Source organism: Rhinocladiella mackenziei, assembly GCF_000835555.1.
Source record: "Rhinocladiella mackenziei CBS 650.93 unplaced genomic scaffold supercont1.7, whole genome shotgun sequence".
In the NCBI taxonomy this organism is placed as follows: Eukaryota; Fungi; Ascomycota; class Eurotiomycetes; order Chaetothyriales; family Herpotrichiellaceae; genus Rhinocladiella; species Rhinocladiella mackenziei.
The window spans coordinates 1,437,224-1,571,720 of NW_013550598.1; the positions used below are offsets into that span (position 1 = coordinate 1,437,224).

At 50.5% G+C, this 134,497-nt stretch overlaps 45 protein-coding genes across 45 annotated transcripts in view; 25 read left to right on the top strand and 20 right to left on the bottom strand.

The window, feature by feature from the left end:
- Window positions 1-2,468, bottom strand: part of Z518_09331 (uncharacterized protein) — a gene marked incomplete at both ends in the record, with an annotated part of 3,719 nt that extends 1,251 nt beyond the window's left edge. The window contains 2 exons of the mRNA XM_013413287.1: window positions 1-1,365; window positions 1,442-2,468. The exon at window positions 1-1,365 is cut by the window's left edge and continues 632 nt beyond it. Coding sequence (XP_013268741.1) covers window positions 1-1,365; window positions 1,442-2,468 — 2,392 coding nt within the window. The remainder of the gene's footprint in view (window positions 1,366-1,441) is intronic.
- A 771-nt stretch (window positions 2,469-3,239) lies between these two features.
- On the bottom strand, window positions 3,240-6,656 carry Z518_09332 (potassium/sodium efflux P-type ATPase, fungal-type; the record flags this gene model as incomplete). Its single annotated transcript, XM_013413288.1, has 2 exons — window positions 3,240-6,371; window positions 6,432-6,656. 2 exons carry the CDS (start codon window positions 6,654-6,656, stop codon window positions 3,240-3,242), a joined length of 3,357 nt encoding a protein of 1,118 aa, XP_013268742.1.
- A 766-nt stretch (window positions 6,657-7,422) lies between these two features.
- Window positions 7,423-8,328, top strand: Z518_09333 (3-demethylubiquinone-9 3-O-methyltransferase; the record flags this gene model as incomplete). Its single annotated transcript, XM_013413289.1, has 1 exon — window positions 7,423-8,328. The coding sequence occupies one exon, from the start codon at window positions 7,423-7,425 to the stop codon at window positions 8,326-8,328; it is 906 nt and encodes a 301-aa protein (XP_013268743.1).
- Window positions 8,329-8,835: 507 nt separating this feature from the next.
- On the bottom strand, window positions 8,836-11,343 carry Z518_09334 (uncharacterized protein; the record flags this gene model as incomplete). Its single annotated transcript, XM_013413290.1, has 2 exons — window positions 8,836-10,494; window positions 10,549-11,343. The coding sequence occupies 2 exons, from the start codon at window positions 11,341-11,343 to the stop codon at window positions 8,836-8,838; spliced, it is 2,454 nt and encodes an 817-aa protein (XP_013268744.1).
- Window positions 11,344-11,679: 336 nt separating this feature from the next.
- Z518_09335 (polyubiquitin) lies at window positions 11,680-12,669 on the bottom strand (the record flags this gene model as incomplete). Its single annotated transcript, XM_013413291.1, has 2 exons — window positions 11,680-12,575; window positions 12,648-12,669. 2 exons carry the CDS (start codon window positions 12,667-12,669, stop codon window positions 11,680-11,682), a joined length of 918 nt encoding a protein of 305 aa, XP_013268745.1.
- Window positions 12,670-14,951: 2,282 nt separating this feature from the next.
- Window positions 14,952-16,553, top strand: Z518_09336 (uncharacterized protein; the record flags this gene model as incomplete). Its single annotated transcript, XM_013413292.1, has 1 exon — window positions 14,952-16,553. One exon carries the CDS (start codon window positions 14,952-14,954, stop codon window positions 16,551-16,553), a length of 1,602 nt encoding a protein of 533 aa, XP_013268746.1.
- Window positions 16,554-17,537: 984 nt separating this feature from the next.
- On the top strand, window positions 17,538-21,480 carry Z518_09337 (uncharacterized protein; the record flags this gene model as incomplete). The annotated part of the gene is made up of 7 exons (XM_013413293.1): window positions 17,538-17,633; window positions 17,715-18,351; window positions 18,408-19,049; window positions 20,139-20,406; window positions 20,499-20,886; window positions 20,942-21,038; window positions 21,152-21,480. 7 exons carry the CDS (start codon window positions 17,538-17,540, stop codon window positions 21,478-21,480), a joined length of 2,457 nt encoding a protein of 818 aa, XP_013268747.1.
- A 1,540-nt stretch (window positions 21,481-23,020) lies between these two features.
- On the top strand, window positions 23,021-27,891 carry Z518_09338 (uncharacterized protein; the record flags this gene model as incomplete). Its single annotated transcript, XM_013413294.1, has 4 exons — window positions 23,021-23,281; window positions 23,557-23,874; window positions 24,048-24,168; window positions 24,230-27,891. The coding sequence occupies 4 exons, from the start codon at window positions 23,021-23,023 to the stop codon at window positions 27,889-27,891; spliced, it is 4,362 nt and encodes a 1,453-aa protein (XP_013268748.1).
- A 3,408-nt stretch (window positions 27,892-31,299) lies between these two features.
- Z518_09339 (uncharacterized protein) lies at window positions 31,300-32,514 on the top strand (the record flags this gene model as incomplete). The annotated part of the gene is made up of 4 exons (XM_013413295.1): window positions 31,300-31,714; window positions 31,765-31,860; window positions 31,912-32,283; window positions 32,339-32,514. The coding sequence occupies 4 exons, from the start codon at window positions 31,300-31,302 to the stop codon at window positions 32,512-32,514; spliced, it is 1,059 nt and encodes a 352-aa protein (XP_013268749.1).
- A 35-nt stretch (window positions 32,515-32,549) lies between these two features.
- On the bottom strand, window positions 32,550-34,772 carry Z518_09340 (uncharacterized protein; the record flags this gene model as incomplete). The annotated part of the gene is made up of 2 exons (XM_013413296.1): window positions 32,550-33,198; window positions 33,259-34,772. 2 exons carry the CDS (start codon window positions 34,770-34,772, stop codon window positions 32,550-32,552), a joined length of 2,163 nt encoding a protein of 720 aa, XP_013268750.1.
- Window positions 34,773-35,868: 1,096 nt separating this feature from the next.
- Z518_09341 (uncharacterized protein) lies at window positions 35,869-37,857 on the top strand (the record flags this gene model as incomplete). The annotated part of the gene is made up of 7 exons (XM_013413297.1): window positions 35,869-36,274; window positions 36,339-36,542; window positions 36,597-36,854; window positions 36,908-37,051; window positions 37,110-37,277; window positions 37,429-37,616; window positions 37,672-37,857. The coding sequence occupies 7 exons, from the start codon at window positions 35,869-35,871 to the stop codon at window positions 37,855-37,857; spliced, it is 1,554 nt and encodes a 517-aa protein (XP_013268751.1).
- Window positions 37,858-38,849: 992 nt separating this feature from the next.
- Z518_09342 (uncharacterized protein) lies at window positions 38,850-39,899 on the top strand (the record flags this gene model as incomplete). The annotated part of the gene is made up of 1 exon (XM_013413298.1): window positions 38,850-39,899. The coding sequence occupies one exon, from the start codon at window positions 38,850-38,852 to the stop codon at window positions 39,897-39,899; it is 1,050 nt and encodes a 349-aa protein (XP_013268752.1).
- A 999-nt stretch (window positions 39,900-40,898) lies between these two features.
- Window positions 40,899-41,735, bottom strand: Z518_09343 (uncharacterized protein; the record flags this gene model as incomplete). The annotated part of the gene is made up of 1 exon (XM_013413299.1): window positions 40,899-41,735. The coding sequence occupies one exon, from the start codon at window positions 41,733-41,735 to the stop codon at window positions 40,899-40,901; it is 837 nt and encodes a 278-aa protein (XP_013268753.1).
- Window positions 41,736-42,798: 1,063 nt separating this feature from the next.
- Z518_09344 (uncharacterized protein) lies at window positions 42,799-45,189 on the top strand (the record flags this gene model as incomplete). Its single annotated transcript, XM_013413300.1, has 6 exons — window positions 42,799-42,872; window positions 42,930-42,981; window positions 43,036-43,274; window positions 43,338-44,805; window positions 44,851-45,056; window positions 45,108-45,189. 6 exons carry the CDS (start codon window positions 42,799-42,801, stop codon window positions 45,187-45,189), a joined length of 2,121 nt encoding a protein of 706 aa, XP_013268754.1.
- Window positions 45,190-47,580: 2,391 nt separating this feature from the next.
- Window positions 47,581-49,839, top strand: Z518_09345 (uncharacterized protein; the record flags this gene model as incomplete). Its single annotated transcript, XM_013413301.1, has 3 exons — window positions 47,581-48,650; window positions 48,707-48,990; window positions 49,046-49,839. 3 exons carry the CDS (start codon window positions 47,581-47,583, stop codon window positions 49,837-49,839), a joined length of 2,148 nt encoding a protein of 715 aa, XP_013268755.1.
- A 158-nt stretch (window positions 49,840-49,997) lies between these two features.
- Window positions 49,998-50,526, bottom strand: Z518_09346 (uncharacterized protein; the record flags this gene model as incomplete). Its single annotated transcript, XM_013413302.1, has 2 exons — window positions 49,998-50,241; window positions 50,327-50,526. The coding sequence occupies 2 exons, from the start codon at window positions 50,524-50,526 to the stop codon at window positions 49,998-50,000; spliced, it is 444 nt and encodes a 147-aa protein (XP_013268756.1).
- A 643-nt stretch (window positions 50,527-51,169) lies between these two features.
- Window positions 51,170-51,909, bottom strand: Z518_09347 (uncharacterized protein; the record flags this gene model as incomplete). The annotated part of the gene is made up of 2 exons (XM_013413303.1): window positions 51,170-51,610; window positions 51,826-51,909. The coding sequence occupies 2 exons, from the start codon at window positions 51,907-51,909 to the stop codon at window positions 51,170-51,172; spliced, it is 525 nt and encodes a 174-aa protein (XP_013268757.1).
- A 4,033-nt stretch (window positions 51,910-55,942) lies between these two features.
- Z518_09348 (uncharacterized protein) lies at window positions 55,943-57,685 on the bottom strand (the record flags this gene model as incomplete). The annotated part of the gene is made up of 3 exons (XM_013413304.1): window positions 55,943-57,426; window positions 57,475-57,508; window positions 57,638-57,685. 3 exons carry the CDS (start codon window positions 57,683-57,685, stop codon window positions 55,943-55,945), a joined length of 1,566 nt encoding a protein of 521 aa, XP_013268758.1.
- Window positions 57,686-58,171: 486 nt separating this feature from the next.
- Z518_09349 (uncharacterized protein) lies at window positions 58,172-60,662 on the top strand (the record flags this gene model as incomplete). Its single annotated transcript, XM_013413305.1, has 4 exons — window positions 58,172-58,509; window positions 58,604-58,769; window positions 58,833-58,963; window positions 59,009-60,662. 4 exons carry the CDS (start codon window positions 58,172-58,174, stop codon window positions 60,660-60,662), a joined length of 2,289 nt encoding a protein of 762 aa, XP_013268759.1.
- A 99-nt stretch (window positions 60,663-60,761) lies between these two features.
- Z518_09350 (uncharacterized protein) lies at window positions 60,762-63,901 on the bottom strand (the record flags this gene model as incomplete). The annotated part of the gene is made up of 4 exons (XM_013413306.1): window positions 60,762-61,247; window positions 61,309-61,512; window positions 61,567-63,549; window positions 63,632-63,901. The coding sequence occupies 4 exons, from the start codon at window positions 63,899-63,901 to the stop codon at window positions 60,762-60,764; spliced, it is 2,943 nt and encodes a 980-aa protein (XP_013268760.1).
- A 601-nt stretch (window positions 63,902-64,502) lies between these two features.
- Z518_09351 (uncharacterized protein) lies at window positions 64,503-66,318 on the top strand (the record flags this gene model as incomplete). The annotated part of the gene is made up of 3 exons (XM_013413307.1): window positions 64,503-64,644; window positions 64,701-65,899; window positions 66,004-66,318. The coding sequence occupies 3 exons, from the start codon at window positions 64,503-64,505 to the stop codon at window positions 66,316-66,318; spliced, it is 1,656 nt and encodes a 551-aa protein (XP_013268761.1).
- A 778-nt stretch (window positions 66,319-67,096) lies between these two features.
- Window positions 67,097-68,931, bottom strand: Z518_09352 (uncharacterized protein; the record flags this gene model as incomplete). Its single annotated transcript, XM_013413308.1, has 3 exons — window positions 67,097-68,420; window positions 68,478-68,703; window positions 68,760-68,931. The coding sequence occupies 3 exons, from the start codon at window positions 68,929-68,931 to the stop codon at window positions 67,097-67,099; spliced, it is 1,722 nt and encodes a 573-aa protein (XP_013268762.1).
- A 1,508-nt stretch (window positions 68,932-70,439) lies between these two features.
- On the top strand, window positions 70,440-71,297 carry Z518_09353 (uncharacterized protein; the record flags this gene model as incomplete). Its single annotated transcript, XM_013413309.1, has 2 exons — window positions 70,440-70,653; window positions 70,714-71,297. The coding sequence occupies 2 exons, from the start codon at window positions 70,440-70,442 to the stop codon at window positions 71,295-71,297; spliced, it is 798 nt and encodes a 265-aa protein (XP_013268763.1).
- Window positions 71,298-71,353: 56 nt separating this feature from the next.
- Z518_09354 (uncharacterized protein) lies at window positions 71,354-73,102 on the bottom strand (the record flags this gene model as incomplete). The annotated part of the gene is made up of 5 exons (XM_013413310.1): window positions 71,354-72,093; window positions 72,152-72,375; window positions 72,436-72,605; window positions 72,666-72,942; window positions 72,990-73,102. 5 exons carry the CDS (start codon window positions 73,100-73,102, stop codon window positions 71,354-71,356), a joined length of 1,524 nt encoding a protein of 507 aa, XP_013268764.1.
- A 963-nt stretch (window positions 73,103-74,065) lies between these two features.
- Z518_09355 (uncharacterized protein) lies at window positions 74,066-74,590 on the top strand (the record flags this gene model as incomplete). Its single annotated transcript, XM_013413311.1, has 1 exon — window positions 74,066-74,590. One exon carries the CDS (start codon window positions 74,066-74,068, stop codon window positions 74,588-74,590), a length of 525 nt encoding a protein of 174 aa, XP_013268765.1.
- Window positions 74,591-74,865: 275 nt separating this feature from the next.
- On the bottom strand, window positions 74,866-77,849 carry Z518_09356 (uncharacterized protein; the record flags this gene model as incomplete). The annotated part of the gene is made up of 3 exons (XM_013413312.1): window positions 74,866-76,970; window positions 77,023-77,393; window positions 77,446-77,849. The coding sequence occupies 3 exons, from the start codon at window positions 77,847-77,849 to the stop codon at window positions 74,866-74,868; spliced, it is 2,880 nt and encodes a 959-aa protein (XP_013268766.1).
- Window positions 77,850-78,129: 280 nt separating this feature from the next.
- Window positions 78,130-79,454, top strand: Z518_09357 (uncharacterized protein; the record flags this gene model as incomplete). Its single annotated transcript, XM_013413313.1, has 3 exons — window positions 78,130-78,431; window positions 78,480-78,651; window positions 78,702-79,454. The coding sequence occupies 3 exons, from the start codon at window positions 78,130-78,132 to the stop codon at window positions 79,452-79,454; spliced, it is 1,227 nt and encodes a 408-aa protein (XP_013268767.1).
- Window positions 79,455-80,398: 944 nt separating this feature from the next.
- Window positions 80,399-81,358, top strand: Z518_09358 (uncharacterized protein; the record flags this gene model as incomplete). The annotated part of the gene is made up of 1 exon (XM_013413314.1): window positions 80,399-81,358. One exon carries the CDS (start codon window positions 80,399-80,401, stop codon window positions 81,356-81,358), a length of 960 nt encoding a protein of 319 aa, XP_013268768.1.
- Window positions 81,359-82,565: 1,207 nt separating this feature from the next.
- Window positions 82,566-85,205, top strand: Z518_09359 (uncharacterized protein; the record flags this gene model as incomplete). The annotated part of the gene is made up of 4 exons (XM_013413315.1): window positions 82,566-83,096; window positions 83,145-83,292; window positions 83,347-83,695; window positions 83,762-85,205. 4 exons carry the CDS (start codon window positions 82,566-82,568, stop codon window positions 85,203-85,205), a joined length of 2,472 nt encoding a protein of 823 aa, XP_013268769.1.
- Window positions 85,206-85,751: 546 nt separating this feature from the next.
- Z518_09360 (uncharacterized protein) lies at window positions 85,752-87,354 on the bottom strand (the record flags this gene model as incomplete). Its single annotated transcript, XM_013413316.1, has 4 exons — window positions 85,752-86,341; window positions 86,574-86,857; window positions 86,920-86,989; window positions 87,186-87,354. The coding sequence occupies 4 exons, from the start codon at window positions 87,352-87,354 to the stop codon at window positions 85,752-85,754; spliced, it is 1,113 nt and encodes a 370-aa protein (XP_013268770.1).
- A 308-nt stretch (window positions 87,355-87,662) lies between these two features.
- Window positions 87,663-90,851, bottom strand: Z518_09361 (uncharacterized protein; the record flags this gene model as incomplete). The annotated part of the gene is made up of 1 exon (XM_013413317.1): window positions 87,663-90,851. One exon carries the CDS (start codon window positions 90,849-90,851, stop codon window positions 87,663-87,665), a length of 3,189 nt encoding a protein of 1,062 aa, XP_013268771.1.
- A 637-nt stretch (window positions 90,852-91,488) lies between these two features.
- Window positions 91,489-92,356, top strand: Z518_09362 (uncharacterized protein; the record flags this gene model as incomplete). Its single annotated transcript, XM_013413318.1, has 2 exons — window positions 91,489-91,548; window positions 91,595-92,356. The coding sequence occupies 2 exons, from the start codon at window positions 91,489-91,491 to the stop codon at window positions 92,354-92,356; spliced, it is 822 nt and encodes a 273-aa protein (XP_013268772.1).
- Window positions 92,357-93,642: 1,286 nt separating this feature from the next.
- Z518_09363 (myosin-1) lies at window positions 93,643-97,506 on the top strand (the record flags this gene model as incomplete). The annotated part of the gene is made up of 3 exons (XM_013413319.1): window positions 93,643-93,645; window positions 93,700-97,015; window positions 97,067-97,506. The coding sequence occupies 3 exons, from the start codon at window positions 93,643-93,645 to the stop codon at window positions 97,504-97,506; spliced, it is 3,759 nt and encodes a 1,252-aa protein (XP_013268773.1).
- A 3,148-nt stretch (window positions 97,507-100,654) lies between these two features.
- Window positions 100,655-102,337, top strand: Z518_09364 (uncharacterized protein; the record flags this gene model as incomplete). The annotated part of the gene is made up of 4 exons (XM_013413320.1): window positions 100,655-100,765; window positions 100,822-101,263; window positions 101,318-101,810; window positions 101,869-102,337. The coding sequence occupies 4 exons, from the start codon at window positions 100,655-100,657 to the stop codon at window positions 102,335-102,337; spliced, it is 1,515 nt and encodes a 504-aa protein (XP_013268774.1).
- An 862-nt stretch (window positions 102,338-103,199) lies between these two features.
- On the top strand, window positions 103,200-103,496 carry Z518_09365 (uncharacterized protein; the record flags this gene model as incomplete). Its single annotated transcript, XM_013413321.1, has 1 exon — window positions 103,200-103,496. The coding sequence occupies one exon, from the start codon at window positions 103,200-103,202 to the stop codon at window positions 103,494-103,496; it is 297 nt and encodes a 98-aa protein (XP_013268775.1).
- Window positions 103,497-105,562: 2,066 nt separating this feature from the next.
- Window positions 105,563-108,580, bottom strand: Z518_09366 (uncharacterized protein; the record flags this gene model as incomplete). The annotated part of the gene is made up of 2 exons (XM_013413322.1): window positions 105,563-106,500; window positions 106,654-108,580. 2 exons carry the CDS (start codon window positions 108,578-108,580, stop codon window positions 105,563-105,565), a joined length of 2,865 nt encoding a protein of 954 aa, XP_013268776.1.
- A 480-nt stretch (window positions 108,581-109,060) lies between these two features.
- On the top strand, window positions 109,061-110,950 carry Z518_09367 (uncharacterized protein; the record flags this gene model as incomplete). The annotated part of the gene is made up of 3 exons (XM_013413323.1): window positions 109,061-109,173; window positions 109,222-109,510; window positions 109,601-110,950. 3 exons carry the CDS (start codon window positions 109,061-109,063, stop codon window positions 110,948-110,950), a joined length of 1,752 nt encoding a protein of 583 aa, XP_013268777.1.
- A 1,962-nt stretch (window positions 110,951-112,912) lies between these two features.
- Z518_09368 (uncharacterized protein) lies at window positions 112,913-115,834 on the bottom strand (the record flags this gene model as incomplete). The annotated part of the gene is made up of 1 exon (XM_013413324.1): window positions 112,913-115,834. One exon carries the CDS (start codon window positions 115,832-115,834, stop codon window positions 112,913-112,915), a length of 2,922 nt encoding a protein of 973 aa, XP_013268778.1.
- A 2,019-nt stretch (window positions 115,835-117,853) lies between these two features.
- On the top strand, window positions 117,854-119,540 carry Z518_09369 (tubulin alpha chain; the record flags this gene model as incomplete). The annotated part of the gene is made up of 5 exons (XM_013413325.1): window positions 117,854-117,865; window positions 118,025-118,083; window positions 118,143-118,450; window positions 118,511-119,209; window positions 119,266-119,540. 5 exons carry the CDS (start codon window positions 117,854-117,856, stop codon window positions 119,538-119,540), a joined length of 1,353 nt encoding a protein of 450 aa, XP_013268779.1.
- Window positions 119,541-120,152: 612 nt separating this feature from the next.
- On the top strand, window positions 120,153-121,649 carry Z518_09370 (uncharacterized protein; the record flags this gene model as incomplete). The annotated part of the gene is made up of 1 exon (XM_013413326.1): window positions 120,153-121,649. The coding sequence occupies one exon, from the start codon at window positions 120,153-120,155 to the stop codon at window positions 121,647-121,649; it is 1,497 nt and encodes a 498-aa protein (XP_013268780.1).
- Window positions 121,650-122,520: 871 nt separating this feature from the next.
- Z518_09371 (uncharacterized protein) lies at window positions 122,521-123,828 on the bottom strand (the record flags this gene model as incomplete). Its single annotated transcript, XM_013413327.1, has 1 exon — window positions 122,521-123,828. The coding sequence occupies one exon, from the start codon at window positions 123,826-123,828 to the stop codon at window positions 122,521-122,523; it is 1,308 nt and encodes a 435-aa protein (XP_013268781.1).
- Window positions 123,829-124,609: 781 nt separating this feature from the next.
- Z518_09372 (DNA-directed RNA polymerase) lies at window positions 124,610-125,553 on the bottom strand (the record flags this gene model as incomplete). The annotated part of the gene is made up of 7 exons (XM_013413328.1): window positions 124,610-124,654; window positions 124,702-124,882; window positions 124,938-125,001; window positions 125,050-125,136; window positions 125,186-125,282; window positions 125,330-125,434; window positions 125,491-125,553. 7 exons carry the CDS (start codon window positions 125,551-125,553, stop codon window positions 124,610-124,612), a joined length of 642 nt encoding a protein of 213 aa, XP_013268782.1.
- Window positions 125,554-125,881: 328 nt separating this feature from the next.
- Z518_09373 (uncharacterized protein) lies at window positions 125,882-127,426 on the top strand (the record flags this gene model as incomplete). The annotated part of the gene is made up of 1 exon (XM_013413329.1): window positions 125,882-127,426. The coding sequence occupies one exon, from the start codon at window positions 125,882-125,884 to the stop codon at window positions 127,424-127,426; it is 1,545 nt and encodes a 514-aa protein (XP_013268783.1).
- Window positions 127,427-129,921: 2,495 nt separating this feature from the next.
- Window positions 129,922-130,095, top strand: Z518_09374 (uncharacterized protein; the record flags this gene model as incomplete). Its single annotated transcript, XM_013413330.1, has 1 exon — window positions 129,922-130,095. The coding sequence occupies one exon, from the start codon at window positions 129,922-129,924 to the stop codon at window positions 130,093-130,095; it is 174 nt and encodes a 57-aa protein (XP_013268784.1).
- Window positions 130,096-131,311: 1,216 nt separating this feature from the next.
- Window positions 131,312-134,497, bottom strand: part of Z518_09375 (uncharacterized protein) — a gene marked incomplete at both ends in the record, with an annotated part of 4,521 nt that continues 1,335 nt past the window's right edge. The window contains one exon of the mRNA XM_013413331.1: window positions 131,312-134,497. This exon is cut by the window's right edge and continues 1,335 nt beyond it. Coding sequence (XP_013268785.1) covers window positions 131,312-134,497 — 3,186 coding nt within the window.

Consider the following 134,497-nt stretch of genomic DNA (forward strand, 5'->3'; position numbering starts at 1 on the left):
CCAAGATTCGAGTCATGTCTTTCTCAATCCCGCACGGATCAAGACAGTGTTTCCATGCAGACACAGTAGCAGTGGAGCCACTACTACAGATCAAAAACTCCTTGGCTGTTTGGTGAATAAGATATATTCTGCCGTGATTAATAAAGACGAAGAGTCCACACCAATGTCGAATGTTGCTTTCAAGCCGAATGGGGTCGAGCTGCACCTGGTCTAGCGACTGAGTCTGCCTTGCCGTGGCTATTCCTAGAGTGATGGCCATCTCCTGGACGGTTAGCGGGCGACGTGCTCCTACCACAATCTGCAAGATCTTTTTCACATTGCCTGTCTGCTCCTCAGGCACCCGCCTCAAAATCTTCTCGTACGCGTCTTCCACAGTCGAGGGGAGTGATTCAATGGATGCTTCCTCAGGTCGGAAGCTGTATCGATAAGTCTCGTAGATGCTCTCAATTGCCAAATAGAGCCATAAGTACGTTCGATGCTCCATCTTAAGCAGTTTTTCCTCCAGTTGGTCCTTTGTTTGACGATTCAATTTTAAGTCCTTTGCTAGTTTTCCCACTCTCATTCGGATGACTAGGTTAATCTCCTGGTGGATCTGGTCATTTTCCTCTTCACCCCGTAATCGAATGGTAGGTAGATCTCCTAGAGTATTCTGGAATTCAATTTCAATGTCGTCATATGGTCGACTGGTGACTAGAAATTTCAATCGACCTCGTCGTGCAGTTGACGGAGAGGACGATATCTGGGAATGGAACTTGGCCAACATGTTGATCAGCCAGTACCGGTCAGAATGTCGACATTCGTCTAAAGCATCGAGAACGCACGTCACATCGTGAGCCTCGAAATCCGTGGCTGCAGCGAGCAACATGCGCCAGAGTTCCGGCACTTCTTTTGATAATTTGTCTCCGTTTCTCTCCCACGCCGAAACCGCATGTCGAATCAGCTGGGGCTGATGGGTGAACAATTGATGGAGAAGGGCACAAAGAGCCGGCGCTAAGCTATCCTGCTCCTCATTATCTTTGAAGAAGAAAAAGCATACCGTATGCCCTTCAGTATTTTGAAGTTCATTGTCCACCAGCGATTTGGTAAGGACTGACTTTCCGCAGCCCGGGTCAGCTGAAATCCAGAGGAGATCATCGTGGACATTTGTACACCATTGAAGATAATGAGGATGAGACAGGACCCACTGACAGGTGCCGTCTACTCGGTCAGGATTGACATTCTTGAAGTGTTCGTACGTGCTTGTTTTGAATGCTTGATGGCAAAGTCGATGTTTGTCGTCTTGGTAACGTGTCTCTGTTTTCAAATGTTGCTGTCTGGTCTCGTTCAAAATTTCCTTGTTCACCTGCAGCTGATCCGCTAAAATACCTTGAAAAGAAGAAAATTGCATGTTAGTATAACATTGCGGCCTCAAGGAAATGATTCACTCACTCGTACTACTTACCCACAACTTCCTGAATACGCCTCTCACCGGTGGTCTGCTGCGGCGTTACATGCCGCAGGAGGCTTTTGGCATATGCAGCTGCCGTGACGGCCGCGTACCTCTGCCACGCATCGTTTTTGTGAGAGTCGGCGTAATCACAGATGCCTCGCACAACAACGCATGGGAAATTATCCATCAAACCTGCCGCTTCCATTTCCACGCAAAGCGCATTGAACTTCTGGCCCAGTTGGTCCCGGACTCGAGCATCTTTGACCACTTGATTCCCCGAAGCGATAGTTCCGTAGTGAGCCACCGGGTTCTCGTGATTGCGAGACGGCCTGAGAACTCTACCATTCTCACACCTCTCACAACGTAACAAAGGGCAGAACCATAGCAACAACAGCCAGAGGAACCACCACCAATGAGATGGGTCGCATTGAGAGCAATGCAGATGGTCCATGTTGATACCTGGAGAGGAGTAGCCCTCGTCCTTTAGAGAGGGATATTTCTGGTCCATTTCCGCGAGATACTTTAACACCGGGCTGTTTTGAATGCCGGATTTGGACTGAAGAGAGGACAGTGCTGTCAAAAGTAGAGTCGGAGGACGGTTGAGAGAGCCTTTCCGTTCAAATCCACCTTGCCCCAGATTCTTGCCCAAGTCGTACTGAACGACTCCGCCGAAGGTTTTGTCTGGCTGGCTCACCACCACATCACCGAGCCGGATGTCACGACCATTCTGTAGGTTCGGGATTCCCCCTCCAATTCCCACCAGCAGGCCAAAGCGCAGACCAGTAAACGTCCTCAACATGTCTTTGGCGACGGTAGCGGCGGCGTTAGTCCCATAGATACCGGCTGGTAAGCATGCAATGACCACGTTATGTTGACTCATCCGGCCCAGGACGTAACTGTTATTGTCATGCACATCTTTGCTTTTGATCGGCTCATCCTCCTCATCCAGCATGGCTATCGCCGCAGTCATCTCGTGAGGTAGGGCGCAGACCACCCCGACATGGTATTCATCGACTGGTAAAGACCGTCTAATAGACATTGGTGACGATTAATCGCTGTTATCGATGGCAAGGAGAGAATAAGAGGTGGTAGTTCGTCTCGGAGCAGAGGAAGAGGAGACGCAGCTGAGGGCGGGTAGCGAGGGCCGAATTTCGACCATCAGGTCGAAGCGAGACCATGGAGCGTGAAAGGATGGGCCTCTACTATACTGGAGGGCTGAGCAACTGCGAAGACGAGCGCGCAATCATTAGACCACACCAATATGGAAGGGGAGAGATTTTGAAAGTAGTGGAAACCGGCAGGATGTTGGGCGGCTGCGACGTGGCATTCAAGCTAGAATATAATGTGCTCCAAGGCCGATGTGATAGCGACATATTTGGCTGCGGCCGAGCCGAAAGGTCGCAGGCGCTTGGATAGCTGTCAACGCATCAATTCCGTACAAATGTGAGGCTGAAAGCATTACCTGGGTCCTTGCGCGTCATCACGTGCTCGGATTTCGAGGAGCAAGAGGCAGTCAGCCACGTGGCTGTGGCTGATGCTTGCCCTGTGGCCATCATGCTACTAGTCATTTACACGTGACTATAGTATTTGCCAGGCAGAATAGACGGCAGCACAGACATAAGTAGGCGTCGTTATCGTTACGATATGCTAGTAGCAGGCTACACCAAGTATGGGTAGGGCTTGCCACATGAGATGACAACTATCAATGATAGTTGTTTCTTCTCCCCCATGAAACGTAGATGGAAAATCTATCCAAAATACATCCGACTCCATAAGTAGTCGGAAATGAACACAAAAGGGTGAAAACCATTTAAGCTTCCTCCCTGACTCGTGGCAGAATTCCTCTTCCAGGCACGCTCTGCTCACTCTGCTCCGTCATAGATCTTTTTTCCATGGATCGACTCTTAGTGAAGCTTCTCGCCAAGGTGAAGAAGCCCTGCTTCAAACCCAGCGCGGTACGCTGGTGTCTCCTGGCTTTCATACCCTCTGTCTCTTCCTCCTTGAACCAGCCAGTCGCACGCTTGATGTACTTCCACGCCTCCATGCCCGACACAAAGACAAAGACACAGACGATAGCCGGTGCCCATTCCCAGCTGATTCCTCTGTGTTTGAAGACGCTCGTATTCAAGCCAGGAATATAGACGGCAGGAAACACGGACACGGCCCCAATAACCACGGACCAGAACAGGAATTGGTTCTCCCAGATATCGGCGAAGAAAGGGAATGCGCGAGTGTCGTGTGGGTTGATTTTGAACATGCTGCGGCGCATCGCTTTGAATTCCCATGCCGAGATCAGGATGAGCCAGGTGAGTTCGGCGAAGACGGCGGCACGAGCGCGGAAGACAACGTCGCAGCTGTCGCTGTAGTGGCGGTTGCAGTCCACGCCGAGGCCGTCGCGGCCGGGTCCGTAGACGATAAATACGAAGGTCATGAGGCAGCAGGTTCCTTGGATCGTGCCGTACACGAGCATATCAGTGATGAGTTCCCATGTGAAGACGCCCTTCTTGTTATCGTGTGGGGGGCGTTCCATCACGTCGGGGGAGGCTTTTTCTCGACCGAGTCCAAAGGCCGGGAATGACGAGGTGAGCATGTTGATCCAGAGGATTTGGAGTGGGGAGAGAGGGAAGACGGAGAAACCGGACTCGTCTTGGAAGCCTAGACCGCAGATCAAGAGGATGACTTCGCCGACGTTGGACGTGAGGAGGTGCAAGACGAAGCGCTGAATGTTGTCGAACATACGTCGTCCCTCTTCAACAGCGTTGACGATGCTGGCGAAGTTATCGTCGGTCAAGACGATATCGGAGGCTGATTTGGCAACGTCACTTCCGTTCAGACCCATGGCAATTCCCACGTCGGCCAGTTTCAAAGAGGGGGAGTCGTTGACGCCATCGCCGGTCATGGCGGCGAATTTGCGGCGACGGTGAAGGGCTTCGATCATCCGGACTTTGGTCTCGGGAGCACATCGGGCGACGACGAGGGGGAGTGTGGGTAGAGCGTCGATTTCCGCGTCAGTCATTTTGTCGAATTCAGCGGCTGTCTTTACGATAGCGGCAGCCACGTCGGGGGCCAGGGTCCCCATGTTCTTCGGAATGATGCCCACCTCTTTCGCAATGGCGGTGGCGGTTGAAGGATGATCACCAGTCAACATGGACACCGTGATACCTGCGGTGGTACAAGCTTGAACGGCCCCTTTGGTCTCGAGTCGAGGAGGATCATAAAGACCAGCAAGGCCTAAGAGGCAAAGATCTTTCTCGACCTCGGCACGGTCGATATCCGAGTGTTCTGCAATATCCATTTGGGTGAATTTTCGAGCGATGGCCAGGACACGGAGACCCTGTTCGGCCAGGAAGGTCATTTGTTCGAGAATACTTTCCTTGAGCTCGGGCGTCATCTCTTGCTCATATTGACCGACACCAGCGGACGTGCAGAGATCAATGATACGTTCGACGGCACCCTTGGTGAAGATGATGGAACGGTCCTCGGCGGGTTGGGTATACACAACGGACATACGCTTGATGGAACTGTCAAATGGGAATTCCATCTTCTGGGACCATCCCTTTTGTTCTTCGAGAGTCTTCTTGCCATAATGGAACCGGTGGGCGAATACTTGGAGAGCAATTTCGGTCGGATCACCAGCGGTCTTCCATTTCTCTTGGCCATCTTCCGTCACCTTGCGAATGATGGCTAAGTTGCACAGGGCAGCGGATTCGAGAAATGCCTGGAGCTCGGGCGTGGCTTCGGGATTCTCTTTGATGACGCTCTTCTCCTCTGACGCCACCTTTTCGGTGTCCTTACGAAGCTTTTCCGCTGGCACATCGAAAGCGACGCCGGCCACACTTCGCTTGCGATCCAGCTCTTCTTGTCTGGCGAGCTTCTCTGCCTCCACTTCCTTTCGAGATCGGGGAGCTTTGCCAAAGGTGATGGTTCCTTCGGTGGGGTCGGACGCGTTGTTCGAGTTTTCGACACTGTAGATACCCACTCCGGGAATCCATGCCTTTCGAGTGACCATCTTTCCTTGTGTGAGTGTTCCCGTCTTATCCGAGCAGATGTTTGTGACACCTCCAAGCGCTTCAAGAGCACTAAGTTGTCGGACGACGACCATTCGCTTTCGCATTTGGGTCATTCCCACCACCATGGTGATGGTCAGAACGGCAATCAAAGATTCGGGGATGATGGCAATTCCGGTCGAGATGGCATAAATGGCAACTTCATTGGTGACATTGAATCGATTGACACCAAAGACAATCATGGCCAGGAGAATCGCGCAACCAAAGAGGACGTAGGCCAATTTGCTGAGTTTGATCTGGAGAGGTGTGCCCTCTGTGAGACCAAGGAATTTGAGAATTCCATCCCAAACACGGAGCACACCTCCTTTGACGGGCTGCATTGGACCATACTTCTTTCTCGACATTGATCGATTGGGCTTGCGTATCTTTCTCTGCATCGTCGCGGCAATCCCTCCAATCGCGGTGGACATGCCGGTGTAGACGACGACACCACGACCACGGCCTTTGGTGACGGTGCACGACGAGTAGGCGATGTTTAGTCGATCTCCCAGTCCAAGGTCTTCTTTGACTGTACCGTGCCTCGCCTCGAATTCGACTTCTTTGGCCACGGGAAGGGCTTCTCCCGTCAAGATTGCTTCGTCACATTCCAAGTTCATGACTTCGAATAATCTCAAGTCGGCCGGGACGGTGTCACCAGTTTTGATGGAAACAACATCGCCCGGCACGACTTCGCCAGATGGAATAGTCATCTCGTTGCCGTCACGAACAACGGCGGCGGAGGGTGATGAAAGCGATCGAAGAGCGTCCATTTTCTTCTCCGCCTGGAATTCCTGATAAAATCCGATCAGGACATTCAGAACAATAACTGCCGTGATGACGGCTCCTTCGACGAAGTCTTCCACACCATAAGACAGTGCCATGGCGAGCACCAGGACCTGTCCGAGTTAGTGGCGAGCGGGGATTCATCAAATGGCGTCCGATCCGAGAAACGTTACCAATATCATAGCATTCGAGATCTGTTTTCCCAAAATGGTATACCAGGACACTCCTCCATCGCCCTCTAGTCTGTTAGGGCCATATTTCTCTTGGTATTGTTGCACTTGAATACTGGTCAAGCCGGAATCGACGTTGGTCTCAAGCTGGCGAATGATCTCATCCGCTGAAAGTAAGAACGGATGCTTTCCGTAGTTTTGCGCGGCTCTTCCACCTTTCTTACCCATTGTGGGCCCGTACCGGGATAGGGAGAAGATATGGGTTCAATGTTGAGATTGCGTAGATTTGCTTGGTGGCAAAAAAGGGTTGTGTATGAAATGGTCAAATGTTCAAGATTGGCTTGATTTCACGAGAGGTTGGTGGCACCTGGGAGACGGGATCTATGATTTGTTTTATGGCCTGAGGCAGACTCCGATTGGAACACACAGACTCGCCATCCCACGAAGGCCCAAGACTTCCGCCATGTATAATCCTTGAAGCCAAGAGATATCAGGCATCGACAGAGGATCACGACCTACCTTGGCATGGGATAGTGAGATGCTGAAGGGGTGGGCGGCTACGTGACCAGGGTCCGAAGACGGAGCGGAGGCGGCCAAGGCCGGAAATGCATTGCGATTCAAGAACATTCCAAGAAGCAAAACAGCGACAGATGAACGGCGTCTGGTTGAATTCGGGAGAAGAGCACACGAGAAGGCGCCCAAGAAACGCCGAGGCTGCCCCGAAAGCGAATGCCAAGGACAGTGTCTGTCTTGGCATCCTTGGCTCTCCGCTTCGCTTGCAACGGCAAGTCTCTCCAGACCTGTCAACTCTCGCCCGCTTTCCGCCCACAAGTTTCGCCACCAGATTTGACTTTGTTCGGAGTGTCGGTCCTGATGATGCGATAATCCCCCAGAGATGCGCCTCCTCATCCCGGGCACACGAGTGTGACCTGGACTGCACCTCAACCTCTGACGATCTTTTCGCCGACCAAGCTCTACAAGCCTTTTGCAAAAGATGGTTGCAGTCCTCATTGGGCCCCGGCTGAGGTCGACCTTGAATGTCGTGAATAAATACTCGGTCAATACCTGGAGGCCGATCGGGAGACCGACATTGTCTGTGACAGGGGCTGGAGGATCGGCTGCACAAGGCAGACATCATTCGACTGCTTCCTCTGTGTCTACGTCTGAGGTCTCACATTTCTCCCGGTTGGCTTCATCGTGGTGGGATCCACATGGACCATCGAGGTTATTGCACCTCATGAATCCCCTCCGCCATGACTTCATTCAGTCGTGCATAAATTCGTCCGCTCTCACCACTCCTCAGTCCTTCTCGTTCCTCGATATTGGCTGCGGCGGAGGTATTTTCGCCTCCTCCGCCGCTCGCCTTCCCACAACATCAGCCGTGACCGCTATTGACCCTACTGAACTGGTGATTAAAGTTGCCAAATCCCATCAACGTTCCGATCCTGCAATCTTGCCTCCGAGACTGCGGTATCTCAACTGTGCGATCGAAGACCTCCCTGTCCCCTCCGTGGAAGAAGACCAAGTCGACATCTTGACCCTCTTCGAAGTTCTCGAACACATTGACTCTCCCTCATCTTTCCTCGAACTGGCTATTCCACACGTCAAGCCCGGCGGATGGATCATTGGCTCGACAATCGCCCGCTCGCCCGTGGCATATCTGACCACAAAACTCATAGCGGAGGCGCCTTTGATCGGTGTTGTTCCAGCAGGAACACATGATTGGAACAAATACATCAACCCGTCCGAACTACGCCAGTACTTCGAATCACGAGCCCCGGGGACCTGGGGCGACTTTCAGACACAAGGCGTGACCTATGTTCCTGCGCTTGGCTGGCAGAGCGTGGATAAAAGCGAGGACTTTGGCAATTATTTCTTTGGGATTCAAAAACTTGATTAGATGCACCAAGTAACGGGCACCGGGCTGCCTGTGGAAACATGATCGCCAAATGGGTCCCAAGGAGACCACTGGGGTCAATCTGTCTAGACACTTTCTATCCAGCGATTTTCCTCGACGCCTGATGCATGTTGTGCCGTCATTATTATTAATCTTCACCAGGCGACCCTTCACGAGCATCTGTACAAAGCTACTGTACTTTACCATACCTCAAGCATTGTATTCCCACGGCTAAGCGGCGTTCGACGGTCATGTAACCAGATTCAACGAGACTACGGAAAATACAAGTTATAGACGACGATACCTAGAGCAGCGAAAGATACCTAATTTGGTGAAACATGTGGAAACAAAAATTATGGTAAAGGGGGGTATCATAAATTTGCATTCATCAACTTCAGGATATATGCCATACAACACAATTCCTCGAAGGGAACAGAGTCCAACTCGAACAGAACATGGTTTCTCGATCGTTTGTGGCCAGATAACCAAGTTCGCCTCCTCATTCCAGCTTCATGTGACGATTTTCTTCGACTTCTTCCCTCTCTTCTTCCTGCTTACACTCTCCTTTGCCTTGCCCTCACTCTCGCCATCATCGTTGTGCTGGCCATCCGCCTCGGCCTCGCTGTCTTCCGTCTCCACTGTCACAGATGTCGACGCAGACGGGACAAGTAATCCCTCACCGAGCAATCTGGCCCTGCACTCGCCGAGGATCTTTTGGGCCTTTTCATCGTCCCAGTTCTTTCCCCGCAAGCTCTGGCCGAAGATATCGGTATAGAGGAGATAAGACTCGTCCGTCTTCCCGACCGACGCAGAAGAAGGTGCTGAGCTCCCAGGGTATGCCACCGGAGGCGGTATTGATGGTGAACTGCCTCTGCAAGGCTGATCATTTACCGTCTTCCGCCTTCTTCGTAATGGGATCTTCTTCGCGGCTGGCCCAGCTTCAATCACCGCTCCTTCAAGGTCTTCCTGTTCAAGCTCTCCTTTCTCAACCATCTCCTGTAACTTCTTCTGTGCTGAGATCTGCATCATGGCATCGTGATGTTCTTCTCTCAATCCTTCCATCAAGAACTCCTTGGTCGCGTTCTCTTCTTCAAGCCGCTGAATCGTGTTGTTTAACTCCTTCAATTGCGTCTCTTCCAGGAACTTGACCCTCTCCATGAGACTGGAAGTCAAGGTCCTCTCTTCCTGGTATTTCAAGTTGAAGCTCCGAGCCATTTCCTCAAATTTCGCACTTCGTTTCTCGAGTCGCGCTTTCTCCTTTTCCAGTTCAGGAACCTGACCTTTGGCCACGAAATCATGTTCATTCTCCAGAATGTGCAGTTTTTCTGTGGCGACGCGACACTCCTCCATTGCTCTCTCAGCCTTCTTCGCAGCTTCGGCAGCTTTGTCAACTGCTCTCTCAACCACTTCTTCGAAATAGACTCTCTGACTTTCAAGCTGACTCGTCAGGAGGTGCGTATATTCCAGAGCAATATTTTCCATTTTTGCCACCTCAATATCTTCTTGACCCTCGAGGGCAGTTGGTTCCCGTCTTCTACCCGGTAATTCCACCAACTTTTCACCTGGTTTGGCGGCATCTTGAATGATTCGGTGCACGTACCCATCTCCAACATAGTCCCAAACTCTCTTACTTTCCAGATCCATGCTGAATGTGTGCCCACTCTCCTCGAAATGCGCGTAGGCATGCTTGCCTTCATATCTTCCACAACCAACTTTGCCGCATATGAGACACTGCCAAAGACTTGTATCCACATGACAAACCTCACATTCCAACGGCCCATCGTACACTTCGTATTCACCGGCGTTCTTGCTCTTGTACTTGTACGAACCGAGGCGGGATGAGAAGTCATCGTGAGTGTACCGACATACAGGACAGCCACCGCCTGACCACTTTTCCAGACAGGTACAGTGAAAGACATGTTGACAAGGGATGGTCAGCAGTCCGGTGGTTTCGTCCATCCGCTCCAGGCAGACGGGACAGGTGGGAAGTTCGACCAGGGACGGCGTTCGAGGAGCAAGAGGTCGTGAGGTTGTTGATGCGGGTATGAAGGGATCGTTTGACATACGAGGATAACTTGTCGTTGGGGAACTCAGGCCGCTGTTCTGTTCCGTAGCTGGAGTTTGAATCAATTCGACCGATTTCAAGAAAACAACGTGACATGTTTCAGGCTATTGAAAACGTTAGGATCGTATGGGGGAAGTTTCATCTGGAGGATCACTCACCTCCATGCTGTTAAAAACTTTCCCATTCCATTCGTATTGCCATTCTCTTGCCTTTTTGCCACGTTTAAACTTCATCAAGACCATGTATCGGTTGGCTCTGGAGGTGCGGACCATTCTGAAGTGGCTCACTTCGTCCCTTGTGTCCTGACCGACGAAAGACAGGAAATCTGAAGGAGTCATATAGGACGGTACGGCCAATATGCACAGGGTAGTACATTCTTCGTCTTTGGGAGGAGGATGTGGTTTGCCCGGTGGAGGGTTGCGCAGCCCATCACTCCACAAGTCGCTGGTTTTGTAGACAGAGTCCTTGTATAGTCCTGAAGTCTCTTCAGAGTCTCGGTAAAGATGCACAATTCCCCACCCTTCTGCGCTGTCGTGGCCCTCCAAAGGCTCGTATCGACCCTTCATGTGATGCCCTGATATTGCGCTGCCAATTCCTTTTCCGATGATATTCTCTTTCGAGCTTGGCGACTCCACTCCTCCAGAATGGGACGACATGTCCGTACCTTCAAGGAGAATGTTGTCTAATCGGTGATCTTTGGAATCCGAGTGAGGAATTTCAGGACTGGAAAGATTGTGATCCGGGGGGGGTTGCTGGCGGCCTCGGCTCGGGGAAGGGTGGTTTTTCAGGTCAAAATGATGATCTCGAGATCGCCTTCTCGCAGAATGATTCGTGAAGGGTTTCAAGGCTCCGAAGAACTGTGTCAAATTCGGTGGTGGGGAATGTTCTGTTTGGTTGGTGGCGGTTGGATCTGTGAATAGTTCAATAGCAACGTGAAAGAAATAGTCGGGCATATCGTAAAGACACGGGTTTCGAATAAAGCTGTCGATTTCAAGAGAACTTGAAAAAGGAAAGATGAACAAGGCGAAAAAGCCTAGTCATGAATGGTTTGGTCACGGGCTTTTGAGTGGCAAAAGGTACGATCACGCGAATTACGACTCTTCTTGATAACAAAACGTGACAGAATTGAGTGAGAAAGATCGTAATTTCGTTTGATTCTACTTCTCTAAGGCATTGCTTGGCATTCGTCGCCAACGCAGCCAATATGAATGTCATGAATTCCAAGCAACCGAACGGTCATAAACGTGTCAAACCCCGATGCAATCCACGAAGTAAAGCCGCTCTTTTGCTTACTGACCACCACGAAGTCTCAACACCAAATGCAGAGTGCTCTCCTTCTGAATATTGTAGTCAGAAAGAGTGCGTCCATCTTCCAATTGCTTGCCTGCAAAGATCAATCGCTGTTGATCCGGTGGAATACCCTCTTTATCCTGGATCTTTGACTTGACGTTGTCAATAGTGTCCGAAGATTCAACTTCCAACGTAATAGTCTTTCCGGTCAAGGTCTTGACAAAGATCTGCATGCCACCTCGCAATCGGAGGACGAGATGGAGAGTCGACTCCTTCTGGATGTTATAGTCGCTGAGAGTTCGACCGTCTTCTAATTGTTTTCCAGCGAAGATCAATCGTTGTTGGTCCGGCGGAATTCCTTCCTTGTCTTGAATCTTCGATTTTACATTGTCGATCGTGTCTGATGATTCCACTTCCAGTGTGATGGTCTTGCCAGTCAAGGTCTTGACAAAGATTTGCATACCACCACGGAGACGAAGGACCAGGTGAAGAGTCGATTCTTTTTGGATGTTGTAGTCACTGAGAGTGCGGCCGTCTTCGAGTTGCTTGCCGGCAAAAATGAGACGTTGTTGGTCGGGAGGAATACCTTCCTTGTCCTGGATCTTGGACTTCACATTGTCGATGGTATCGCTGGACTCGACCTCAAGAGTGATGGTCTTGCCGGTAAGAGTCTTGACGAAGATTTGCATACCACCACGGAGGCGAAGGACCAAATGCAAGGTAGATTCTTTCTGAATGTTGTAATCACTCAAGGTGCGGCCATCCTCGAGCTGTTTGCCGGCGAAAATGAGACGTTGTTGATCAGGAGGAATGCCTTCCTTGTCCTGAATCTTGGACTTTACATTGTCGATGGTATCGCTGGACTCGACCTCGAGGGTGATGGTCTTGCCGGTCACTGCCAAAAGATGTTAACATCAGGTTCAATTGGTAAAAGGGGGCCAGGAGATAAGCGCCCGCGGTCACTTACAGGTCTTGACGAAGATTTGCATGATTGCGAATGGAATGAAGTTTGGTAGTGAGATGAGATGATCAGGAGAGATTGACGAAGGATCTCAAGATTCAAAAAGTGGGAAGTGGTATGATGAGAAGGAGGGAAGGGTTGGTAAACGGAGTGAGGGGAGCGGTTTAAGTAGGAAGTTTGGCAAATAAATGCAGGTGGCAATGCGCTGGGCGGCGGCGGCCGAGACTTGCCTGATTGGGACTAGTACCATGTGGTGCCTGATAGTCGGAGAATCTTGTCGAAGGCTCTGGGTGGGAGTGTGACAATCCCCAGGTCACTACTGTCACAGCAAGGAATATTCTGATGCAGGGCAGAAATGGGGACACATCGCCTCGAGAAATTTCACCGTCAAACAGGCACTGTGTCAACTTGCCGCTCCAGCTATTCCAGTCCACGTGAGCCATTGCCGGTCTTTCTCCTTCCCCGCGTCTTTTCCGTCCTCGTCACTAGAACCCTCAATCTCTGACCCTTCGCCTGCGATTTGCGAGGCCGGCCTTGAAGACATTCACAAATCCCTGAATCAGCCACTTGCAGTGATGGCGGCATCGTATCCCAGGACTTCCCTCCGCCCCCACAAAACCAGCCCAATGACGTGACTGGCGTCGCCTCTAACAAGGTATGACTCAGCAATTGTCACGTCACATTTGCCTCTGTTGTCAGTGGCTTGGTCGCTAGCTGCTCCCCAGCTTTTCCCTTTTCGTTCTCAAATTCAACCAGATTACAGACACTCACCGAAACAGACCCTGCAATTGCTTATAGCATCGTCTAGCTCTTGATTTCCCCAGACTTTCAACTCACTTGTTGCAATTATCTATCCTAGAGCCTATTGGAAGTGGTCAGCATCCATCTGTCACGCCACCTCAAACTTCCATATTGTTCGAACTTCCAACCAAAGAACCCGCTTGGCTACCTCCTCAATTTCGACAGTTTGCCTTTGCTACTGCTTGCATGTCCCCTATCCCGAACATTGGCCACCATTCTGTTTGTCTGCTTGTCCTGAAAGACCGAGATGAACGTACCTGCATCTTTGCCTGATATCTTTTCTTCTCGAATCTTGCACCGCTTGCACAGAGAATCTTCCTGAACTGATCCATATTTCTTTCGGGTTGGACATTGCTTCTGGGTAAGTCCGCTTGCTGACGGGCATGTATGATAGACTCGTGGTGCATCAGCCCAGTGGTTACAAGGTCGATGATATACGTCTTCGACGTAGCACATGGTGGACTTGAAATTGGTTCGAAACTCCGGCACCCTGAGTGTCAATGCACGACGTGATCTCGTCCATGGTCAAGAGATGTGAGCATTCCAACTGATGCAAAGTACATGAAATACTGCTCTGAATTCCCCAGAGCATCTCCCATGGCAGTGACGCGCTCTTCGACCTACCTTGAAAGGGCTCTTTGTTGGAAACCCCAGCCATCTTTGTCAAATTTTTCCAAAGAGCATTCGATCTTTGTCCACGATCGATGGACTCTTGTCTCATGTGGTCAGGGAACGAATTGGAGTCGTGGCAGGCAGGACTGTTACTGGACCAATACAGGGTGGAGTAACTTTCGACAAATAAGATACAAAAATCGATGTCCTGGAGAGTTTTTTAGCCTGTCCTGGCAAATTTTGAAGTCATGCTAATCGAACAGGTCGGGAGAATGGCCAGAATGCGACGGACCATTTGGTATATAAATGAACCACGACCGAAAGACAGTTAAGTGCCTCCACCTTGTCGGAAAGCGCATTTGGGAATGGCCATTATGAGCGATCGGCGTGCATGCTGCAGGGTCAAATTTTCACTCAATCTCTGCCTTCTGATGGGGAAAAAAATAATCCGATTATGGGAGAGAAGGGCTCTTTCTCAGGGAACAATCGAGGCCTCCACGGAGGATCAGTGTCACCAGTCATGGAGAACATTGTGAACGGCAGGAATTGACATGATCGTGTATGGTTGCCAACATCCGTCTTTGAAGACCTCCTTCCTCCAGCGCCATTGAAAGCACCATACAAATCTATCAAAGAAAAGAGGGAGTGGTACATATCCACACTTTTCCATTGGACATTCAAAAGGAAAGTCGAGTCACCAGAGCTTGGACCACATCGAGTCACGAATACTTTCGTACAACATTCCTGACCATTTTGGCCTTCGACGACGAGTTTCTGGGGCACCCAACAAATGTTGTTGATTTCCTTCATCTGGAATCCGTTGGCTTCACGTCTTCCATCCCTTGGACTGAACCTACCGGTTTCTCAATTATAGTCACGACTTGAACAAGATCGACCATGTCTCTGGGAAACTCTCCTGATTGTCTATTTCGACCAGAAGATGAAGTCCTCAAGATGTTATTTCCCACATCTATCGAAGAGAGCAATTCGCTCGACGACGTTTTCAACGAAGATATGTACAGGCTCGACGGCAGCGACGAGGAGAATAAAGAGCAGTTCGAAGAGCTTTTCGGCAGTGATACCGTCCCCAAGGATCAGTTCCACTTGCCTTCGCTCGATGCATCCGCGAAAAACAGCCATTCACCACCACAACCCTGGCGGCAGGGCGTGTGGTGCTTGAAGCAAAGACAGCAGTCTGCTGGGCTTGCCGTGGAAAAGACGCGCAAACCAGAAACAAAGCTTATCGAACCCATCCAAACAATGAATACCGTCAACCATCAAATTCAGACCACACCAATTCCAGTGTCACCACTCGAGTTCACCTCATTCAGCCGAACAAAGCGATTTGCGACGCCATCGACCACCGGTGGATTTCCGGAAATGAGGACGTCTGTCATGGCTCGAAATCAAAGAATCGGTATTCCTGCGTCGGGGTGTCAAGATGACAATGTGGATACGGACTACTCCTCCGCCATTGACCCTCTGCTCCTCAATTCGCATGGACAGGGACATCAAGACACCATGCTGAATTACAGCCAAGATTCACTCTTGTCGCAACATCAGCAGAGCGCCCATGGGCAAGCAACCGTGCCCTCTCCTCCTAGCGGAAATCCGCCATCTTCAAGCAGCTCGAACCATTCGCGGGATGTAAGAACTCATACTTCCGATACCAACAGGGACATACATTCCCAAGCCCTGTATTCACTGCCCACGATGAACCGTCATCCTCCTCTTCCAACATTGGCACCAGAAGAAACATATCCTGCCTTAGCCGCGCCCACTCCACAACGAATGCCGCACCAAATACTGCATCAGCCAATGGATCCTAGATTGTCGAGGTTGGGGATTCGATATCCCGAATCGGAGCAGATGAGTCAGGCAGTCTTGTTCGAACCTCAGACATATCTTCGGCGAGGCGCCACTATAGCAGTGCCATATCCGTCGACGACCGTCGCGGCGCCCGGTGGCATGAGTCCATATCCACCGCTTCCACCGCCACCGTCGCACGTCTTTTCAGAGAGCTCTCCATTTATCACACCACCAAAGCAACGTCGATCGCCATTTCGATCACCCTCGTTCTCCAAATCACCCACAAATATCAGTGCTCGTCGTCATGCTCAGCGGTCGCCCACAAGGACCGTGACCGATTACAGCCACAGCGGACGAAAGTCAATCCATAAATCAGGACCGATCAGGGACAGCGGAGTACAAGAACCTCTTCCAGTGCCTAGAACTAGGTCGGCTTCCAGGCCTCCACGCACGCCCAAGACTCCCAAAACGCCAACCGGCGGTGGACCAGTGATGGATTTTGTGAATTTCACACCCAAGGACTCTGCAAAATTGCTAAGTGACGTCGCGCCGAGCGGAAGTTCGAAGACGAGAGCTCGGAGAGAGATGGAGGCGCGGGAGAAACGAAAGAAATTGAGTGAAGCGGCATTGAAGGCGGTAAAAGTTGCGGGTGGAGATGTTGCGGCCTTTGAGAAGGCGATATTCACATAGTTGGAAGCATTGTGAAGTGTCAGTCTCCTCCTAATTGTATTCAGGAGGAAGGAGTATTTTTTGCTAGCAGCGTCGGCCCTTACTAGGGTTCTTTGCGTCTACGGTATATTTCATTTTTGACAGAAAGAGGTAGGGATCCACAATATCGAGTGGATGAAATCTGTCTGCCCTTCCAAGTTTTATTCAACCGAACATTTGAAACCCCACCCGTGCAACCTGTGGCTACTCCGCTTTGTCCCATGTCTCACCGCAGATGAGGTCCTGTGTATCCTCAATTTTGATGTGTGATATAGCTAAGGTGTCGAGGTATCTGAGTGCCAGTTTTCCATTGTTTACCTTTAAAGGCAGTCGCCACAGCAAGTCGGACCAGGTTGAAATTGGAAGTCGAACTTGATGGCGGCGCTCTTGCCGCATCTTGAATGATCAGTTTTAAAGTGACGTGCTTCGATTCTGCGATGACGACGGCGGAGACCAACGCGAAGGAAAGGGAAAGATTCATCGGGCACCTCGTGCTCCGCGAGTCGTTATTCATGGACAGGTATTCCGATACTCCCTAATTATTTTTATTCCCTGATTCTTACTGGTTGCAGAACAAGTCAGGCAAAACATGTTCCAGCACTTAGCGAATTCTGGGGCAGTTCAGGGCCCATCAACGACTCCACCTGCGACAATGGATCCCAGGAAGCGGATGACTTTCTGCAACTGATCGTCCACGGACGACCCTGACGGCGCCGATTCCAACCTACCAGAGGAAGCTTTTCGTTTCAGCCGCAGCCCAACCAGTCAGGCTTGTTGACAAAACATTCAAACAGGGGCACTAGGTCCCATTGGTCTCCCCGGCTATCTTGGAACATCTTGTCCGAGGCTGAACGAATATAAAAATGAAAACGCTCCGCCCCCATTCAAAATTCCATTAACTGTGCAGACGATATCTTGACCATTCTCCCATCTTTTTCTCTCTGTCTGTCATCACCACGATTTGCCATGGACAGTGTCAAGGATGCTCTCAAAAAGGCCGCTTCCTTTCGACTCTCTCCAAGAGCCAAAGAACATGCCATGAAAGACACGACATTCGTTGATGTAAGTCTTGATCTCATTCCCAGCTGCCCACCTCACAATCCACCGAACCTCGAGATTAATGACTTGTCTCTTGCAATATAGGGCCTGCGAGGAATCGCTGCCGTCCTGGTGGTTTCGTCACATATTGTTCTTTGTTATGCTCGAGAGCTGATCCCGCCATGCTGCGCTCCAAACAGTGAGACTCCGTATTTGTTCCAGAGACCCATCTTCCGCCTGGTCGCCAGCGGTCACTCATGGGTTGCCGTCTTTTTCATCCTGATGGGCTTCGTCAATGCGTTGAAACCTATTCAACTGGCCAGGGCCGGCCAGATTGAGAAGGCTCTAACCAAACTGGCTTCGTCGTCCTTCAGTCGGATATTCCGCCTGGTACTTCCCGCAACGGCTGCCACGATCATTAGTTGGTTCATCTGCAACATCGACCTGTACCGGATCTCCAGTTCGAGCGATGCATTTTGGTTAAAGAGCAATACTCCCGGTGCCAGTCCTAGCTGGACCCAAGCCCTTCGGGACCTCCTTGCCGGCCTGAAAGCTACCTGGGTTTTTGGAGACGAGAATCCGTATGATCAACCACAATGGGCCCTAGTCTATCTTCTTCAGGGCAGCGTCATGATCATCAGCGCTTTAACCCTTGTCATATCCATGATACCGCTCTGGCGGACCGTGACACTATTCATTCTAGCATTCTGGTCTCTGAATTGGAGCTGGACGATCGGTGACCGTAAGTCAATTCAATCAGACTCATACGCCCACGAACTGTACACTGATTCCAACTAGCTTGGACTGGCCTCTGTTGCTTTTTGGGCGTTGCTCTGGGCGAACTCAGTCTCTCAGACTTCCCCAATGCTGTCGCCAGTGTCTCGCCATACTTATCCCCTCCAATTATCCTGATCTCCCTCGTCATGATGTCCTATCCAAGCTCCTTCTCCGACCGCGCTTCATGGTCCAAGTGGTTTCATGAGTTTGGCATCCGTTTCCTCCCTGTCGACTACACCGCCTCCTTAGACCGCATGTACGGTTCTCTAGGCGGACTGTTGCTCATGGTGGGCATCCTCATCTCTCCCCACGCTCGCTGGGCCCTTAGTTCTCGACCACTTATCTGGCTTGGAAAAGTTAGTTTTGCAATCTACCTGCTGCACGGGATGATTGTACGCACTATCTTTGCATGGATCCTACACTTTGGCCATCCTAAGGAACTTATTCCAGAGTCCACCCAAAACGGAGCCGAATATCATGTTGAGCGATATCCCGTTCCCGGATTTTCCCAGCGTGCGTTCGCGACGATTATTCTGGCGCTCTGTGTCGGTGCAGCCAGCCATGAATGGACCATGAAAATGGAGCCGCTGTTTGCCAAAATCACCACTAAGCTGGAGGGTCTTGTAACAGGGAAATTTTACATCGAACTCAAGTCCAAAGAGAGTACGATTCTTCCATTGCGAAAGGATTGAACATGGATGGCTAGGAAAATCCCGCCCCAAACGGCCAGAGGATACAGAATTTTTACGCATCACAGGCCGAGAGCGTCCATGTTATAGCATTCAAATTTTTTCATGGCCAACAGGCCCCTTGGGATGCGATGTGCATGGAAAAGCTGAAAAAGGATCCCCTGACATGTGAATGGGGCATTCAAAGTCTCCCAATTCTGGTCAATCTAGTCCATTTGGCATGACCGAACCTCCACAACGAACGGCGGGCGATTGGGGGAGCCAAGCTATGGTGAGACAAATGCGCCTCAACAGGATTGAGTTGCATTAAGTGGGGCGACTTTCATCCGATCATGCCCGAAGGAGCTACGGGACTCAGCCGGATGCTCGATGGCTAGCACTATTCAAACCCGGCAATGCCGCAGGATTCATACAGAATGGGGAACAACTAGATATAACTAAAGTCACCCGTAGATGGTATGGTGAACGAAGGAGCCCGAATTAGACCGTGCGAGCTTACACCGACGTACGCCTCGCTGAATGATGAATGTCGGACCCGTAGTTAAAGACGAGCATGACCTTAGCTTGGATAACACTGACAGCTTCCGTGATGTTCTCAGGTGAAGACTTGAACTGCTGAGGCAATCTGAACTGGAGGAGATTGGACGATAGAATTTCCCTGGACTTCATCAGAATCTGACTTGCAAAAAAATTGGAATAGGGTCAATATTGGGGAGTCTCCAATACCGACAACGTGGCCTGTCATTCGGGGAATTACAAGTCCAAAATGTAAGAGTGACATGTTTGCAAAGCTGTGACCTAATGTTTTGCAACGGACTATAAATTATGGTTCGAGCAATGAAAGTGTTATTCCAGCTGCCGAGAGCTATAGCCAACAGAGAGTTAGTCTTTGTACCTTCAAGATCTTTGTCTTCTAGCAAACATATATTAGCGTGTCGACCCTTCAATTCCAGTCGATATGGCTAGTGGTCCAGCACCAATGGAGACGGCGTATGCCAACCCAAGGGGATAAAGGTTCGTCGTCGCAACCTTTGCCATACCGTAACTATTCTAACCCTCAAAGCACGAACACCCGGGGTATCACAAAGTTCACGGATTGCAAAGGCATCGGCGATTGGGAAGAGGTCAATATCTCAAAACGAAGACCGAACGGGCATATATGCGCCAATTTTCATCGTGGTCGGCGACCTACCACGGTTTGCGAGGAATCTCTCGAATTCTCAACAGATCCAGAAACGGGCCGTCAAGGTGAACTCGTCGCAACAAAGACGTAGAAGCCTACGCCTCCAAACCGCCAATCATATCCAGACACGCCCAAGTCCGCCCAGCAGGTGAGGATGTCAAAACGACCTTGAGAAGAAGACGGAATTCCACCGTCCCACGCGTCTCCAAAATGAGCACGAACATCGGTAACCCCGATCAGCGAGGCTCGGGTTGAGTACTGGACGAACAACGGAACCTGGCCGACAGAAGGACAGGAGAAGACAATGGATCGGTTTCGAGACATCGTTAATCACGCGCTCGCAAGAAAACGATCGGGCTCCCTTAGCCGCAAACGCTCAAACACCAGCAGCCAACAACCACGGGATCAGAAGAGTTCCCCGTATAGACATCCACTGTTTGAAGATCAATTGAAGGAGTGTGGCAGCTTTATGGACGATTACGAAGGAGGCATTACTGCGCAAAGCGAAGAGCTTTGCCAAACGCTCCTGAAAGCACCACAGCCATCACCTGAACATACCCTTTTCTCCGACAACAATCTGTTCAAGAAGACGTGCAAAATAACGAGGGGCGAGGACGGGACCAAGGTGGTCCGCGATATTGCACCGTTCATTGTTCCTTTCAGCTAAGATACTGGCCGACAAGGGAGCCAGCCATCTAGAAATTCTCCGAGAGAATACCAACGTATGCTGGGTCCACGCCATCCCTTTTATTAAACCTCCGGATTCTCGCCCTGCTCCTCGTTCGCAGCCAGACTTTGGCCTTGAATTAAAGAGAGATGTATTCAATCGAGAACAACTTCAAAGGCTGCAACCTTATATTGGCGATCCAGTGCTGATTCCTCCTTAATTACAGCCACGTATAATATGTTCTTCCATTGCTCACCAGCGAAGTCAAATGCGAAGCAACTGGGACTTGACATTGCTGATCGACGGAATGCTCACAGTCAATCCGTCATATTACGTGACCTGACCCCACTCTTCCGCCTTGCAGGCTGGGAGGATGAGCTGCATCAGGAAATCAATGGCTTTTGTCCAGAACGTCTACGATTTGTGGCTTCAAAAGAATCTGCTCTGTCATCGACTCGTTACCCGCTAAATTTGAATTTCGACGTCTCCAATCAGTCCGAACCTCGATTTCGAGATCAGAAAATGGCTTCACCACGCTCAGGACCATCCCAGTGACTGGAAGAACACAGCTTAGCCGATGAAGGAGTGATCCCGAACAGCCAGCCAAGCGTCCAGCAAATCACACCAGACATAACGATCCAGTCCGAATCCAGCAACCCCAAGAGAAGAAATAATGGATTGCATCTCACCCTCAACGCCAGGTCCGGCTTCATCTCTCGCGACAGGCCCATCCGGTCACTCGATACACAGTGGTACCAGGTCCTTCGCCTTCATGCCAAATCCGCAGCAACTGCAAACACCGCGTGGCGGCACGATTTGCCATTTATGGGCACAGGGCGGTGTTGCTGAATCTACAGTTTCCTTCTTTCCATTTCTCCGGATTTGCTGTGATTTTCATCCCTTCTTTTGTCCACAATTGACCAAGTGAAAGGACTGGGACTGTCGACCTCGAGCTGGCTATGGATGACCGATGATGCCGGAGAAGTCTTGCCCTTTGCGATTGACATAAAGCCTGACGTTTTGGAGTCCTGCCTCGGTGGGGCAGTGAGCAGTACAACCGTACACCAATTGGCCGGTTTTCAAGTGAGGATCTATCGGCGAGTTGAGGAAAGCAAGCGCCGATCCAGATGGGGACCGTACCACCCACCCTCCAGGTCCCGGAGATGGAGTTTGTACCCCGAGCATACTAGCTCCCTAGGTAACCCCATGTTGCCTAGGTAGTAGTGCAGACGAAGCTTTGTTCCGTTGACACTTTATAGAATCCCTTCCACGTGGCCTTCGCTTGCCCCTTTTGGCAGAAAGTCTTTCACTTTCATCTTGGTCCTTTCGATGGCACCTTCTCATTACTCACCCCACTCCCATCATACAGACAGAGCTCTCATGTCGACCCGCTCAATGTAGTGGACTGCTCTGAGAGCTTTACCACTGTGACGCCCTGTCGTGCTGGCCTTTGTGGCAGGGTGGTTGGTCAGACCCAATGAAAGACATGCCCAGTACCCGCTTTGAAGCCGCCTTCATCATGGCGAGTACTTCTGAACCTGCAGCGGGTGCTACATGCCGAACTCTTCTGCCCTGTCGGAGAAATTTCATCCCCTGGCCGCCTTTACATCCGCCTTCTCGTGTTCCCCCCCACAAAGAGTGGTGCGCCACAGCGATGGGCGACAATCACTCACGAGATCAAGTGACAGGTCTGCTAAGATTGGGCGCTGATAGTGCACGGCTTGGATTGTGATTGGCCGCAATTCGATTGGCGACAGTGCAAAATCATTTGGAACCCTCCTGGGCGGTGTCTCTGTCAGGTTGCCTTGCATTAGGTCCGGTCAAGGCGCATTCGTCGAAGACCAGTTTGCTCGACCTCGCAATGCGAGAGCTCGCATGGAAGCCAGGCGTTCGGGTGCTGGAATTTCTCTGGAAATATCGATCCGAGACACCACGGTCTGAATCGAAAGTATTCCCTTCTCCTGACTCCTTCTATCAGCACGGATTTGCCCTCAAACGTATGAATTGACTCTGAATGTCTGCTTTCTGGGTTCCGACTTTGCACGTTCAAATTTCTCAGGTTTATTAAGAATTGCTTGTGGGTCTGAATATCACCATGAGGTGCACAAGTCAACTAAGCCTTCTGTCTTCCCCAGATAAGAACTCGGCAGCTGTCGATATTGTTGCTGTCCATGGTTTGACCTCGACTACGGCTGCCGACAGCGTGTGGTTGTCAACGTCGCTTCCTTGCGACCTGCCTCGCGCCCGAATTCTCTCTTTCGGATACGATTCCTCCCTTAGGGGTCCTGATATCGTCAACACCTACGCCCGGCAACTGCTTCTGGACTTACATCAAGTTCGTGCCAAGGAGAGCAATGTCAGTGCACCTCTTTCTCGTTCAAGTTGTGCAGATTCTTTCCACACATTCTCAAGTTGATATTCCGTAACTTCAGATTCGTATCCAGATTGGTATTCACTACAATGAGGCTTGGATCTCAAAATGGCTATCCCCCTACTGACGCTGCAGGCGGGTTTGTCCCAGGGAAGGTCTGGCCAGATACCCTGAACGCTGTCTCATGTACACGAGCTTTCTGCGCGAGCCCCAGGCTTTTCAACAAGTTAACGGAGCCAAGTGGCTAACTCTGTCATCAGATTGACCGCCCTATTGTCTTCGTTGCCCACAGTCTAGGGGGCATCATTGTCAAGAAAGCCCTAGTCGATTCGGAATCTTCCTCGGACGGACTTCTTAACAAGGTTGCTACTTCGACCCAGGGCGTTGTGTTAATTGACAATCCCAATCGCAATAGCCCGCATCTCATCAAATCTATCCTAGGCACGCCCGGCAGTTCTGACGATTTCGTTTCATCGATTCAATCTATAACTGCTGAATTCGAAGCCTTGATTCATTTCAGCCTCAAGCACATCAGGCTTGTCTCTTTTTTTGAAGAGACACCCGACCCAATCTCCGAAGTAGGTCCTCTGCTGACTTCGTCACTTCTCCTATCGCATTCTCATACCACTCAAGGTCGGCCCAAAGGAAGACGCGGCTTTAGAAAGCGTCAAGAGCATACCGATCCATAGTGATCATTCGGCAAGTTTGGCTTGACTTCGAAATGCCGACGCCTTTATGCTAACGCTTCCAGAAGATCTGGCAGTCTCTTTCTTCGAGCAAGGCAAAATATCAACTCGTCCTTGGAGAGATCAAAAGCCTTGCGTGGCCGTTCTATGGTCATTGTTCGACCCCGTCGCCGCCCGAGAATTCCGGTAAGAGGCCAACCAAACTTGTAGACTGCTGGAGAATTTGAAAGATTAATGCCATAGATAGGTTCACTCGCACTCGCGGAGATCGAAGACGGTCGCAAACACATCGCCTCAGCGGTGACTGGAACTGGACTTTGGCTTACTCAGAACTCGGCATTCGCCGACTGGATCCAGAGTGACAACAAAGGAGTATTCTGGATAGTGGGGAAGCCAGGCTCGGGAAAGTCGACACTGATCAAACATTTTCTGCAGCAGAGCAATTGTCGAAGGGAAGGCAAGCCTGCTACCCTGACGGCTTCTTATTTTTTCGATCCCTTTGGAAACACATTCGAACGATCGTCTGTCAAATTCTTCCGTGCTCTGTTGCACCAATTTTGGATTCAAGCAAAACGCCTCGAATGCGAGCACGATATATTGGAGTCGAGCACCTTTCAAATAACTAGCCAGCTACGCAAAAGCCGGTGGGGCGAATCATCTGTCTTGATTGACCAACTTGACCTACTCCTTTCAGAGTTAGGCCAGGCTCATCCTCTGTTTCTGGTGGTGGATGCCTTGGATGATTGCGAGGAAGCTGGAACTCTTGAAATTCTCGGTTTCTTTCGACGTGTCCTTGACAAAATACAAGTTAAACACCTCCGGATCATTGTCTCCGCGAGATCAACAACATTGTCGTGCAATGAGAAAGACGTTCGAGTCTTTGCTGACCAGGAAAATCAAGAAGATATAGCGACATTCACCCGAACTCTGATCGGTATTCACCAACCCGAAGACGAAAACCTGCTCCTGCGCTTCAAAGACCAGATCCTTGAAGTGATACTGGAGAAGGCTTCTGGAATCTTTTTGTGGGTTTCCCTCATCCTGCCCGTTCTCCGAAACAAAACCCAACAGAACTCAGACGTACTGCAGACCCTGAGAAATTTGCCAACCGACCTTGACAGCGTCTATCACATGGTTTTGGACCACATAAACACCGACGAATTCCAACGAGGTTTCCCAATATCTCAGATCTTGTCCTGGGTACTTCTGGCTAAACGCCCTCTTTCGCTCCAGGAGGTCCATGAGGCGCTTTGCTTCGCAGAGACCAAAAAGAGTCTCAATGGTGCCGATTTGTGCTCTTCTCCCGCTGATAATTGGCAATCTCCCCGGAAATCTGTACCAAGCCTTACACATGACTTGATTGACCACAGCTGGGGCCTTCTTCAAGTTGGCCACGACACATATGCGCCTAAGCCGGCGACTTGGTCCGCGACCGAGACCCTCGTGGTCCAATTCATACATCACAGCGCTAAGGAATTCCTTCTTGACTTTGAATTGAATGTCCCAAGTTCGAAGTACAGATCACGATCCGAAGCATTGGTCGAGAGAAATTTGGACTTTGCCCGCCTCTGTATGGACTACTGCATTTGGTGCAAATCAGTTGAAGATCAGTCGAACTGTCACAAACCGGACTTGGAGGCCCGATACCCATTCCTGGACTACTCAGCAACATTTTGGTTCGAACACCTGCGGGGTGCCAATTCGGAGGTATCACAGGTTGATATATTATTCGTGAAACACTTCCCCGTTCTAGCAGAAGCCGAGCTGGACTCCTGGTCCTGGGCGCTGAAGTCATTGGGGAAAGAGACTCATTTCTATCATTCCTCTTCAGTCCTGCATGTTACGTCTTATTATAATATCTCAATCCTTCTTCGTCTCTGTATACAAAACTTAGGCTTGAAATCAGAAGCTGGATACAATGACGAATTCGACGGGCATTGGGATCCACTCCCCAACAAGATCGTTCAGCCGAGCGAAAACATCGATTGCGACGGCATTCTTGATCAACCAGACTCCAATGGGTGGACCCCATTAACACTTTGTGCCCAAGTTGGCAGTTTTGAATCTGCAAAGGTCCTTCTTGCAGCCGGTGCGGACGTGAGAGTGCCTGAAAGAATTCATGGTTACTCTGCCTTATTCTGGGCTGTTGCATATGGCCATGAAACTATCGTCAGGACACTCCTCGATTACGGCGCTGACGTTAACGCTGAGCAGATGGGTACATCTCCTCTTCAACTAGCTGCCTCAAGAGGCCATCGAGCCATTGTCGAGCTCTTACTTTTGAGGGATGCAGATCCAAGTGCGGATGGGATTGTTTCAGCCATACAGGATCATTCCACATGTTCTGATCCCTGGAATCGTGCAATGGTGAAATCCTCTCGTCTCCATCAGAGCGGATCAGAGACAAGCTTAAAACCACTGACCCCTTTGCATCATGCCATATTGCTCTCCGACGTCACAATGTGCAGACAACTTGTTGACCATGGCGCCGAAGTAACGCTGCCTTGTGTGACCATTCCTCCCCAGCAGCAGTCTTTGTGGCTCAATAGGATGATGCTCGGTTTACCGTCCCTGGTCGCAAACGTGGCACCTCACTCATGTCCTGGTTCGGGAATTTCGGATCACACGTATGGAGCTGGGGATTTGCAGCCAAACAAACGCCAAGGGGGGAATGATCCCAGAAAACGAAAATTCACGCAGAGGCAGCCGACAGATGAAGATGGGGAGGCTGATGAGAATGACTGGCAGTGTCCGCCAAATAAAAAGTCAAGAATATCTGAAGGCATCCGGACGAAACCAGGCATTCAGTACGCCTGCCCCTTTTTCAAGTACGCTCCATCAAGATTTGGAAGCGGCTGGCCCTGCAGCACAAAAGGTTGGCCAGACTGCCACCGACTGAAAGAACATCTATACAAAACACATCAGGTTTATTTGTGTCCTAGATGCTATTCAACATTTAAGACTGGGAGAGAGTGGCACGAACATTTGCGTGCTAGAAATATTTGCGAAGTAAGGGAACGCGATTATGCCGTCGGTTTGGATGAATTGCAATGTGAAATACTTCGCAACAGGACAACGAAGAGGAAGGAATGCGGAGGGGACGAGGATCAGTACTGGAGGCAGATTTACAAAATCTGCTTTCCTCATGTGGATGATGCGCATATCCCTTCTCCCTACTTCGAGGGAGAGGCCTCTTCTCGAGCATATCACACATTTTTACGCCAGGAGCTGAGAGGATCCCACGCAGAGGATCTCTTTCGACATGATCGCTATATGGCAGATCCCTTGAATGCCCTAGATACTTTCTTGGCAGACAGCCACGAGCGCTTCATGACACGGTCAGAACCTGATTTTGCAGCCGAATCTTCACTCGTACAACTGGGTGGCCCTGCATCAGCCTTTCCTACCTCCCAGCCTACAGCCCTTCCACAAGATTTTTACGGCATCGCTTCACATCATCACAATTCCATGAGTCTCATACCACCTCCTGAAGACTCCGGCATATACGCAATGGGGACGAATACGACAGATCTCGTATCCAATGGAGTGGCGCACGAGTGCTCTGAACAAAGTCCCAACAGGGATGATTGCTTTCCCTCTGACGACATCCATCTGCATTCAGCAGCGGAGCATAATTCACTCTCACCATTGTCATCTCAGCAAGCGATTTTGTTTCACGAGCCGGATGAGACATCACCTTGGTTGCCATTTGCAACTCACGATACCTTCGCCCCCGCTGTGCCTTTTCAATTTTCCCCGGCCGTGAACTCTATCAATTCGATCTACACCCAAGAACGCCAGCAGCTTCAAGGAAACCCTGTATTCGCTCATCAACAACCAAATTCCCGGATGCCTCGAGGAGGAACCCGTCAAGGACCATGCTCGGACAGAATCAATCGACAAACGTAGGATCTCATTGCCAGGAGGTTAAAATCGTTCAGCTGATCTCCTGGAATGCTACCTCTACAAGTCATTATAGACTCCCATTTTTGTCAACATTGCATCAAGATCGCCCGAATAGTATGTCGTGGAAGTGCCATTAGTGGGGCTTGAACCTCATCTCAGGGCCAGAGCCATCGAGATCCGAAGCAAGAGAGACGCAAAAGTCAGCATAATGTCAACGGCAGAAAGAAATTTGGGGATCAATTCTCTATTGACGATCAAGTTGGAATTGGCTTCCAAATTCGAGGCCGTTCCCAAAGCGACCCTTGCCCGAGCTTAGAGTGTTTCACACCCGGCCATCCAACATACTAAATCTAGACTTCACACATGTGATCAAACAGGGAGTCTCCCCGGGACTCATATTCTCTTGCATCGAATTCTGGCATACAGGGTTTTGGAGAAAAGAGAACGACTCCCTCACCATTGATGATCCTCAAACTCACAGCCTTGCAAATTTGCAGCCTTTTCCCTCACTGCTTGAAAGTTTGCCACGAGCGGCCTTGTCGAGATTGTCCAAATATTCAGCCACCTCAAATTGACGGTGTTCTTCAGGGGTTTCCAACCTCGTATGGTTATACCCCAGCAATCTGTCGGCGACGCAAGAGCCGTCATGGAGATAGGACAACAGCATCGATGGCGTAGACATTTTCGAACATTCACTGTGTTGTTTTGGTCTCGGATGCAAGCTGCAAAGTTGACCTCTCGTTAGGATCTTGACCCTAGCAAATCGCCACCCAAGATGTAAAGGAGGTCATGGGCATGACGACATACTGGTTGCGAATCCCTTGGGAGGAACCGTCGAACCCGTGGGACGCCATTGATGTCGAATAAACCCCTTTTTCTTCGTATATAGACGAAGCGAATTGATCCGTCAAATGTGGAATTCAATCAAAGATCAGAACTTTTCTTCAGAGCTTTAACGGATATCAGTACAAACCAGCAAGACAGTGCAGGTAGGCCCACCTCTCGCAATGGCAATCGTCTTCAGACACTGTCACTGGCACCAGTCTCGCTTTGCCTCGAAGCTTGTCTCTTGACAACACACAGTCTCCCTCTCATGCGCTCTCATATACATGCACGTACTTGTAGCCTTCTTCCTGTGCCTGATTCGAGGGCAAAAGAGAACTCACCAGAGCTGCTTGAATGAACCAAGCTCATCTCCTGGCTCAGGCTCCCGCGTCTTTATATAGTGCTCTGCTAACTAGCGTATTGTCCATCGGAATTTAGCATTGGTACCCCCAAAATCAAACTATGCTACTGTCCCGAACTCTGACCAGCTCTCTTTTTTTGCGCGGACAGGATTGACTGACGGCTCGCCATTTTGCAAGCTTGAATATCGCGTACCTCACATTGCGCATTGCTGCGTCTGGCAATGCAACGACAATCCTCTCGGATTGCGAGCAGAAAACACCCAGCTTGTATGGGATGACGTGGTAGTGGGCCCTACAGTGCTCAGAGATGTGTACCTCACTTTCCTTTTCCTGGTCGTTAAAACCAGGCTACTGTTTCCTCACGTTTGTTTCTGGGGTAGTTCCCAAGGGCTCTCTCGGGGCGTGGAGGAACTGCGCAAGGTCGCGTTTCCCCGTCTCTCGCATTGCCTCCCAAGTTATTTGGTTTCGCTGGATATCTAGCCATAGAGGGCTCCCGTGATACCACTACCTGTATCATATCTTCCTTCTCTATGCCTAATCACTCCTTTTTTTCCCTGCAAGGCTAGAGCACAACATATGGATTATATCACCTTTACACATCTCAAAGTCTCTTTCTCCCTTTGAGTGCTGGAGCTGCCAGTTTGGATACTTTCCCACGTGTGGACAAATTATCTTTTTGGGGCCGCCTGACCCTGCGCCCGAGCCTGATTATGGGGCAGTTTATCGTCAATCAGACGGGGCAGACCGGTAGACCCCGTATTAAAGAGGCCCACACTTGCAGCCTATCGCACAAACTCCTTTGTCAAAAGCGTATGACATTGGCTCGTGGTCGAACCTTTCCTGGAATTTCTTGACAGCGTAGTTCTCAACTTAGTCAAAATTTGACAGGCGTGAAAGGTGTGGGAATTGCAGTTGATATTGGGGAAGATGGTCGGAGCTTTGAACGAAATCGAGTTCGCTGTCCATTACGTGGCAGCAGGTCTGCCAGGCTCGATGCCAGACTGGACGTGTGAATCCCAGTGAAGAACTGTATATACCAAAAAGGGGAAACGGGACTCCATCTCCTTCCTCACATCCTACCTATTTCTCTTGTTTACTTCGTCCCTATCTGCAGTTAGAAGTTTGTTCAGCCAGCTTGTCTTCGATCTCGGCAATCCAACTGACAAGTCCATGCGCTGGCATTTATAAAATCGCAGCACGAGGATGAATCCAACTAGGTGTCGAGGTTAGCGCGAGGCCATTTTTGATGGCGGTGACAGCCTCATACACCCTTTTCGTGGATTGAATTGTAATTGTCATAACGGTCCCGATGGAGGAAGCTGCTTCATCCATTGCTGCGGGCAAAATTCCGAAGGACTTGGAATCGACTACTAAAGAACCAAGCAGGTATCCGAGGAAAAACAAGGTTGAAAGTGGTCAATGAACGATCAGACTGGGAGCCGAAACAAGGTGTGGCGGTTAGCTGGGCAGTGCAGTGGCTTGCTGAACTCTTTGGTGATCGACTGGTTCCAATGTCACTCTTGACCGTGTAATCATAGCTTGTCAGGGTTACCGGAGAATACCGAGCTACAGGTCTCCGTCCTCTGAAGGTGACAGCGGTTGACCTTTTTTCAGATAACGGCAGTTGGTTGACCTGAGGCCGAACGATGGAGTACTTCATAAGGAGGACGGTCCAGATCGCTTAGGCTTTTGGCGGCCATATTCAGTGGCCTTCTTCCCATTTGATGGGCAGTAGCCAGGACAGTGGCCGAGGTTCCACTGTTATTTTGATATTCATCTGATTGTCATTCTGCAATCCTAGTGCGTCGTTGGGGCCTCTCCGATGATAGCCAATCAGCTGGTTCGGCTATGCTATAGCCGAAGGAAGATCATAGCCTCGCAATAGTCGATGGTTGTCAATCTCAGTCATCAGCCATGACTCGGACATGTTACATGACTGTCGAGTCTAGGAGGCCCATAGAGTCATAGCGTGCACAGTGGTACTTGTGGTTATCTACGGAGTTGCACCAGCAGGATGGACCTGCTAACCGACGAAGTATCTTTCCTATAGCTCGATCACTGTCTGACGTATAAATACTGGCTTTCTCGCCGGGTTTCTTTTCGAGATTGAGCCATGCCATTTCCTCAGTTCAATTTTCGGCCTTTCCACCATCATAACCCCATGGACTTTTGATTTCGAGGCCCCTTTCTTGTTCATTGATTGCTTTGACCACATTCCGCAAATATGTCGGCACGAAAGATCATTGAGACATCCAATCATGTCGGTGTCGTTGGTGAGGAACATTATAGCAACCGCGGTGCCAAGAAAGAACGGCAAGTCATGAATGTGCCATCTTATGCCGACCTCCCGGCTGTTCCCAATATGCCGCATGGCTGCACCTGGGGCTTGTGGGACCAAGACGGCCAACGAGATGAATTGGGAACTCTTAATCTCTTGACTCCCCCCACTGTCCTCACGGCCCGGAATGAGATCCAACATGGCGTCAGTGTCGCAATCAACTGGTCACTTGACAATTGCGAGACTCCCCACTCAAATCGAAGGAGACCTAGTCATAGGATCATGCCATTGCCTGACTGGATCGGACATGATGACGAGGTGGAGATGAATACTCAGAGTGGGAGTCAATGGGACGGTTTTCGTGAGGATGATCCAGAACTGGGAAGAGGCATGTTTCTGATCAAGTTCTAGGGCACTGGGCGCATCAGCCGTCGAGGATGTATTACAACGGCGTCCCACACGCTGATATCACCAACCCCAGTGCCCCAGTTCGGAATGGAATCGACCGTAGGAAACACCGTGTAATAGTTCTTGGAGCAAGCTGACAGACCAAATCAGAATGGACGAAAAGAGGTGGCATAGTTGGACGAGGTATTCTCCTGGATTATTACTCCTGGGCGCAGAGAGAAGGTATCCATTATTCACCAATCGAGCGTCACGCCATTTCCGAGAAAGATCTCGAGGCTGTTGCGAGATGGCAGGGAACCCAATTTCACCCGAGCGACATCTTACTGATACGGTCTGGATTTGTGAAGTGGTACAAGGAGGCTAGTCCCGAAGATCGCAGGCGCGGGACAGTAGACGGTTCGGCTTGGGCTGGAATTGAAGGAACGAAAGAGTCCGTCGAATGGTTGTGGAATCGTCACTTTGCTGCGGTGGGAGGAGATGCCAATGTCTTTGAGGCGTGGCCAGCCAAGGATGAAAGATGGCGTAAGTGATTTCGAAACCACTGATACCCTCGTGACTGACCATCTCAAAATCACAGGCCTTCACGATAATCTGATTGCCCTCTTTGGAATGCCAGTGGGGGAAATGTTTGATTTGGACGAGCTGGCTGCTGTGTGTCAAAAGCTCAAAAAGTGGAGCTTCTTTTTCACCAGTGCGCCTTTGAACTTCCCGGGGGGTGTGGCCAGCCCCCCTAATGCCATATGTATCTTGTAGATCGCACCGTGGCATGATACCCGTTAGTCGCTCATTCAGAATTCATATTCAAGGTCTGCCCAGGCTCCGTCATCAAGAATTGTCTGCCAGTCTGCAGGGTAGCTCACTGGCATTGCCATATTTGATGCTTCGGGGAAGAGATATCTTCCAGCAGGATGATGAGACACGGCATAGATCTGAGACAGGCTTGGATCCTGGTATTGAGACTTGGCGTGGACCAAGGGCGGCGGGTCTATAATTTGACCCTGGGAAGGAGCCTGACCTTCGTTGACCGGAATTTTGGTTTGGATCGGTGAAGAATTGACGGGCTCGTTGGGGAGAAGTTCATCTCCATTCCGAATCCTGCGGACAATTTTGGCAAAGAGGCGGAAGATCCACCCACTGACCGGCCAAGTACTCTGAAGTTCACGCAAAGCGATCATGGCTAACCGGACCTTGACAACGCCAAGTTGCTCCAAGATGGACTGCCCAGAGCAGATATCAACAGCTTGCATTCCCATGGCGGCAAACAGAGCTGGAACGATATGGATTGGACAATGCAGGATATGAGAGCGCGATAAAAGCTCTTCCACTATCCGAACCATTCGATTGGCGGCGTCCATTGCGAGTGTGTGGGCCGTCTTCACCGAAGGAGGTGACAGGTTTTGTGGTGCGATAGATCGGTGAGTTACTATCTCAAACCAGCTAGCCCGGAAAATATTAGTAAATGAAAAACCGAAAGGGAAGTTTCGGGGGGGAACTAACCTGTGGGCGATGTGTAACATACTGGTCCAGAGGCACGTACTGGTATTCTCAATGCAGAGCTCTGGAGGAAGTCGAGCTTTCCACTGCTCGAGGGCCTCCGAACAAGATTGAAACATGTCAGAATTGCAGGACGTTGTCGAATTGAAGGCAGTGAAGGATCTCTGGACGATGCCTTCCGCAATAGTGGATAGCTCGACCAAGGCGATGACATAGAGGCCATCGACGATCTCTGGCCTGCCGAAAATATCAGGCCTCGAGACGGGCGGCTCCTCAAAATCTGCTCTCTCGAGTGGCTCGACGTCACAGTCGGCCTGCCGGATGTGAACTGGTCTTCCCAAGGCTGTGGCAGCATGTTTGTCTTCGGCAAAAAGCGACCACCATATCTTTTTCCACAAGCACCGGTCCTTTTGCTTCATGTCCGAATGTCGAGTGGAACGATGCATTCCAAGTGTCAAGGCTAGACTGATGGCGATACCCAGCCAATGCCATGTATCCTTCTGATCTGTGGGTCCGCTCCACCAGAAGCTGATCAGAAAGACGGATTGGACAACCGTAACCTTATTCGGCTCGTGATCGTTGTCGTACAGAGCTTTCGCTCGCTGAAAGAATGTCTTCCGAGCATGATACCGGGATTCAAACCCCGCGTCATGTAGGACGGACAGCTCACAGTGCCCCGAGGCCATGAACAAGACGGATTGAAGGAGAAGATACGAAGGGGGATTCGCGGGATTAGCATGTTGGGCAGCAAACTCTGCACGATCGAGAATGGGATAATGGGGATGGACAAAATCGAAGTAGGTGCGAAAGAGCTGGTAGCAAGTGCGGACATCAGGGACAGTAAAGGCGCCTTGCTGTTGAAGAAAGGACGCGAGAGCACTGTCGTCTTCTTCGATGGGATTGGTCGCGCGGTTCATTGGATTGAAACGAACCAGATAATGTCTTTTACGGGTCGATCGAGCTGAGTCAGGATCGGTCTGTCGTAACAAATGGGTCAGATTGAAAGTCTCGCCCATGTACATCACATGAACGACGCCCTCCTTGACGTCGGGAAGTACGCCTGCATTGGTGGCTTTATCGAGCACTTGGGCGTACAGTGTTTCTTGTGATTCTTGCACAAATTCGGGCTTGTCGTGTTCACAAGAAGAATGGGGTGCCCCCGTTGAGACACCAGCGTGAGCGTCTTTTGGTCGCGCCCCCGAATCTCTCAGAGGGTCATAGACATTGCCGTGCAGCGGTGTTCCACTTCTTCCGGACGAAATTTCCGGAATATTGGAGAGGTCATTGTGTAATGCCGAAGGAGATGAGGAAGCTTTTCTTTTCTTGCCTCTCTTGCTCTCAATCAGCATACAGTGGCGGTTTCCTGCCTCGCAATTGGAACAAGGCGTTCCCTTCGCTGCAGCATTGCATTTGACACGCCGGGAATGACACCAAGTACAAGCAACAGCGGAACGCTGTCGAGGCCGCCCTCTTTGGGTCGAAGAGGCCTGATGTGGTTGATCCGGTGGCGGAGGCATTTTCGGATAATGAGAAAATGTCAGATGTGGGAATGTCGAAGTCATAGGCTATGGGCCCCAGAAATTGGCCAGACCGGGGATGACTTTTGGAATGATGGGCGTACGCGCGTGCGGATTGTTGGGGTAATGGAATGGAGTCACCAGCATAATCTGTTCTCGACGAACAAGCGCCACTCGTGTGCTAGAAGGGATGCAGACGGCGATTTGGTGCGTGTACATGTAAAGAGATGGGGAGCGAAGTCGGTGAAAATGGCGGATATGTGCGATTCATATGGCCAGGTCATGGCCAGGCTGATGCTTGGTCGCCCTGCAACAATGAATCCTCCCTCCTTGCCCAGGTTCATTTTCATCAAAAATGCGACATTGTTTGACCAACGAGCCATTGTCTTGAAAAGTAGAAGCCGGCATAGGTTAGTGGCGAAGGGGTCATCACAGAACACCTGCCACATATTTTTTGAGAGCGACTCACAGTCCCCCGCTCCATGGGTATACAGGGTCCATTTGACTTCTGAATCTGGTAACCTACGTCGACCCTAGTAAAAACTCCCATGTGCTTGACGAAGACAATAAGGGCATTAGGGACCATACGCCGTACATCCGCCACGCACCATCTGCCGCTAGAAGCGGGTCGGCATGGTCCTTTCGAGGAAAGTGGGAAAAAAGATCTGCCGTGTTGAGATGCAAGCCGTGGTGTGAGTTGGGGAAATGGAGAAACAGAATCGTCACCGAAATCTCTCCGCCATCTCCCGCAGGCGTCTGAATCCGGGACGGGACGGGATAGGGAGAATTTCTTCACGTCTCGCTTGCCCACCGTACTTGCTCGAGTGGTGTTGATGGCTGTATTCTGGCACGACCCGCTCGGGGAAGCATGTCGGTAGAAAGAGACAGCCGAACACTGGGGAGGTCGAGTTTCATCAGCGGCCTCCCTATAACCGAGTCAGTAGCGACAGAATAGCCTAAGTACTGGGGTACCAAGGAACCCAAGGAGCATCAGAATGACCGGTTTTATATCACCGCGTCCAAACCCCACAATCTCTCCAGATTGCCGATTACCTTTGTGTCCTTTCTTCCATCCTCTCCTGGTGTTTGGTTAGTTATGACAAGAACATATACTCTCTACAATCTACGGATCATTCTGGTCTTGACCTTGGGGAGTCTCACCTTCGGGTATGGCTTCTCGGTCATTTCCAACACCATTGGGCAACCAGGTTTCATATCTTACTTCAATCTCGAAGCCAACTCTGACTATACCAATGCCATTACCGGTACCATAAATGGTCTCTATTGTGCAGGGGCATTGTTCGGCGCACTCCACGTGGGCTGGATGTGCGAAGCTCGTGGCCGAAAGGAGACCATGTATTTGGCTTCGGCTGTCAATATTATTGGCGGAGCTCTGGAAACCGGATCGGTCAATATGGCCATGTTTCTTGTCTCGAGATTCATTTCTGGTTGGGGAATTGGCATGATGGTGGTGTTGATCCCCATTTATCAAGCGGAGATCTGTACGTTTCTCGCTCATCGGTTGAACCTCCGTATCATGAATGGTTCGTCTGACAAGCAATGAAGCACCTCCCAATGCTCGAGGTTTCCTGGTCGGTCAGCACGGAACTTGGATTGTGCTGGGATATGCAGTTGCTGGCTGGGTTGGAGCGGGGACCTATTATTCGTCGAATTTATCCTTCCAGTGGCGATTCCCAATTGCCCTGTCTATCGTCCCGCCTCTCGCACTGGCCCTGTGCGCGCCTTGGATCCCCGAATCGCCCCGTTGGTGTAAGTCGACGGCGTTCTAAGCCAGTGTGGCGATCGAAATACTGATTCCCGAAGTACTCACCAGAGACCGTCGTGAAGAGGCCTGGGCCATCGTCAAGCGCCTCCATGGAGGTGCCACTGAGGATGAGAAGGGCCTCCAGTTTGCTCGTGAGGAGTTCTATCAGATGACTGAACAAGTTCGAGTCGACGCAGCGGCATGGAATGAAGGGGGGTGGAAAGGCATGTTCACCAAGAAGTCGTACCAGAAACGTTTCTGGATGGGCTTCTTCATCCAATACGCCGCTCAATCCACCGGAGCCCAGGTGATATATGGTAAGTTGCAACGTGACAGTTCGGTCGTGAGGAGATGCTCACGAGATTGTCAGTATACATTATTGCCCTGTACCAGAACCTGGGTCTCACCGGCGGAGTTCCGTTAATTTTGGGAGCGGCGTATGTCACGGTCGCGACCATTTCCAATTTTATCGGGGCTCTCTTGCTTGACAAAGTAGGACGAAAGCCACTCTTGAGTCAGTCAGCCATTCTTTGTGTCCCCCATCTCAGCCGAACACTGAATACGTGCTGTAGTTGCCGGATTGACTGGATGCATGCTCTCGGTATGCCTGGAAACCGCCATGATTGCCCAGTATGCCGGCACCACGAACACCGCCGGACTTTCAATGGGGGTCTTCTTTTCATTCTGCTTCATTAGCTTTTACGGAGGTGGTATCGACGTGGTCGGATATGTTTACTGCTGTAAGTGTGTTCCGCTCCCGATGACCCATGTCAATGCAGGGAGAAAACCCCGAGCAGACAGCCTTACCGGCGTGGTTGCTAGGTGGGCGCTCTCTGGTCCAGATGGTGCTTTTTGTTCTGACGCTGTAACCTTAGCTGATCTTACTTGCAGCGGAAATCTTCCCCACACATATCCGATCCCAGGGCGTCGCCTGGTCTCTGGCGGGGACATTCCTTTCAACTTTGGTGTACGTCGAGGCCGCACCCACGGCCCTCGCCCACATTCAATGGCGATACTATGTTGTGTTCATCTGTTTGACTTTCGTCAACGTCCTCATATTTTATTTCTGGTGTCCCGAGGTAAGTGTCCGAAGCCCTCGAAGACCAAGTCGTATGATCAACCATCTTTCCGCAGACCAAGGGTCTCTCGTTGGAAGAGATCAATGCCTTGTTTGGCGAAGAAGTTGTGGTCCATTTTGCCGATGCGACCGAGGAGCAACGACATGAACTGACTGCCAAGGTGCTGGCCGAGGAAGAACAGAAGGAATATGCTTCGAGACGTGGCGAAAATGAGCGCACGACAGTGGTTTTGAAAGCCTGAAAACACCTTCGGTCACTAGGATCTCCGAAGAGCAACAAACAGCCAGAGCAATAGCCAGAGCCAATCGCTTTCTCCAGAATAATGTCCGAGGATCGTCGTCCGCAGAGCTCATTCTTCGCTGGAGCACCCTTTGTCGATCATTAGCTGTTGGAGGACATTCTTTTCGATCTGTCCCCCTGTCATCGACAGCATCACGCGAAGGTCCGAAATGGGAGGTATGGGTCATGGATTCTAGCAAGGCCGTGGCTGGGCCCGTGTGAAGGAGGGGGAGAGGATTGGGCGAAGGCGTGCAGTGCCTTGTGGCTGCATTAGGCGTCGGATATTAATATCCTCGCTAAGGGCCAGGGTCCGAGGATTAGCGTCCAATCACGGGGGTTAGCGCTGTTTGATTTCGTGCCATTCGGCCAAAATCCGCAGTACCTTAATCATGATCCCGGGGGGCTAAGCTGCTAAAGCTGCCTAAAAGTAGCTAAACTGAGACATTCGCCTGCAGGTCAATTTCAATCTAAACGACCAGGAAAACCTTGCACAATGCCCTTGTGCGTTCGTGTTACCAACCACCGCCTTCTGGAGTACCAGGTCATGCCAGGTATGATGAGTATCAAAACTTGTCAACCGGCACAGGACGCTTATCGCCAGCCTCAGCCTTTTTCCCATAATTGTCCTCCGCTTCCTCCCACGGTCTCTCTGCTCTCTGCTCTTGTCGGTGCTCGGTCGTTTCTTTCAACCTTCCCAATTCCCCAGATTTCAAGAGAGAGGGGAAAGACCCAAAGATATTAGATTGCCCACACGCTACGCCACTGCTACTGGAAAGTTTGAACCCATTTGAACCCAAATGAGCCTTTGTTCAGGGAAAGCTTGTCGCCACCCGCTAATCCAGATACTCGATCACTTACTTTATCGCCCATCACTTCTTCCCTCGTTGTAAATTAGTTGAGCTGGGATCACTCACCATCGTTACTGTGTACCTCCCGCAACAGCACAACCAAAAAATGTCGACATTATCAACGGCTACGGTCACAGAAATAGGGGCCATGCCATCATCCGCCTCAAACCACCCAACTCTTTTGACTCTGCCTCCAGAAGTAAGGAATCTCATCTACAAATTCGCCTTTCAACAGCCAACCCCTCTGAGACTCCGTTCTCCCTCACAAAGGCGGCTTCGTCCATCCCGACCTGCCAAAGACGACACGCGAGGGCTCCTGGATACCTGCCAGCTGATCCGCTCCGAGGCCGTCACACTCTACTACAGTCTCAATCCCCTGGTCTTCCGTTCTACAGAAGACGTTCTGGCGTTCATGTCTGACCCAAACATCCATCCGTTGATCAAGCCTTCCTTGACGCACATTGCCGTTGATTTCGGCGACTCCACTGATGCCGATTCCATTCTCAAAGATCACATCAGCCTGGTGGACAGCTGTGTGGGCAGCCTGCCAAGGCTCAGAGCTCTTGAAACCCGCTTCTATGCCCGGACCTTGGACGCCTGCTCATCATCCCATTTCCGAACTCTTGCCTTGGCTTTCGATGGACTCGATGCCGACATGAATGCACCTCCTTCACCTCGCTCACCTCGCTCTCCCCGTGGCTCTCCTCGAGGCTCTATCTCCAGCGACACCTGTTCACCTTCCCCGCCATCTAGCCCCTACTCCCCTACTCTCTGGTCAGACGCCGAATGTGACGCGGAGCCTGAACCGGACACGTCTGCCATCCAGGCTGAGGTGCTCGAACAGTACTGCTTCACACCATCCGCAGCCCTGGCGTTTGCGACCTCTAAGCTCAAGTTCTCTGTTGCGGCCTCCTCCCAGGACTACCCAGGCGTCAAGCATGACAAGTTGATCTGCTATAATCTTCGCATCGGTGTCGATGGGGTCGTCAACGCTCTCGGCCCGGCCCAAGAAGCCGTCAAGCAACGTGTTAGCCGCGTAGGCATACTCCCAAGACGCCTAAGCGAGATGTACGAGACCGCTGCTGACGGCAGCTTTCACCAAAGGGTGAGAGCAACCATTGCCAGTTGCGCGAGAATCGATGTTGGTGTATCGTGATGGCCGTGACATATCCCTATCACCTGATTGTCATTGTTGAAGTCTCAGCGGAGCACTTCAAACCCAGGATTGTCTTTCCGTCTCGCTGGCGCCTCTGCATTTTAAAGTTCGAAGTTAGTCTTGGCATCTGCAGCATTCAGTCCAGCCACCGCCTTTTGGGATCAAGCATGGATTGCTTTATTCCCTCCGGGGGAATAAGACGAAAGGAAACATGACCAGAAGTTTGATGAGGGCATGAAAGTTATGAGATGGACCAAGCATGGCGTCACGAATGCTCTCCCTCCTTTTTCGCCGTTCATGAGCGGGGGGGTTCTTTTTGGATCTTTCAACCTAAGATACCCTGTTTACCACTCCGTATCATGCATGTAATATTGATATTGATATGAGGTGATGAAAATGAGATATGATTATGAGGCTCCTTTCCATCTGAATGTTTGCTTGTGACCTATGAACATTTCGATATTCACGCGTTAGCTTTTCACGGCGCACCAGACTCTCAACTTCTCAGTCGCCTCTGTTCTCACCGGCACCGGCTGCACCAGCGAAGCAACTCAATATAACCGGGACAGAGACAGCATAATGAAACTCGGAGATGCGCCGTTTCATTTCGCCTCCACGGGGACACAATCCCAGATCTGACGCGACTGCCACAACTGAATGACATCTCACGCCTCTCATCGTGTGCGAAACCACACGGAAGCACATTTACTGTCCAGCCTTCGGCTGCAGGGGATTGAAGACAACTTTAGCAAACGCTCGAGAAGAACAAGCCATGCGACCACCACATTTATCGCACCATTGCCGAGGACTGCGCCTCGCACCGTCGACAAAAGTACAAGGGACAGAGCAAACGAAGATACCCAAGATGGTCAAAATCCAACTGCGGAGGAGGGGCGGTGTTTCAGTGGGCACAAGACTACGTGTCCAGCGGGTTGCTTAACAACTTTCTGGTGGAACACTGTGAGAAGTTCCGCTAATGTCATGGAGATGACATAAAGGTCACCGTTTGAAGTCCAGGACGTTACGTAATCTCGTCCATGCCGCTTCCACTTCGTCGGGAATGTCTACATGAGCAATGAAGTTCTTCCCTTTCGGGCCATATCCGTGCTCATCATCCCTGAGTCGTGGAATCTCACCCATGAGGAGATCAAAGAAGCGCCGGTGATCCCATATATCTGTCGGATGAATGCTTGCGGCAACCACAAAATGGACTTCTGGCTCGCTACGTTGTGGACTTGACGAGTCAAGAGAAATCATCGGCACAAAAGTTGGACAAGCGAAGAAATTCGGAGGGGGACACACCTCGGCGTATGTATGTCTGAATGATGCTAGGGTGCGGAGACACATGGTGGGATCTTGAACGATGATCAAGGATTCGGGCATGGGGATGGAATTTTGTTCGAGAACCCGACGCGTTTCGATGGCATTGGCTCCGCAGTTTGTCGATTTGTCCTCGACGATGAGTCTCATGGTGCCGGAGCGAATATGTTCAACGAGGATCGGGTAGAATTCCTTGAGGATGAAACGGAGGACGATGGCTTCAGGTAGTCCCTCGATATCCCTAGCCAGATACCCATATTTCCTGCTTTGTCGGACCGCCTCGTACAACAATCGAGTCGAGTGTCCAATTCCACCACAGATCACCAAAGTCTTTGCCAGATCCGGCCGCGCCTCCAAGACTGAAAATACATTCTCGGCAATAGGAATGATTGCATTTCCACATAGAACTAGAACATCGACAGGAAAGCAGGTAAGGAGAGAAGCTATTTGCGGGCAAGAGATGAAGCGAGAGATGGTGTTGATATCCGAGACGGCGGATTCCGAGAGGGTAGTCATGATTGGAGAGATTTGTCTTTGGTCGTGTAGCCTTGTGTGAAAAGAGGAGGAGCACCCTTAGGTCCTGATAGAGCAGAGGGCTAGTCCAATGAGAAAGGCTAATTTGGCATTGGTCTTGGTGAAATCATTGCGAGATGGTCGCCAGTCGATCCGTGATCAGAGATCCTTTTGAAGTTACAGAGGGCAGCACGTGATGTCACATGCCAAGCCGCTACTTGGGTGATCGACAGCCCTCCTGCCGCGCATTTCCTTTTGCCGTCGCCGCCACATTTTTCAAGCACCAAAATTCTGGCATCAAGTCTCTTGTGTAGGACATTCGACTTGTTCACGGTGTTCATCTCAACCTTCTTCGTATCAGTCTAATATATCATCCTCTCGAAGACCCTCCCAATCAGATGATTCAAGGTAGGGCTCTCTTATCAGACCGAGGGGCCTCCTAGGAGCATACCCTGGCCCCTGGGAACAGGCCCGACCCCTCGCATATCACTCGTTGAATCCTCACTTGACATTGCTAGCATGTTCAGCAGCGAGAGGTAACACAATGCAACGCTAAAAGCTTGGTCCCGTTTCTTGGGTTACCACGGAACTCCTTGCTATCATGGCCGCCACCTTCTCGCTTGGGAAGCTCTTTATTATCTCTCTCTGTGTGTACTGTACATCAATAATGCGGAGGGAGGCAAACGATAACAAGGTACCAATACTAGTATTTATCCTCGGCTTCCACTATTGTTCAATCGTGAGTGGTGTGCCTGGTGATAACCTTGCTCCACACAAGCAACTCCAAGCTCCTTCCCAGAGCCTGCTGGCCACCATTCGCAAACGTCCTGACGTCTGTTTAGCCATCTTACCACCTAACCGTTCATCTTGGAATAGTACCGGTGATCTCAGTACCTACTAAATGCAGCATGGCCACAGTCCACCGGATAGCTACGGTAGATAGAGGTCTCAAAGTGGGGAGCTTATATTGTGCATGGCATGCAGACAGGGCCACGGGGAATAAATTATTAACGTCAGAGCCGCCCGCACTCAAGATCAACCTCCGTTCAACCTCGAAAAAGTCATTATGAGGACATATATGCGACAAGCTGTGGCGGCCGTTTTGGCTGTCTTGCCGATTGCAAGCGCAATCACTCCTAGGTTCATGCTTCTCCTTGCGATAAATACGCCCGGAGACATCACTAACCGCACGTATAGGCAGATGATTGCTGCCCCAAGAAGGAGTGCACTGTCACCCAATCCGTCAGGCGTGAGTGGAATGTGTAACCTTGTAACGCGGGAGCTAACACACTTTGTCCAACAGGAAATTGGTGTCTTCAGTTCAACAACCTACTCCTGGGAAGATCATGAATCCGCGACAACATGGAATATCATGAACCTGACCACAGGAGAAATCTCGTTGCTCTACCAAGGGTCTGATATTTCCGAAATTGTTTGGGTTGGTCCAAGTGACACCAGCATCCTGTATATCAACGGAACCAACGAGGAAGACGATGGCGGCATTAGCATATATGGGGGCGATATCACTGCGATCGACGAAGCGTAAGCTTTCCCTCTTCTCTCCCCTTGGGGGGATCGAACCCTGAATCCGACTGATTTCCGTAGCTATTTTATCGCGTCCCTACCTGCCCCATACTCTGGGCTGAAAGCTGTTGTCACCCCTTCTGGAGACATCAACTTTCTCTTAAACTGCCTTGCATGGCCCAATGGCACGGCATACAACGAGGCTTTGGTTGAAGAGCCGGTAAGCACAGCAAGAATCTACGACAGCATCTACGTGCGCCACTGGGATACCTGGCTGTCTGAGAGAAAATACGCCGTTTTTGCGGGAACCCTGACCGGGGGAGATGAATACTCTTTCTCTGGAGATTTGACCAACCTCGTCACGGGAATCGGCAACGTTACTCGTGCCGAAAGTCCTGTTCAACCGTTTGGGGACTCTGGTGACTACGACATTACACCCGATGGCAGCACCGTTGCCTTTCTGACCAAGAACGTGGATTTGCCCTTGGCAAACTCTACATCCTCCCAGATTTATCTGGTTCCTCATGATGGGTCTCGCAAGGCGGTTCCTATCAATGGATTTTCAGGCGCTTCAACTCCGCCCAATGCTCAAGGCGCCTCAGCTCACCCCACCTTTTCTCCGGATGGCTCCAAGATCGCATATTTCCAAATGGACCAAATCTCCTACGAATCTGACAAGAACAAGATTTACGTCGCAGATGTCGACTATGAAAACTTCAACATCACTGTTCTCGCAGAGGCCTGGGACAGCACCCCTGATCAAGTGGCATGGGCCAATGATGGCAGATCACTCTTCGTGGCAGCACCAGATCTCGGCAATGAGCGCATCTTCGAGATTCCTCTGACGGCCGGAGCCAACTTTGAGCCTACTAACATTACAAACCAAGGCGTCGTTGCCGGTTACTCTCTCCTTCCAAACGGCGATATTCTGGTGTCAGATTCCAAAATTTGGTCTTCCCGCGACTTCTATATCATCTCCCAAGAGGGAGAAGTTGTCAACGATCTTTTCCATGCCAATCAGGTCGATCCTGAGCTGGCAGGTCTGGGGCCGAGAGATGTCTCGGAATTCTACACGTTGGGCAGCTTCACCTCAGTTCAGAGTTGGATCGTATATCCGGAGGGATTTGACCCTGGCAAGAAATATCCTCTAGCATTTATCGTTCACGGTGGTCCTCAAGGTGGACACTACAACTCGTGGAGCACGAGATGGAATTTCAAAGTGTGGGCAGATCAAGGCTATGTCGTCATTGCACCCAACCCCACCGGATCTACGGGGTGGGGTATGGCTTTCCAAGATGCCATTCAAAACAACTGGGGAAGCTATCCTTATGAGGATCTTGTTGCCTGTTGGGAGTATGTCAACAGCACCCTGGATTACGTCGATACCGAGAACGGAATAGAGGCCGGAGCATCGTATGGTGGCTTCATGACCAATTGGATCCAAGGCCACGATCTGGGAAGGAGATTCAAGGCCCTTGTTACACATGACGGCGTCACGAACATGGTTGGTCAATATGCGACCGAAGAGTTGTGGTTTACTCAGCGCGATGTAGGTTCCTCATCCCTTCGAGAAGTTAGGCTGACCATGATGCAGATGAACGGTACTCTCTGGGCCAACAGAGACCACTATGAACAGTGGAATCCAATCAACTTTATCGACAACTGGGCAACCCCTCATTTCGTGGTCCACAATGATTTGGATTTCAGATTGCCCGTTTCCGAGGGTCTTATGCTTTTCAATATCCTGCAAGAGAAGGGTGTCCCTAGTAAATTCCTGAATTTCCCCGATGAGAATCATTGGTGAGTGATGTTTGAACCTAGCTGGAGAAAAGTCTTTTTCTGACCATACAGGGTTCTCAACCAGGAGAATAGTCTAGTCTGGCACAGAGAAATTTTCGACTGGATTAACCACTATTCGGGAATCAGTGGATAAGAAGGGAGATATTAGCCCAGATAAATAAGAAAAACCATTATTATGGAGTATACTATGAGACTCCTAACCTCGAAAGCTCATCTGACTGAAAGAACAACACCGTCGAGGGCTGCTGCACACGCCACATGTTTCGTATACGAGAATCGGCATTACACACGCATGTGACACGTGCCCGCAACAAAATCCCAACAGACCGAAGTTTGTCATCCGTCCCACTCGTCGCCGCAATTGGCAGTGATGCAACATGGGTCAGGGCTGAGCATCAGTGAGGGCCAAATGACTGACAGGGTACCTATGCAGCGCGCCCCGCAGGCACTGCCCACGCAATTCCGCGGCCGTTGATCGATTTGTACAGGCTTTCTGTTGACTTTCCCTATGTGCGACCGTATTTTTCGCCCACCAAAAATGCCCCAGACCAGGCTGAGGGTCATTTTTTGGGCTTCCGGAGATGGAACAACACTGGTGGCCTCTCCAGTACATCAGGTTCTGAGTCCGGTGTAGCAGCGACCTCAATGCTATGTCTCGAGATCATTCTAGATTAGGCAATAAATGTACCACGCTTTTTGGCCCTGGTCTTGACCAGGAAATTTCATGCCGCAGAGGAGGTTTAGCACAGGGAGGATGTCGTCGTCAAAGCAACAATACAAGAAAAGTTCGCTACAAAATGGCTGGTATACGAAAATATCAGATGCAAACACAAGGAGCGCACCTTAGCGGAAGGGAAAGGGACATTTGACACGGCACTGGACTGTGGCTTGAATATAGATTTCGAGTGGGCCAATCAACCGCTTTCTACGTTCAAGTGGCCGAGACATCTGTAGTTCTAGAGCTGGGCACACCGAGACATATATTGCCGTAGTCATTTTTCGGATCATTCCCTGGATGTCTGTGGACTACGCTCTTTTGGCTGGCCAGCCTGTTCGATGGCGGCCATTGTTGTGGCTCCAACGCCATATCAAGATTGCGGGTGGCGCCGTTCGAAAACAAGAATTCAGTCCTGGGGTTTCCCTCCCAGATTGACCTTGGTGGAATGGTGTGTGATATACCAAATCGCTCTCGCAGGAAATACTCCCGACCGCTGGAGCATTCCCACTTTGATGGTGATTGGAGCCGTGTTCCTGATCGGGCTGATTTACTGAGTCTCGGATTGCCCGCATTTTTGATCGGATTTGCTTGATGCCTTTTGCCTACAGCGTCACACATACGTACATGTGTATGCCTGGGCAACCGCTCGCGATGCCACTCTACACAGCTGGCTGCAGGTCCTGATGGGTCTGGGACCGGATTCCTCATGTATCGGTCGAAACGATATAAATAGCTCTTGTTGATTGGGGTCGTCGTTCGATTGATGGCATATGGGGCCGGGAGCGGAGCAGTTGGCACGGTGGTAATTGTGGTCGTCGTGTCAAGAGCGGAGCTACCACAATCCACCGCCCTGGAGTTGCTTCGTCAATAGTCTCGGATCTGCATCCAGGATCAGATGCTGTCTACATGGCCATCGCGGCGTTGGTCGCCTCAGCCATTCCGATGTTGATGGTGTGGTTTCTTGACCAACCTTAATGATAACCACAATCTGGCACATGATCCCGGGGGCAATAAGGAAGAAAGCGGGAGAAAGAAGTGGAAACACAGGATGCATTGGTGAGGAGCAATCGATCTGAGAGCAGAATTATCAACAATCTAGATGATTAAAGCGGAGCGTGAGCGGAGCTTTTTCTAGACTCCGACCCCCCCGCGTGAGGCGTTCAATTTTGTTCACGTGACTGGAGTCATCTCTGATTGGTCCAAAAAAAGACAAATCACATGATCTACCAATCACGTGATGCAGAGCCCTTGGCCATCTCCAATGCGGTGAGCCCGCCGCGTGGCCGGCCAGCCTCCAAAATACAGAAGTGTAGCTTTTACCCCCCGTGGATCCTGTCCACGGCCCCTAGTATAGAATGATGTAACGGGGCATCAGGCATCCACACACGACAGCATATGCTGAATAATCATCCGATCACGTGAATGAATGATGATTGGCCGATATTCAACTCGGCGTTAGTGCTTCGGCCGGAACGATGGCGATCCGGAGCCGAAGCAGCGCCGGGGCGTCTTTTTCTTCCCCAAATCATTCCATCTTGATACCCCAACCCCCCGTCATTAATATCTCGCCTTCAAAGAAGTAGGCACACAGCAGTTGGCGCCAAATCGTACTACTGTATCTTCCTATAAACACCACTTTTCATTCCCACTCATATCAGCGCCTAATCTCCGGGATGTCCTAGTGGGCTAGACTAATGATCAAATGCGTTTATCATGCAATCATGCCTCTTTGTCCGTCATTGATCACGGACCTCAATCAGGCTCTCTTTTTATAGCTCCTGCCAAGTACATCTGACATAAAGCAATATGGCGACAAAAGAGCCGCCTCTTCCAGTCGAGACTCTGCCTCCGTTTCAGCAGAATCGCTCTCCGGCGACCATCTCTGCCCTTCAAAATGTCGCGTCCCAACAAGGCCCACAGCGTAATAGTCAATCACCAGACAGTATAGAGGAAGATGAGGCTTCGAGTAATGAGAAACCCAAACGTCAAAAGCGTTCACGCGCCTGCGTGGCTTGCCGAAACATGAAGATCAGATGTCTCCCTGTTGAAGGTCAAGAAGCCTGCAGCGGTTGTGCCAAAGTCAACAGGCCATGCATCATGCCCGGGCCTCCTCGAAAGCGACAGAAAACAGTCCATAAGGTCGCCGAGTTGGAGAAAAAGATTAACGCCTTGACGGATGCTTTACTGGCCAAAGGGCAGCAGCAAACCGACACACCGCCCACTGATGATTCCCCAGACAATCAACAAGCCAGCACAAATTCAGACACTTCCATTACCAGCATGGATTCACGTCAGCAAAAAGTCATCGAGAAAGTAATTCCCACCCCAGCCACACCAGAGCTCAAGGCACCTTGCCGCCCCTACACGGTCGAACCGATCGCCAGGGACACTTATGTCGACGTCATTGAACGAGGCGACTTGACTATGGAGTCTGCGTCAGCAATGTTTAATTACTGGATGCATGAAATGTCCCAAACTTGTGCTATGGTTGTCTTTCCTCCAGGGACAGAGGCCCAGGATATTCGAACCAGACGACCGATGACCTTTCTGACTATTTTGTCGATAGCAAGTCCCGTGATCCAGCCATCCGCGAACCAAGCGCTGGCGACTGAAACCAATCGTCAGCTGTCGGAAAGAATACTCTTTCACGGGGAAAAATCTTTGGACCTGATCCAAGCCGCTCTATTGAATTCCCAATACTATACCCGACCTGCAAGTGCCAGAGATCTTTCTTTCAATCAATACATACATTCGGCCATCCTCATGAGCCTAGAATTGGGTATTGGAAAGAGATCCAAAGTTGACCGCAGTCTGACGCCGGCTCAAGATCTGGAACGCCGTCGGACGTGGTTGGCATGCTATCAAGCAGGAACAATGTAAGATAGGTTCGTTCTGATTGACCATTCCGCCCGGCTGATTGCAGATGATGCAGGGTGTCGACCGTTCTTCGTCTTCCCTCTTTTGTCAAATTCAATTCTCACCTTGACGAATGTCTCGACACACTCTCCAAAAGTCCATACGCCCTCCCAAGTGATAAATGGCTCTGTGCCACGATCGGCCTTCAACGTATTGCGGAAGAAGTGGCCGTGGCCTTTCACATGGACGACCCTGGCGCCGACTTGAATTTCACCGAGCCCAGGGTTCAATATCAACTCAGATTATTTCAACGACAGTTGCAACAATGGGAGACATCCTTGGACCCCTCTCTGGATCGGCGTAAGACACCGTTCCTCCCTCATCCGATTTCCGAAACAGGCTGACCGTGTTGAAGGGATTGCACAACATCAAGCAAACACATTGAAGATTTATACACATGAGGTTGCCATTCATTTCGAACACAATGTGGATGATTTCCGACCAGGAGAGATGGCCCATGCCAAACTACCCGATTTTGTGACTTCTCGTCACGCCGAAGCGTTATCCATTCTCCTCGAATGCAGTCATCGAGTCCTCGACAACTATATCTCACTTGATCTAAGCTATGCACGAACTCTCCCCAACCTATACGTCGTCTGGAACGCTTACGCTATGGTGGTTTTGATTAAAATTCACTGGATCGTGAACAATCCGGATAGTACACTTGGGGCCGTTTTTGCGCCTGAACTCAAGACGGATTTTTATCTGGATGCCTTATTGAACCGATTGGCTGAAGTATCCGCAGATGGACATAGTCCCTGTGCTGAAGCGTTTGGCCTGGTAGTCAAGAAACTCAAGTTTTGGCATCTCCATCGAGGGAACCAATTCTCGGATGATGAACAAGGTCCCGACGACGAGTCCCGTCGACCCGCTGCTGCGGAAATTTTGCGAAAGGATCCAGTCTCCATTATCGGCGCCGCAAAGAATACGGATGACTCAAAGACTGGGCTAACCATGCGACCTTTCACGCCAGCCATGTTGCCAGGACAGTGGAATGTAACGGATAGACTTGGATCCAATCTGAATGCTGCATACGATGCTGCAAGTTATGGAAATACCAATTGGGATCAATTCAACTTCAGTACAGAGGAATTGGATTTGTTTGATGTGTACATGAATAATAGTGGATGGATGGGATATCTGCTTTAGGGCTGTACAATTGACGGTGAAAAACTCGACTCTGACCCAAATGATTTATACACGACGCGCTGGCTCAAAATGCAGAAACTCCCCAAAACCGCTGGTTTCCCCCGTCGCTGGGAGGGGGAAAAAGAGGAAATCGAGCATCCCCCCCCCCAAAAAAAACGTCAACCCCAGCCTATAACACCCTCACCCAGCACCCTTCCACCCCTACTCTCGACGATCGATACCGTTCTTCCAACGATGCCATCTCCACCGACACCAAGATTCAATCTCAGATTACCGGTTGTGGAACTGTTCATGGTGTTGAGGAAGAAAGAGTACAAGATGGGATTCTCCACGTTGTCTTCATCCTCGGACTCTGAATCGATATTTGAGTTTTCCGACATGGATAGTGGCTGGCCGTATTTGCTAAGAGAGGAAAATGTTAACACTATGGATCGAAATCTGAAACGAGGAACGATGGCGATTGATTGGAGGCTTTTAGGCCACTTACTGGATTCTTACGTTCAACAATCCATTTCTGTTCGGACCACACACTGTATCACCGTCGCATTGAAGACTTGAGCTTGTCGCTCCGGGCATTCGATTTGACAATTTCAGCCGGCCGCGAAATGTTGACTGAGAATTGGGGTGGATAATGGCAATGAGATCGCCAGATTCGGGGGCGGGAGGGAGATGCGAATCACCACACATGATGTTTGATGGTGGTATGAGGCGACCGGCCTGAATGGGAGTGGCCGTCTATGGCCTGTACGATTCTTACACGGTGGTAATGAGTTACGCGGGTGATAATGAAAGTTTGCATCGATGGATGAGGAATCTGGACACAAAGAATCGGGAATGCTGCTTCATATACCCCATGGTGGGAGGTGTTCTGCAAAATACTTGCTCAACTCGAATCACCAATCAATCACATCACACACCCAGAGGGAAACATCCCAGCCTTAAGGTTGCCAATAGCTACATCCTGGACAATATTGACGCCTATTTACCAAAGCGAATCACACAGACAACCGTGCAGAATAGTGTCTCGAAGCGTGGGGAAGTAATAACAATGAGCAAGTTTTGGTAGAGGAGTGAGCACGTTTGGTCTGTGGCGAAGACGCTGCGATTGTTGAGGCTGAGTTGCTGAGTTTGACTGAGCAAGTTTCACCCGCCAGGATGGTCCAAAAGTTTCATTTGTTGCTTGTGCGCTTATATATGCTCAGATTTCCCGGCCATGTCCACTATATAATCCTTCTAGGCACAGCCTGACTAGTCCTGGGACCTACCACTGCGGCCACATAAATACCGAGACAAATAGGTAGCTAATTTTATGAATGAATGTCTGTCCTAATCAATCCATCGCAACAGCCATTGCGCCCAAAATCGTACCAACCACCAACACCACCGTCCGAATGGAATTATGCCACTGCCACCGCCTTACCAACTCCACCGTGCTCATCTTCTTCTCCCGATCAATGCTGCGTTTCTCATTGAATGCATAAGTCAACGCCATAACTCCATTACCTGGCCCAGCCAGTTTTTCCGACCGAATTGACAGAGCACCATTTGTTCGGCGCAAAAATGTCAGCGCATACGGTACGCCCGAGGCGGTGGAGACGGCTGCAGCGATGTACAGGAACCGCACCAGTGATGCAGGCAAAGCTGGTATCAAGTCAGTAAGAGATTGTAAGTATTGAATATCCTCAGCAGAGCTCAGGTGAGAGGATTCCAGACCGCGATGTGCCAGGTACCCAAACGACAAGGCGTTCATTGCGCACAGAGGCCGTGAGATCTTTGCGGTTCGTCAGATTAATTGCAGTCAAAGAATGCCAGACATATTTGATCTTCAGGCAGGAAGGAAAACCTTACATAAAATCCATCCAGATATTGTTCACGCCACTGTTTGGCCAGCAATACTTCAGGCGCAAATAGTATCGTCGGCACTGCGGCATGTGAAAGTGCCCACGTGTATCCTATACGACAGAAATCAGCCCCATGGAAACATACCTGGGAAGGAGAAACCATGCCAGCGAAAACTCCCGCCGATGTCAACCCGAACACCTTGGCTAGGACATGTAGGTCGATATCCATACTATCTTTTGTTTGATTTCGATACATAACAGAGCATACCGAATCAAAATGAGGCTGAAAAGTTCTTCGGGAGCCAACCTCCTTATAAAAGAACACAGAACATTCCATTCCTGCAATAGGCACTAGACGGAAATCTCATTTGTCGCGTCAATACAGTAATCAATCAACAGTCAGCCCACTGGCAGCATCAAGGGGCTCATTGTTGATACGAGCCGACCTTGCATAATACCAATGTGCCAGATGTGCCAGATATTTCCCCTGATACGTAGGTGTTGCGTCTGACGTGCGCAACATGCTTCTGTTTCTACACGAGAGGTCAGCCTCACCTACATGTGCACTAGTTACCCGAGTAGTTATGGGCTAGCCTGACGCCCTCGGATAACGCGCGTGGGCATGGCATGGTACATTAAACACATGCGAGGATGTGGGCTGAACATGGGGCCGATCCAAATCCGAGGCCACCGACACTGGCGATGAACAATGTTTGATTGATCCTTTTTGCTCCTTCGACAAAGAAGGGGACTCTGGACGCGCAATGAGTGCGATGACCTAGAAGATAAAATAAAGCGGGGCCCTCTGATCCCCTGGAAATAAACTTATCGGTTCTCTGAGATCATGAACTTTGGGGGCCGCCATTTAGATATGGAAACTCGGATCTCAATGTCCTGGAAAAGCCACTGATCAAGTTTTCGGCCTCCTGGCTCCCCACTTCAGCTAACCATGACACAATGGGAGGCATCAACCTTGCCTAGTTACATGCCCACACCAGCCAAACGCTTTTCAAACGCTTTTATTCCCGGACACCCATGAAAACTGAGAATGAACATGGTTCTCATCTGTCTTCGGCAATGAAAAGACTAGACGTAAAGTGTAACAGCTTGTCATCTGCAACGTGCGTTCAGCTTTGGTAAGTAACAGTGCCAGTTTAACTGCTTCAGGAGGTTTATCCTTCGGTCAGGAAGACTAGGCGAGGGAAAGACTTAGGGTTCTCTGCCTCAGATCTTGTCGACCTTCTTCGGCCGCCTGGAGCGAAGTCGCTTGAAGGATGCAGGGATTGTCCTCCATCGCCCATGGTCTTTCTACACCCTGGGACTCCCCGGAATCACCCTGAAGTCGATGACTTTTACAAGAAGGTATACGAACGTATAAGCCGAGTGACCTCATGAACTTCAGCTTCAACACTCCAATGGGGACGTTACCGGGTTTCTGAGCCCCGGACCGTCTCATCCCAAGTTTTTGAACCCTTGGAGACTCGCTAGGCATGGCTCTGGAGCTTCCTCGCCGTTCTCTTCCTCACAGTATCAACATCAAATCATCAGTCGATTTCAACCCATACACGTCAACGCCTTCCTGTCTATCTTGGAGTCAACCTTGCCAGTCTACCTGCATGCCTAACGATTCATCTATCCTCCTCCTTGGGTCATACAATCCGTTCTCAGTCAGGCGTACAACTGTCGGAAGAAACAGGCGGCCAGCAACCACATTTCAACCTCCTGGAGTATCTTTTCTCTCTTTCGTTCTTTCCTATACCCCCATTCTCAGATCCCTCAGGTCATAAATTTCACATTTCTCCTTCGCCAATCACCCTTTGGGTTCGACTCTCTGCCCTCGCCCTAGTTTCAGACATTCGATGAATTTGTGCTGGATGGTGCGTTCACAACTGGTGAATCTGACCGTGATGCTCTCACACATCGAATTGGTTCATTATCTTGACGCCTTGGCTTCGGTGTCATTGAATTTGTCACCAAATGCCGTTGGACACTTCTTCCCCGAGTTATGTTGATTCCACTCTCGTCTCAATGGAATCCAATTAGGATGCCGTTTAGTGTCTGTTCGCGCGTGATTACGACTATGATGATGTTTGTTAGGACACGAAATACGATCTTTTACGGAATCAGGTCTGCCGTATCGCACGAAATGGAGAATGAAAAAAGAAAACAACCGAAAGTATCGAGGGAATTGGGACCAGACATGCAGCGTCAGATTATCCTGTTATCCTGTCCCGGTCACGAATTCTCAACCGTACTAGTAAGCAAACAACCACTCGCCCATAGTCCTCATTTCGCGCGCTGATGCAAAATCGTGCGACACAACGTGAACACAACACGAACGCAACGCAACACAAACGCAAATCGTGTACGAGTACCTGTTGTGTGTATGTGTCACCCCTGAGCATAAGATGACATGGAGAACCACAATTGATTGTTATACCAGAGCAATCATTCGGTCAACGATCCCGCCCTACGAAAGTATTCAGGATTGAAATATGAGCTACTCCTTGAATTCGAATCATTCTGTATGCGCGAAATACAGCCTCCTGGGCCGCACTATCGTCGAGTCTGCCTCGATATGATCGTGGCCGGATTTAGGTGAACCCGGTGTCCTTTTCGGATAGAATGAGGATATGTGGTAAGTATTTGCGTTAAGCAGGTGCCGGAGAACTGGTTCACTATGCCTGCGCCATAACAGTGGCGATGAATTCCGGATTCCCAATTCTCAATTCTGAATATTTTGACTCTTTATCGTTGTCTCTGCGCAATGCACAAGCCACAAGCATATTCGTGCCCATGCCTTACTTGTTGACCTCCAGTTCCTTGACCCAGCGTCAGACTCGAACTCAATGCAGAGCATATCAAAGTAAATCCTTAGCGAGTCACCACGAATCCAATCCACCCACTCCACTCCACTCCACTTTATTCTGCGTATGCGTGTTGCATGGTACCTTCCTTGTCTTTCTATCCAGTCACGAGGTGAAACGACATCAAACTCAAGTCTCAATCTGTATTGGTCTTCGGTTTCGTTCCCATTTCTCTTTGGAGTTGACACCGCTTTCACGACTCCTCTACTATAATCCCGCAAAAAGGTGAGGTTGTGCGTTCGGTTGTCGAATTTGAGACCAGACTTGAGTCTATCGACGTTGATATACCTTGGATTGCGGTATTGGATGTGTAAGGTACGTTTTCTTGTGGGGTTGCGTCGGTTATGTTGATCCATAGGAGAGCACAAATGAAGAGAAAAGCTGAAGAGAGAGCGATATAGCTTCTTTAGTCCGACAAATGGCGGCCGGTCCATGTCATGTTGAGAGGCGTGGTGAGGACGAATCCCCGTTTAACACAGCGGGCGTGGTGAAGGCGGATGAGAGTGAGTGTTTGGCTCTGATTCCGCATTGCATATGGAAGTGAGAGACGGAGTGACGATGAGAGATGAAGGGCCGTGACACAATCAGGATCCTCAACTCGAGGCTATAGGAGAGGAAGAAGATAAATTTCACTCTCATACATTGGGAAAAAGGAGGAAGGAAAGGAACGGAGTGGGGTCAGGGACGGGGATGATTCAGGGCTAGCATTCAAGCACTGCCCTGCAATCTACCGGATAGAAAATGCGTAGCAAAAGGAGTATGAGCGAGAGAATAAAGCACGGAGGACAGATATTAACATGGCAGAAGAAAATGACAGTCCTTTCGTCCTTGACTGGATAGGAATCAAAAGAATTGTGCACTAGATGGAGGCTTCTCGAGATTTTCGGAAGCTGGTTTGGGGGTCCATGTCAATGAGAATATCAGTGGCAGAAAAGACTCGCAGCAGCGGATAGAAATCGATTTTCCGAGGTCGAGTTCTGTCAGTTTACATCGATGTCTGCTCAGATCTTGGGTAATTTCTGACCGGATTCTCGAACAGGCTCGGATGGTGAAGCCCGTGACCAGCTCCAGTCGTGGTGATCATCAGCACAACAGTGGTGGAAGTCTTTGAGACCCTTCTTCATCACATTGACTCTGGGCGTGCATTCCATCTCATTCTCGTTACCCTCTGTTGCAGAGGCAGATCTCTTCCCATCGCTTCCAGGGAGCAGCAGGTTCTTTGACTCAACTCTCCTCGAGGCATCTCTTGAGCCCGTGTCCCATACGATCATCAGTCGTGTGGGTGTATGTCATATGCCAAACAGTAGGGCTGATCCAATTCGAGCGGTGTTTTTGGCCGCATAGACTGAAAGTCTGGTCCGGTCCTCATATTGTCGGCATGACTATGAAACATATTCATATTCCTTGTCCGTCATCACGACCCCACAGTTTGACTGTTCTGTCATGACCACTGCTGGCAATCCATTTGGCATCATCGGTAATATCGACACTGAGTACATTCCCTGAATGACCACTCAGTTGTTTGGCCAATGACCAATCATCAGCAGAGTAAAGATTGACATTCTTGTCGAATCCACCGGAAACCAAAAATGTTCCCGCTTTTCGAGGATTGTGCTCTTGTCTGACACCATTTGATTCGACCAAAGATGACACATCCCCGTCAAGACCTTTGTACCATCTGAGATCAGACACGTTGCCATTATGAGCACCAATCCCACCCACAGCTCGAACTTGTCGAATATCCCAACATTTAATCCACCCATCGCCAGAACCGGAGAGGACTCGATATCCATCGATTCCCCAATCAAGGCTGAATATTTCACGGATATGACCATCGAGAATCATGACGGTTCGACCTGTTCTGAGATCCCAGATTCGTCCAATACTGTCGAATCCTCCACTGGCCAGAAGTGACCCATCGGGGTTGAAGCTGACCGTAAACACTTGTCGTGAGTGACCTTCTTGTAAGAGCAGTTCAGTGGTGGTTTCCACATCCCACAATCGCCACGTGGTGTCGAATGACGCCGAGGCCAGATATTTCCCGGACGGATGAAATTCAACCCGACATACGCGATCGGTATGTCCCTGGAGAGTTGAAATGGGTGTTTCTTTGTTCAAGGACCAGAAATGGATTTCACTTGCCCCGCCTTGTCCACCGGCTCCACTTGCAATGTTCAGAGCGTCGGAAGAAACGTTGGAAGCCTGGAGTGTTGATCCAGGATACCAAGCGATTCCACCGACAATTCCAGTGTGGCCTCTCAACGTCACTTTCTCCTCGAGATTTGGCACATCAAGCAATTTGATCCCGCCGCCCCAATTTCCGGCTGCCACGATCTCGCCACTGGGTGAGAAACGGGTTATGCTGACGGGTCTTTCGCCTGCAATTTGTGTGCCGAACAGCTCAAATCCTTGGAGCTTCTCTTTGATTTCTTTGCGATGTTTGATATGCGTTCGAAGGGGAATCGTCGAGTCTTCCCTTTGTCTCATCAGCCTAACCCTGGCTCTGGGTAATGAGTATTTGGCAATGAATTTCCTTGCTTCGAGTAACTCGGGTAGGCCTTCGGTGTAGAATTCTTCTTCTTGATCTCCTTGATCCTCTGTTTCTGGCATTTGGGTATCTGTTGCAGTTCCATCTTGAGCCGCGGCATCCTGCTCATCCAGTAAAAGTTCTCTCAAACGATCTCTCCGATCAGCTGGACCTTCGCCAAATAGAGTGATTGGTTCTCCAAGTTCTCGGAGACGTGCTCTCACTTTTCCGTCGTCTGTAGGAACAGCTAATTGGGCTAGTCTTCGTTTTCGGTCAAATTGAGAGAGGATAGCAGACGCTTTTTCCGGTGCGACACCGCCGGCAGAGGGTATCTCATAGTTTCGATCGATGGCTAATTGATCGTCAGTACGAATTTGTTTCACAGGGATGTAACTCTTACGTATGCTTGCTAAATCCATACCCATCTCGACATCCTGTTTCTCAACCATTGCCGTCAGTCTTCCATTTGGCTTCTTCATGTTTCCTCCACAAAGAAGGTCGGGCCTTGACGCCGATTGTGAATACAGAGACACTTCAAGACAAACAAGCTGAGGGTATCTTACCTGAGCCTCCTCTTCCTCCACGTAGGCCTGTCGCGTAGGATGCATCATGGTGGTCGATGTTGACGGGGGGGGGGATGGCTTGGTCAAGTTATTTTCAGATTCATTTGATTAAATCACCAATAAATTCCTCCGCAAGCGAGAATTAGGGGCCAGAGAATCATTTGAGAGCTGTGCTGCTCAACCTCGTCTACTGAGTCGCGTGGGAATAAAAACTTGGCCATACAAATTCATGCCAAGACTGTCTCCGTCATTCTTGACCTGCGGTCTTTCGATTCCCAACTTGAACCGCAGCCTCATCAATTCACCAGCTTCAACAATTCTCTTCCACTTAATATTGTATATTAGCCTTATTTCACTCTTCTCGACACGTCTTTGCATGTGTCTTAATAGTCTTCCTTCTCCTCCTCTCCTACTCCAACCAATGCCGACGTTCACGATCTCCCTTCCGACGAATCGAGTGTCGTTTCAGGTTTTGTAGATTCGTGATCGTCTGCGGTCTCTCCACGCGCGCTGAATGACGGTTGTGTCATCAATATGGCTAGCACAACTGCGTCAGTCGCGGATATGATATCGCAGCTTGAAGCAGCGCGTAAACTGGCACTTGCAGATCCGCAAGTGTACAATCAAGTTCTTCCCGGAATCTTGCCCATTATCGGTCCGTCCGCGCATGTCCAAGTTCGAAGATGGGGAGCAGATTTTCTGGCAGAAGGATTTGCAAGTCCGTCCCTGTCAAATTCACAAAAGGAACAATTGTCGTCGGAGGTACTACCTGTTCTTCGAGCAATGTTGGAGAAACCAGGGGAAGATCCTGCGGTGGTGAAGAGTGCGGTTCAAGCAGCAGCTAGCCTATACCCATTGGTTTTCAAACGAGTGTATGTGATATCCGTGTTTGAATACGCAAATGAGTCGATTCCAGACGATTCTCGTTCCATAGTATCAGGACCGTCTCTAACATTTTCGTCATAGCATATCACATCCAAACGAGGCCGCATTATGGCAGGATATGAGCAGCATCAAGTTGGACATCCTCCAGCGCATGGATTCAGCCCCAGTTGCAGTCAGAATATGTTGCATCAAGTTTGTCCAGAAAGTCGTGCAGGTAGAAACACCTGGATTAATCTCAGACCCTCGAGTAAGTCGAAATAGTATTTTTTTTTTTTTTTATGCCTCGTTTATGAATGCTAATGTGGTTCAGCGTCCGGACCAAAACGAGACATCGATTGCTCTGGTTCCACGAACCCATCCTTTATTGCAATTGCCGAACCTAGAAGCTGAGGCATCTGGTCTGTTGGACAGGTTACTGAGTGTTTTCCAAGAGAATTCAATGTATGTCTTGTTGGCCATACATTTGGACTCAACTAACAATGATAGGGATCCTATCCTTGTTGATGCCACACTCAGTTGTCTGGCAATCCTCATTCGAAGTCGACCTCCAATCTCGACCAAAATCGTCTCTACAATCCTCAATTTCAATCCAATGAAACAGACCAATTCGCCCATGACCCCTCGACTGATGGTCGTTGTTAAATCAATGGAAAGGACCACAAGAGCGTTGTTGAGATGGGTTCTGCGATCTGTCCCCAATCATCCGATGGAGCAAAAGATTCAGGCATATCTATTGCGACTACAACAATCGAGATCGGCATTGTTCTCGGAAACGACCGCCCAGAAACGGCCTGCAGAAGCTCTGGAAGGCGGTGATGATGCGAAAAGACAAAGACTTGCGGGTGGACAGCGTAAATTTCCACCCATGCCACCACCACCGAATTCATTTGCACACCTTTTCACCCTCACTGAGGATCCTAGCCTTCAACAATTTGATGTGACGCTTCTCCCTGCCGACATTGTCAGCACCGTATGTGCTGTTTTCTTGCAACATGTCGATCCCAGCTCCCTGGATGAGGCCATCGATGTGGTTCGAGCGAGATACCAACATTTGCAAAAGGTCAGCCAACCAACTCCCGTCCCTGAGGTGCCGATGGCTGGTCCGACAGGGATCGATGATGAAGACGACTACGACCCGGAGTTTGTTGCTACGTCAGAACCGGTAGTTGAGCCCACTACGGAGAGAGCCCTTGAAGAATTGGCCCAACCAGCCATTGAGTTGGGGCCTTTTGAATTGCCTAAACCTCCCCCGTTGACCGGTGTAGAAGTTGCCTTGTTATCAGATCAAACCGTTGGCCACGTGTTTCAACTGGTGGCCTCTCTAGATGCGGTGGGACAATCACGCACCAAACAGAAGCTGGGTCTGAATCGTCTCGCTGCTAGTACCAATGACCGGGATTCTTGGGTAACGATCCTCATGCGGCTGGCAACCAGAGCACCCTCCGGATTGGATGATGTGGCCAGCGCCTTGACCGATGGCGATACACATCCCCTGCTCAAGTCAGAAGACGCCGAAGAACCTAACCTGGCGAGTCGTATCAGGCAGGCCCTATTCATGTATATTCTGGATGATTTCCGACCTCGCTTGAATATTGCCATATCCTGGCTTACCGAAGAGTGGTATGCCGACAAAATGACGGCGAAGATCCATCCGGAACTCGGAAAAACTCTCCCTAACTATTCTCGATGGGTAAATCGACTGATCGACCGCCTATTACCTTACCTCGACGCCAGGGACAAGAATCTACTGATCCGATTTCTGTCTGAGATTCCGGCCATAGATCACGAAATACTGGATAAAGTCAAGTCTCTTGCACGAGACCCCGAGCGGCTCAACATGTGTATTCTTGCCATGCAATATCTGTTGATGATGCGTCCACCGGTTCGGGATATGGTGCTTGACACAATCGAGAGTATCTGGCGTGAGGGCGATACCCAAGCCAGGAATGCTACGGCCAAAGTCCTAATGAAGTGGAGGCCAGGGTGCCTAGAACAAACGGCACCAGCTAAAAAGGAAGAGTCGGTCGTGAAGGAGGAAACCAAGATCAATGGATTGAAAAGTCCTCCCACCGTGAACTCGGAGTTGGTTGATCCGAGGAAGAGAAATGCGAGAATGGCCGTCACCGCAGGGGATGGTTGACTGAATTGTACCACACGTAGACGAAAGATCTATATGACAGGCATTCCGACAGTCGACATGGCGACCGGTCTCGCCGCGCGATGTCTCAAATCTTGAAGTCTATGAACATCCTAACGAATCGAATTCTTCAATGACACTTTTGGGACGGCGATATTCCCCCACACTCTTCCATTCCAATGGCAAACCAAAGTATTCTGGACCTCCAATTCTCAATCCTTCTGGTGTCCCTGTCCATAAAGGATGTGCCGGCATACCAATGACTCGGACTTTCAGACCATAGCGAAGTTCTGGGGATCCCAACGCTTCTCCATCTTGACCAAGGATTGATATCAGGTCTGGAACGGTGCAGATGACATCCTCTTTCCCTTTCCCGCTGGCATCATCCACGTATGCCGCGTACAAGTATTCGTTTTGAAAAGGAATTACCAAATGCTGAGTCTCAGGGGCTGAACCATTCCATGTGTCGTCCTCATCCGCACCCAACGGAGCTATTACGCTGCGACCCATAGTGTAGCCTCGAGAAACGTCCCTTGTTACATCAATTATCTTACCCGTATAGAGGGTCTTGACCGGTGTGACACTTGCCTTTTCCATCGTCAGAGAATGAAAAAAAAAAAAAAACAGGGACGCGCATGGCAGCACTTACGATTGCTTCTATAAAGTCAAGTTTGGACTGCCTAGCCAAGAGGACAGCTCTTCCTAGGTACCATGCTTGTGATATGGTATTGGGAACGGAATATTTCTGAATAATGTCACCAGTCAAGGGTCTCGCGGCTACAGCGGTGGCATTGCCGAGTTCTATGCAGGTGTTACGAACCATGCTCTCCACTCGTGTATTGGTCTCGGCAGCCTGGGAAAGAATCAACATGTGTCAACAAATGCCGCAGGAAAGCTAGTGACGTACAACAACAAGAGCCGTGTTGCCTTTACAATCGGCCGTGCCAAATGGTAACAAGGGCATTCCATAAACATATGGAGTACCGTGTTCCAGCGTTGGATAAGCTCGTCCCATCAAATCACAATCGATCACCGGTCGATCGTATCGAGCACTCGTGGGGAAAACAACCAAACCATTCCCACCACCGATTTCGTCGGCAACAATACCTTGAAAGTCAGTGATACCCATTACGGTGTTGATGGCATCAATGGTCGAAAAGACGTCTGTGCCCGAACTTATTCTTTCGTCACTTACGGACGGGGCTCCGTATGAAGCACCAAAGACACATATGTCTGAATCTTTCAGAGCTTCAGGGCGAATGACTCGCATGGTCCCAGTATTGCTTTTGCGAAGAATGCTGAGGGTGTATAATGCCATGAGGTATGAGGAACCTCCACCACCGGTACCTAGAATTCCCGTTCCCAAAGCAATCAGTTCAACGTCAACGGGAGAGATATACCAAACTCCGTTTTCGACTCTGGGACGATAGTTTGCCAGATCCATGCCCAAGGACGGCTTAGCCATGCTCCCCTTTTCCGTGTTCGTCATCTCAGCCTTGGTCGTTTCGTCCCCTGGATTATTATCATTCTCCCAATCCTCATCGGGAATATTCATCTGGCCAGACTCTTGGATCGAGACTTCTGCTGCTCGGAGACCACCAACGGCCTTGACGACAAATCTGGTGGCCTTATTGGTCACATACTGCAGCGGTATTTTCTTGATCTCCACGACCTCGACGTTCCTTTGGTCTGCCCCTCTGGAGATGGCTGCATCAATAGCTGCTTTTTTGACCATCTCGACTGCTCGATTCTCATCGCGACCGGCCAGGATTTCAATCACATCAACTTCCCCGGCAACCTTGGCAATCGCCGCTCCAACGGCGTTTGCAGAATCGTGATGAGGCGGTCGCAAGCATTCTTCCACCCCATTGAGAGAGTCCGTGAGAATGACCGATCCACCGCCGACCAGCAGAACAGAGACAGGGGCAGAGGAGACTTTCATATTGTCAATGGCTCTTTCCAGTTGCTTTTGGATATCCGCCTTGGCAGCTGCGACCAGGGTTTCCGGAAGGCTGTTGACCTTTTCCCAATCTCCAATATCTGCCGCCTTGGAAGCGACGACAATATCAGTTGCTGTCATGATATTCCCCCCAAATATCATGGCATCGGCCGTCAGGCGATGAGCAACGGAGTCGGGCCCAACAGTGACAATTTCCCCATTTTGTCGCACGCGACTCCCTCCACCCAGACCGATAGAGAGTACGTCCGGCATCGAGAAGGCCGTTCGAACACCACCGACTTCGACGAAATTGGGTGCTTGGCGAGGAAATCCCGAGGGGAGGAGAGCACAGATATCAGTGGTGGTGCCGCCAATATCGACGACGACGAATTGTGTATCGGTCATTCGTTTATCTCCATGATCCAAGCCCTGAAGAAATGCAGCTCCCATCAAACTGTTGGTTGGACCACTGGCGAATGTCTTCACCGGCAATTCAGCTGCAACGGCGGCATCGGTGAGAGTTCCGTCATTTTGAGTGAGATACAGGGGACAAGAGAGGTCAAGTCGAGACATGGCCCGTCGAAAGCCCGTGATGGTTTTTCGAGCAAACTCGAGGATGGAGGCATTCAGGATGGTGGCATTCTCTCGTGGCAAGAGACCCGGTCCTCCGATCAAATGAGAGCACACCACCGACAATGCGGGTTGGGCTTCTTGTAAGAGAGCTTTACACCTTTCTTCGTGAATGCCATCATGGTCGAGGGCAGAAAATACCCCGACCACAGCAACACATCGAATACCGGCTCGGGAAATTGCCGTTGCCGTTTCTTTGATTTGGTCGGGATTCAGAGGAGTGATTTCGCGACCGTCGATTTCCAAGCCGCCATCCAGATAGAATGAAGGACCCTCGATGATGTTTCTCAAAGCATATGGGAAATCGGAAAACGGCGGAGCCTGAATTTTATAAGCCCACTGCACCTATCTTGACACAACGAGAGCTTGCCTTCCTGGTGTATGGACCACACAGTCTCAATACCGCCACCCGATGGAGTCTTCGGGCATCGTTTTCAACCACGGCGTTTACGAAATGCGTGGTGCCAATGGACACGTTGAGAACTTTGCTCCTTTCGACCCTGGACTCGACAAGCACATCTTCTATGGCAGTCTTGATACCCTGTGTTACATCTCGGGTTGTCGAGGTCTTGCAGGTGGCCAGCACCCCACGAGATTGGGATTCGACAGCAGTGAGATCTAGAATAGCCGCATCGGTATTGGTTCCGCCGACGTCTACACCGATTCGGTACATTGTTCCAGAAAAAGAGGCGTCCAACCGATTCGATGTCCTATAGACGAAGACTAGAAATCAGATCAGAGATCCAACGGAAAACAATAATAAAATTCAGAGATCTCAGATTGTCCCATTTCCCAGGGATCGTCCGAGCTTCGACCTTCGGACATTTTCGTGATTCAGACGACGGCCACGCCCATCTGCGTGTGAACGGCAGTACCATACCAGTAATATGCTAGTCATATACTTAGCACTTTACCGCCATGAGATGACGGGCTAAAACAGAGCCAGTCTGACAAGCCATTCTCCCCTCCAAAGATAAGAAGGATCTTGCTCGACTGATGGTCAGACAAGGCTTAATTCCTTGAAATCGATATCTCGCCACCCCCGTCTCCACCACTTTTGATTTGCTCTTTTATCTTCGTACTCAGGATGAATAAGCGCTGCCATTGCACCACTGAGACGATCTTTCCGAGATGGGCTGTCACAGGAACAAGTGCCTTGGCCTTTTAGGGTAAATGAACATATATATCAATCCAACAGATACAGGTCGTGCTGATCTGCTCCACTTCCTGCCGAACTCCATCAAATTTGTCCCTCTTGCTGAACATCAACCATCATGGCGGGGATCACGACCCTCTTCAAGAGACTCGAGGTGCCGTATGAAGGTGGCACCATCCCCAACCGATGGATCAACAACGATATCAAACCCATTGAAGCGGGCCGGCGGACATGGACCTTTTGGACCTTCCACAACCTATGTATGCCCTCCCTTCTCTTCTCGTCGAACCTGGATTCCACACTGACAGTTCCCCAGGGGTCCTAACCAACACCAATATCTCAACCTACATGACCGGCAGTTCGCTCATCGCCCTGGGGCTGACATGGTGGCAGGCCATCATCGCCATCGGCGTTGGCGCATTCTTATCGACCGTCTTCATCATCTTAAACTCCATGACCGGATCCTACTATCATCTCGGCTTTCCCATTGCGAATCGCTATTCCTGGGGACTCTATGGCGCTTCCTTCGTCATCTACAACCGGATCCTCCTGTCTCTGGTCTGGTATGCTGTCCAAGCGTGGATCGGCGGTCGCTGCGTCTATGTCTGTCTGGAAGCCATCTGGCCGAATCTCGAGGAGCGAATCCCCAATCACATCCACGCGACCGGCTTGACATCTGCCAGTTTCCTGACATACATGATCTTCTGCATCATTTCGTTGCCTTTGATCTGGATCCGTCCCCACAAACTGAAGAAGTTCTTGTACCTGGCCGTCGCGTCGATCTTCGTCTTTGAGATTTCCCTCCTGATTTGGGCCCTGGCTACCATGGATGGCTTCGGCGATACGATTTCCAGCCAACCCACGACCCAGGACCACTCGATCGGCTGGACGATTCTGTTCGGCATCATCAGCACGGTCGGAGGCATTTCGGCCGGAATCCTCAATCAGAATGACTACGCCCGTTTCGCGCGTCGGCCTCGAGACGCCATCCTGGGCCAACTTGCGGCATCTGGCACATACTATCTCCTCAGCTCTGTGGTCGGCATTCTCGTCACAGCCGCGACACAACGACGTTACGGTGCTCCTCTATGGAGTCTGCCGGATCTACTCATTGCCATGATGCACGCCGGCGGTTCTCGATCGCGAGCCGCTGGATTCTTCGCCGGCGCTGCCCTCGTCATTTCTCAATGGGGCATCAATATTCCTGGCAACGCGCTGTCCGGCGGGTTTGATTTCGCCGCCACCTTTCCCAAGTACATCAACATTCGACGAGGGGCGTACTTGACGGCATTGTTGTCGATGGTTGTCAATCCGTGGCAATTACTCGCAACCGCATCGACGTTTTTGACCGTGTTGTCGGGGTATGTCGTCTTTTTGGGCCCCATGATCGGTGTCATGGTCAGTTCGTACTTCATCGTCAATCGCCAGAAAATCAAGGTCGATGATCTGTACCGAGGGGACAAAAGCAGCATTTATTGGTATACGTGGGGAATTAATTGGCGGGCTCCTGTGGCGGTAAGTTACCAATCTCCCCCTTCTAAAAACCCCTGTGTCCTCACCCCGCCTTGCCTCAACCTCTTCTCATCTTGATATCTCTGCTGACTCCGGTCTGTTTGCAGTGGGCATGCGGTGTCGCACCCTCAATGCCAGGCTTCATCTCCAACGTCAACCACGGCATCAAAGTCTCCATCGGCTGGACGCGCGTGTACTACATTTCGTTCCTCGTCGGATTCTCCGTCACTACCGTCGTCTTCGTTGGGCTTCATCATTTCCTCCCCGCCCCGAGCGTCAAGGATTTCGTCAAGACCCCTGCCTCTGCAAAACAGGTCATGGCCGAGTCTCAGGCCAAGTGGGATGGTGAAGTCGCCGTGGATTCGCACCATGTTCTGCCCAAGGATTTTGTCGATACGGAGCGGTTTCCTAAGGATATCTAGGCTAGAGTAGACTAGATTTGACCCATGGAAGGGACTGGGAGTCCAACCTTGACGATACGTATGATGATAATGGATAATGAAATCTTCTTTTTTTTTTTTCCTGTTCAATTTCCGTGGCGACACACACTTCGGTGGTGGCGGCGTGGATGTGATCCCGATATCAACCTTGAACTCAAATTCTATTTTTCGATGGCATTTCACTTGACATCGCACAACGATAATTTACGATTTGTGATTCATGATTCGAGAAATGGCCGCATCGAAGGGGGGCCTGGCCAGCCCATCACTCCAATGGCGGCTCTCTTGACATTTGAACTTGTCAGGCGACTTTTCCCAATTTCAATTCCAGCAAGAGAACTGCTGTTCGAAGTCTGACACGATGTGATGTCAATTTTGAATTCTCTCCTTCGAGCCATGCGCGGGCATTTATCTGATATTCGGTTCCTAGTACTGACTGCTCTTCCAACTACTAGTAACCTCCCCACGTCGGTGTTACTGTAGAAACGCTTTGAGCATGGAGGACAGTCGTGCGTCAAGGCCGCGATCATATCTCAGCTTTGGACTTTCAAGCGCTTGTCAACCGAATTACATCTGATCATTTGGGCCACGGGGTCCTGGGTGCTTGAAAATGCAGTCATGTCATCCAATGCCTTCATTTTACAACTCCCGCTAATCTATAAAAGTCCGTCCTATCGGCCTTAAGGCTTGATGGCGAAAGGTCTGGCTCCGACTAGTGACCACCTTGTTCTCCATCTGGGAATTTGGGGCCCAAAGTAACTCAGAACAACCAAGAAATATACCGTCGGTAGAATCTTCCCAGCCTTGTCTGATGGGCCCGAGCCCGAGCCCGTTTCTCGGCCTCCATCGCGGCAAACTCCATCTCGTGAAGCTCGACCTCGGACAACCCAGATTGCAAATCCGCTTCGGCCGGTTTGACGCCCTTTGTTCCATACACGAGCTTGTATCCCAAAAAAATAGCGAGAAACACCGGGATGGCGATGTACCCCGTGATGAAGTTCTTGTAGTCGAAATCGCTGGTCGCGGTGTGGATGAAGACCGCAAAGTTCTTGGTAAACGTGATAAGAACACAGAAGGCCAGTGCGACCCACGAACCCCAAATACCCAATGGCGCACGATATCGAAGGTTCTGTTCCGGGATCTTCTGTGCTTTACGTGCGTGCACAAAGTTGATGTGGCTGAGGAAAATGCAGATCCAGACAATCAACCCGAACACGGTAATGCAGTTAATGAAGTAGCCGAAAACTTTTTTGGAATCATTCGACACGTTCATGAAGGCCAGAAGTGACAAAACGGCCGAGGAAGCTAAAGCAGCCACGGGGACGTCTCGGTTGTTGGTCTTTGCGACAAATGCTGGAGCCTTCCCGTCCCGACCCAAAGCGTATAGAGTACGACTGGAGATGTACAGATCCGAGATTCCGGCCGAGAAGACAAATACCAAGATACAGCCGTTCAAGATCCCCGGCAGCACCTCGATTCCGGCTAGGATAATCGCCACGACGAAGGGTGACGCCGCAGCCGAGGTGGCCTGTTTCGTCGCAAAGGCGAGCTTGGGCGAGTCGTAAGGTACAATCATGCCCAGGAAGAAGACGCTCAGGATATAAAAGAAGAAGATCCGATAAAAGATGAGGCGTGCCGCTCGAGGGATCGTCCGACGTGGATTTTGTGCCTCGCCGACGGTGACTCCGATAAATTCGGTCGACAAGTACGCAAATGTCGCAATCCCCATACTGTTCCACACGCCGAGAAAACGCCCAAGCGCTCCTGTAACGCGGAATTCGTTAAAGGCCCCGGGATCATGCCAATAGCGAAATCCTTTGGGATCGTGGTCAGGCCCGCCTCCGCAGGCAAGTACCAAGGACAGAATAATAACGCCGCACAGAATGAGAACTTTCAAGGACGAAAGCCAAAACTCGAATTCTCCAAAGAACCCGATGCCGAAGTAGTTGATGAGGATAATAATCACGAAGAAGATAGCAATAAACACTCCAGGATTGACTTTGTCCCGAGGTACCCAATATTGAAGAACTAATGCAATAGCGGTCAATTGGTTGGGTGTTGATATGGCGTACTTAATCCAATAGCTAAACAATCCAGTAAGCCTTGATATGTGGGAACACACAGTCGCAGTGTTGACTTACGACCACCCCAGAGAAAACCCCAAAGCGGGATCGACGAAGCGAGTGGCGTAGCCAGTAAACCCCTCTGCGATCGGCAGATATGTTCCCATCTCGCAGAGGCCGGTCAACATGAGCCAGACCACGAAGCCAACCACCGAATAGGCAATTAGAACGGCAGCTGGTCCTGAACCGGCCAGAGCTGAGCCAGTCCCGATGATCAAGCCAGATCCCAAAGCGCCACCCAATGCTGAAGAAACTGGTTAGAGACAGACCAGACTCACCGTCCCAGAGGGATAGTCTTACCGATCATAGTGGTGTGTCGAGATCTGAGTCCACGATGGAGGGCCGTGGTTTTGTCAACGCATATTTCGCCTTTGTCCACGACCCCGTGGCATTTGTCGGATGCGAGGGCTTCTTTGGAGGGCATAACTTCAAAGTCATCTTGCCGTCGCTGGTCCATGGTAGCTGTCGTCATCCTCGCCGTGTATTCTACGGTGTCGATGTTGAATTCTCGCCTGTGCCGACGGAGGCTCCATCCCTTTATATCAGCGATGCAAGTTCCAGGGTCCCGGTCGCATAATATCCAGATAACATAGGACAGAGGTATGTCCCAACATGCGTTTTCCAAACCCGGCCAGGACCGGTAACCGTCGGTTACCGATTTCTTATCAGCCTTGCAGACCTAGAACCAGTAATTCTCGATGGCTTTATCACAATCATTTGCCGTTACGATCCACATATTCCCCACCAGGTGGAGCGATATAGGATATAAACAAGCAGATTTGTGTTCTGTGTGTCGAGGTTTGGTGGGCCATCGGCTGGGAATTAGAATCCGAGTCATTGAACTTTTCCCTATGCCTTCTCATGGTAGTATATTTGCTGGACAAGACTACCAGCAGGTCGTTGCATAAGATACTGGTGCACATCTCATAGCGGTTTGTGCTGTCATGTGGCAATGGGATGCCAACTTGGTGAACCTGAATATGTTTCAGCGCAAGGGGTGCAATTGTACAATCCATCGTGGTGGTAGGCACACCCATCCATACGCGGCTGCTGATGGAAACTGACGTTCGCAAGTTACGAACCCACGGGGACTTGGTCAATGGTGAGCAAGCGAGGGAATACCCTCTACATATCTGGTTTGTCCATCTGGAAATGGGAGTCGCCGTTCCGGACTGATCGAATATAGGATTACGTGGGATCTGTCCCCAAACCTCGGAATTGATTCCAATCGAAGCCACAGACAAGCATGAAGATGCTCCAAGGGAGTCACCGGCGTACCCTCGTGTACTGAAAGGCGAGTCATTGAATGTCCCGGGTGCTTTCCTCGGCTGACAGATCACCAGCCTTTCAAAACATGCAGATGATAGTCGAAGCCGCCGGAGCATCAGTGGGCGACTGTCTTCGTCTTGTAGTGTCTGTCGCCAAGAGACCATGCTCCACCATGCATTTTTCAACTGACCATATCAACTATTAAGGTACACCACCGACATGGTCAAATATCGGCCTTTGGTGAATGAGGCGCAGAAAGAGATATGGGGCGATGTACCTTTTCCGCCTCGTTCAATCGTAGAAGTCTCGAGGCTAAATCAAGTAATTTACCATCCTCCCGACACAAGAATGTGCAGTTAATGAGACGACGCTAGGATGACATTGTCGAGGTAGAGAGTACGTTTGCCGTTCCCGCTTAGAGGGGGACCCGACTGGACGGTTCCAAGTCCATATTCGGAATATCGACTCGCCCGGATTTGAGTGTATGCTAGTAGTAAAGTCCCAAGTCCCGAAAAGTTATTGAATTCAGCAAGTCATAAAGGATGGCGGGGATCTGGAAGAGGAGGTGGTACCGCCGGACTCCACCGGTCTCCGACGTAGACCGGCGGAGGCAACCACCATGGTCATGATGGCCGTGTTGGATTTCTTAATCCGAAGTGAGGGACATTCAAACCTTCGGGCTTCGTAAATGGCCTCAAAGACAATCCCCCAATGTCTCTACACGGCCAGGTTTTCGCAAACGACCCTGAGAAGGGAGCTTCGGGGATCTCGGCACGGTCTCGACTGAGTCGTATAACAGGATATCTGAAGCAAGACATTCGTTTGCAGCATGCTGACCTTGTTCTCCTGGTGTGCGGCTTCATATCTGGCCTATGCGACAGCGGTACATTTAATGCCTGGAGCTGTTTTGTGAGCATGCAGACTGGTACGTTGTCGTGCCCCCAAAGGGACTCATCGAACCCCGAGCTAATAAACGGGTTTGGAGGGAACACAATTTTTCTCGGGCTCGGTGCATCGGGACTGCCACTCACCAAGTCTTATGGCTGGCTTCGATCACTAATTGCCATTATCTCGTTCCTAGTGGGCTGCTTTTCATTTTCCTTGATGCGACACGTCATACCTCGGAGTCGAGGCATGCTTTCCGTATCTTTCGTATCACAAGGGCTTTGTCTGACAATAGCCGCGGTTCTGGTGCAAGTAAAGGTGGTACCAGATACGGCAGATGGGTCGGATTCCATGAAGGTGTTAATTCCGCTCGTTTTTCTGGGATTCCAGGCTGGAGGTCAGGTCTGGACAAGCGAGGTTCTGGGCTTCAAGGAAATTCCGACCACCGTGCTGACCAGTGTCTTCTTTGGACTGGCATCAGATGTCAAGTTCATTTCAGGGCTGAGAGAGAACCCAGCACGGAATCGACGGTTGGGAGCGGTGTGTGCACTTCTGCTGGGAGCCATTTCAGGCGGATGGCTCTGCCAAAGTCGAGCAGGAATACCTGTGGTCTTTTTCGTAGCGGCCGGTTTGAAATACTTTATAGCTACGGCGTGGCTGGTCTGGTCGGCCCACTCTGCGTGAGAGAGAGAGAGAGACGTGATTTGGTCCGATATCCGAAACCTGGTCCCCGGTTGTTCTCAATCTTGGAGTGAGGTATCGGGATATTCGCCCCCAACATCCATCATCCAATTTCCAAAAAAGTCCTCTACAGTCGGAAATGATGAAAGATCCATGTCATGATCAAACTCATCCATGTTGAAGTCTCGGCCGAGCTCAATGGGATCGACAGAAAGATTTGCACTTGTTGCGTGTGTGCGCCGATCATTTGAGATTTCCATTGGAGTAGAAGCGGTGGACTGGCGGCATGGTTGATTCTGCTCCTGTCGCTTGGAAGCCAGGTCTCGTCCCAGACTCAGCCTCATTTTCTCCATGGCAACGTTCATGACCGCGGGAATTTCATCAGAGAATCGACAATAGTGGTCGAAGACGTCACTGAGAGTCTGGAAAACGTCCCTGCGCGGAATTTCGGTCTTGTCGGCGTATTCAGACAACACAAGAGTGCAATAGGCGGTGCAAATGTGGTGGAATTTGGGGAGTTCCTGGACAAGAGTGGTCGGTATTTCCAGAAAAACCCTCGCCAGAGAAAGAGCATGCTTATGCGCATGTGCTTGGAAACAATCGGAAAGAAGATGGAGATCGATCTGGTCGTGGTCTGGGGCACCACCGGCAAGGGGGGGCGTGTCGTATGACGAACTTGGATTCGCCGGGACTGTAGGCTGATTCGCTGTGTTCGATCGATATGTCTCGACCGAACGCATCGCTAGCACAAGGTACGCAAATTCACGACAGAACCTCAGGGAAATAGCTTTTGGGGATGCTGTGGTGTGGGGGTTATGAGCATGCCGCATGTCCCTTTCAATGAACCATGGACTTACAAAGGAGATGTTTCCATCGTTCTTCCCATGCAGTCAATACATGGCAATGACCATCACGGTCCAGTGACGGTGGCATTTGCTTATTGCACAATGATGAGAGCAGAAGAATTTCGGCCAATATTATTCCGTCGTCGGGTGTAGCTTCAGGGTGGTTGAGAATGGCGGGGCATTGGTCGATGAGTTCTGAAGGCACCGTAGCAGGCTTGCCTGTCCCTACGGCAAATCTTAAACGGTGTCAATTTACCGTCATTTCTGGAAGTCCGCGGCTGGAAGAAAAAACGTACCTTAGATTAACCAGGCAAATGTTGTTCCACAGGGATAGACATCTCCTGTCTTTGCTTTCATGCTTTCCCAAAGTCAGATTGGCCATGATCTGGGCAAAGTCGATGGTGGATATAGCTTGTTGGAAGCAGATGCCACTTAGAAGCCAACTTTCAATATATTCAAACACAGGCTAAGCCATTGTCAGTCAAGAAACCAGTAGTCGTCGAACCATGGCGGTGGTGAAACGAACTCGGGGTGCGGCTTCAAAGACACTCATGATCAGCAGCGCATATAACTCCTCCAGCGGGATTGGGCTTGCCAGAACCACCTGACCGAGCATCTCTCGGACTTCTTCGTACAACTGGCGATGGTCATTGGTATTGAGCAAGTCTGGGTCTTTGCAGAGGCGTAGTCCATGGAGGCAGCACACCGCATAGAGCAGGGGAGAGGCTTGTCTGATGGTCGGGGCAGAGGTGAGGTCTGCAACCGATTGGATCTGTATGACGTGCCCCAGGCGGTTGATAAACCTGGAAGGGTCAGTCATTGCCGGGCGTAAATGATGGGGATGAGTAACTCAGAAACCAATTTCTCGGCAACATCTTCACTGAGAATCTGCTGGCTGATAATGTCTCTCCCAGGATCCTTGTAAAGCCTTCGTGTGCTGGAACGGAATTTTCTGACAACCATGATTGGTGCTGATTGGTCGATATCGTTTTGTGTCCTCGGAAGAGGTGGAAAATCAAAGGTCTCAAGCTGTTTTCCGAACCTGCATGGCTCCCTCTCTGAAATGGGGTTCATGCTCAGACCAGCGCGACTACCGAGAGCGTCCGGCGAACGATTCATATTCTGTTGAAGGAACTCCCAGATTCTATCCACCGATTGCTTCATATCTACCAGAAATGACTCGACATGGGCGATTCTGCAGGCCTAGTTAGCAAATGTAATAGTCTCTGGGAACCCATCAATGAATACCTCTCTCCATCGGGAGAGCTTGAATTGTCCACCGCGACACTGTTCGTAGGCCCATTGGCCACGGCCCTCGAATGTAGAGAGCAATTAATTCTGTCGACCATCAGTATCACCGACACAACGGATCATCAGAGGAATCATGGCTCACCTAAGCTTGTGGCATCGCTGGCATGAGTTAATGCGAGAGTTGTACTCGCAGCGACTTTTGAGCCGCCGGCAGGTGTTGCAGGAAAGGATGCGACGCCGAGCTTTTGCGCAAGGCGTGCTCTGTACCTCATTCATCTTGTAACGAGGCTGTCGGTCCACCAATTATTCTCCGAAATAGCAACAATGGGGCAGTTCAATGTTGAAGGCAATATGATAAAATGGTAGTGGCTGGCTGTGGATTTACCTTCCCAGGTACCTCCTGTAGGTCCTCTTGGCAGTGCTCTTACGCAGCGGAATCCGGCCCGGACTGACGCCCTGTCTTTGACCATGCCATTAATTTCGGCTTCTTCTTACCAATCCATAACAGCCTTTTCAATGTTGTAGGTCTTCCGATTATTACAACATATCACACCACTCTTTGGAAGGGAGACTTTTTGAAGAGTTTCCTCCAATTTCCTGCAAACGGGTGATACCTGGGGAACCAAATCTGCAGCATCGTCAACCATCCACAGAGTTCATCTAACCAGTTACAAAATGACAATAGTTCCCTCTGGCACGACATCTGCCGCAGGGAAGGCAGAAGCCCAAAGCCCCGGCGAAACCTCCCTTCCCCATCTCCTTTCTACCCTGACACCGAGCCTCCATCCTTCGACGTTTGTCTTTCTCTCCGTGCCACAATCACAATTCATCTCACCCCTTCCCATCCCGTTGTCCGAGTTGACATTATTCTTCCACGAGGCCGAAGGTATCACGCTCATTTTACCGCTATCATCGCTGCAAAAATATGCCCCAGACCTGAAATACAGTTATCCATCGCGTATGATCACGTGCAATGTGCACTCATCTCTGGAGGCGGTCGGTTTCATGGCGGTTCTGAGCGGGAAGTTGGCGGAAAGTGGGATCAGCGCGAATGTAGTTAGTGCGTTTTATCATGATCATATCTTTGTGCCAGAAGGGAAGGAGGAGGAGGCGGTCAAAGTGCTTGAGGAGGTGAGGAAGGACACGGAAGCTGAACTCAAGAGAAAGGGGGAAGGAAAAAAGCGAGTTGATGAGATATGATCACTTCAGACAAGGGACGTTTTGGGCACGATGTTGGAAAATTTCATGGATCCCGATGTGCGGTCCATGATCGACTCGTGCAGCATCAGGATATCAGCCGGACAATGCAGCCAAAGTGGTATCATCTACCGACAGAACGACATTAATACTGTCAACGCTAGCATGGACGTGAGCATTGACAACAAAAAAGATCATCAGCTTGATAAAGCAATGGTGGTAGGATCGTACACTGACATAAGAACGACAGCAGATCACCATCAACATCAACATCGAGCTCAAGCTCGAATGCGAGCCCAAGTAGAAATCGATTCGTCAACCATTTTCGAAACAGCGATTTGCAAATGCGGAACCAACGTCCTCCCATCGTTGGCTTGGTAACGATAATTCTTCCTCACGAGGTGTCGAAGCTCAGAGCCCCAGTCCCCGTCGACATTCGCGTCAAGTAGATCAGCAGTGAGCTCTGCCTCACCACCCGTGCTGGCGACGTACCTGTCAACAGAAGTTAACGTTGCGAAGCACTTCTTGACCGTGTCGAAATGTTTGAATGCGTCTGCCGTCAGGGCTAGATTCACGGTGACGGCATCAGATGATATGGTTTCGAGAGGGAGGCGGGAGGATTTGGTGCGGTGAAGTTTGCTGTGGCCGAGACCATGGCCACTTCTCCGTTGTTGGCGCATGAAGTAAGCTCTTGGGTCATCCTGGGCGAGGTGAGGTGTAGGGTTCGCATCGAGATCGTCTGTGACAAGGAGGCGTTCTTGACTCGAGCTCGGACGAGAGTGAGAATGAGAGTGGGATTGGGACAAATCTCTCATAGCCGCCAGGTACCGATTTTGATGTGGATTCGATCTGGTCTGTGTCTGTCGAAGCTCAAATTCGGTTTCTGGATCTTTCCAGCTCCTGAATCTGGCTTCGGAATCTTCTCGACCTGGTTTGTCCGCCTGTCCATCACCTTCGGCGGATTCGTCATTGTCGGGCTGACTTGATCTCCTTCCAATGACTCCCCGAAGAGATTTGCGCGGTGAAAGCTTTGTTGCGAGCCTTCGTTGATAGGCCATTGCGATTTTCTTTCTGTGCTCGAAGTCCATTATGTCGTCTAGCTCGGTGCTGGTATTCGATGTTGCGGAAGAGCTGGGGAATGCCGGGCTGGCAATACCAGTATCCAGCCGAGGAATCCCTAGCGACAGAGTCCTCTGATTCCTGGTAGAGGGGGCATCATCTTCGTTGACTTGCTCAGAATCAAAGGCACCACCTCGCTCCAGGACCAGTTCGTCTGGAATGAGAAGCGATCCCGGCGAGGTTGAGTTTGAGGTCGTGGATGGATGGCTGTGGTGGTGAGAATCGCGTTTCAATGGGAACTTGAATGGTTTTTGGCCCGGTCCCCATTTCAAGCCCATAACGGAGCCTGGTGGTGACCACCTCGTGCCATTCGCAGGTTGTGGAGGTCTAGTTGAATGTTCATGTCTCGCTTCCGGAGAACCGCCGACATCATTGACCGAGATTCTTACTCCCTGAACAGGACGTGGACGAACAGAAGAGTTCGGAGTCAACCACGCTTGCAAGCTTGTCCTTTTTGATGGTGCGCTTTGCTCACCGTCATCAGAAGTTAGGGACTCTTGTTCCTCATCTTCAGCTTGCCTAGTAATATTTGCGCGTCTTTTCATTAGAGGACCGGGATTTTGATATGGAATTGGACTCTCTAGCGCCAAGCTTGAGGAAGGAAGGTGTGTTTCCGGACCCAGAGAAGTTCTGTGGGAATTTGAGCCTGCTAAACGACGCTCTACCGACAACCAGTTGGAGTCCGTCCTGGTCTCGTTCTGCTGTAATGTGTTCTGTCCACACACTCTCATCTCCTTTGGTGTGACGATTGTCGTCATAGCTGCAATGGTAAAGGGATTGGACATATTCTTTGCCGGGACGGAGATGTCTCCCGGTTCAGCGGAATCGCGAGCCTCTTCTCGGATAGAACTTTCTGGCTCTCCCAAATCCTCCAAGTCGGCGACGTACATGGTTCTGTGTAATTTTGAAGTAGCTTCAGATGTCTCCGAGCTTCTTGTTCTGTTCACATCATCGATTTGAGCATTGTGAATGTCACCATAGGCCCGCCGAAAGAGATTCTCTACTAATGACAACAGTACATGGGGTCGAAAGAAAAGGGCCTCATCCTTGGCCGGCTCAACATTGATATCATAACTTTGGGGTGGACATTGTATTTGCATGAACAGAAAGGGTCGCGAAAGTGAGGAGCTGACTGCAGATGAAAGAGTGTGCTCTAGGCAACGCTTGTATATCTTAACAATTTCTTTCATCGTGCCTCGATCTCCGCTGACCGGTCGACCATCGACCGATATGTGTTGAGCAGCATTGCGAACCTTTGCCAGGTCTGTCAACGTCAGCGTGCTAGGAGAGGTGTGTCACGGTGGGAAAAAACATACCTGCCCCTGGTGAGACCAAAAGTGCCTTGATTTTCCAGTCCTCCTCTCCCACGTCACAACCGGTCGAAGACGTGTCATATGCTGTACATTCTGCAGTGATTTCCTTTCCCACAATCTTTGAGGCAATATCTGTCAGTGAATCATTTGAGGCGGCAGCATATGTCCAGTTCATTTTATCATTCTTCCCCTTTAGAACGTTCAACGAGAAGCGGACTTCAGTCCTCGCGAAGGCAAACGAGAACAGAAGGGCTTTGATCGATTGCAAGGTTTTGGCAATATTTTTGAGAGCAATTTGCTTTCTTACGGGTATCTTGGCGAGGAAGTCTTGTACGCGAATGGTTGTACCCACTGGATGAGAAGCTGATGAAGAACTGAAATGGTCATGATACGATAAAGTCTGATCAGGATCTTCGACACACCTACCTGAGCATTCCGGAAGCAGTGTACTTGACAGATGTTCCTACAACTTCACCATCTACCCGAGTCGTGACGGTTACAGTTCGACTGAGTTCAGCTACACTGGCCAGAGCTTCACCTCGAAATCCAAGAGAGGAACCGCCGAGTCGGTTGAGGTCGTCAAGAGTTCTGATCTTCGAAGTGCAACCTCGTTTGCAGAGGAGCTGTCTGTCCTCGATACCGACACCGGTGCCATTGTCCTTTACCTGAATGACATCCAGAGTGTTGGCAGAAATTTCGACACCGATACTGGTGGCACGGGCATCGAGGGCGTTATCGACAAGCTCTTTGACAACTGATTTTGCATCGTTGAGTACAAGTGAGGAGCCGAGAGCGCGGGTGGTGGTCTCCGGTAGAGCCTGAATTGACATACCGTATCCATTGGGACACAAGATGAGCAGTCCAGGGAACGAGAAGAGGAAGAGATTGCAAGGGAAACCCACTTTACGCGTGAGGACGCGTTGCGCGTGTGGCGGCGTCTGTCTTGGCATCAGCCTCATCAGCCTCACAAATTGCCATGGAAAAAAACTATCCCTCCTTTCGATGTATTGGGCGCCAGTGCGGCAGGAAGACGTCAAACATGACAGCATTTGGCTTGTGAACATCTCCATCCTCTGGCGGCACTGATGGGCAACTAGTCTGCTCCCTAGAATGGCGGCCACGGTATGGGCTAAATTTGCGGCGCTCACAGTGGTGGTCTTGATCGCCTTTCTTTCATATTCATCTCAATATCTCTTCTACCGCATTGAACCTGGCCCTTTGACCCAGAAAGAGAAGATCGTCTTCAATGCACTGGTTGCATGTATATGGATTTGCTACGCACGTGCTTGTATCACTGATCCCGGACGAGTTCCGCTGGATTGGGCCGATGCCACCGAAACGAGACAGAGGTATTGTCGCAAATGCGAGGCCATCAAACCTCCGCGATCACATCATTGCAAAGTTTGCCAAAGGTAAGCCCCTTTTCCAGGTGCAGGTGCAAGCTTCCGCTGACTAAAAAGATGTATCCCGAAGATGGACCATCACTGTCCTTGGACCGTCAACTGTGTATCTCATTTCACTTTCCCTCACTTCGTGCGGTTCCTGTGGTACGCAGTTTCTGCAATGTGCTATCTGGAGTACTTTTTGTACGTACGAGCGGAAGTCGTTTGGCAGAACCGAATGCTCCCCAGTGTATGTTTACCCCGGGCGGCGTCAGCAGCGTATTGACTTCCATGTATTAGTACCTAGGCCCTTCCATAACACAACTCCTTCACTTATTCATTTTGATCCTTGTCAACTCACTAACTCTGTTTTTGGTCTCAATCACCTTCCTCCGTACTGTCTGGGGCCTCGGGGCCAATGTCACCACCATCGAGAGCTGGGAAATTGAACGTCACCATCAATTACTTCGACGGGCTCGAGTCCTTGGAGGATATTTAGATGGTCCGGATGGCGTCAGAATCAAGATGGTCCGACAAGAATTCCCATACGACATAGGGATCTGGAACAACATTGTCCAGGGTATGGGTTCCGCGAACCCCATCGCCTGGTTTTGGCCCTTCTCGGCGACTCCAAAGACCAGTGGGTCAACCTTTGAGACGAACGGATTTGAAGATCCAGGTACAACTTGGCCACCGCCAGATCCTGATCGAATGCCACGAATGGACCGCCCTCTGGATCCTCATGATGCTTTTGTCCACCATCACCCTGGCCCCTCTCCAAGCGATGAAATGATAGCATTCAAGCAGCGGCAACAGGTTGACGTTCAACAACGTCCTGACCACTACGGCGTCCAGCGAAGAAAACCATTTCACAAACGCTTTGAAGCCGATAATGCTGAGGATGATGAAGATGCACAGAGCGGCGAGGAAGGCTGGCAGGACTCGGGCGGAAATCGACTGAAAGACTACGGCATAGATGAAGATGCCGAGTTTTACGATGAAGACAACATCCCCATTGCTGAATTATTGAAACGACGGAGAGAAAGGCGTTAAACACGGCATACAGGGTGGTAACCCCACGCGGCACTCTTTTAACCCGACGGTCGCGACAAAAACGAAAGGGATTCCCTGGGATATTATCCGACTGCTTCAAACATTGTGCGTTTCACAAAACAGTCCATCTTCCGGTGGAAATCATAGGCTTCAAAAATCAAAAAATGACCCCGTCCAAGGCATCCCCGCTTCTGGATGGAATTGGGGGATTTCAATTGTCCGTGGGGGCATGATCTTCCACCCCACGTCTCAAGGGCAGCAATAGATGAGGTCCAACTGGGAATGACGACGGCTGAGAACCTTCCATTCAAAGATTCTCCTCACCAACCCTCAAGTTCCGAATTTGCCCCATGGCGAGCCCAAATAACAAGAGAGTTTTCGTCGGGGAAACCGAACGCTTCTGTAGTGTGTCTTGAAGCCCGGAGAACTCCAACACCTCTTCAAGAGTCAACTCTTCGTGTCCTGCCGCGCCAGCGAAATCATAAATGGTACTACGGATAGGCGGCATCGTGTGACTTATGCTCACAATTGAAGACCGCTAAGGTACGATACGAACCTCGACAACTCCAACAGAATGCGCGGTAAGGGTAAAGAAACTTATCGTTGTAGTCGGCGAGGCCGCAAGTCCTGCCTAGTCTTCTCCTCGCCGTGAAGACCTTATCTTGATGGCATGATCTTCTATCAATTCAGTCAGCGTCCATGAGTATAAACCAGCACCCCACGCCTCCACATTTTGCGGGGCCCAGGGAACAGGATTTCCTTCGGTGATATTGCGTTCAGGTTCGAAACAAAGTCGGCACATTGCCGGGCGAGGTCACACGCCTTATATATCGTTACAGTCCGAGCTGAAGTGATTCTTTATATCATTTGAGCCAGAAGTGAAAGGAGACCGGTGGAAACAAAAGGCTTTCTTTCAACACTACTCAGATCGATACCTGGCCAAGATGAACGGACATCACGCAACTCGGCCTTTGAAGCCGGGTATCAATGTACCCATGGTTGCATTCTTCGACCCGGAAACCGAAGACGTTGATGTCCAAGCGACGGCGAAGCACGCGGTTAGACTTGCAAAGGCCGGCCTCACGTCCATCACTTGTCAAGGATCCAACGGCGAAGCCGTGCATTTGACCAAAGATGAACGAATCCTTATCACGAGCACCACCCGCAAAGCACTTGACGAGGCTGGTTTTCCAGACATGCCCGTTGTTGTGGGATGTGGGGCACAATCAGTTCGAGAAACGGTTGAATTTTGCAGGGATGCATACCGAGCGGGCGGTGACTACGCCCTGGTTCTGCCTCCATCGTACTACAAGGCCGCCTATACCAACGCATGCTTTATCGAATACTTCCAAGACGTTGCCACTGCTTCACCGATCCCGATTATCATTTACAACTATCCTGGAGCTGTTGCAGGGGTCGACCTCGACTCCGAGACCATCATCAAACTCGCCAATCACCCCAACATTGTCGGATGCAAACTCACCTGCGGCAATACTGGCAAACTGAACCGCATTGCTCACGCCGTCAATGCAGCTACTGCTACAGACGCCGGATCAGGCTGGATGTGCATGGGTGGCTCCGCTGATTTCACCATTCAAACCATGGTCGCTGGAGGTTCCGGAATCATCACGGGATTAGGCAATATCGTGCCAAAGGCCTGTGTCAAGGTGTTTGATCTCTATGCACGGGGCAACGTCGAAGAGGCTCAAAAGATTCAAGCTGTCGTGGCTCGGGGTGATTGGGGAGTGATTTCTGGCGGAATAACAGGCACCAAGAGTGGTTTGCAGTCGTATTTTGGATATGGTGGTTACGCCCGACGACCATTGCCCAAACCGAGCAAGGAGGATGTGGCCAAGTATGAGGCAATGTTGAAAGAAGTAGTTGACCTTGAGAATTCACTGTGAGCCGATCGGGGACCTGGATGTGTTTGAGCGGATTTGGGTATGCACTAGACAACTCTAGCGGGATTTGGGAGGCTATTTGAAGAGACTTTGGGGATAAGACGACAATGAGAAAGAGTATGAACAACAACGGTAGCATGTTATATTTGACCAAGTGAAGGGTGACGAGAAAACACGAGGAGTTGCTGGCGCGCTTCTGGTGTAGCAGTGTAGCTGTTTAACCCCCCCCCTTCCCCCCCCCCCCCCCAAAAAAGACTGGTATCTTTTGACGTCGACTTACCTTCTCAATTCAGATCCTGGACACATTTGGAACCCCCGATCTTAGCCCCTGTAACGTTCATGTGTCGCCTCCGATTCTTGGAACCATACCGGTTCGTCTTGCATGGCGACAAGGACCTAATCGTCCATGATTGGGGGACTTCTGCCCCTTCGCGTGGCCCGTCAGATGCATCTCGGAAAACCGGTCACCTTTGAGGTCAAAGCCAACGCACGACCGACTTGCAATCATGCTTTTCTCCTCTTCTTCCTCACCGCTCGAACCACAGAAACCTCCTCTGTCCCCAGCAACTTTGACGTTGACCTGCAGCTACTTTGCTGCCCGACCTTCCAGGCCACTGGCGGACCCCTAGATGGGCTCAATCGATGATGCGCTGGAACACGATGTCATGTGAGATTTGCCCGGATAAAGAGGCTCCTTCAATCACAATACATAAGAACAAGAATCGGGACCCCGTATCGGCTGGAAACATAACGTTGGACTGGACAACACAGTAAGCGATCATCGCTGTCCTCGTTGTCGTCGTCGCCCCAAGAGCAATTGACAACGCAGCACCCGCGGTATTTGTATCTGGCCACCTCTTACTGGTGTATTCGCCTGTCCACTTTCTCAGCCTGCGTCTTATTCTCAGAAATGAATGGCCGTTGTTTGAGCTTCCGGGGACTACTGCAGTTCATCTCCGGGAGCCCGAATCGCCTTATGACGGTACTTCACTTTCCAAGGCGCAGCTCTGACTTGACCAACACCGCCCATTCGTACACGCTGGCCTTTGGGTTTTGGCTCTTTCTTTTCTTTTCTGATTTCCTTCTGATCCTTCGTCATGGCCGGATCCCAACACGAATGAAGCCAGAGCTCACCTCTTCTTTGATTTCATTGCTTTCTGTTTCTGTTGTTCTTCATACTTGAGCGGCGTCGACATTGATATTAGCTGCCATGGCTAACTCTCCAGGTATTGATCATGGCGACCATCAGCATGACTCGGTCACCTCAGTCACCGAATGTATCTTAGGGCTGAGAGACAAAATCGACGACAAAGAGCTTCCCGGCCTCACCAGTCTTATCACGGACTGGTTCAGTCCCGATGTGGACGTGAATGAAGAGCAATTCGTTCAACGATTTCTACATGTCTTCAAACAGTCAGACCAAGATTTCACCTATGAGAAAATCATCAGCGATTACGATGACGAGATTCAAAGAATTCTCAACGAATTTGTCGATGGCAGGATTGATGCGAAGGAAGCAGCTCAACAATACCACCCGTTCTGTACGGAGAAGATCCCCAAGCATATGAAAGCTCTTCACCACGGAGGTCTTTCCAGTATCATTCCCGGAGAACGTAACATTCTCGGAGAGCATACAGCACTGATCCGGGCACTTCCCACCAGTATTCCATCACGGATTCGATCATTGGTCGCAAAGGTGGCGCCATCTCTCAAGGATCCCAAACGTGCTCTCTATGTTCCGGTCGGCTGAATTTGATCCTGCGAGTGTGTATCGGCTGACCACGACTAGTCGTTCAAGAACCTTGAATTTCAGAACTGGGGTCGAACCGTGGAAAATACCCCAGCGTACACTTGTGTGCCGAATACCGCCCAGGATGTCGCCGACATCGTCAAGTTTGCAAAGAAGCAAAGGATGGGCGTTCGAGTATCTGGATTCCGTAAGCTGACCGCTACCGCTTTCGAGGGAATAAGGTCGCTCACCCCGGTGATAGGTCATTCATGGTCTCCGGTCTTCGGCCGATCAAGCAGAAACGGCGAAAATAACGGCGATATTTTAATCTCGACCCTAGGCTTGGTTGATGCGTCCATATTACCAAATTTCACCTCCCTTCCCACCGACATCTTCCAGCCTCGAGCAAAGGATCTCAATTCGATCGTTATCGTGGATCACAACTACGTCCAAGGTCCCAAACTCTCGGGGGGTAAGAAATATGTCCGGGTTGGGACTTCCACGACAAATGAGCAATTACGACGTTGGTGTATCGACACTGCCAAACTCACCCTGCCGATGAATATCATCGAAGTTGAAATCACCATGGGTGGTAGCAATGCAACAATTTGGTCAGTTCTCTCGCCGGGGGGGGAGGGTGGGTCCGATGGGATCTCATGCTAATCAGTTCACTTCAGTCACGGTGCGGGCATCAACAACCCTACCCTCTCTGATCTCGTACGATGCATGGAATATGTCGATGCCAATGGAGCTCTTCGCAAAATCGACATGTCGACGCCGGCCGTCCTTAGAGCCGCGGCAGGATGTTTTGGCCTTCTCGGAGTGGTGACTCATTTGGTTCTTGAATTTGATCCACTCTCCTGTGCCTTGATGAAGCCACGCAAAGTCCCAGTGATCGAAGGCATTCCGCCACCACCGGGCATGCCAGACTCCGAAATCCCTGCCCCATTACGCCCCAAGACACCATTGAGTTCAGAAAGGAAAGCTCAAATTCAGCACGATTTTGAGACGCGTGCTCTGAACGATGACTATGCTGAGTGGTTTTGGTTTCCCTACTCCGGTGAAGTCTGGGTGAACACGTGGAAGAAAACGGATGATGTATCCAACGCCGTCAGCTATCCGAGTGACGTCAAAACAATTCTCCAAGTCTTTGGCACGATCATGGTCAACATTGCACAAAACGCCACCACGTTATTGCGACTGACAGACTTTCTCCCGGAGACGCAGACGAAATTGATTACTTGGTTGACGATGAAGAATTTGGACGACGTGGGTGAAGATGGCCAGCCGATCAAGACTTGGGTCCCGGATGCCCTGCATTTCCAGAGAGGGGTCCAGAATATTCGGGTGATGGATTTGGAGGTGGAATTCCCTCTTCAACCGAAGCAACCAACGATGGAGAACGGTGTCGCGAACGGCGTTGCCAATGGAAATGTCAATGGCCACGTCAACGGTACGGTGCCATCGGAGCAACGAAAAGCGATTGATTTTACACTCGTTCAACGAGCTTGGTGGGACGCCATCACCACCTGCTACAGCGCGGCCAAGGAATCTCCTCAGCGCTTTCCTCTGGAAATGCGCATCATGTCTTCATCCGATGTGACCTTGGCTCCCCAACGTGGCCATAAGCTCGGCACTTGTTCAATCGAAATTCTCACCCTGTATGCGGTTCAGAATATCTGGCAGCCATACGCGCAGAGAGTCTTGGACAAATGGTCCAGCTACAAAGACGCAGAGGGAAGGATTGTACCTGTTCGCCCACATTGGGCCAAAGAATGGTACGGATACACCGTTCGAGGCAGGAGATGGGAAGAACTTCTCAAGAATGAGGAGAGCCAGAATGGTGGCTTCAAAAATGAGATTAAAGAGTGGAGGGCTTTAGTTGCCAAGTTGGCGGCAAGGGATGCTTGGAGCATTCGGGACGCCAGGATGAGATTTGGAAATGAAACCTTGGATACTTTGTTCTGGCAGGACGGTCCCAGCGTGAGCATCGATACCTTAGTTAGTACCAATGGGGCACCAAATGGTGTACCTCCTTCGAAAGAAAAGCCGAAGAAGAAGAGTCTGCCGAGAAGACTTTGGCAAAGCTGTTTTGGGAAGGCAGACAAGGAGGACCCGTGACGAAGAAGTTTGTGCAAATGTTTCGTTGTTATTTGGGATGGGAAATTCAGCCTTGCAACGTGAATGATTGATGGGTGGATGATCTTTTCACTGCTACGACAACGATGACGACGACGACATCAACAATGAAGGCGATGAGACCGATTACTACAACTACCTACGACAGCCTCGCGGCTTTGTTGCGTGTGGACATGATACCATGGAACGAACAACACGGCAAAAATGAGTCTAATATCTAATCACGATCGACGACATTTGACGATTTCAAATATCCTTGGCACTTGATCGAGGATATATGTAACTTGAGTGGCATTGCTTTGGGGATGCTTCTGTCTTCGGTATATTCCTTTGGAGGTAGCATTTCTCTGAGAATTCCAAACATCAGATGCATCTTCTGATACCCTAGATTCATCAAATCTCTGCTTCCATCAGCATATAGCTCAATATTCTATCTATGTCCCCTTCTCGTCCCCAATTCTCCTTCCCTTTCCCTTTCGGTAACCAAGCATCCCGATCTCGAGGCTGCAATTCCAATCTATTTTCTTCTTAATAACCCTTCCTCCTATCCACCAAATTAAACATCTTCTTCCCCTCCTCATGTCTTGTCCAATTCGTCATGAACAAATCATACGCTCTCTCCGAATACTCGCTCCCCAACGCACTCACATGCGGCGTAATAATCACGTTCTTCGCATCCCAAAGCGGATCGTCCTCCGGCAACGGTTCCGGATCCGTCACATCCAGCGCTGCACCAAGCAGCGTCTCATCGTTCAATGCTTTCACCAGCGCGGACTGGTCCAGGAGTCCACCTCGTGCTATGTTGACGAGGAAACAGCCCTTGCCTTTCCTCGGCTTGTTGGACGAGTGGGCTACTATTTCGAATTCTGCGGTGCCAAACATACCGCGCGTCGCGGGCGTCAAGGGGAGTGCGATGACCAGCATATCCAGTCCTGAGGCCAGGAAGGTGTGCAATGCTGTCTTGGAGGTGCCGCTGTACCAGGCAGAGGGAATCGTGCCGTCGGGGTCACCCGTGCCGGGGAGAAAGTAGCCGTGGTCGGCGCGGGCGGAGGGCGTGTCGCGTGGCGAGGCGGTGTAGGCGTGGATGGAGGACCCGAGGGCAGAGAAGACGCGAGCAACTAGTAATTTCCACCCATGTGCGTCAGCCCGTGACTTCCGGTTAAGCGTCACCGTATATCAGACGTGCAATCCCAGCAAATGGAAATGGGGGAACGAGGAGTTGGAGGATCACCCCGTCCGATCGAAGAAAGGGCTATGATGTGAGCCAGCCAATGTTGTTACCAAATCAACCTCAGTGGGATCGGGGAAGATAGGATAGGAAATCCAGAATCCATGTGAGGATTGACTTACCCTGTCGTCCGATACTTCCATACCCAGCGATCCCGACGGTTTTGCCTACCCAATCCGTTCCTGAGACCAGCTTTTTCCGATCCGTTTCCCAGTGACGCTGTTTCTGCCATTCGTATTCGGTCCAGTAGTGGCGCGATGCGATGAGAGCGGTCATGGTCACCCATTCGGTGATGGGAGGTCCGTGGATGCCGGAAGACGTGGTCACGGGGATGGTGCTGGAGGTCAGGACCGGGTGGTTGAGGATATGGTCGACGCCCGCGGAGAGGAGGTGGATGAGTTTAAGGCTGGAACATAGATCAATCAAACGATGAACGGGGAGGGTGAGGCTGGACTTGGAAACACTCACTTTGGTACCTTTTCTGGTGTCGAAGGGAGAGTAGCGAGAGTGATGAGGATGGTTGCTGAGTTCCAGAGCTCTGTTATATTCGACCCGAGGGGATGAGAAGTCAGTAAGCCGAGTATTTATTATCAATGTTGATGGTGGAGCTCATTTGTGTCTAGGTTCAACTCCTGTTGGTGTCTCCACGAGTCATGAAGCATTTCACCAGCCTGGAGAGCCAATAGATATGATCGGCTGTTATTAAGACCTGGAGAAATAAACGGGGAACTCACCGTCAGGAACATCTCGGCCGCTATCCGACAACTGCCTCTCTTTCCTCTGTACAGGAATATATGTGATATCAAAATATGGGAATCGTCGTTTGAGCTCGGCAGTGATGTGTTTGGGCTCCGGCTCCCACATGGTGATGAGAAGGTGTTCTTTGTCTGGTCCGCCGCCCATGATTGGTATTGATATTCAAAATAAGTCTTGTGTACTGTTTTGAAAAGAGATGATGAGGGTCATTGAACACTTTGTTGGGTGAAACGTCAACACGGGTGGCACGGCGCTGGTAGCTCACGAAGGGCGAATGTCGACGACGAAAGTAATGGAGTGGGTGAGTAATCCAATAACCGCAACTTGCTGCGAATTCGAATATCAATATCAATGGCTACTCGTAAGTCGATCAACTCGCAATATCACGCCATCACCTCCCCCCCGCCAACACCAACGCTCGATGAATTGATCCCAGTGCGAATCAACACTCGCTTTTAAGAATGCTTCATATCTCCTTTACTGGCTCCGTCGCCATCACCACCAAATCTTCCAACCGTCACCCATTGCAATTTGATTCTTTTGTCGTCCCTTCTTTCTTGCAATCCACTCCATCCCAATTTGTCCTCTCCCATCTTCCCCAATCCACCTTCTTTGATCCAACATCCGATCACGGCTCGAATCCAGCAGAGCTTCTCCTTGACTTCATTCGTGCGCACAATCTCCATGTCCGAGCGTCGCAACATATCGGTCATGATATCTTCCAATGGAGCACTGAGCACGCTTCTTCGTTCCATGGCTTCCCCACTCGCGATTCCATTCCGTGCCAGACTGAGAGCGTCCGTGGGCATAAGACAAACCGAATCGACCTGGTAATGGCGAGCGCCGTCTTCAGATTCCTCCCGGTGAAGCGCCAGCTTCGTATGATCGGGAAAATTGAATTGCAGACCCCCATCCGCAAATCTCCAGACCCCCACATTTCCGACTCGTTGATAGAAATGGACAAAAGATCGGCTTTTCTCGCGGTCTTTTCGATCCATCCAGTCGGAATTGGTCTGTTTGTTCATGTACTTGCCGAATTTGTCCAAGAGAGCAACCTCTTTCATTCGTTCGGCTTCACTGCCCTCCAAACCCGCCTGGATGGCATGGGCCGCTGCGACTTGACTGGGATAGTTGTCCAGGTCGAGCCAAAATTTCTGGGCGGGAATGTCCAGACGCTTCATGTCCGTCTCATAATCATTTTGCTCATAGAATTCCACCGCCGGAGCCTCTGGACCTTGGGGGACGAATTGATATTCCAGTCCTTTGGCCCGCCTTATGGTATGGGTGCTGCCATTTCGAACCACAACACAGCTGCTGGGCATTGAATTGTCTTCTGAAGATTTGAGAATCATACCGACCGTGGAATCCGTGAGAATATATGCTATCCCGTGACGAGTCGAATAGTCCACCCATTTATCCACTCTGGGATAAATCGATCTGGAGCGCGCGTCACGCGTACCGGAAGCTGATCTCGGGCGTTTGGCTCGCTCGTCAAATGCTCGAGCATCCAAAGCTTGGTGCATTGCGTGCAGCGACTGGAGGACATCTGCGCTCGATGAGTGGGGGACTGTCATGAAACGATCTGTCGGCCCAATAATCCTTGATTGATGTTTTGGCAACGAAGTCTGTGGATTGGGGTTAGCCTTTGATGCTCCTCGTCGCCTCTGTGTCGGTTGGACCGGGTTGACCGGTTCCTGGTGCTTTTCCGCGGCGTCCACTGCTGTTCGTCTGTCATTGCCAGTGGTTGGCTGTAATACTCGAGAGGGCAACTCTCCGGAAGGCCCTGAAGAGACGGAACACGATGAAGTTGGTCGAATGGTGGCGTTTTCCGCCACCATCACTGATCGGGTATTCTTTCTGACCGATTTCTCACCATCACTGGCTTTGATGGTCCTGCTTGGAACTCGGCGGGCCTGTGTCTGTTCCCCATTTGCTTCGCCTAGTTTCGCACGCCCATCCATTTCCTCTGGTGCCGTGGTGGACCTCGGGAGAGTCTTTGATATTGGAGCGACCGATCCCCGCAAAGTAGTGCTTCTCGTGGCGCGAATGGTGGCTGCTCTGACCGGTCGCTCCCTCAAAAGTGCTTGACACGGAGGTTCCGTGGCGTCCGGTTCTTTCGGCTGGGGGATCTCGTCGTGGACCTTTTCTGCTCGTCGCATCACGCCGGCCGGGAGTGCTTGTTGTCGTTGTTGGGCAGCAAAGCTTTGAAACGGCCGGGACATGGATATGGATGGTACTGAAGGTGCCTTTGGAGCTCCGACAGGTAATAATTCGAGCTCTGCCTTTGTGGGATTATTCGATGTCGCCGGTCCCTCCGCCATCTCTGTAGTTGGCTTGCGATGCCGGACTCGTGATGGCAAGAGAGGATGTTTCTGACGTGCCGCCCATTCCAGATGAGCATCCGAGAATTGTTTATACACTATTCCGGCTGGCAGGGGAATGGCTGGAGCACACCCTTCTCTATTCTCGGCTTCAATTTCCACCAACGCCGAAATATTCGCTCCCACACCCACTCCAGGACGAGGGCGCCCGTCAGAACCGGTGCCAACACCACATTCTCGACAGATTCGGCCATGGGTGACGCCGTAGCCGGATCTCACCTTGTCTCCACGGGGATCCGCCTGCTCAAGCCAGGTTGGACTTCCTCTTAGACATGACGCATCTAGCTCATCCGCAACCACACCCATGGTGAAGAATCCATGTTCCACCAGCTCGTCCATCTCCGGTCTTTCGGCGGAGTTCAGATTGAGACATGACGCCACCAAGTCCTTGGCCTGCTGAGGAATATAATTTTTGCTGTCCATCTTCCATTCGTATTCGAGCGTCCTCAGTTTGGTATAAATTTCTTGTTGGGTTTTCGATTGGAATGGAGGGGTTCCCATGAGCATGGCGTAGCATATCACTCCAATCGCCCACGTGTCGACTTTATTGTCATGACCACGGTTGCCAGATTTGCTCAGGATTTCCGGCGCAATGTAATTCGGAGTGCCACACAAGGTGGTTCTTCGATCTTGTTCATCGGCCATGACTGCCGCCAACCCGAAATCTCCAATTTTGACGTTCAGTTTGGCATCCAGAAAGATGTTTCCCATCTTCAGGTCCCGATGAATCACCGACCGTCGATGCATATATTTGACCCCTCCACAGATTTGAATCATAAAGCGTCGAACCTCCGGCAGACTGAGACAGGAGCGAGCCTTGACCATTTCTGTTAAACTTCCATTGGGACACATCTGGAGAACGACATAAGTATGTTCATCGATGGTGAACGCCCGTAAAAATTCGACAATGTGGGGATGATGCATTTTCGCGTGTATTTGAAGTTCCGTTCGAAATTTCTCCATCATCTTCTTCTGCTCTACCTTGGCCTTGACCACTTTTAGTGCAAATACTTCCGAAGTCCTCTTTATCTTTCCCTCAAAGCAAACGGCAAATCCTCCTTTACCTAACTTCTTGCCCATGACATACGTCTCCGGCGACGGACCGGGCTCGGTGATCGTAGAGGGAGGTCGCCATTTGTCATCGATGCGATCTGGATTGGTGGGTTTTCCTTCCGAGCTGGGCTTTGAGCCAGATTTGGACTTTTTGGTAGCTTTGGGCGGCTGCATGGGAAGATTCGCAGATCGAGGAGAGAGAACCTCCATATCACGGTACCGCCTTTTCCGCTTGGGATCTGCCTGATGGCTGCTGATGGAGGAATGAGGGATTGAAACCGTGTTCCGTGTACCGTCTGTGGCATGGACGACGATCAATCTGCTAAAAGAAGAGATTGGGTGCAACTGTAGCAGAGTGCAAACAAAGATCGATTGGCCGGAGTCCCCAGGTAACCATTCGATCTGTTTACCATTCTGAAAGAGGAAAGTGACGCTGCGTCTCGAAGTGTATGCTCCAACCTAATAGACCCGCACTAGCCACGGCGGTGGGCCACAGTACGATTTATTTCATGAGCTGGCCAGAGGCAATGGGCATATCGAGGAGACTCCAACGAGCACTTAATGATCTGGAAATGGTTGCTGGTTGAGGAAGTGATCCCCGGGCATATAATTTTCACAGCAGCCTGTGGCATAGAAGCGTACAAAACGAAGTGGCTTTTCTAAGTCTGTGGCCCTGAAAGGTTCGGCCTTTGAACCGCGACGGCCCCGAATCAACCCCTCCAGCAAAAAGTAACGGCTGGTGATCCAGCTGCTGCGGAACGTTACGCTCACTTCAGAGTGTAGGCATGGAAGAAGGAATTTGATCCCTGAATGGCGTGCCTAGCACTAACGAGGACTTCACGTCAAAATGTCTCTCGCTCTCAAGTTCACTTCGCTGGCCATCCGCACCCTCTCCAAACCTATAGCTGTGAGCTCCTTGATATCTTCATCGCATCCTATGCTGACGTATCAAGAATCTCATAAAACGACAAGCCCGTGAACATGAAGGCTTTCGCCGAACTTGCATTTCCTTCGCCCAGACCCTCCACCGAATTGACATGCGATGGCGGATAGGTCTTCTACAAGATGCCGCAGCTGTGGAAAGACAAGTTGCAAAAGAGGCTGCTGCTGAAGCCGCCAAAAAGCACAAGCATCCCAATATCCCCACGGTCAAAACAGAAGCCCAAATGAAAGCGGAAATGGAAGAAGCAGCGAAAGCCGCCAAAGAGGCGTCCGAACCTCCAAAGCCCCGTCCGAAGCCCAAGATCAGACCCCTTTCTGAAGCCAAAGCCATCGAGACTGGTGCCAATTTCATCAGCGAAACTTTCCTCTTCAGTGTCGCTGCGGGCTTGATATTGTTCGAACAATGGCGATCTCGTCGCAAAGAAACCAATCGCAGGGATGATGTGGCGGAGAGACTGAATGACTTGGAAGAGTCGGAGAAGGCTGCACGAAGGGCACTGGTGGAACTGGAGAGGGAAGTTTTACGCTTACGGGCAAAAGAAAAGAACGGGAAACAGAACCCTGCCGTGCGAATACTACCGAAGGAGATATATGAGGAAGACAAAGAGGAGGAAAAAGAGGAGAAACCGAGCGGTTGGTTCTCCCGTATTACCTCTTTGGTGTCACGAGATAAGGGCGATGAGGACGCTAAAGAGGCGCTGGAGAAGAATAAGCCAGGCCCGGCAGAAAAGATTCTGGCCGAGTCTGAAAAGGCTCGAGGTGAAAAAGCATAAACAGCAAGCCGTCGAAGTCGGCGATCAAATGGCTGCCGAACAGAATTCAAAAACGTGAAGGATACAAGGGAATAGAAGCGTGTCGGGCTGCTCCTCGATCCCACAGGATGCACGATTCCCATCAAGCCAGTCCATTTCTCCACTGTCCACTGTATGGAAGATCATGGCTCGGACGAGAGACTTTAGCAGTTTAGGCCCTGGGAATGGTCAAAGATGGTATATCCGCCTTCATAGGTATATGCGGTTGAATCTCTGCCATCTTGGCATCGAGAGGAGTTGACATCTATGGATGCTTATGCAGAACTCCCGACTCACCAACGTACATTTCCGAAAGATACCCAACTCCCAATGTCCATATGATTCATTCAAAATTCTCAGACTCGCCGCGTCTTCGCCCAGAATGGCGTCGTCCCGGTCTGTCCTTGGGTGCTTCCGCCGCCTTTATTTCCAAGGTCCTTACACCCTTGATCTCTATGTCCTAGAGCAGAGATGCTCAGCCGAAACAGAGGAAGAGGGATGTGCTTTTTGATTCACAGATTCCCATCCCGAGGCCTGTGGACTTCGGATCCGATGATCTACCAGGAAGAACAAGTTCGCTGGGAAACATAAACATCCTGCAATGGGTTCTAGGGCCAAGTGACCGCAAGGAACATGTTCGATGTCTGGAGGGATGAATAAAAGAGTCGAGGGAATTCCATGCGAGCGACTCGGTACCGATCTACGAGTGTGATGGCTGTGAGCTATTGATAGACATAACAAGGACAAAGAGGCTAATCAGTATGAATATGCCGGTGCCTAGCAAGTCAAGGAGATAGACAGATCATCTTTTAAAGCCAACACAGGTAGCCGTCATATTGCTGGTTCGAATTGCGCGTCGAATGATTACACAGCCACAGAGAATAATGTGGCAAGGTCGGCAGGCAGGGGCATTAGGCCATTGGGGCAATTGGTGATTGCAGCGTAGCAGGTCAAATTTTGGTTTGGCTTCTGTCGCAGCGTCCCTCTTAACCGCGCATTCTGCTGGTCGGTTATTAGCCACGACTTGATAATGTCATAGGCCCATTTCATGCTGTTACTCCGTACGTACCACAGCCACCGCCCGCAATCTGAGAGTGAACCAGGCCACCGATCTTTTTCCATTGCCAATTCCCCAATTCTTCCTTTTCACATCTTTCATACACAGTCGCATGTGGTTTCGGCGCGCTTGACGCACGGCTATCACCCATTCTTTCTCCAAAGCCATCCCTCACACGAACGCATGACCTGATCAAGGACCCTCGTCCAAGATGGTGAGTCCCGCGGCCATAATCACAATGTGAAACATACTCATACCTCATCTTCAGGGTCAAACAAAACGCCGCGACGGCAAGTCGTCTCGCGGCCCAAAAGCTTCACTGTTTGGGGGGGGGAAGCCCCGAGAAGGAGATTTGGGACCACCGCAAATAAAAAAGGCCACATTTGAGATCACCAAGAAGAAGGAAGTGGGCGTCTCAGACCTCACACTGCTGAGCAAAGTCTCGAACGAAGCAATCAACGAAAACCTCAAGAAGAGATTCGAACATGGCGAGATTTATACCTATATCGGCCATGTGCTGGTCTCGGTCAACCCCTTCCGGGATCTGGGCATCTACACGGATCCCGTGTTGGACACGTATCGAGGAAGAAACCGACTCGAGGTGCCTCCGCACGTGTTTGCTGTCGCGGAATCAGCCTACTACAACATGAAGGCCTACAAAGATAACCAATGCGTGATTATTTCGGGCGAGTCGGGCGCAGGCAAAACCGAAGCGGCCAAACGCCTGATGCAGTATATTGCCAGTGTCTCGGGCGGGACCGACTCCAGAATTCAGAGAACCAAAGATATGGTCCTAGCCACCAACCCTCTGCTGGAATCCTTCGGTAACGCCAAAACTCTGCGCAACAACAATTCCTCCCGTTTCGGAAAATACCTCGAACTCGAATTCAATCAAAATGGTGAGCCGGTGGGGGCCAAAATCACCAACTATCTGCTCGAAAAGACCCGAGTGGTGGGACAGATCACGAACGAACGAAACTTCCACATTTTCTATCAATTCGCCAAATCCGCACCCAAAGAATACCGAGACACGTTTGGAATCCAGCCACCCCAATCCTATGTCTATACCAGCAGATCGAAATGTTTCGACGTCCCCGGAATCGACGATGCCAGCGATTTCCAAGAAACTCTTCGGGCCATGCAGATCATCGGTCTGACCAAGGCGGAACAAGACAACATCTTCCGCATGCTGGCGGCCATTTTATGGATTGGGAACATCACGTTCCGAGAGAACGATCATGGCGGTGTCGATGTCGCCGATACTTCGGTGGTGGACTTTGTCGCCTATCTGCTGGAAGTCGATTCCTCTCATGTTCACAAGGCTCTGACCGTCAGAATTGTGGAAACGGCCCGAGGCGGCGGACGACGAGGCTCGATCTATGAATCCCCCTTAAATCCGGTCCAAGCCGGCGCCGTTCGGGATGCCCTGGCCATGGCCATCTATTTCAACCTTTTCGACTGGATCGTCACGCGGACGAATGTGTCCCTGAGGGCTCAAGGAACCGTGAAAAATACCGTGGGCATTCTGGACATCTATGGGTTTGAAATCTTCGAGAAGAATTCATTCGAACAGTTGTGCATCAACTACGTCAACGAAAAGCTTCAGCAGATCTTTATCCAGCTCACATTGAAGACGGAGCAGGAAGAATATGCTCGCGAACAAATTCAATGGACTCCGATCAAGTATTTCGACAACAAAGTCGTATGCTCCTTGATTGAAGACAAGCGGCCTCCGGGCGTTTTCGCCGCGCTAAACGACGCATGCGCCACGGCTCACGCCGACTCTGGAGCGGCCGATCAAACTTTTGTGGGCCGTCTGAATTTCCTTTCCAGCAACCCCAACTTCGAGAACCGACAGGGTCAATTCATCATCAAGCATTATGCCGGTGATGTGAACTACCAAGTGTCGGGGATGACGGACAAGAACAAGGACCAATTGCTGAAAGATCTATTGAATCTGGTGGGCGAGAGTTCGAACAGCTTCGTTCATGAATTGTTTCCTCATCAAGTCGATCAAGATGACAAGCGCCGTCCTCCGACGGCAGGGGACAAAATCAAGCAATCGGCCAACGAACTGGTGGATACGCTGATGCAAGCTCAACCGTCATACATTCGAACCATCAAGCCCAACGAGAACAAATCCCCCCGAGAATACAACGAGGCCAATGTCCTGCATCAAATCAAATATTTGGGTCTTCAAGAGAACGTCCGTATTCGACGAGCCGGTTTTGCTTACCGTCAGACCTTTGATAAGTTTGTGGAAAGATTTGCCCTGTTGTCTCCCCGGCTTTCTTACGCCGGAGAATACACGTATACGGGAGATGTCAAGACCGCGTCCCAAATCATCTTCAAAGATACCAGCATTCCACCCGAAGAATATCAAATGGGTGTCACCAAGGCGTTTATCAAGACTCCCGAAACCCTGTTTGGCCTCGAACACATGCGAGATCGGTATTGGCACAACATGGCGGTTCGCATTCAGAGAGCCTGGAGAAACTATCTGCGATACCGCGCGGAAGCGGCAACCCGAATTCAGAGGTTCTGGCGCAAATCCAAGGTCGGGGTCAAAGAGGTGGAATTCCGCGATCAAGGTCACCGATTACTGGCCGGTCGGAAAGAACGTCGCCGATACAGCTTGCTGGGATCAAGACGCTTTTTTGGAGATTATCTTGGTCTCAATATGCCCGGTGGCACCGGCCAGGTGCTCCGAGACTCGATTCATCTCAACCCTCAAGAACGTTGCGTCTTCTCCGCTCGTTGCGAGTTACTGGTCACCAAGTTCGGACGATCGTCCAAACCCATGCCCCGGATTTTGGTGCTGACGAACAAATCGATTTATGTCGTGGTTCAAACGGTGGTGAACCATCAACTTCAGATCTCCGCCGAAAGAACGATTCCGATTGGCGCGGTCAAATACATCTCGACATCGAATTTGCGTGATGACTGGTTTGCCATAGGAGTTGGATCGCCTCAGGAGCCCGATCCCCTTATCAGCTGTGTCTTCAAGACGGAATTCTTCCTTCAATTCAAGACCGTGGCGGTGGGGGGAATGGATCTCAGGATCTCCAGTGCCATTGAATACAATAAGAAACCTGGTAAACCTGCGGTGGTGAAAGTCCAAAAAGATCCGGCCGTCCCTCGAGATGACGTGTACAAGTCCGGGACGATCCATGTTCCACAAGGAGAACCACCAAATTCAGTGTCCAGGCCGACTCCTCGTGGAAAAGCAGTGGCCAGGCCGATCACGACGGGCAAGTTGCTTCGACCGGGTGGTCCCGGTAGTCAGCCATCAAAAGGCACGGCGAGACGACCGATTCCGGCGGCCCGACCAGCCACTCAAACTCCACGACCAGTTCCTGCTCCAGCTGCCACTCCGATGGCACATGCAATGAATGGACCTTCATCTCATATTCGTAACGAGTCAGCATCATCGATGAACCGGGTGGCCCCTCCTGCACCCGCTCCGGCGGCCGTGCCGTCGAAACCTCAAGCTAAAGTCAAGTACGATTTCAATTCGCCCAACTCGAACGAACTGTCCATTACAGCAGGAGAGATCATAGAGATTGTACAAAAAGAAAACAACGGTAAGCAATGTCAGGAATTTTGGCCTGACTGGAAACTAACTGGATTTCTAGGCTGGTGGCTTTGCAAAAATCGTCAAACCAATGCACAAGGCTGGGCACCATCAGCATATGTGGAAGAAATCGAACAGACCCGTGCAGCTCCACCACCGCCGCCACCGCCTCCGGCTGCACCTCCTCGCGCGGTCCCTACGCCGTCTGTCGTTGTCAACGGAAACGCGAAGCCCCGTACACCACCTGTGGCGGCGAGAGCGAAACCCACGCCTCCAGCGCCACCTGCCAAACGGCCGGTACCAGCCGCGAGGAAACCAGGTGTTTCCCCAGCTCGAGATAGTGGAATGAGTCTGGGATCGAACGGTGGGACAGATTCGGGCCGAGTCACTCCGAACAGTATTGGAGGTGGAAGTCTAGCTGGAGGATTGGCCGAAGCATTACGAGCGAGACAAAGTGCGATGAGTGGGAAAAACGACAAGGATGATGACGATGACTGGTAGATGAACGGCGATGTGATACATGGCTTGTCACGAATGAAGAAGGGCTATGGATCACTTCTCGTGGGTTGTGTGATCATGAGTCACGAGGATGGATGAAAATTGCTTGTTCGTCCCTGATTGCAGGATGACAGCCATCAAAGCGACCCCTTTTCTTGTCAAGTGTGGAAATGGGATTAGAGATGCGATATGGTCTGGAATGGGATGACGGGTTTCCATACTTCAGGGCGTACAATTGCTACTTCCCTATTGGACCGTTGTGCAGAGGTTGTCAATGCCGAACTGCACCTTCCGTCGGCCTATGCGCGGCGTAAGCGCCCGACTAGTGACCCGATAATTGTATGCCCCAGGATTCTCAATTCGTCGTAGCTATTCCTTATTACCCTCAAATCTGCAATTTAACGTTTCTGTGCCTCAATATCCAAGAACTTGCAATCGTTTGTGCCCTAGTGGGGGTTGAGGCGCAAACATGTGATTTGTGGGGTTAGAAATCATTTTCCTGGTACTTTCCTCCTTCCTACGGGGTATCAGGTGCCAAGTCTCCAACTGAGTAGCCTTGTTTTGATCCAACATGAAGGATTATTGACTTGGCAGGACCGCTTGTCGACACTGTGCGTTGAGCATCTCCGACAAATGGATGAATGATGACACTTTCACTTCAAATCGATCGTAAATCTGCAAGTCCTTCGACTGGTTCATCCTTCACTTGGAGGCACTATGTACCATGAAGTAAGCTTGGGGGCAAAGCAAAATCCGATGTATGGACTAGTGATATGTACGGTCACAGCTCGAGGCTGTGTGTAGAGAAAATTTAACGAAAATGCCGATTACGGTCGCTCAAGTTTTCAATAATTCCATCCACATACCAAATCCGATAGAAAACTCCATGGACCCTATTCCCATCTTTCCCTCACTCAACCTCCGAACGTACGCTTGTAAGCTCATGAGTGCTACTGGTTTCATTCTCAATATTGATGTACGTCTTCGCTGTAATATGTTTGGGGTTCTTGGAATTCTTAAACCTTGACGAGCTGGTGGTGCTAGACGATGATGGAGAAGAGTCACTTTTTCCGGAACCGGTGCGTATACATCGCAAACCGAGCAACCGCAAGCTCCACCATAGATCCTCATAACCACAAACCTCCATTGCACCAAAATTCCAGAATTCAATGAAATCAATGAGAAATATCATAGTTCGAAATCTTGCACTAAAATATTTGTAAATGGCTGAGATATTTCGTTGCGAATTTCACGAATTTTGGTGAGAAACTGAGTGCGTCGTTCGCCAGGATTACCTGCAAAACTCGACAAGAAAGCCGCGATGCTGATTGGCTGAAGTCAAATCCGGTCCTTTGAGATAATCATGTGATCATGCTTGACAATGTCACGTGAGGATGTTGGCGCCGCCATCGGATCCAATCCGTGGACCATGTGGCCGAGTGGGGCTGGGGACAATGTATGGCGCCGGCCTCGATATCTAGATGGTGCTTAGATCGGATCTCATGATATACCATCGCCATCGGATCCAGTCCGTGGACCATATGGCCTATAAGCACTAAGGGTTTCCATACAAACAGGGTCGACGACGAGGTGTCAAACTTCTTGTACAACTTGAGTTGAAGGAGTGCTCTGTTTTCTGAGGTCCTGCCGCCACATATTGTTTCACAGTTCAACAGTAGCCTGTCTGTCGCCTCTGTAGTCCTCCTGTCGCCTCGTGGCCTCGCTGCCGACCCCCTTCAGGGCCGTCCTAACGCCCTGTGAGCTTCCTGTGAGTCCTGAATGAATCCCTGCTCTTTTGCCTGGTTGTATCTCGCAGTGTGAGTGCGCATTCTCTTGCCTCTACCTCCTGAAGGGCAGAGGCCCATACCTTATAGGGTTGAGGTGGTCCGTGGCCCTTGATCCTCCCCTAGGTTTCCACGGCAATTCACTTCTTCCACGGATATCCCGCATCCTGCAGGATATGATCTACACTCTGTAATCACCATCACCCGCTGTGCACATTGTGTCACCATGGCCATCGAGGGTGGTCATGGTTGAGGTCGCATCAATCGTGGTTCAGATAACATTTCAGGTCTTGATTATGTGGTTGGTATCAGTTGCAGGAACCTCACATCCCGGGATGGACAAAATCCTGGAGTGGTACCAGACCATAGAAGCGGATTTCGGCAGAAACTCCTCTTCTGGCTCTCTCTTCAAAGCTTCCTAGACTTCATTCGGGCCCCAAGTATGTATTTGCTTTAGGCTCGAATACCCCTCCCATAGCCAGCATATAACTAGGCTATAGATGGGGGGCCACAACCAGCGAAAGTTTTCAGTCAGACAGGTTCAACTTGGAGAGAACGAATCTCCTTCGAACAGTATCAACAAGTGGACATCAACAGTCGCTGGCTGGAGCATTGCGTTTACCCATCTAGGGCACCTGGACTCAATGGACAACCCTCTTACCTCATCTATGATCTAACACTAGTGAGGCCCTCAATTCTATCGATTCCACCAAAACCGAGTGCACGTTACAGTCGGTGCAAGTCAAATGCGCCATGGAGAAATTGGGGACTTGGGGGGGCTGAAGTGCCGGCTGTGAGGATCGGGGATTGAGAAGGTGATCGAGGCGCACTCGAAGAGGCGAGGCAGATTTTGAAGGAGCCGGGGGGAGAATCGAGGATTAGGAGGGCCTAACGCGGCAAAGAAGGGGGGGTTCAGGCGGTGTTAAGAAAGAAAAACAGGTTGAAAGGAAGGAAGAGATGACGGGATGGGAGACGGGGTTCTTATAGACGTCAAAAGCGGCGGCGTACTAGCCTACGACCATACCCGAAAGGGCCGGGCCGCCCAAACCGGAGGCGCATTTCCCGGCAACAAACTTTAATTCTGGGGTTGCGACTATCAATACCGGGCACAAGATTCCGGTTATGGCGGCAAACCCTCTGATTCGTAGTTTGTCTGGCTGGAACTTGTATGTACAGTGCCGGACTTGGCTCATGCAGAGTCTAATTTCTGACGGGCGAGATCCTTTGATCGCCATAGAACTACTCTTCCAGGTATGTACCCGCACGGGCTCACAGGCCTGTCGTATGTCTCCGAAAGCAATTTATCTAAATTGGATTCCATCGTACAAGCAGGGTTCTCTTGGAATACCCCAGCATCGCCCCTCAAAATGAAGGCCATGTACGCTGGTGTTCTACACCATCTCTTTCCGACTCTTCATGTACTCAGTATTTGCATGATGACGCTTCCCAGAGCTGCCGGCGGCAACGGCATTCAATGCGTGAGCAAGCCATGAGGTCCATTGTTGAGGAACCGTATTGATCTTAACTAATGTAGGGTGACTCAAAATCGGCGACATGCGAAAAGCTTGAAGCTGTCCTCCCAGGGAAAGTTTCCTACCCAAACACGACGACATATGAGTCCTCAGTCGAGTCATACTTCTATCAGACCGCCCGGCAGAGACCCAACTGCATCGTCAGCCCAACTTCGGCCGAGGATGTAGCTGAAGCCATTCGAATCATCGCGGGATCTGTGCAAACAAAATTCGCGATAAGAAGCGGGGGCCATTCGCCACATCCTGAGATGTCAAACACCGACCCTGGGGTTACGATTGATCTGCGGGGGCTAAATTCAATTGTACTATCCGAGAAAGACGACGTGCTCCAACTAGGTGCGGGCTTGGAATGGGACAAAGTGTACGAATACCTCGATTCAATCAACCGAACGGCTATTGGAGCGCGTGAATCCTCGGTCGGAGTGGGAGGATTTGTTTCTGGTGGTTCGTTGGAATTGGCTGGTGAAATATCCGTACGCTAACTAGCCTACGTCTTAGGTGGCCTATCTTTCTTTTCACCTGAGCGCGGCTTTGCATGCGACAATGTAGTTAACTTCGAAGTCGTTCTAGCATCTGGGGAGATCGTTAATGCCAATGCCGAATCCCATGCGGAGCTTTTCCGCGCCCTTAAAGGTGGCCAATCTAACTTCGGTGTCATCACTCGATTCGATGTTCTCACCCTGGTGGAAAGCACTTTATGGGGTGGGGCTATCTATTACCCTCTGGATGCTACCGAAAATGCGCAGTTAGCAGCTTTCTTGGATCTCAAGAGCGGCAAATACGACCCTCTCGCCGCAATTGAGATGAGCTTCTTATACACGGTGAATAATTCCTTTGTTTCGAATAACATGGTCTACCTACGGCCAATTGTGAACGGATCCGGCCTAAAGCGTTTTGCGGATATCCAACCGCAACTCCAGAACACGATGAGGATTGATACGACTAAGAACTTTGGAGAGGAACTGCACAGCGGACAGCCCAAGAACCAATAGTATGTTCTTATCCATTTTCTTGATGATTGCTTTTCTACGACTGACACAGCAATGCAGCGCCATATTTGCGTGCACTACGTTCTTTATCACGCCTACTATTTTGAAGAAGATCAATACAGCCTGGAGAGCTGCATCCGAGGGCTTAGCGGACATCGACAATCTCATGTCGGTTTTGACATACCAACAATTTCCACCGCAACGCTCAGCAAACGCAATGGGCTTCGACCCCAATGCGAACTTGCACGAAAAGCTCGTCGTGCTCATCATCTCGACGTACTGGGCCCAGCCTGATGCTGATGCTTATACGAAAGTAAAAGCTATTATAAAAGACGTGATCGACCAGATTGAAGAGTTTACCAAGCAAGAAAATGCATATCATCCGTTCAAGTATGTCAACTATGCTGGGTTCTGGCAGGATCCTTATAAGAGTTATGGCCCTGAAGCGTATGAAAGACTGAATAAGGTCTCGAAGAAATACGACCCTACTGGAACATTCCAAAAACAGGCTGTTGGATTTAAGCTTTGAATATTCTAGTTAACAACGGTAATTAAGGGCATATAGTAATATTGTCAGGGTCACTCTGGCGCAGCCTATGGATAGGCCCTGGCCTCCCCTGACCAAGGTCCTGATCGCGCCTTGGCATCCATATAGAGTTTTTCCATAGTGTTGGACAGGGGTGTTGTGTATATACCCCACTATAGAAACATTGACAAGAGGTTTCTATAGACGACGACGTTACAGATGGTTGCTCTGTGCAACAATGTAGTATTCGTGTGCCTATAAAAGGAGCCTCAGGACCTCGACAAGTAGATAGAGAATAGAGCTCTCCATCCCCTACTGTCATGGGGCGCCAAGACCCCATGCCAAGAACATGTATATAGCATGCGTTGCGCAGGATATCCCTATTCGACTTCCAAGCGTGGAAGTCGATGTCGCCCCTGCACCTATATAGATAGATAGGTATCTTTTTGACGTCTTTACAGCCCGCTGGCGAGCTTGCCCCTGACACCTACAATAAGTTTGTGTCAAACGGAGCGAGATGCGGGATAGAAGGGGTGAAAACTCGTGTGCAGATTGCAACTATGGATGGGGGGGAAGCCCGCTATATAGGTCAGAATAGGGGCTCCTGGCACTAGGCACCAGCTGTCTGACAGTTTGACACATAGCTTTTGAGCCTCACAGCACAACCATTGTTCTCTTCCCTAGTTCCATCCCTGTGCTGTGATATTCCTCCTTAAGGATTTGTCTATCCATTCTCTGAATATACATATTCCCTCCAAATATTCTATGCTTCGAGCTCCCTACTGCCGCCGCTCCTCACAAATACACCGGACTCGGCTTCGACAACAGTCTCATCCAAACATGCTCCGACTTTTCATTCCACGGAATGACCAGTTCCGTCGGCGACGTGATCCTTCTGCACCCGCTAATGCTCCGTTCCGCCTCCAAAAACGGACGCCGTTTGCCTCGAATCATCACCAACCCCCCTGTCTCACTTGTTGAGCCATTCAATTTTGATCGCAGCGACTCCTCAGAGTATAGCCTGGTTGAGCTCAAGACGATTCGCGATCTAGGCGGACACGAGAAACTGAAGGGTTGGAAGGTCACGGGGGAACGATTGGCGGTGGTGCCGGAACGACCGATGTACCAGGCTAAATGGATGGAGGAGGAAATGAGAGGCTGAAGAAGAGTGGAATTGAGTACGCGGACCGAACACAGACGAATGAGTAGCTTCAGGAACAAGCGAAGAGGCTGGATGTCGGACTGGGGAGTGTTGCTGTTGCTTGAACACAGTCTTCATTGGCAATGTACCAATGGATATCGCAATGGAGGATTTACCAGGCTCTCAGTAGAGATTGTATGTAAGAGAGGAATCATTTACTCCTAGTCCTCCCATCACCATCAATACCTTGATAGGATAGCATGATCAGCAGAGAGAGTCCATTTACTCCTCATGCACAGCAGAAGACAAGTGATCAGGAAGCGAAGCACGAATATTGGATTTTTTGTCTGATTTCAGATTGATCAACTATCTATCGCAGAAAACCGACCCCGAATGATGATCTTATATGGTCCCTGTTAGCCAGTTTTGGGTAAACCGATTTGCGATGTTGGTGGATGTTCATCATGGTCCAAGGCCTGTTCCCCTTGTCCACCACGTAGAGAGTTCCTCGGTCTAATGGCAAAGAACCATTAGGCATCACCCAGGAAGAACCGATCAGACCGAGGACGATTTCAGGTCTCGCTGCGTCCCGAACGGTTCCATCAATCATTTCCTGACAATGTGGAAAGGTCCATTCACTGACACAGGGAACTAGCATGCTGAAGATCCAGCTGCAGTAAAAATTACGCCAGGTGGTTCCCGGATGGGTAACAGTGGAGCTTTTGGCTACTGTACCATGGGCCAGGCAGAAGTCACCTCGATCGCTCTGGGTACAGGATGGTGGTCCATCTTGTCGATTACCGCAGTTGAGCATGTATTTGTCTGATGGTTGACTTGGAACACCGTTGGTGGAGCAGTTGCAGTTGAATCCTCGAGTTCATTCTCGGTTTCGGAGAGTTCAACAGAAATTGAACGTTCCTCGTTGTCATGTTTGGTGATACAGCTGCACAAGCCGATCACATTCAAAAATTCTGGTCTTCCCTGGGCATCCTCTGGGTCTCGAATCGCATATATAGGCCCAAGTCCCCCTACAATCTCTGGTCACGTCTTCAAAAGGGATGTGGAGGAGTATAGTTCAGAGGGAGAGGCCTGCAATAAAAGTTAACCTTATCATGATCGCGTATGTCGTCTGCAGAGCACATCACTTTCGGTCTTATTGGATCGTCTGGAATTGGTTGCTTCGTCATTGAACGGGCCTGAGCATCAACAGCTCTTGGCGCACTCAGCGTACGATAGCTTTGCCGACTGATGTGCAGTCTAGCCCTTTCTTCGTACATTCGCTTGTCCAGTATTTGTCGCCACAGACCAAGCATAGTCGTGCCATGGAATCCAGTGTAGAATATATCCTGACTCTTGAATATCACTTTTCCATTGGTGTTGCAGGATACGAGATTGACGGCTTCTCACGTTCATTTGTCACGTGTTTGTCCACAAACCAAGGGCCCGTCATGCCGAACTTGGATCTCGTTCAAATCTCGCTGCAAAACAGCCGGTGTAAGGTCTGATGGATGATCCGAGGTCGAAAGTGCCGTTCGGGAGAAGGGGTGCTGAATTGACATGACCCACAATGTTGGATAGGCTGTTCAGAATGGTTCCATCGTAGTAACGAAATAGTTGGAGGCAATGATGTATGGAAGCAAACATCGTTGTTGAATAGTAGCGCTCATGTCAACACATCGATAGATATCATCACCTTTTGGGCCCTTGGTAGTTCAAGAACCCAAAATTCTGGCCCATATAGATGCCATTTTCCTCGCGCCTTTGAGCAAATAACTCTAGCCCGCGTACGATTCACCCAGACCTGGGCCGCTTTACAACCCAGTTACCCTCCCTCTCTTTCCAATTTGCTGGTTATTGAGGTGTCTGGCTGTACGATCCTGAACAGGATATGAACTGCTGTGTCGAATGTTCTGCCCATTTTCCAGCGGTAGTCATTAGCCATAAGGTGGATTTCACCCTCGACTCTCCTCTCGACTCTACAAGCATGCCACGGCAGCATTATTTTAGTTCGCTAGAGTTATTAAAGCCCGGTCGTAAGGGTTGGTTTCCGCCGTTGACAACGCCTATATTGGCACGAAATAGAGTGCTCATGTACCTCTAATACCCTGACTTCTCATATGGTCGTCATCCGTCATACCTCTCAGTTCCTCCAAGTAGCGCTTGAACGTTCCGCTCATGGTGGCGACCTCTTCCAGATGAAGTCTAGTAACCAGCACCTTTCCCTCCTTCGTGTACTTGTCGTTATGCTGCGCATCCCATTCGGCGAGCGCTATCATGGTATTGAAAGCATTTCGGATTTCTCTCCCATTCCAGTTCAATTGGCGAATATTTTCGTCATTGTAGGCATAGTTCATCAGTGTGAAATCAACCTTGATGTTTGGTCTTTCTTCCGCAAGCTTCCTGAAGCTGGTATCCCAGATTTCCCGGCGATTATCCGTGGTCAGGTTCGGTAGATGCAAGACAGCATGGATACGTGACAAGACGGCCTCATCGAAGCTGCCAATGCGATTCGTGGTCAAGAACATGAGGCCCGTGTGATACTCGATCGCTCTCAAGAAGACAGAAACAATGCTATTGCGCTCGATATCCCCGTGAGTGCGCGATTCCAGGAATACATCAGCTTCATCGAAAAGGAGAACACCATTCCAGAGCGTTCCGAGGTGGAGCCAGCGTTCAAGCCCCCGTTGAATATCGTAAGCATATGTTCCAAGATCTCCGCAGGTGATTGTAAGTAGAGGCCGATGACTGAGCTCCGCTATGCATTCGGCGGTGGTGGTTTTTCCTACGCCAGGCTTACCGTGAAGGAGGATGATCTGGCCTCCTCCTTTATTCGGTACAAAATCCGAGCTCCACGGGCCTTGTTGGTCTTCCTTTGCGTGTTCCGGGGCATCCGAGCTTTTGGACGTGATTGCGTAATTGTGAGACAATGCTTGAACTAGGCGACGAGCTTCGTTTGATATTTGTAGTTCGTCGAGAAGGCGCTCGTTGTAGACACATTCGGATATCGATTCTACCGCGAGGAGTTCTACACTCGGTTAGTCATACACGTCATCAAACCGTAGTTACCATTCTCAAAAACAGTCCGTAAGCATGTCCATGTCGGGTCAAGCGGTCTCCCTGGAGAGAAGAACTTGCTTCGGTAGTTTGGCACAGATCAAAGAAAATATGGAGCACTGACCCCAAAGACGTTCTTTCAAAATGTAGGCTTGAATGGTGGGCGGACATATGATGTACTGCTCATCGGGGAGTTCCTCTGTAGCGGACAACTTTAATCTCTTTGATGTTGCTGTAGACTGGAAGCTTTTAGTTGCCCTGCCGCGCCACCGATCCGGCTTTCGACCAGGGTATCTATAAATATCATCCGAATAACTGTCCTCGTAATCCCGATCTGCATCTATCGGTTCCGGGAATGGTCGGCCTCGCGAGTCGAGCGAGGAGTCTTCTTGCCCGGTCTTCGGTTCTACGTTGGTTGCTTTGTGCGCGTAGAAGTACGTCTCCGAATCGACGATGATTCTCGTATCTAAACGGCGGCGAACACCAGAAAAGGTCTCACCATGATAGTCAAACTGGCCTCGTGATGCTAAGCTTTGGTATCGGCGGCCACGCTGAATTAGCCGATCTCGAGTACTTCCGTCTGGGTCCTTCAGAAATTTGGATGGATAGATCTCGAGGTCGTGGATACACTTTTCGCCCTTGAAAGGATAGACCACAAAGAGTTTCGATCTCAGCGTGGCTTTGCGGCCGTCGTGGGTACGATAAGTCACACGGATGTTCACTCTTTTGATCGAGTGACCCGTGGACAACTTATCTATGGGTCTCAAACGCTTTGGATTCACGACCGGCTTGTCGTCATCGTCGTATTTGAACGGTCCTTCAAGAGAGAAGCTCTTGACTTGATATGCTTGCATCTCTATCGTCCCGGCGGACCGTCCCTCATACACTAGCTCTTGTGGGGGAAACAATAGCCATAACCATTCGAAGGTGCACACCGGGATCTCACGCTGCCACCGTGACTTCTCACGTTGCATATCTGAGAGACACTGGGCGTCGATGAAAGAGTACAAAATCTTCATATGAGAGATTGCATCTTCACGTGTCTGCACCTCATCTTCCGAGGACGGGGCGTCCGAATCCGACGCGTCTGAATCATGGTCGCCATTTTCCATTCGGTGATGATCTTGGCAGGCCAGATCGACGGGCTCCCCCGTCATTAGCTCATCACGAAAGTACAACAATGCACAAAACGGCTCGGGTACCACCAGTGATTGACTGTCCCGAGCAATTCCCGGGAAATGCCCGGCTATCGCCTCGATCGCTCGCATGATGTGAGGTGAGTATATACGGAGAAGTGTTCCCGCCTCTTGCACGATCTCGAACGGGCCGTCGAAATTTTTGGCATAAGGTTCTAAAATGTCATCGAAACGATCCCTGTAGGGACTTAGATCGGTGTCCGAGCTGCTCGAGCTACTTCTGGTAACGCCCACGACACGTGATCCAAAGCGCCTGCGTTTCGCACCGGAGACGTACTTGTGGACTTCAAACACAGGCAAATCACCAGTAGCATAGGCATCTTCCAGTTGCTTCGTCCGCTTCTCGTGTTTACGACTCTGCCTGGCACGAAGTGGTGATATGCTTTTGATCATTTTTGGTGTCCTGATCTTCGAGTGATGAGAAGCATCGTGAGGATACACCTCGGCTGAGTAAACGACATCTGGCGTCACTTTTTGTTTCTTCATTCTTTCACGGATCGCCGGTTTCTCGTGGCTGTCCGTGATTGGCAGATCAAGTGTGATAGGTATTGTAGCGGTGGTACCTGCTCCAAGCACCTGGCGCAGTGCATCCGCCATAGTGTTCATCTGTTCCCCTAGCTGCTGGACAGAGGCTCGAAGGTCCTCGAAGTCGGTTCGTGCAAAAACCACATCAGCCGTCGAGCCATTTTGCGCCGCCTTCGAGAGCCTATTTCTGCGTGTACGAAGTCTTTGTCCGGTACCACCATCTAACCCAAGTCCTATTCTCTTACCGTCCACCTCTTCCGTCACATGGTCCGGGTCCGATGGGTCCATGGCCCCTCTGAACAAGGAATATGTGACGCCATTGCGCGCCATGATCTTGCTGGTGTGCTTTCACGTCTTTCAATAGTTGTGTGTAGATATCTGCCGGGTGCAAATATGCGGTCGGGACGCAAAGGGAGCGCAGTTGGGTCACGGAAACAGGTCGAGTGCTGTGTTGAGGTGCTGAGGCACACACTAGTATCATCATGTGTAGCTCTTTGGGAGAGCTACCGTCGCATTCCGGTAGAGATATATTGACCGGTTGCCAGCGATATGGGGCTGCGACGTAGCCGCTGTACTGTAGCTGGGACGTCCCTGTCTGTGCCCAATGGAATTGTCAACAGCACGTGGGGGTGGCTGTATACTCTTATGCACAGCCACAGCCGAAGCATAAGAAAAAGTTATGATCCCCGCTCACATACCGCTGCCTCATATCTGGACATCGAGCAGCCTTGTCTTTCCTGAAGTTCAGATTGATGCTGTGAGAGAGAGATGTTCTCTTCAGCTGACCTGCTTGAGTAGAAGCGAAAAGCCATGCCTTCAGACTTAACCACTTATTGTGGCAGCCAGGGAACTGTGAATCCCGACTCTGGTCCAGCAGGGAGGGTATATTGGAAACAATACTTCGAACATGAAGACCTGTCGAGGTGAGCGTATTGTCGATGCTTGCTAGCTGCTTGCTGAGCTGGTGCTAGTACAGAGATTCGTATTTTACAGGAAGAAGGAGCATATTTGTCCAGCATCCTCCAGAAGGCTTCTCCTGATGACGCAAGGGATGCGTGGTCGTACGAAGACCTTCAAAAAGCCGTTCAGAGGTCCAGACAGGCATGGGAGTCCAAAGAACGCCTGGGCAAAGGGAAGCCGCAGAAACTTTTTCACAGTCTGATGCAGAAGTTTGACATGCACTCCACCCTGTTCCAAATATTTCCTTCTTCGAATACCTATACATCATTAGTGGCTGGGGCGGCCACGGTTCTTGTCAAGGTGAATCAATTTCGGAGCCTTGGTTCTATTGTTCCTTTCACAGATGTGAGCTCTCAAGTTAGAAGGTAAATACTGAAGTGGGTGCCACAGGCTTCCGTGAACCACTCAAAAACCATTGAGGAGCTTAGCAATGCTTTGGATTCCATCAGTGACGATATCGGCCTCTGTAACCTTGACTCCAAGCTGATCCGCAGTCAAGCTGTACAGAACGCAATTGCGAAACTGTATATTGCCGTGTTTCTTTTTTTTGGCGATGCCATCATCTGGTACAAGTCGTCGAGTACCGCAAAGGTTATGCACAGTCTTCACAAGGACTTCTCTGAAAGATTTCGAAAGGCCGTCAACACCATCAGAGATCAAGCTGCAGCGGTCCGACATGCAGCCGAGCTGGGATCACAGGCGGAAGTGAGAGTGGTCAGGCTTGATGTAGAACAGCTCAGAGGAGAGCTACACGATGCCCGCATCGGACTGTCGGGCGAGCTGCGTACGCTGGCTGAATACATGCACTGGCAACATGGCGAAAATCTGAAGCAGCACGAAATTACCCATGAAATGTTAAGGGCAGTAAGGGCAGACGCTGGAAGTTTGTCGGTGCAGAACAGCATAACTTCGCAGCTCGAGAGTGGCGGCAAGGATCTCCCTTTGGCTCTACCAGCAGCTCCTGATACTTCTCCTTCCATGTCTGTGGAAGCAATTTGTGAACTACTCCAACAACTCGTGTCATGGCATCTGGAGCATTCTGTTCGTGGATTCCGGACAAATTCAGTCCCTGCCCAAACACTTTTTGATCCTCAGCTTGCGCAAGCGATCAACAAATGGCTTTGTGCAGCATCGCAGCCACTGTTATACCTCGAGTTCCTTCCGAAAGACCAGGCTGCTAGGATCGACCACGCTGTCGGAAGACAAACGGCCAGAGTCCTGATGGAAGCCAAGATACCTGCCGTGATGTTTGCACAAGGGCCTCATCATAGAGAGCCAGACTCCGGAGACAAGGACAGCGATACAGATATTATTCTCGCGATGCTCAGCATAGCGAAGGATATCATGCGACAGCTTCCCAAAGATGATCAGCAATCCGCACCAGTCTGGTCGGCATTGAGAAAGCGAGAATCACCTGACGATGTGGACTTCGCAACAGCCGGTCACATTCTGGATGCTGCTCTCCAAGCGGCTCCTGCCAATCTACATATTGTCCTTCTTGGATATCCCACATTCTGGCATACCAATGAGTCCAGGATCAAGGCGTTCCTAGGCATTGCACGAAAAGTGATGCGGGGCGACAATTCGGGCATTCGAATGGTCATCATCACCCAACGCAAATTGCATAACGTGCTTAAACATCTCCGGCCGGAGGAGACCGAATCAGTGACAGCCTTTTCCGGCAATAGACCAGTTAAAGCTCCGATCATGGTTCGATGGGCGAGAGCCGAGAGACCTTGATACTGCCAGCACTTTCTCCTTCGCTTAAAGTGCTCTTGCTACCATGATAGCGGCTATCCTTTCCTCGAACGCTTCACCTAGTATGAAGCTTGAAGACTGACGCTGGCTCTTTCTTGAATGATCAGTCTACTTCCTGGTGAGCACTCAGATACGCAACCCGATTGTCTGGCCTGGCCCCCGGTGCAGTAAGAAAGTGGTGGTTCCGAAGGACTTCGCCCTCGGAGCTAAGTAGTTCGGACAAGCTAGAAACATGTCATCGATACTTTGAGGAGAATGCTGAAGTCAATGATAAACGAAATGATATTGGCTATTCGTCTCCGACGAGGACTGACCTCTTGGATGTTCAAAAGTTTCGTATACGAAAAGGAGAGTATAAGGGGAGGAGAAAGAGGCCACGAAGGTAGACGTTGAAAGTGGCTCTACTTTATATACCGTGGCTTCCCCTTGGTGGATCACTAAAAGGCTGAGGGCGACTCACAATTGGGGGGTCAATTATCAAACGATATAAGTGGCTACAGTAGCTTCACTCAACGAATTCGAGTCATGCCAGGACTTTTTGGCACGGGATACTGCATCTGTAGCCCAGGGAATCACATACCCTGAGGCTGAGGTCACGTGGGCGACTGCTTGACCATGCCTTATGCATGCGTCAGCCTATGCAAAGCTGCACTGATTCACCATTGACTGAAGCAGCAAATGGCGGGGTATTGTAGTTTCTTCAGAGCACTGTACCGCCTCACCGGGCTCATATGGTGGAAATTAATTTTAGTTAGTTGAGATAAGATTTCCCACCGCTTATTCCCCTTCGTTCTGCAGTTGCAAGTCAAATGCATCATTTGATCGAGTCTGAGAAACAATATCCAATGCCAGGTGGTCTTCAGAGCTAGACAAACGTGGGGCAATACAATACCAATCGAGCCTTTCTCCCATTGTGAGGCCCGGACGCCACAGTCATTAACACCTCAACTGTTGCAGCTCACGTCCGGCCGGTCCTTGATCTGGCAGCGTACTCTGCCTCAAAATTTGCAGTGTGGTTGTTTGAGAAAATCCAAAGTTACATGTCGTCAGCATTGAACCAGGAGTGATCTTGAGTGACGTGAACATCATACATGGTTCGGTGCCGCCGATGGATACAGGTGAAGTCCACTCGATAACCCAAACTGACAGGCACCAGATCCACATCTGACATTTGATGTTTTTCATAGCCGACCTTGCCAGGTCCAGAGGCGAGATTTTTGAACAAATACGTCTGGGCCGATTGGGAGGAGATTTGAAATTCGCCGCTCTTCACATATGCCTTCACCGGGTGGCTCGTCATGGTTGAGGCATACTATCAAACTGGCCAAGTCAGTGGGCAGGCAAGCGTGGTCCTGGGCCTTTCAGGATGGGATTGACTGAATTGACTAGTCTATTGATATCGACTTGATCGATCTCAAGCGATCAAGGGGTAAGGGTGCGAGTAGCAAGATAACAGCTTACTCTCCTAGTGGCTTGGCAGCCATGACACAACAGAAGGCTAGGATATGAATATGTACATGGTTCTAAGCTCTTGCATGGTGTCTCTAGTTTAGCATGGCACCGTGATATTCTCGACGCGCTGAACGCAATAACATCCCAAAAGTTCAACGTACAATCCAATTCATGGTCTTTGAAGTTCATCTGAGTGGCCCAACACTCAACGATTCGTAAGCTCTATCTCTATGGTCGTAATCTCGCAGTCGCTCAAGACCACCTAAAATATGTCTATACATTGATTTGAGGGCTAAGGAGCCAATGCGACCGCAAAAAAGGGATCATGTGAGGAAAATCAACAAAAGCACCAGCCCATTCTGGATCCGAAGAAGCTTCCCCCCTCCATCCTAGAACGTAAAGATTCCTAAATTCAGATGGGGGATATGCCAATAAAACTTCGAACGACCTCGTGTCTGCAAGAACACTTCACTACGGTTGACTCGACGAACCCTATCCGAATCTTCTCATTTCAACCTCCTCAGGCCGGCCGTGCACGGGGACCATGGCCGGGAATGGTTCACCTTCGGCAGTAGAAGCAATCGAATCCACGCGAACGGCAGTAGAGCCGATGTGGCCGCTTCTTTCATCCAGAGGGGGCATAGGGGGGGCCTGGCCCTCCTCAGCCAAAGAATCGCGAGGGAGATCAGTGCTTCGACCGGGGCGATTAAACCGGTTCAAGAAGCGATTGCGGTGTGTGTCTTGACTGCTGATAGAAGCTCGATGGCCACTGATGGAGCCCCGATGGTTACCGTTGAAGCTTTGGGAGGTGGACCTTCTCAAGATTCCACTCATTGCATGCTGATGATCTCGTGAAGTCGATCTTGCCACCCCTTCGCGGTCTTGACTCTGTGAACTTCTGCGTTCATCTTCGATTCTATTGGCTTCTCGAATCACTTCTCCATATTGGCGAGGGCTTCGATCTTCGTACACATCTGAGAGTGACTCCCCGGAGCTAACCCCCTTCATGCCCAAAGAAAAGTCCACGCGTTTTGCTAATGTTGACAGAGATTCCCCTCGGGGACGTCCGAGTTGACCGGTGCTAGGCCGACGGCGCAAAATTGACGGATGGCTCAACGGAGGTGCAGCAACAGGCGCTTGGTGCAGTGGATCACCGGTGAAGGAACCTGGTGGCAGGCCGTTGTTCGGATCATGGACGTCTCCACCAATCAGCGGAGGAGCACCCGGAGGCAGTTGCATGAAGTAGGGCGCATCCGGTCTCCAACCAGCTTGGTTGCGGCGAGGTCCTTCGATACCGATCTCTTGCAATGCCACCATCAGGGCACAGATGAATTTGTTTCGTCGTTGCAGACGAAGCAACTCGTTTTGCCAATTGGATTTGTAGAAGAAAACCACGTTCAAAGTGAGTGAGTACGCCTCACAAACCTCACGGAGTTCGGTGAGGATCTTCCCCTGGTATTCACGTTTCTCTGATATGACGAACTCGGTGAGTGAGTTGCGCAAGGCTTCAATCTGCTCGAGGGTGGTGCCGAATCGGATCACAATCGGGACGGCTTCAGCCAGACCTCCCGAACGTCGCATGTTCAAAATGAACAGCGTGTTGAGGTAAGAATTGGGCGCCTGGACAATGTGACCTTCCATCTTCTTGAACTCGGTATACAGAAGAGAGATCTTCTTGACAAAGTAATCGTCTCCCTTCAGGGATGAACCGGTGTTCCCATAGATCGAGACTCGATCTCCCACGTCGAAAGGATGCTTGACGAAGACGAAAATGCAGGACTGGAGGAATTCTTGCGCCGTGGCGGAGAACAGCCAGGACAGAGCAAGAATGGCCGAGCCCGCAGAGGTCAGAACACCGGCCGCCGAAGTGGAAATGAGGGAGATGAGGACTAAAATGGTGACGACAGCGACGATGAAGAATAAGACATCGTCCAACCGGCCGACAACAGAGTCCAGGTCCTTGAGGGAAGCCGTGATCGATTTCCGTTCTCTTCCAATTTCCACACAGACCGCTTCGAGTTCTTCCATCGAAATATCACCATTCATGTCCTTGTCAAACATGCTGAAAGCGGCTTCGGCTTCCTCTTCGTTGTCAAAGGCTTCTTTCAGGTCATCTGATGAGACGGTCTCATTACCTTCACGGACAAAAGTGCGGTACAGACGTCGAGCGAGCACCTGAGAACCACTCGTGGTGTTGAGCAATGTCAGGACGACCTGAGGGGGATGACTGCTCTTCGCCACCTTTTTGCCCGTGAAATCACCTGCCACCGTACCAGCCACATCGCCCACTTTGGCAAAAGCCTTCGTGATGGCAGATTGGGCTTGAGCAGCGTACATCCCCGGCGTGCGCGCACCGGACCCAGGCTCGGACGGTTTCTCAAATTCCGCGTCTTCCATGGCAATCTTCGCCTTGGAGAAGATGTACAATTTGGTGAGACTCCCAATCTGGAACTTGTTGATTTCGATCCGGTCGGCGTACGTTCGCAAATGGAAGGAAATGGCTATCAGTTGGATGATGATTTTCTCGATGAAGTTCAGGGTCGTGCCCACAAAGATGGAGATGATAATCTTGTTGAGAACGTCCTCCCATTCCTGTGTCTTCTTGCTGCCATTGACGTGGTGATTCTTCATGGTCGGCAAGAATGAAATCTCAATGCCGAGCCACCAGAAGAAGATCGTCGCCGGGATTTCGAGGGCCTTGCCCAAGTCTCTCCACTTTTTGGCATTGTTGGTGAAAAGACTGGCAATCAGTCCGAGAGGATAGGGAATCGACTTGGCCACAATGCGGCCGGCCCAGAGCGTCAACCAAATGATTTCAAGCCAGACGCCAAACCAGATGAGTTCAACACCACCCACACTAGCATTCTCCGCCGCGGGTAGGAATGCCCCGATCAAAATAGGGATGAGGAGGAGAGCGAAAACTGGGACGATGTAGGTGAAATAGCGGATCACGAAGCTAGATTGATGAACATACTTGAAGAACTTGGCGACTTTGGTGCTCGGGTTCTCCGGCGGCTTGTAGATGGCGGCGCGTTCGTGAATAGGATTGGTAGCATTGTCAAAGTCATCGATGGGTTCCGGAGCCCGAGATCGAGATCGATGAAGGTTGGTAGAGTTACGGCCCTCTGTTTGGCTGGATTCCATGGAAGTGAGCTGTTCAACTCTTTGCATCGCAAGCTCGTCGTCGAGACGGGACGCCTCTTCTCGGGTTTGGGAGGGAGATGGCTTCGGTCCTTCAAACCGAGCACCCTGGTCTCGAGTGGTCTCGATCTTCAAACGCTCGTGCAAGAGCTTGCTGTCCACGGAGCCTTCAGCTCTGTCATTGCCAACTGCAGTGCTATCATCGTCATCGGAGGTTCGTTTGGAACTGGGGTCGACCTCAACGCGAGGGACTTCTCCCCCCGGAGCGGCCATCGTGTACAGGGTCGGATAAGAAATTCAGTAATGTGACAGGTAAAATTTTCGTCAACGATCGCTCCTCTTCCCGGTAGAATATCGTACAATCAGAAGCCAACCAGTGGCTCTGATACAAGGTAGCGAACGTGAGGGTGTGCCGAGGAGAGTTCCCCCTGCCGTGTGCGACGGAAAGAAGCCGTGCTCAAGCAGGGCGAGGGTATTACAAAGAAAAATAAACAAAGGCGAGAACAAAAAATCGAGGTTGTGATAGAAGAACGATTGAAGGCGGGGAGCGTGTTTGTTGAGGGAAAAAAAAAAAAATGAGAGAATCAAAGAAGACAGGAGAAAACACGGAGTACGGACGCCGAAAGGCTGTGTGATCCCAGCTTCTCTCTCTCTTTTTTTTTCCAATGCATGTACAGTAGTAGCAGGGGAGTCGAGTGAGGGATACGGAGCTGGTAGCTCGAGGGGCGCATGTTTGGCGACGCCGAGGCGATTGGCGCCGACCAGGGTCGAAAAAGACCAGCAGACCAATGCAGCCAGTCGACAATACATGGCAGGGAATTCGTGCTTTGCTGGGCCTGGACGGTGCCAGCTAATGGGCGATTCCAATTGTTGCGAAGATGGAGCTGATGGAGCGAAGCTCTACCAGATGGCAACCGGGACATCTTCGATCTGCCCCTGAACTGGCCACTTCATCTCCCCCAGCCGGGGCTCACTCTCCAGTCACTGGACTGCACCGCGGCCATTATTGTGAGGTGGTCTGCATCGTTGTCCCCGCCCTTGTTTCACCCACAACGCATAATGTCCAATTCGAGAAACAAGGCCCTTCGTCTCGCAAGCTTCTGTGATCGTGATCGAGTGGGCCATCATACACGCATCAGCGGACGTTCGACTGTTTGATGACAACGCGTAATGTGTCCGATTCCGGGTCATGCAAAGCAGAACCATTGTATACAGAGCATAGAGGATGAGACGACTTGTTTTGTAACAATGCAACACTACATCTGCCGATAGCCATGACCAGGATATACAGGATCAGCTTCCTGCAGCATGTGTTGGTCATGATTCCCAAAATTATACAAGCAGAATAATAATAATATTAGATAATTTACGAAGTCGTCAGACGTTTGGCTGAAAACCCCCTGGTCTATCAAAAGCCATGTCCTCCTTTGAGGTCCCTTTATGGCAAAGGCCCGTTTTGCGGGTCTTATCCTTTTGGTGGCGCCCGCCGTTGTGGCACCGAACGATCATGGCAAAAACCTCGTTTCATGTCTATCATGTGCTTCCGTCTCGAAGATTGGTACAGAGGACCTTATCAATGATGGGCGTTCAAACAAGTACGTAGCATCACTCCAGATTTGAACCGGCTGCCTCAGCCTCAGAACAAAGAAATTGGAGATTCGTCTCGGGATCTCGGGGTTCAAGACAGCTAACAGGTTGCGATCGAGGAAGAGACGTCTACTCCATCAGGGGGAAAGGTCCCCTAGAAAAGTCAGCGACCGGTGCTTGATCCATTCCGGGGCAAGGAAAGCCTTGTAGATTTCGCTGTTGCTCTTGAACATTTAAGTTTCCAAAGATCTTCGCGCATTGTGCTACTCCAGTGTCATGGTACTGTGCTTCACAATCGGTCTGGCGTGTGGTGAATGTTAATCGGTTTTGCAACGTCGCACAGTGTCGGAAGGGGAAATGTGAGTCCTTGCGCAAAAGATATGTGTTGGTACTTTGGGCTGCAGGTACCAATGCCATCAGCGTTTGAGAGGCGCAGTTGAGAGGGCAGCGCCCCTGAGCCGGATATGTGAGTGAATGTCTGGCGGTGCAGGTCGGCTTGGCTTCTGTTTATGCCGTTTTCCTCCACGCGCCAATAGCAAATCGATAACTCCAACGCACAACTCTTTTTCGCCTTTGCGCAGGCTCCTTTCCCCTCTGTCACGTTCCCATCAACAATTCTGGTCTGGCTTCCATCCCGACCTGCATAGTGTGCCCTCATCTTAAGACCATCGAGTGCTCACTTTCGAATCGCAAAATCCCTCCAGAATGCACGGGGAGGTAAGTGTTGGTCCTTTGTTGGTGTGCCTCCGGTGCCCTACCCCTCCACAATTTCTCAGCAAATCAACAAATCAGAGCACGACGCTCGACAGCTACTTGTCGAGTCTATCCATCGGATGAGTGAAAGTTCCATCGTTTACTGACATCTTCTTCCCTTAGGTCTGCCACCTGCACATTGGGCAGGCTGGCACTCAGCTTGGTAATGCCGCTTGGGAATTGTGCGATCGAAACGCGCCCACCGCTACTTCAGATCTGTTTGGCTAACCTCTGCGCCCAGGTACCTACTCGAGCACGGCCTGAAGGCTGACGGTCGTCCTGACCCTGACGCCAACGTCGGCGATCCTGGCGCCTTCGAGACCTTCTTCACCGAAACCAGCAACAACAAGCACGTCCCCCGTTCCATTTTCGTCGATCTCGATCCCTCTCCGATCGATGAAATTCGGACAGGAAAATACAGATCCCTTTTCCACCCGGAGCTCTTGATTAGTGGAAAGGAAGACGCGGCAAACAACTACGCTCGAGGTCACTACACCATTGGTAAAGAGCTGGTCGATGATGTCTTGGACAAGATCCGTCGCGTTGCCGGTAAGGGAATCCGATATATGAGCTCGGGATATTTTCAGAAACACTGACTCTCGCAAAAAGACAACTGCACATCCTTACAAGGATTCTTGATCTTCCATTCCTTCGGAGGTGGTACTGGTTCTGGCTTTGGAGCTCTCCTTCTTGAGAGACTCTCTGTCGACTATGGCAAGAAGTGCAAGTTGGAGTTCGCCGTCTATCCCGCCCCCCAAGTGTCATCGTCGGTCGTGGAACCATACAATGCTGTCCTCTCGACTCACAGCACCATCGAACATGCCGATTGTACCTTCTTGGTTGACAACGAGGCCGTTTACGACATCTGTCGTCGCAATCTTGACATTCCTCGCCCGGACTACGAGCACTTGAATCGCCTCATTGCCCAAGTCGTCTCTTCCGTGACCTCGAGTCTACGATTTGATGGCGCATTGAACGTCGACTTGAACGAATTCCAAACCAACCTGGTGCCATATCCCCGCATCCACTACCCGCTCATCAGCTACGCACCGGTTATCTCGACCAAGCGATCTTCCCATGAGAGCTTCAAAGTGCACGACCTCACTCTGCAATGCTTCGAACCCAATAACCAGATGGTCGTCTGTGATCCTCGCAATGGCAAATACATGGCTGTCGCACTCCTATACCGTGGTGACGTGGTTCCTCGTGATGCCAATGCCGCCATTGCTTCTCTCAAAGCAAAGTCGAGTTTCCACTTGGTCGATTGGTGTCCTACTGGATTCAAAGTGGGAATCAACTATCAGCCTCGTAAGTGTACCGACATCGATCTGAAAAAAAAATATCCTCCTAACTTTCTATGTTAGCTATGCCTGTTCCGGGCGGCGAATTGGCCAAAGTCGATCGCTCCGTGAGCATGTTGTCCAACACCACGGCCATTGCCGAAGCATGGAGCCGACTCGACCACAAGTTTGATCTCATGTATTCGAAGCGTGCATTTGTCCACTGGTACGTCGGCGAAGGAATGGAGGAAGGCGAATTCTCCGAGGCGCGAGAAGACCTGGCGGCGTTGGAGAAAGACTATGAAGAGGTCGCGAGCGACAGCTTGGAAGTCGAAGACGAGGCCGGCGCCGAATACTAAGCAAACACGAACTGAATAAGTGGACAATGGACTGAGCGAGAAATAATGTGGGACGTAAATTGGAGCTGGATGGATCCGACAAATGGGAGACAAGGTCGCGAAAGCCCAGAAACCTGGGCACCGAGGTGTGGGGGGACATGGGAATACCGAGTTCATGCCTATCCACTCTCTGAAGGAGAGGTTGATGAGTATGTAAGATGAATGAGGTCAACGGGTGTTCGAGCACGAAAGCAGCGAGGGCAGAAATTGAATAGCACAACCGTCGATTAGCACCACATTGGATTTGAAACGTGGGCAGGTTCGTACTTTTCCGGCAGCGCATAGCCTAGACTGGCGCCTTTGTAGGGAGGTAGATGAATATTCCAAATTGCAATGTTCGTTTGATACCCGATTGCCGGTGTGGACCCAAATCACAGGTCACTTTTGTTCAGCCTTGTCTGGACAGCCTTGTCAAATTTCACGTGACCTCACTCCCGTTGCGTGCCGACCCCAGATCTTTGACCTCATTCTCGATTCTCAATGTGGCCTGAAACGATAAAAGACCGTGTCTGGGCGCGCAATGCACACCTGTTCTATGACAGTCCGCTCCACCCTCTTCATATTCCAACACAAATGTCTCTTCCACTCCCCTATGCTTTCACCGCGGACAGTCGACCAACTCTTTACCGCTCTCGATCTCACACAGACCCATCCCATCAGGATTCAGACGCTGAAACTTCACCAACTCAACCTCCAAGACTTTCTCATGTCCGCTCAAGATCATACCTCTCTCCAGCAGATCCCAAACCACGAAATGCCATCACCCTTCCCGCGGCCACTACATTAGAGAAAACAGCAGAGAAACTCCCCCGACTTCATCTTCCCGGCTCGTCCTATCGACACCATCCCCATCACCACCATATTCAATTTCCTCACTCCCAACTAAATAATGATATGGCTTCGTCTAAACGCCACCGCCCGACGCAGAGCGATGCCAACCCTGTCCTGCGGCGGTTCCAATCCAAGGAAGCGCTCTCGAGTCTCCCACATCTCGTCGCAGGTCTGAACGCCGAGCGAGAAAAACGCAACCAGGTGGCTGCGCAGCACGTCGTGGGCCCCTCTGGGGCCGTCACAACAGACAACAATGAAAGTGGACGAGATGATCTACGATATCCGGCGACTTCTGACCCGAACCGACCACCCCTTCAACCCAAATCCTCATTTGATCTTCTTCTAGAGAAAGGTGACCAAGCTCGCTTCGCGAAACGGCTACACGTGAAGAAAGAAGACATCATGAGGCGTGATGCCGAGATTGCCGCCGCAGAGGAAGAGATGCGCACACGCATTACATCCATTACGTCCACGGGCATCGAAATCACCCGCCGATTAGACTACGGATACTACAATCTGCTAGAAACAGTGGGGAATCTGGTGGCGATGATTACCAGCTTCCAGTCCCTCAGCAAACAGAGTGGCCAACTTATCGCTAACTTCGACAAGGAAACCGCACGACTCGATGCAGACACGCGCAGGCGCGTCGAGGGCTTCAAGACGGGCTTTGAAGCACGAGAACGAAAAGCCGCCGCATTGGCTGCGCGAGGGAAAACGGCCAGTGCCAGAGCCGAGAGTCTGAGTGCTCGCCTTGAAAAGGCCCGCGAAGACGTCGAGAAATGGGAGAAACGCGAGGACCAGGTTCGCAAGGTCTGGGACCGCGTTTTCGGAATTTGCTGGTGGACAACGATCATGATGTTTGTCCTGGTGATTCTCGTCGTGCTGGGCAAGGAGTGGTGGTTCCACGGCGACCCTGTCAAGGCTGGTCTCCGTGCACACAGTGAAGGGAGTTGGAACCGCTCACTCCGCCTGGGGGGTGACGGCGGCTCCATTGCCGCAGAAAACCAACGACTCCTTGAAGACAATAGCAGTCTCCGTCCAAATGTTCCCGAGGATGTGCGACGGATCCTCCTCGGCATCGCTGACAGGAATCGGAATCGCAAGGTCGCCTTTCCTGAGGTCCCGAGGGAGATTGTCGCCGGTTCTGCGGAGGCAGAGGGCTGTCTTGCTGATGTCAATCCTCCTCTCAAAGATATGGAGCACGATGATCCTAGAATGAAGAAATTGGATGAGCTGTGATCATGATTTATGAAATTCTTTTGCTTCGTGCATGGATCGATGGGTCATTTTGTGGGATGATATAAACTGGCGTGATATGGGTACGGTTGACATGAAAGGAATCACGTAGGGCATATTTGTTTGGATATCAGAGATACCCCTGATTGCATTTGTTTTCATATTTACAGCTTGACATTGCGTGGCGTAGTGTAGCAACATACTGTAAACACTACAGCAACATTCCTGGGGCATTTCTCTTAAAAAATTTGAAATACTAGTATCTTCATGTGTGCGAGGGAAATCCTCGAAGTTCATGTCATTCATGGTCATTGTTGGCCTTCCTTCTATTCGTCTATCCAGTGCCAAAAAGGCATGTCCGCCATTTCCCGCCCTAGGTATGATCATATATACACAATACCGCTCTCCTAGTCTTCTGAGGAGTATAGGTGAGAGTGGCCTCCCGGCCCCAGGGGAGTCAACCTTCCCAATGGAGCCGGACATATCCAGAAAACACACGAAGGGTTAGTGATCATCCCTTCCTGGAGTTCCAATCTTTTTTTGTATCATGTCGTGCTCCCCTGGTATTGTAGGACTTTCGAGGAAACCGTCCCGATCCGAAGGATATTGTTGTCTGGATATCTTTCCCTGGTTTATTTGCTTGGTAGTCCAACAGCATATCTGGAGAGCCCCATCCTCCATGGTGACCAGTTCAGGTCAAGTCGTGTCGTAGGTAGATCAGTTTCAGAGTCAGATGTAGATATCAAGCATCTGGCTAAGGATATTGCTCCGAGAATGCTGGTTGTGGGCTGTTTTGTAGCTGTAAATTTTTTTTTTTTTTTTTTTTTTTGGAAAAAAAAAGGTCCTTGTTACCCAGATTGTATGTCCGCTCTCTTCATCTTCTTGGGACAGCAGCGCCGTTAATTCCGTTGACTCCATTCGTGAATTTGGGTCCAATGACAGCCTTCTCTAACGCTTGCAGAATATCCTTCTTCAGGTCTTCAGCATCCTCAACCCCACAACTGAGTCGGACGAGATCGTCAAACACGCCAATCGCCTCACGCTGTTCTTTGGGAATTCCAGCATGTGTCATGGCACTGGGAACTTCACAAAGACTCTCGACACCTCCCAGGCTTTCAGCAAGCGTGAAAATTCTGGTTTGCTGGCAGAATCGCTCTGCCGCAGCGTGACCACCCTGGAGTCGGAAACTGAGCATACCGCCACCCATGCCATCACGGTGTTGCTTGATAGCTATCGCTCTCTGTTTGTGGGAATCGAGGCCTGGATAATTCACTGCGATGACATGAGGAGAAGCTTCCAGGGCCTGTGCGACGGCCAAGGCGTTCTTGCTCGCTTCGCGGGCTCGAAGGTGAAGAGTTTTGAGACCTCTGTGAGCCAGCCAGCAGTCAAAGGGGGATGGAACAGCGCCGATGGCATTTTGTAGGAATGTCAAGCGTTCTTTGAGCTCGTCTGAATTGAAAGCCGCCACACCCATGACCACATCAGAATGCCCGTTGATATATTTGGTGACAGAGTGTATCACAATATCGGCTCCATGATCCAGAGGATTCTGCAGATAGGGAGATAGGAAGGTATTGTCCACCACGACCAGTATACCGTGTCTATGGGCAATTGAAGCAACATGCCGAATGTCGACCAAGCTCAAGGTAGGGTTCGAAGGACTTTCGATCCAAATGAGTTTTGTTTGTGCCCGAATCAACTCTTCAACATCCAATTCGATCGAAGGGGAAAATGTGACTTCGACTCCATGCGCGAGGGCCACTTTGGTGAAATATCGATGAGTTCCCCCATAGACGTCTGATACTGAAATGACATGCGAGCCCGCAGCTAGAGATTGGAGAATCGTCGCAGTTGTAGCAGAGCCCGAAGCAAAAGCAAGAGCATATCTAGCATGTTCAAGAGCGGCCACTGCTGCTTCAAAATTGTCACGGTTCGGGTTGGCACTGCGGCTGTATTCGTAGAGACCCACTGGCTTTCCAACGGCTGTTTGCGCAAAAGTAGTAGAGAGGGAGAGAGGTTCAATGACAGCTCCGGTAGAGGGATCTAGAGGTGAACCAGCATGAACAGCAAGTGTACCGAAATTATGGACTGGTGAAGGAGGGCGAGCAGGAGTATCGATTCCGCCGTCTTCGTTGGTCAAGATGCGCTCATTAGGACGTAGAGGACGAGGTGAAATAGTCATTTTGGCAAGGAGCCTTCAAGCTATTCTGTCGATTCTGTTATCGAGAGGGAAAAATGGATCAGACAGAGATTGACCAGGGGGAGCTTCGGGGTAGAGCACTTCTTAATGATATCGGGGGGTAAAGCGAGGGGTCCAATCAGAGGATTCGGGGAGCAGCTCGAAAGATAGGATGGTATTTGAAGGGACGCAGAGCGGAAGAGGGAGGGATTATGAAGAGGCTGAGAGGATGACGGAAGGAGTGAAGTTCATCTTGCCTGAGGTCTGACGGAGAGGTATGTTGATGGGATAGAATGAAATGGCCATCAAATAATCAAGTAGCAGCAAAATGACGTGCTTAGCGCCTGAAACCGTTGACAGCAACTACCATTGCATAGGCTCCAGGCTTTCTTTGCGCCCGCGACCAGTTGTTTCAACGCCTCAGGGCTCGTTTCTCCGCATCTGATCGCCTTTCAAAGGGCGCAATTTAGTGCCTGATGACAAACCACGAACCCTTTTGGCTCGCCTCCCCCCAACCGTGAACCAGCATGCTTGATTGCACCGATTCACGTGCCAATTCCATCATCGACGACTCCATGACTATTCATACCTCTTTCGCTCCCTGCCTCGGGACGGACGAATGTTCAGGCACCCTCGGGCACACACGTGGCGGATGGAACCATCGCCGGGAGGAGCATTGTATGAATCTCCCTAAAGGCATCACTGACTCAAACACTGTGATGCCCAATGTGACAACAACAGCTGAGTCGCGCCATGCCTCCTTCTCAGGTCATATGAAAAAATTTCACCACCATTCAACACCTCCTAGGCCGGCCTCGGCCATTGAAGCCTATTGAAAGTTAGCACCGTTCCCCCGTCAGTCAGGACAGTCAGTACTTCTATAGAGTAAGGAACTTGGCATTCATTCTCTGTCTCAGTTTCGCTGTCCGTGATGGGACCTTTTGGGCCCTGGTCTTGCCATTTCTCGGCCTCGATACGCAGATTGACAATTGTTCCTTCATCAAACCAGAGTTCGGACTCTTCTGTTCTCCACACCCATGTCTTCTCTGCTTCGTCGCTATCAATATGTCAATTGTTGGGCCACATTTTCGTGTGATCGGTATCGGCCTTACTATTCGGACCCCTCGAAAAGCATGGTCTGAGGCACAAAAATATCTTCAAAAAATTGGGTCGTGACTTGCCTGATGTTAGATAGGTTCGCGGCAACTAGATGACGTTTCTCACTTCGAATGCCCTTGGGCGTACACTTCTGGACCGTGCCGGTGATGACCTCGCCTTTAAATGGTCGGAAGACGATCATTCGAAAACGGACTGCATTCCGGATGAGTATTCCATTCGTCAATTAGAGGCAAAGCTATACCGTTCACATTGGCATTGCCAGTGCCGTTTCCGATCAAGCCATCCGAAGCTTTCAAGAGGTCGTACATGCAAAGACAGAGCCCGACTTTTTGCACCACCTACCGCCATATCAGGAATGTTCTGAGGCTTCAGCTGAGAAACGTACTTTGTTCGAATATTTTTCATTGATTCGATCTTCGAGGTCCTCTCGAGTTATCTGGTTATTGCGAAATCCATGAGGTGGGATCTGGACAAGATCATCGAATGTAGTCTATAAAGTCAGTCACGCTAGTTGGGTGAGGGAGGGAAGAACCTGCAAGAATGAACATGATGTGAGCCGGTGCGTAAAGGGCTATGATTGTGTGTCTCCGTGAAAATTGTATCAAGCATGATCTCGTCTGTTCAAATGTGGTTTTTGCGCTTCATAGGAAGAAGATTCATTCAGATAGAACCTCCGTCAGATATGAATATCTTTTTGCCCATAGTCTCAGGGTTTTGAAGTGGGACTTGACTGATGCCCGTCTTAAGTGCTGATCCGGACCAATCAACGTGGTGCCTAGCAGATGAAACAAAAGCGGCGCTTTGAAGGGAACTGATGTCGACGCCGCAATACATCAGTACCTTCTCACGATGCATCTGCTTGACGATTTACTATCCTACGGCTGGTATAGTCATTTTCTCAGTCTGCGATGACATCAATTACCTCGAGTCCCTGGATATGTCGAATCAACCCTTCTCGTTCCCTCCTCCACCACCTCCTCCGAAGCGAAATCCGGAAAGCATATACCACAAACCAAATGGGTCTCAGGGTAGTACCGGAGGCTCATTCAGAGGTGGCTACTCGGTCAGAGGAAACACCAGAGACAGCCGCGGAGGCCGTGGCGGTAATCGCAACGCACCTCTCGACCACCCCAGCAGCTATTCGCAAAATTCAATGAAATGGTTCAACGATGGCCCGCGACAGGACTCTTTCATTCACCCTCCTCAGAAGAGAGATCATGCTGCTGCTTTCAATCCTGTAAATCAACCTCGTCCTCGTCCGACTGCTGCTCCTGCCGTCCCCAGCTTCAATGCTTCGATCGAACACCTCCTCTCTCGGAAGCCTGTGGTAAATCAGGCTAATCAGAGTGCTAGCCCTCCGCAACCTAAAAAGCAGAACCTGCTTGGTCTGACCCCTTCAAAATTGGAAGACGATTCTAATCCAGAGGATGACGAGGATGAGGAGAACCGCCTGGCGAGCCATACGAATTGGAACTCTCAAACTCTAGAATTCGAGTATAAAGGACGCACGTCCACATTACGGACTCCCGAAGATATAGCTGCTTGGATAGCGGAGAGAAGAAGACGATACCCAACGCAGGCAAAAATTGAAGCTGCGAAAAAAGAGGCAGAAAAGAAAAAAAGGAAATGGGAAGAAGAGAAGAGGTTGAGAATGGATGCCAAACGTGAGGCTCAGCGGCAGAGGGATAAGGTACGGGCGGGAAAACAAACAGTGAGGGGGCAGACACTTGAGGTACAGCCACGGAAGTACCAGCAGGAGGCGGACAGCAAACCTGTGATCGATGCCGCCGTCCGAACCAAATCGAAGGTGGAAAAGCTGAGGAAGAGAGCCCTCCAAGCAGAGCAGGAATTAGCGAAGGCTGAGGAAGCTCTACGATTTGCACAACCAATGCAGCAGGTCGCGGATACGCAGTCTTCAGCCCGCACTTCAAACCAGATGTTGGATCTGGAATCTGAAGCACTCGACTCGTCTTCCGACTCAGACCTGACCGATTCCGATGCCACCTCCTCCTCGGGCTCATCCACCACAGACTCGGATTCAGATAACGAGTCTCGTGAGGATGGCACCCCCGACTCCGACACGGCTCCAGAAATCTTAAGCACGAATCAAACCAGACTCGGAGATGGACTTCGTCCCACACCGCCCTTAGCAAAACCAGCGAAAATTCCACGTCCTTGCAAGATTTTCCTCAAGTCTGGCCGCTGTAAATACGGCTCAAATTGTCGATACTCGCACGACATATCGGAGAAAAATCCTTCGAGTGCTCAGAAGGATGGCGGGGGGAGCAAGAAAGACATCTCGAATCCAGCATCAGTCAGTACCAAGAGGAAAGGTCTGTTCCAAGTCATGGTCGAAAAGGAGCGAGAGGACGAGAGGAAACGATTACTAGGAGCTATTATCATGCTTGGGGAAAAGGGATTACTTGATGAAACCACGAGAAGTCCGGATACCTCTGCAAAGGCAAGCGACAGCTCGCCGTAATCAACATGTCCTCTTTCTTCCAGAGACCCCAAACCTGGCCAAGCAGGGCTACAATATGCTTCTTAATATATGTACGTGGGAAGGTAGCCTAGGTAGGAGGACAACTTAGTCTGGGCATTGAGGGCATTGAGGGAAACCGCCTCCAAAGGCGGCGGCAGATTTCTCTGGAACCTGCGTTAAACTGTCGAAAGCAAATGGGCCGAGAGGCAGCTCACCGGAACGGAGCTATGCTCCAGGAGAACTTGTTGTTCAGTGCTTGAGAACGATCGACCACGGCGTCTACATATCTTCAGCTCAACGGCCCACGGCCCACGGCCCGATGGAGAGGACAGTGTCATGGCGACATTGCTCTTCCTAGATGACCTTGATGGCCACTCCGGTCCACCATCACTTGGTTGACAAAGGTGTCCAACACCGTGACAAAGAGGGTAAGTTGAGTTCATCGTCGCTCTTTGACTCAAGGCAGTTTGTGAACGCAGTTTCAGCAAACTGAACTGCGCGTTGACCAGGCTGCCGGCCTCAGCCTTGTGCTGCCCCAGTCACTGCCAGCACCTTGGTATCGATTTGCTCGATGTCAATGCAGTTGGATTATTTCACTCCCGTCCGCCCTCAGAATACTCATTCTTGCCGTCGACGGCAAGATCGAAGGAATTGACATGATTCAACGAGGGTTTCAAACATATCAACCAGCCATCAGTTCTCGCAAATGCTATACTTCCAGCACCGAATTTCTTATCAATCAGGATCCTGCGTACGGTAATCACACTCGACCAATTGGATCTTGGAACATGAGGAGAGCGAGGTCAACAAAAAAGCTCTTGCAGGCGTTTACACACGCCCAGACTTGAGTCGCTCGAACTCAAACAATTCTTCAACAGCTTACCTGTGCTCTACAAGATCAAATTTGGTCCGAGCCAGCGACAAGAGTACTAGAAATGGTATATTGAACTCGGGTTGGTCTCCAATTGTGAACGCAGGACTTTGGTATCATTCGAAATGAGGGCATACTAGGCTGTCAAAGAGGATCTCAACTGCTTCATGTTGAAGCGCGCCACGGAGAAGAATGACATGGAAGATTCTGCATTGACCAGTGAGGAAAGATCAAGCTCTCAGCTCTATAATTAGAGAAGGAAAGGGTTGGAAGTGGATCAACGTTGGACTCCTCAACACGGACACGGCATGAATTTGGAATACGTTTCCGTAGAGAGTGTTTGGAGGAACTCCGCCGTCGCCTGCGCCAGCAACTGCTGACTTGAACACTAGCTTCGCAATTTGTTAGGTACCTACCACCTGGGCACTCAGTTTATCAATTCCCACCAACGCGTTCGCTTCGACTCGTCCGTCACAATCACTAATACCTGCGTGGCCACTCTTGACTATTATGGACGACACCATCCTCACAAATCAGGCATAACCGGGGGTCCTGCTGCAGCCCGATATCCTTCTGCACACCAAACGAGCCAAACGAGCCAACGATGTTTCCATTCACCTGATAAGCCGTCTCACTCTTCAATCAGCACCAGTTATGTTTCACACCGGTTGTATTGCAGAGGTCGAGACCGAACTAGTCCCTGCTGTTCCCTCCGTTTTGCCGTCCTCAGAGCTACACTAGATACTGGAAATCCCGAAGGGGCAAAAGAGAGAAGGTTGATGAAAAGAGTCTAACGGGCCTCGGGCAGATGCAGTGGGTGGAATTGCAGCTGATCGATGATGCCCCTCGTGTACCTGAACCTTTGGGGCCTGACATGGAGTCAGCATTGACCAAAGGAGGAATCGAGGGGGCCTGAATGAGGCGGTATCAAACACGAGGCAACAATTAATCCTTCAGACAAGATTTTAACATCTGGTTGCCGATGGGCCGGTTTCTTCAGCGCTCTTCGGCCGTCTCGGTTTCACGTACTGTCTCGCTCTCGATCCTTCCAAGCTCCTGCTGCAATTCACCCGATTTCCATAGATACCACTATCACTTTCTTCACCGCCAAATGCCCAACCGTGGGTCAAGTTCGCGTGCCTGCAAACACCACCCCTCTTTCACCCTCCAGGACCCTTCCACGGTTCAAGAGCTAAGAAGACCGATTACGGCGCTTTGCTTGATCGAGCGGGTCGTCACTTGGCGTCACGAATTTTCATTCGGTGTTGTGATGGAATCGGTGAAGATGAACACTCCTTGATTGGATCTCCAGAACACAATGTGTCTTTGCCTTTTTAACCGTAGAGCACAGAGGTGGGGCTTTGTACTCGCAAAAACAAAAAATGGTGCAAGAGAGACATGGGTGCCCATTTGGGAATTTGGAAGGGAACTCAGGAGGAGGGGTAGAGGGGTAAGATCATCCAGCGGCATATCGTTATATAAACAACACGTTGCATAGCGGCACGACTATCTTCTCTTCCTCTTTTCTTTCCCTCAAGCTTCTCAAAGCCCGAATCATCTTCATCCAATATCTCAAGTCCATTCCATCTTCAGTTAACCACTTTTCACACACATCTCCATCACCATGGCTGACGCTGAGACCAAGGCCGCACTCCGTGCCAAATTCGACAAACTCACCCCCGAAGACTTTGCCTCTGTTGCTGGCAACAAGGATGGCCTCGCCGAGAAGGTTGCTGCCGCATATAGCATCTCCAAGGAGGAGGCCTTGAAGCAGATCGATGAGGTTTTCGCCAAATAAACGCTCCAGACCCTTCTATCCTGTCGACAAACTTCAACAATCCCAATCGACTTTCCACTCTTCCAATGGACAAACAATGCAAAGCCCTTTTCCAGCCACAACCAAATTTCGATACCTACCAAGCTGCGGAGAAGAGGGGAGAAGGAAGAAACCAAAAAAAAAAAAAAAAGAGATTGGGGTGTCAACAGCTATCCAATACCTTGTGTTTGTGTGAGAGGGTGCAGGACGACAGTCAATGGACTTGTTCATAGCGAAGGAGTCAATCTCAATTCTACCGACATCCAAATAGAAAAGCGGAATGGACCAATTCCAGAAGGAACACCGCAGCTCAGCTCCGCTCCGTCCTCTTGCTTCTTGCATTCCGTCATCGTTCTTTTTGGTCGGGCTTCCACTTCGTCCACACAGTGTTGCTGTCTCTGGTTCCTTGCCATCCGGCCCATTGACCCTTTTTAAGCTCACCCTGATCCCTTTCCTCACCTTCCTCGTGTCCCTACCCGTTCCCATTCCGCAACTATGACCTTCATCTGTTTGCTCGACACTTCTCCCCTATCGCTTTCCCCCTCATACTCGAATCTGATCTCTCATTATTGGGGTTGAATTACGTGCGTGGCACGCTTGAAGACAACGGCAGATGACCCACGTGTTCGTCCGAATGAGAAGCTCCTCGTTCGTTCCTTATCATCCTCGATCTATGTCTTCCAAGCTAGCATCAACAGGCTGGAGGGTAGAAAACAAAAGGGGGCCCCAAGTCGTCCCTCCGTATCACGGATCACACCATTTTCGCATCATATCACCTAACATCACCTCGGCTCATTGCCCAGCACCCACCGCCAGAGAGACTGTGCATGTGTGTCCGTCCTACCAATCTGGAACGCAAAGACCATTGCGTACGCCGAAGCCTGATCTGGAAGAAACGAGGAAAAGGCAACCTAGGTACTCGCCCAGATCTAAGATCTCGAATAGTATTAACATACCCTCGTACACTTTAGTTGATTGAACTATACTTACATCTCTGCCCTCCCCAGAATTGATGAGGGTGAGGGGGACGACGTTGGAAAATCTTGAATCGAGGAACGCACCTCGATCATGTCTATACCAGCTCATTTCCCATCCTTTCACCTCTCTTGATACCTTTTCGCCTTGTTGCCATTGCCGTCCCAAATCCGGCAATAAAGATACTGAATCCCAATTGATCCGCTTGATTTACTCAGATACTTCAAACTTCTTCATCCTCATCCAGCCCATCCCCGAGTAACTCGTCGTCCTCGACAACCTGGGAATAATCTTGTCCGCGCCTTGCAAATGCATCTCTCGAACGATAAGGGGCTCCATACCCACTGGCACCGGTTCCTCTTCCAACTCCAAATCTTCCGCCACCTCCAGAGCCCAGGGGAACATATCCTTTGGCACTCCTCCAGAGACTCATGACAAGGAGGGGAGTAGCCTTCGCGACCGCCACGACGCCACTAACCACCGCCACCGGCACTGTAATCCAGGCTGGATCTCTTGACTGCGACGTATCTCCCATGCTCTCGCCGAGCCTGATCTGGCCAAACGAACCGAACCCAGTCTGCCATTTCGTGTATACCCAATATCCAATCCCCGCCGCGGCAGCAAGAGGGATGACAATGGCAAAGAACAATGCCGCACCACTGATGCCGTGTTTCTTTCCGTATTCTTCCTCATGGCCTGGGCACGGTCTGCTTTCCAGTTTATCCAGCTCTCGGCCTCCTTGGCACGTCGTCAGCGGTATTCGCCTATAGCCTGTTGGGTACCAGAATTCGACTTGGTCGGGGTTATCACGACAGTTCTGTTTATGATCCTGCGGTTGGAGGCCGGGCACGAGCTGACATGTTCCGTCCGGCTGAACTTGATAATTATAGTCGCATTCGAAATCTTGTCGGGTACAGCTGCAGTTCTGCGCGATGTTGTGAAGATGGTCAATTTTCTTGCCGTTGAAGCATTGCGCGTCGGCTCGCTTGCGATGGTATTGGGCCACATGTCCAAATAGGCAGTTCGAGTCTTGCATGGGATGTTTCGGTTCCCATAGCATGTAATCGTCGTTAACCGGGTTTTGCTCGTCCAGGTCACATTTTCGCTGTCGTTCCTCGAGTCCACCGAAATCAAGATGGACTGTAAAAATGCCCTGTCTGGCATTGTTTCCTACTTCCCGACCCCAAAGTAAGAAATTTCGAGAGTTGTCTGACGGAACGGTGGTAATGGCGTCAATTTGCATTTCGACGTTGGGGGAAAATTCGAATTCTCTCCATGATTCACCTTCGTCGAGGGTGTAGAAAAGGCTCCTGGTTGGTTGTGATTCCTTGATAATGACGATGATGCTGCCTTGATCACCATATTCCCACATGTAACTACCCTTCTTGACTGACGTCCACGTTATGCCAGCATCGCGAGTGATAAATGTGTCTGTGCTCTCGTCGTCTTTGGGAAGAAGATATTCACCCACATTACCAACGGCCATCATGAGACCAACCGCACTAGGGCTGGAGAATGTGGCGGATTTGTCGGCTCGTTCAGTGTAACTATGAATGTGCAGAGAGCATTTCGGGCCGGCTTTATTAGCTTCTTTGACGCATTTGTAGTCATTCCCAGAGGCATCCTTTTTCGGGGGCGGAATCAATGCCCACTCTGCCCCGTCATTGTGTGTGATCATTGACTTGAGTTTTTTCTTCTCGCCATGATTCGTCTCCTCCGGATTTGACACAATGTTGACCATGGCAACTCCTTCCAGTCCTTGCATCTTTTCGAAGTCGACATAGCCTTCGTTATCACGATTGACCGCACTGAGAGTGAGAACGTACGATGTCCCATTGCTATTCGATTTGATGATTGCTCCATACTCACGATCGGGCATGGCATTGACCGTGACGTGAAGAAAGACGGCATGGGTTGAACTATCCAGCACCGTATAGGCTTGTTGGTGATCAACGTGGAAATTCCTGGGAAATTCGGCAGGGGCAAAAGTCCGTCCATCAACACTGGCATCCACCTTCAAGCTCTGCCGATCTTCTGTCTTGGCCGCAACAATGATGAATTCCGACATCGTGGCAAAGTCCAGAATGTCCGGGAAATGAACTGTTGAGTCCCCGAAAAAGTTGTCACTGGACAAGAGCCTGAGGTTTTTGTCGGGATTCTCATCCTCGTACTGCTCGCAATAGATGAGTTGATCCGACCTGGCTTCCCCTTCTCTGGAAATGAATTCGCACTTCCTGGCGTACCGAACCAACGTCTGCCAATGATCACCACGATCTTTGGAGAAGAAAACATTGGTATGGTCATCTTTTCCGACGGCGCCGGCCCAGAGCAACCAATCCTTGTATTGTGGATGGAATTTTAACGTCGGTAATCTCAGATTGCTCGGACGCTCCGGTGCTGAAAACTGGTCGAATCGGTCTCCCCGATCAATGGTGTAATGTACCGTCTTCGAGCTAGTCAGGAAAAAAACCACGTCGGAGTTGTGAGGATTGGGAGCGATGGCAGTGATGGGCTCGCCCTTCAGAATTGGTTCCCAAGACTTGCCGTGATCTCGAGTGATAAAGATGTCTCGTTCGCTCGTGCGCATCACAATGGTCTCGTCGCTTCTATCAGACTTGTCGCCTCTTTCGAGATAATACCACTCAGAGAAGCGATCGGCATTGAAATTGGTCTTCTCAACCACAATGTCACCGGAAACTGGTTTCTTCACGGTATCCGAACATGGCCTGTCAATTTCTTTATCGAGTTCCTCTCCACCTTTGCGATTACACTCATTTCCCGGGATTAATCGCCATCCAGATGGACCTCGATATGTATCCTTCTCATTCTTACATTCTCCTTCCGAAACAGAAACCGGCCCGGCGGGAAGGCATTTCGACCGATCGTTTGGATCCCGGATAAAGTTATAGTCACACTCGAAATCCGCTTTTGTGCAAACACACGGTTCAAACTCAGGGACGGGGTCCTTGAACTCATCGTCAATGAAGCATTCGGCGTCAGCTTTGCGTCGACGGAAGAATTGCTTGTGCCCCATGAGACAGCTGGGCTTGCCGTCCGCATCGACTCGAGCCGGCCAACGCTCAAAGTCATCCTTTCCACAAACGCGCCCATGAAGGCCTTCAAAGTCGATTTTGAACATGAACCATTCTGTTTTGGCACCGGATCCGCGCGAGCCCATCATGAGAAATTTGAGGGTAGTGGAATCGGGAACGGTGGTGAGAAATGCGGCACGGACTTTTTCGCCTAGGTCGGCCTTAGTCCACGTCTTTCCATGGTCGATGGAATATCTGATGTGACTCGTCGCCTCCTCATTATCGACTGCAACGATGACGGCTCCCTGATTACCGAACTCGTAGAGATGGGCTCCGTCGAGACCTTCGTACCATGTCACCCCCGCATCGTCCGAGAC